The sequence below is a fragment of the Gambusia affinis genome, linkage group LG09 (assembly GCF_019740435.1).
Source record: "Gambusia affinis linkage group LG09, SWU_Gaff_1.0, whole genome shotgun sequence".
Lineage (NCBI taxonomy): Eukaryota > Metazoa > Chordata > Actinopteri > Cyprinodontiformes > Poeciliidae > Gambusia > Gambusia affinis.
Window position 1 is genome coordinate 21,274,885 of NC_057876.1, and position 121,315 is coordinate 21,396,199.

The 121,315-nt window shown below is 39.3% G+C and overlaps 1 protein-coding gene across 7 annotated transcripts; it reads right to left on the reverse strand.

Annotated features, from left to right (window-relative positions):
• Window positions 1–31,204: 31,204 nt before the first annotated feature.
• Window positions 31,205–108,777, reverse strand: pcdh19 (protocadherin 19). 7 transcript variants are annotated; one of them, XM_044126570.1, is made up of 5 exons: window positions 105,606–108,777; window positions 99,707–100,052; window positions 69,195–69,253; window positions 63,726–63,910; window positions 31,205–34,416 (listed from the first exon to the last, which is right to left on the reverse strand). In XM_044126570.1, exons 1-5 carry the CDS (start codon window positions 107,735–107,737, stop codon window positions 33,857–33,859), a joined length of 3,282 nt encoding a protein of 1,093 aa, XP_043982505.1. In that variant the 5' UTR covers window positions 107,738–108,777; the 3' UTR covers window positions 31,205–33,856. The 7 variants fall into 7 exon arrangements, with proteins under 7 accessions (XP_043982505.1, XP_043982508.1, XP_043982507.1 ...); XM_044126573.1 differs by having other exon boundaries at window positions 99,920–100,052; window positions 105,606–108,774; XM_044126572.1 differs by having other exon boundaries at window positions 63,726–63,898; window positions 99,920–100,034; window positions 105,606–108,759.
• Between the last annotated feature and the right edge of the window lie 12,538 nt (window positions 108,778–121,315).

Genomic DNA, 121,315 nt, shown 5'->3' on the forward strand with positions numbered 1-121,315 from the left:
CTGCAGGCAGAAAACATGTCAGCTGTTTTTTAGCCTTCAGTGAATAAAAGGTGTGAAAATAGCCAACAGGAGAGTCCTGCCTTTACTGTATGTTATTTTTGGGACACATCATGAACGACATCTCTGAATATATTAAGACAGTTTCTGTTAGCTTGTATGTATTCTCCTACGAATTATTTTGTTTTCTGCTGGAACACAAATAGACAAAAAAAATCAAAATTAAACATTAAATTTCATCTATGTGACTCAGGAGCCAAAAGGTTTATAATACAAATCTGTCATATATCTTTTAAATAGCTTGTTTGGGACTGCCATTACTTTGATTCCAGTAATATTAAACACAAATACTGTCTTTTTGCCAGCATTTTTAAGTTACCATCTGTACACTTTAAATATTACTGTTAAATTGTTGCGCAGCTAAAATGCATTAATGTGTGCCAGGTTGAAAATAGCAAATAAAAACACATTTCTTGTACAAAGGAGCTCTACAGTGGAGGCTGGCGTCCAGAAAATTAATCACAAACCACATCTGAAATCCTGCTTCACAGTATACATTAAAACACAATGGCTAAGCATGGTGTGTGTTGCTGTTTGCAGAGTATGCTCTATTACAGCAGCTATGTGACACAATAAGAAAAATATGCAGATCCAAGACCTCCTGGGGTTGCTTTGATCACTCGGTGCCAGATTTCTAATCTCTCCTCTGTACATTTTGCTTAAACAAATTAATTTCTTAGGGAGGGCAATGTTCCACTACTCTCCTACGACAAAATGCACTGTAAGCATATTCGCAGCACCACTAAATCCCAGTTCTACTACTGTAATTGTATCCAAGTAAAGCAAGTGCAAATTTACAGAGGCTGGACGTGAAAAGTAATTTCTTTAAGACTAAATGATTTTAATAAAGCCCATCAAACACTTTAGCTTGCAACTAAGTGTTCCAAAATATACTCAACATAGTAATTCAAATATAAACTTATTTAGTGCTCGAGCAGGCATTTTGTTTTAGTTGTGACAAGACAAAATAGAGGAAACTTAAAGTGGAGGCGGGTGGAGGGGAGTCAAATGAGTTAAAAGAGTTTCTGCTCATTATGCATCTTCTTGTTCAGTAACTTTACCGACTCAGCAGATAATCAAGCTAGAGATGCACTGGTCAGAATTGTCAATAATTGATTAGTTGGTCAATTATTTGGTCAGTCACACGTAAAGTTTGATTAATTATGTAGACTATAAGACTTATTCCTCCTGTTTCCTTCCTGTTTCAGGTACATCTGATGCACAAGTAACATCCACAAACAGGGATGGACAACAAAGCCGCTTCTCTTGGTCCACTGTTACTTAATTTTTGCTTTAAAAGAAACAATCTGATGAGACACTTCTGATCCGATGAGACGGTCCTCTCTTGAAGTCTGAATGACCTGAATATAAGTCTTGACAAGCTGTATTAAAATGTATTTCATGTTAAGTAGCTTGGATCTCTGTGCTTCCTCTGACTGTATTGTTAAACACCTCAGTTTAAAATGGCTACCCACTCAGTAACAGCATCCGCATTGAAGACTGTTGCTACTTATGATGCATTTATTGACCCAAAAATAAACAAATCACTTTAGTTTCAAAGCTAAAAATGAGTTTACTCTCATCAACTGCAAATTTCTTAGCTGGCGTCTAAAGTATGCTGTAGAGAACAACTGACAGGTCTGAAATAAATTTTAAAAAAACTACATTATGCATATTTTAAATTAGGATTGGAGGAAATTAAGTTGACAGCTAATTTTCTGTAACTGTCAAGAACAAATAAAACATGAAGAGCTACAACTGGAGAGACATTCAGTCGGAAGCAACTTGTTCTGTTAGGCTTTTATTTTGAAGATGGCAGAGCTGACAGGATATTTTATAGCACTGATGCCACAAAATGAAATGTACTCACTTGCCACTAAAATAAATCACTAACTCTATTTAAACTAATAATTTTTCTGCCATCTTTTAAAAAGAGCCTTTGTGTCTCACTGCTTTAGTGGATGGAGGGTTAACACTCTGAAGAACCACAGTGACTTTCTAATCATCCACGGCTTAGTAGGAGTGTGCAATCGATCAAATTTGTATTTAGATTTTTGTCAGCTAATAAACAACAAGAAGAGAGTTAATATTTTTGCCATATTCCACTGTTAAAAGTGCAACAAATTGCCTGGCTTGCCAAACTGGATGAGAAATATTTTCAAATTTCACCAAGATAGTTTTACTCATTTCTCAGCCAGATAATCAAGCAGCTTTACAGCTCAGTAAGACCAGGGCAGCTCTGCAGGCATCTCAGTGAAAGTGAAGTCAGTTCTAGCAGATGGTGTTTTCCCTGTGAGTAGGGAGCCATGATCTACAGTTTATTGCTATTTGATCTTCGCAGTATGAGTACAGCAGAAACGTGTGAGAGAAGCTTATACAACCGTATACAGGTTGACATGCAAGCAGGGGAGTACGCTTATTGACAGAGTCCTCATTCACTAAATAGTATTTTTTTCTTCCTATACAACTCTAGTGAACAGACTTTTAAAATCAATGATATGACATGGCTTTAACTGTTCCAGGAAAGAATATCTTCAAATGTCTTCCTTTCAAGTGAAAAAATCCAGATTCTGGCCATACCTATTTTTTTTTTGTCTGAGACATTGCTAAATATAGCAAGAAAGTCGCTGATTTGGCAATAGTGGGATTAACTGCAAACGTGCAGACATGACCTTGTGGACCGGTCCAACAGTCAAACCTCTCACACGACAGAGCAAAGGAGCATTGATTGATTTTTAGATCTTAGGGGTAAGATTGGCTTCATTATGTAAGTATCAGCTGATCACCGATCTCCCAAAATTAAGGAAATCGGGCTGATTAAGTGGTGCACCCATAGTAAAGCAGCACTAAGCATTAATGACATTTCAGAATACAGATCAAATCCACGGAAAGAAACTATTCTTGAGATATTTTGTCAAAGTAGACAGCCTCAGTCTAATGTGAACATTTAAATTATATCATAGTCAAAGCCCAGGGCACAATGTCAACAGACCAGTGAATGTCAAGAAGAGGAATAGCATGCGTTAAGTACAGTAATTGCTGCTAGATTTAAATGTCTGAGTGACTGCTGCAGTTCACCATCACTTCAGAGGCAAGTAGTGCTACTCCACTCCCTCCAACAAAGGTAACAGAGTGTCAAAGAGCAATCACACAAGCCACTGAGCACAACAACGTGCTAATGTGACAGCCTTATGAGAATAATGTCAAATGGAGATGAACTGATGTTCAGTCACAAGCAACTCAAGCAAACCAGAGAAAAGCCAGTCATGAGAGACAGAGCAATCATAAAAAAGGCCCAAGCTCTTAGCACTGCACAGACAACATAAGGGCGACGCTGCGTCACACTGCAGAGAGTAAATGGAGTAAAGCTCTTCCCTTAAGAAAACATTTCTCCACAGGTTTAGTTTTCAAAGTATCCGTTACATGTTAAAGTCCTCAGCAATGATTAAAGCCACTTCTGAACTCATGAGAGTTGAATATGTTTGAATTAGAAGGTAGAAGATAATTCCTCAAATTGTTGTTCAGTTTCTTCCTCTTCCCTGATGCTAATGAACAGAGCAACCACCACTGTCTTTGCACAACAGCCATGCCTCTCTAGGGTTTGCCGGTGAAAACACCGGCGGCAATTTCACAGGTCGCTTCTACATGCGCTTTCTATGTTTCCACTAAAAAAAGCTGAGATTTTGTCTTTATTGAACCGCAGCAGTGTAAAAAAGAAGACAAACAAAGAATAAATTCACAGAATTTTTCCCATATAATGATCAAGCAATCAAGTTAAACATAAATAATAACAGAGTTTCCAAAAATGGTAGCAAATTAAAGGAAAAAAGAGGTGATTTTCTTCTTCTTTAATGTTTATTAGTAGTTGGCAAACAACAAACCCGGTGCATTACCACCACCGAGTGGTATATATATATATATATATATATATATATATATATATATATATATACACACACACAAAATACAACAAAGAGACTCTGTTTAGACACCTAAATTAGATTTTATCCCGAGTGATTAAATATATATTTTCCTGATAGGTGAAAAGAATAATTTCAACCCAGAGGCTCAGCTTGAAAGAATATAAAGCCAAATTTGAAGGATGTATAAAAGAATGTTGTTTGAATGGATGTCAATGGGGACCAATTTGGACCGAGGTTGCTGTGTGTGAAGTTTGAGTGTAATTTTTACACTATTACACTACGAGAAAAATTAAAAAGTGACTAAAATAAACTAATTGGATCCCAGGGACCCCACAGGGAAAAAGTCACAAAAACAATTAAGAACAGATTCTATATCACGATTGTATTTTAAACGCTACTGCTGTGTAAGCATAAAAAATTGCAAAATAAAAAAAAAGGAAAAATTGCTGTGTCTCATGAAAATAACCAAATACCTCCTCAGTCAAGATTTTGTGTGTTTTTTATAGAAGGCCACAGAAAAATTGACAGATTGTCAGGTTGAATGTGTGATATAAACTGAATGTCACGTTGTTCTATAGGCCAGTGTTTCCCAACCCTGGTCCTCAAGGCACACTGCCCTGCATGTTTTAGGTATTTCCTTGCTTCAGTGCAGCTGATTTCAATTGATGACTGATTAACAGGCGTTTGTTGAACTGCAATCAGTTGAATCAGGCACATTAAAGCAGGGAAACCTCTAAAACATGTAGGACAGTGTGCCTTGAGGACCAGGGTTGGGAAACACTGCTATAGGGTGGCAGTTTCAATGTGACAAGCAACTCTGGTTCTTTTTTACATCTGAGCCACTTCCAGTGTAAACACTCGACACTATGTCCTCGTTTTAACATGCATATAGTGGAATTTTGATGTCCTCCTGTGTGTATCAAAAAATAATTTTGAGAACAAACAAGCAGCATTTAACAGAAGTCCAAGTAAAATTCATTTTTACCAGGCTTTTGTAATTTTGGCCAACTCTACACATTGTTCTAACTTTTGGGGTTACTTGTCTTTTCAAGTGACGTATGGAGCCACTCTATGTTTCGCCCCATAGCATCAGCTGATTCTGTTCTCTGGTGGTGGAGCTGATATTGTTCACTATCACTTTCAGTTTGTTAAAATAACACCAACAGTTGAGTAATGAAGAAATTTCACAAATGCAACTTCTGTTCAGGTGGCATCCTATTATGGTATCATGCTGGAATATGTGGAGCTCCTCAGAACAACCAATTGTTTCACAAATGTTTGTTGGGTTGACTTCTGGATTTTATGCAGCATAAAAATGATTAGAAGACCTGAATTCAATGATCTGGAGAAGTAAACAAATACTTTTGGAAATATAATGTTCAAAATAGAAAAGCAAACCTTTAATCCAGCGCAAACAGCAGTTTAGTTGGACTAGTACAGGTAAGAACAAAGTTATTCACACCCATGCAGATATAGATTTCAAATTATGTATTCAACCCAAGATGTGTTTCTAATAAGAAACAACACCAGCATTTCATAAAATATAATAAAGTCCAGTTTCATTTAAACAATTTATTAAGCCTACATCTGGCAGGAATGTGAAAAATGTTGCACATAACTGTAAATTTTTGCAAATAAGCAATTAAAACATCCCAAAAGTTTGGCTTCCGAGCTAGTTTCAAACTAGTGTGACTTGCCTTTGATATTTCTCACCATGGCAAGAAATGCTATGTAAAATATGTGAGTGCTCATTAGAATAAATCTGTTTTGAATGCGAGAGTCTGATCGTCCTTACCTCAGAAAGAATTTTGCCTCGGGGGACAAGCTTTATGTATGTTTTTCAAAGAGATACAAGATAAAGCAATCATTAGCATCTTCTTGGTATGAGCTGTGACCAGTACCTCTGAAAACAATACTTCCAATGACATTCCACTGTTTGATTCGCTGCTGTAACCTTGGCAATTGCCTCTATCACAGCAAATTTATTCCAGTCACACCATCACCACAACTTCCCCTCCTCTCCTGAGTTGTATCGGGCCTAAGCATTGTACCGCTGGCCTTGATTTACCCTGACTATCATCCAAGCCCAAAGATTTTCCCGTCCCCAGACAGGTATCTGTCTGCTCCTGCTCCCAAAATGGTCAAAGTTGTGGCAGATCCGGTCCTCCTTGATTACCATATTCAGACATGATGTCATAGCAAAGAGGCTGTCTTTGCTTATATAACAGCTTCACATTGTTTGGGACAAGATTGGAAATGTTTGCCTTATTGACATTATTGTGTACAGTGCGGAAGAAAAGTGTGGTTTTTCACGTTTTATCACATTAAACCACAAACTTCAATGTGGTTTCGGGGATTTTATGGGACAAGTACATAATTGGGAAGTGAGAAAGTAAAATTACTCATCCTTTTCCATGTTGCTTTTAATCAAAAAGCAGTCGCTTAGCATTATATTCCCACCACCATGTTTGACTGTGTACATAGTACAGTTTTAGTTTTCCAACACTGTAAAATCTGACAGCCCTAAGTTAAATGTACTTATTTTTTTCGAAATGCTGCTTGAGTTAGTTTTCCACACAGAATGTAAATCTATTAGTTTTAAAGAGTCTATGTCATAGCCGCCGTTTAATTTTGTCCTGACTGTTCTTTTAAGATCGTCAACATTGGTTTACCTCACATTTAAAACTGACTTTACTCACTGTTTTGAACATTAATTTTGAAGTTAAATGATTTATTACTGTACAATTTTTGTCATATAACCCAAAAAGGGGAATTTATTTAGTGGTACCAGAGTGAAGAGTTTTGAAAACAAATGCAGGCCACATGTTCAGGATTTGTGATCAAATTCTGTGTACCTACTCTACTGTGTGCATGCTTGTGTTAAAATCAAGATCAAGTACATGAATCTAAGGAGTGTGTGACAAAATGTGAAAAGGATCACTGCTAGGCACTGTAAGTAATAAGATCTTCCACAAAGATTTCAACTTTCCATTTGAGGACAAATGTGTTGCCACCAGGATATCAAGTCAAATTTTGAAAGTACATGGCCAATATCGGCTGCTCTCAGTTTCAGCTCATAGTTGAATAAAGAAACAGCATCTGCTGCTCGCTGCCGTTGTGCTGCACATTGCTGTTACCAATGACTCTCCCTATTCAAAGGGCCGTGTAAGTAGCTCCATCAACAATAACGGATGCTGTGACGCCAGGCAGGTAGTCTAATTTCCACCACCTCACTTTTTGTAATGCACAATTAATGAGCCGTCTCACACAGGTTAGACGAGGTCTTTTAAACTCCGAGACATTTTCAAGAGCATTATTTAGAGTCTTATTTGTTCTGGCAGACTGGCCTCCTGCAGGATGAAATGTTATACTTTTTAGTTTGAAGCTGTTTCTTTGTCAGTTTTATACAAAGTCATAATCCAAATTTCATAGGGTGCTCTGTTGGGAAGGTTTTGATGAATATATAATTGACAACTGATTGCCGTCATCTCACAGCATGCAGGTCATGGTTTAAAACCCAGAGCTGTCAGGAAAGTTTTTATTCGTCTGTGTTTCAAACTCATACATTCTCTCCTTGTTCGTCTGTGCTTCGCAGTAATTCTCAAAGACTCCAGATGGTGGGTGAGACTATACTGAAACTGTAACAAATGTCTTTAGGTGTAACTGTGAGTGGTTATCCATCTTCATATCGGAAATGGGTGACCCACATATGCCATGCAAAACCTTCTGTCATAGTTTGAACACCCCGTCTTCAACGACCCTGAACACTATAACAGGAAGGCGGATGAATAATTAGTTTTTGTAAAAGACAGAATCTGATTTTAGCAAAACTTTTAATGCTTATTCAAATACTTACAGCTTTTCCTTTTCATCATCGGCAAATTTATCTGCAAAGCATTCATAATCTAAGTTCTGAATGGATTTTTATCAGGGGGAATGATGTATGGCTCATGTAAAGTAATGGTGACTTTGGGGGAGGTAAGTTGAATCTACAGTGGGAGGTTGTCTTCTACCAAAGGCATCTGTGTGGGAGTGGCTGTAATTGGCTGCAGTGTGGAATTGTCTCATTAATATGTGGCCCTTGGGAAGGAGACAACCAACTTCTTCCCTCTGTGTTTGGATGTTTGACTGGATCTTCATTGATGCTAAATGCAGAGCTCGCGGGAAACCCCATGCCTTTTTGCCCGCTTCGTTAAAACCAAGAATATGAATATTAATGTAACACAGTCTCTGAGTCGCACTAATAGATTGGCGTCAGAAGTCTGAAAGGCCTTTAACCCTGATGTCTGGATGGTTCTAATGGAGCCTTTGTGATATGGGCTAAACTTCCAGGATGGGATGGTTCATTGGGGTATGGCTTACATTTTATATACTGGTTTGCAGAGTCTCCAAACACTTTGAAAATGTACAAAGTGCATAAAATGCAATGCAACAAATAAATTGTGACATTTAAATGTTTCAGTTCATCAAACATGTTCCTGGTCCTATGTGAAAACATAAATACCCAATAGTTAAACTATGAGTAAACACATTTTTTTTGGAAACTTCAATTTCACTTGCCAAATCCACCACACTACACCACAGACCTGCAGGTTCAAAAATCACTTCAATAGAGCGTGTTTGGCTACATTAGTAGACTAAAAGATCTAATAAAGTAACATATCATGCCTCAATCTACAGAAATTCAAGAACAAATGACAAAAAAAAATCATTACATCTTCTCATTTGAAAGCATTTGAAGACTAACACAGTAATTTTAAAGGATTTGTGACAACAGACAACCGTGTTAAGGGGTAAGAGTGGTATAAAGAAATTAAGAAAACCTGAAAAACTGGTGAAACTTTCCCTGACAAAGTGCATCGACGACTCATCCAGGAGGTCACTAAGGTCACTAAAATAACTTAGGTCAATATTTAAACTCCTCCAGGCCTCATATACCTCAGTTAAGGTCCATGATTTAGCAAAGAGAAAGATACCTGACCACAATAACACCCACTTTCAGTTTTTAACTTTAAAATTGATTTCTTATTTCACTATCCATTATACATCTAAAAAACGCATTGGGGGTTTAAATATCATCTTGTTTGTTCAGTAGTTTCAGCTCTCAACAAAGCACCAGAGTTCAAAGACACCCAGATAAGTTTTACACATCTCATGGAGTTGATGGATGAGTTTGTTTAGGTTCAAATCCCTCCACCAGATCATGCCACCCTGGACAGTCAGCCATATCGCCATATCGCCATATCAAAATCTGTCATCGGTTACATAATCAACTAGAAACACTTCATTTAGGCTGAGTGAATAGACTGGAGCAAACTACTACTATGTCAGTCTCTCCACTGGACTGCTATCTGTCTGTGATGAGCGGATGAATAATTAATCACAGAATACATAGAAGCCTCACTAGGGAGCTGCTCTGTATCCTCCGAACAGAAAACCACACAGGGACAGTCAAGGTCAGATAAAATAGGTTTCTTTGCCGACTACGTAAGAATAAAGACACTGAAAAATACTTATAATTGGTTTAAACACTGGCTCCACACTAGCCCTGCGGTCATATTGGCTTCTTTTTCAGCTGAATTTCGGCAGAATTAATGAAACTTCAATTAACCATCAGGGGTCCATCATCTGCCTAACCTTCCTAATCTACTGTGATAGAAGCAGTTAAACAATCAGCAGATCCAATTTATACTTTCCCTCCAAGTAGTCAGAGTGAGAGTTTTGGGTACTAGTAGTTATAACAGTGACATGCTTTCACTGTCAGAGTGTGCAATGTTGCATCATGCAGTGTCACACTGTTTCTGTTTAGCCTCCCCGATCATTTGTAGCTCTATAAACACTGCCGCATTATAGAGCCGATGTCACACTGTTTAATAGAATTTGACCCCTGATGGTTAAATTATTTAGGTGCTTTGAAGAGAGGAACCCAGCGAGCCTCCTTAATTGATACGCCCTCACACAAACGCTCCCGCTGCTGTGAAAGGGTGCGCTGATCAGCAGCGCCGCAGAGGCCTTTTGGGCGCATTGTCATCCATCCCTCAGCAAACTGAAGGCTTTATAACGAGCGACCACCCTGTTTTCCGTACATTGTTTGCAGCTCAGCTATCCACAGCTGGATTTCAGGACCAGGTGGAGGATTCATTATGCTGCCTCAGTAAATAGGATGAATCACTGCAAAAGATTTTCTTTGTGTCCTACATCATTTCCCAACTACCATTTTGCTGATGCTTCTTGTCACACATCATTTGTGTGGTTATTCTCCAGCACAGTTTTAATCAAATGATCTTAATTCAGGTTAATTATGAAGGGAAAAAGAGTTTGTTATTGATTGCACTTTCTGCATGGCGGATTTAAACAGATTAATCAAAACAGGTTTGAATTTGTGAATTCTAGCACATCTGAGTTGATGTAAACATGCAACAAAATGGCACCAGTGTAAAGCTGCTAATCAAAACACGCAGCATTCTGTTAAGTTAAATATTCATTAACCCAAGCACTTTTTGAATACATTTTATTTCTAATTTTCTCATCAAGAATCACATGCAATTCTGAAAAAGCTGTCCCCTGCGTGCAAGTGGGTTCTTGTGCAGAGGCCAAAATGTGCCGAGTGAAATATTTATCTTACCATTAACATATGAGTGACTTATGCTTGCCTAAGAAATTGCTCTGTAATCCTACTCCCTGTCTCCCTTCCAAGGCTAACCACAAAACATTGGAAGGACTTAAGGCAGTTCTGGCCAGGGAACAACAATGAGCCAATTGCCATTTGTTAGCTCCATGGTGTGCAGGTAATGACATAACAACATAATTGGCACCCTTTCTTTTAAAGAGACAATTGCTCAGAAATATTACATCCAAGCCAAGCTGCAGGCTGCATGTTGTGCTGAGTGTTTCGACCGCAGTTATGAGTCGGACATTTCCTACAAAAATGAAAGCATTTTTATATTGGACATTTTAATGGATCTGAGATTTGATGTTTGCTTCAGGTCAAAGGTTTCTGATTGAACTGACAATGGACAGTCCCAAGGACATAAACAAATAAATAAATAAACATCCAGAGGGTTTCTGCTGTGCTGCTCAGTTCAGAGAAGAAAGTATTAAATTCTCCCCCTATTCACATGCTGAACCTGTAGACAATAATCAGATTATCCATATATTAGAAATCAAAGCACGTCTTTACAACTGGCCACTTAAATGTTCTTGTCTTTTTCATTATTAAGACTTCCTAAGAAAAAAACCGCTTCTATATAACAATATACAGTAGCTTGCTAAACTTTTCACACCCCTGGAAATTTTCAACCACAGGTCATGTCAAAACCACAAACATTTTATGGGGGTATTTTCTGATAGAAAAAATAATGCATGGATTTGTATTTAGCCTACTTTTATTCTGATAGCACTATAATTAAATAACCATCAATTAACTCAGTATAACTGCAGCAGTTCTGAAAAGGCCTCTCAATTTTGCTTGAGATTAAAACTGAGCAAACAGCACCAGGTCAGGGATTACGTCACAAAGACATTTACAGGAAAGTTAGTAAGAATAACATTCATCAGAAAAGCTGTCAAAACATTCATGGTAACTCTGGAGGAGCTGTAGAGAGCCACAGTTTAGATTGGAAATTGATTAAAATTAACAGAGAAATCTCTACAAGATGGGAGAAGACATCTATTGTCTAAAAAAAAAGCCATCCGACATCACATTTGTAATGTGTTAAAAGAGATAAACTCACAAAGAAGGGAATACATTTCATAAACTTTCTAGAAATTGCTAAGGGAGGCTGCACAAGAAGGTTTGAGGTTTGACGCCCCCAATGACCCTCCAAGGAGACGGGGATAAAGATACGGGTGGCGATAAACCAGGGACTCTGTTAAAAATATTCATAATATTTTATTCCCTAGTTAATAAATGTTCTCAAAATAAAGGTTTTGCTTCCATAATGAATATAATAACTGATTTTAAAGCTTTTTACTCTTCTTCACCAGGAGAGGCATTAATTGTGGAGGGCACTGAATAAATTCTCCCAAAACAAAATTAGTTGAATATATTCTTGTCTACTTCACCGCAAAGCAGCTTGTGAGCTCCTCATATTCACCCGCATTAAAATGCCAGCTTCTTTTTTAATTTCCAGGCTCAGAATAGAGCATCTATTTGTCTATTTACATGTTTCCCTGTGTAAATTTGCACAAAATAAATATCAACTTCACCTCATGGATAAAGTGAAAATGTCTCATTTGAATAAGGAATGTTGGCAGCGCCAGGAAAATCAGCCTCCTGAAAGATCCAAAACTTCACCTGGAATATTGTCAGATAAAATATGGCGCTTAAAAATTGCTTGTGACCTGAAAAGAAAAAAAATTAGCTAACAGCATGATTTCAAATTATTTTCCACTGCTCAAACCAAACAGCTAAGTGTGTTTGTTATTATTTATAAATCAACAGGGGACTACACTAAAAGTAGATGCTAATTCATTATCATCATTGCAGATTGTCATTTTTTATGTTTAGGACGATTAATCTTATTTCCAAACTGAAGCCTTCTCTTTGCGGCGAGCGTACGGACAGGTGTGGTGAAACGCATAGGTGTCAGTAGGGAAACGGTGATTTAATGCTCGCTCCATATGCTTAATCATGTAAAACACACAAACATGGCGGTGATTTGTTGGCTGCCAGTCTCACCCGCATTCAGAGCGAGCCATTTGATAGATCAAGCCAGCTGGATTTTCACGCCTCCATTTTAACTTGAAAGTCATTAATCCATGCCTGTCTCTGTGCTTTTGTTCTGTAGTTAGTTTGACAGAAAACAATAACGGTGATAGGAAAAAAAAATCCCCAATCGCTTTCGTTCTCTAGCAGTGATTTTCTCTTCCAGACAAAATCAAATGGAACCCACACAGGGTTGATCTATTCCTGTAAACATTTTAATGTGGTGTATTGTGTAATATCATTATGAATCAGCTGTTCATTGTACATGATTCTTCTCACGTGAAACAGGAGCCTCCTGTTTCACGTCTCCTGATTAGAATAATTTAACGCCTCACCTTTCCAAGAAACAAAACGCACAGAGAAATTGGCTGGTGAGAAATGCTTGATAACTCAATATTTTTCCTAGAAAGTAATACACCAAACATAATTATTACCACATCAAATGTCAAGAAAACTCTTTGGTGTTTAAGCTCTTTCTGATGAAACACTCACCTAGTTCTGGTATCATCAAGTCCCAGAGGGGTCAACAAAATCCAAAAGCCACAATGGAACAGAAGGCATGCTAACAGCTAAAAATAAAGTTATATTATATACACTGAAATGCATAGCACAGCTAAAAGCTAAAAATGTTATGCTAAAATGTAAGTTTTGAAAGTTACATTAAAAATGACTTTTCAGTAAAACAATATTTATCCTAACACGTAAATTATGATGAACTGGATCTATTGATAATCTTGGTAGCATAGCTTCCATTTTAGCAACATCTTTGTTGAGGTTTTTATTACTTTAAAATGTTCAGTCCACGTGCTTCATATTTCTGGAGCCATATTTGGAAGTCCGTTTTGCAATGTATTTGCTAAATATTTTGTGACGTTCATGTTGATCTAATAATAGTTTGCTATTCATCCGAGAAATTTCTAGCTAGTTAATTCAGGATTTGAAAAGGTTAAACTTTTCTGAAGTCTGAGTTGGACAAATATCAAACAAAGGAAATGTCAGAGTTGGTACCCCTGCACAAATGAAATCTCAGGAACAAAACCTTCGCCCAAAGCGCTCCCTCACCTGGCTCATCACCTCCATGGAGCCATATTTGTAGTTGAACATAATCTGACAGACCAAATAGGCTTTCTTTCATTGTGCTGACCCATTAGCACCTTGTTATTTGAACTGTTGAATGAAAAGTGCAAGGAACTTTTGCACCCATTGCAGAGAATTAAGGTCACAAAGTTAAATTTTCAGGTGGTTTTTCTCCATCTTTGGGCTCCTGGTTGTGCTGTCTCTTATTTCCGCTGCCTGGCACAGCGCCCCGATTCCTCCCAGTGTGGACATTTTCCCGTGCACCAACTCCCGACTATCAAAACAACAGTCATTAGGCAAATTTGCTTTGGTGCAGGATTACGTTAATTATCATGGAATTATCACTTCATTAAAGCAGGCAGAGATAAATTAACTGTGATGAAACGAATGCAAAATGAGGAAATAATGATCATGCCAGGGAAAAAAAATCCCCCAAAAATAAATAAAAAAACACAGAGACTACTCGTTGAAGGAAATCAAGTCATTGTGTTCCAAAGAGTTGATCCCTCTGAGGCAATGCAGCACAGCACAACATGACGGAGCAAGTGGGACTCCACAGAGAGAGGAGTTAGGACCACCCACCCCTTTACCCAGTGCGATCCAATTTTCCTGCCGGAGCCTCGACAGAGCCCATAGTCTCGGCTGCAAATTGTGAGTGTCATTAATCATGCCAAATCCCACTTTTAATGAATGCCTGCATACCCCCAGTAGCACTCTTTGTTTCTGGGCAAAAAAGCCTTTGTTGCTACAGCAAAACTGGAGAGAGAGTTTCTTTTACTACTGTAAAGATGTAGAAGTACTTCATGGTGAAATAAGAGCAGCAAATTATAATCCCTTTGTGAAAAAAGTCACAGAAATGCTAAATCGATGGTCAAACTTGCCTATATCCACGATAAGCCGAATAAATTAATTAAAAATGACAATCTTGCCCAAATATTTTTAAATTATTTTCAAACACTTCCATTGCCACTGTCAGATTCATTTTATGACAGTTTGGACAAATTATTTAATCAATTTATTTGGAGTAATAGAAAAGCTAGACTCCGTTTAAGGCTACTCTATTTGCCCTATGAAAGAGGTGGACTTCAAGTCCCTAATCTCAGTCATGGTGAAATGAGCTGACAGCCCACTCTGCTTTATTATGGGGGTAGTGGTTTTCCAACGAATTAATACCCCTGTTTATTTATTTTTTGTTCATTTTTTGTCACATTATAATAACAAATTTACAACAAACAAAATAACGCTTAGTTGTGAAGCAAAAAGAAAATGAAAAACTAAGAAAAAAGAATGAAACACTTTTTGTACTAAGCTCGTTTTACTCCAATGCACCTAAATAAAACCCTGTGCTATCACTTACCAATTAGAGTCCAGTTGTATGTAATTTGACAAGAAAACCATTAACTTTTACTTTACTCACAAATCTGCTTTTTATGTAGGAGAGGCAAGATAAAAAGTAATTGTTGAAAAAATAATCTTTATAGATTCCTTTGCATCTGGAAACATCTGTGAAGAAAATTCAACATGTAAAAAGAAACTTTTTTTTTTTTTAATTGTTTTTTTATGTGGCAGCTGCACATCACTCCTAAACCACAATCAACATGATACAACATAGTGGTGGTAGCATCCTGCTTTAGGAACACTTTCTTAAGCAGAGGCAGGGAAGCTGTTCATTTGATGGGAAGATGCTAATTACAGGAAAATCCTGAAGGCTTCAGAAGTGACAAGACCTATGGCATGTTCTCTGACTGAGGTTGAGAAATTTTCCAGAAGATTTGACAAATGTTTTAGTCTCTAACTGAGCTAGCACGAAATACTAACAGTTGAAAGTGTAGCGCTGCAAAGTTTTAAGTCAGACAGGATAAAAAAAAAAAAATCCATGGCAAACTTTCCAGACTCTTGTTTTGTGAAATCAATATGTTCTTTCAATCCCGCTTTACAGATCGGCACCACTTTCTGTCTATCACAGAAAATCCAGATAAAATGCACCAATTTTTGTGGTTATGACATGACAAAATGTGAAAAAGCTCAACGATTCAGGATACATTTGCAAGCCCCTATGTATGCTTTACAAAAGCAGGAATTACATGTGCAAACGCGCAGCTGTCATTTCTGCTCCATCTTGTAAAGAGAAATTTAGCACATTTATTCTCAGACTTGTCTATAAACCAGCGTGTGACATCTTGATAAATTAACCATTCTGCATCCAGAGTTTTCCTTTGTGGAAGCAAAGAGTGGCTGTGATGAATTTGAAGCATTGTTACAGCAGCGTTTTTTTGTTTTAATGAAACTATCTGGATCACACAAATCGCTTTGTCACACCACAAGCTCCCCGGGAACAGAAAAATAACATCCTCAGAGTGACGAGTTATTCTTTTCTTGTGTGTTTTTTCCCCCAACTAGACAATCATTTGAATGATTGCAGCACAAGGACAGTGGTCTCGGTTTGATTTACTATCATAAAAATAATCATATTTCTATGGTGGCATTATGTAGTAGCATGGGTCGTAGCAATATTCACTGATTCACGATGTCTAAAAAAACAAAGTGCTCCAGTTAAGGTCCATCGTCCGTTTGTGAGAAATATATTGTGGAAGTGAGATAAAGGAAAAATATTGCCTCAAATTATGCTTGACCTTTTATCTCCCGTGTAATTTATTTGTGCACTCAATCTTCTGGGTAAAACCCCATTGTTCTGTCGCTTGTTATGCAGCAGGTGTGATGATCAGTTTGTTGCTTATTCTCAAGGCTATTTCAGAAACACTGACAAATTGTTGTTCTACAAACCAGAAAAGGCTTTTATCCCGATCAAGTGTTGTATTTTGTTGATGTTGGGGGCAGCCTTAGAAAAAGTTCCTATAAATCTGACCATGTGCTGTTTGAAAGAATGGCTCAGACGCCTCACCAAAAGTCCAATAAGGTCTTGTTTACGCTGACTGTGACCGTATTAAAGTTCTTAATTTTTGTTTTCACTTGCACGTGAAAATGGCTGAAAATAGACTCGTTATTCTACAAACGTACATCTTTGAAAAGCAGAAGTGGAGCCTCCTGCTTAACTAGCAAGAATATAGCAAGTGGTTTCTGGACGGTAAGCCAACGACAAAACACTTCTCTTTTTCAGTGGCCATTGTACAGTGGGAAACCAGCTGACCACATGTACTGGAGCTCCGCTTGGGTTGCTAGGTGAGGGGCAGTGCTGGCTAATTTGTGACTTTACATTCTGAAGGTTTTTTAAACGATTAATTTTCCAGACACTGAAAACTTTAACTTAATGCCAAAAAACAGCTGGATGGGGTTTTTTCAAGTGCTTAGGTGGTTTTTGGAAGTTGTAGAAACCCCAATGAAAGCCAAAAGTGTGCAAAATGTGATTTTTTTGCATCATAGACCCCCTTTAATGTCTCCTGGTTCTGTTGGGACACCTAAATATGCCCCATTAGGGCGAGCAAAATTTAGTTCCGAGACATTTATATATGCTTGTTTTTATTCAGGTATAGTTTAGGGATTATTTCTTTCATCCCTGTGTTTTCCCTGTGACACTTAAGTTGTTCTGTTATCTTCTCCAATATTTCTTTGTAGTTGTTACTTATTCTCTTCGTAATTTCTAGTCATTTTCTCTCATATCCACAGTTCATGCTCTCCCGGAACTATTTTTTATTCAGTTACGTAGACTCACCTGCTCTTTGATTCACTTATCACTGCTCAAAGTCTATATGTTTCTTCTCTTCCTTTTCTTATATTCACCCCTCACGCTATTCTGCTGTTGGTTATCATCATGTTCTCATGTTCATCTCTTTAATGATCCATGTTTTGCCTCATGCCCCTGGCCTACTCTTGGACACAGTTTCATATTAATGGTGTGCTACACATTTGACACTGTGACATATACAATTATTTCACTGTATAATCAGAACTGCCACTGACTTTTTTTAGACTTGTTGAAAACAATTCCACCATAAGTGCCACAGCACCATAAACAGTTCAATTGTGATTCAGATATTGTAGCAATGAGCCAATAACAACTTTACTTAACCTCACCTTGAAGCTATGCAGACACTTCACTCCCCTCAGGATGCTTGATGCTTGAAACTGAAGGTGAAACTGTGGGAGTCACTTTCTTTCTGATTAATCTGAAAGAAAGTAAATATGCACATATAAATACATGCTGGATACAGCATAATATAAATATATCAAATCCAGAAGTATGATTTCCACGGACTCAATTCCAAGGCTCACTTACTATTCAAGGGACCTTTTAAAAGTGCATACTTATAAAGCACAAACACACACTTAAAAAATGTGTCAGGAATTTATGTTGCACAAAATTCTATTAATTACAAATTTTTCCAAAATATCAATGTGTGGATGGAAAGATAGGAAACAGTATAACAGCAACTTTGTGGATTAGATTCCTTTACTTTCTTTAATCCATTTATATGTTGTTTTGAACTCTTTATCATAGGTGTTTATATGTATTCAAACTAGTGTAGATTAGAAAATATAAACAAATAATTTGCACTCGTGCACTCAATTTTTGTTTGAGAAAATGCACAGCATGTTTGATCATTATCGAATAAACCTTTTACAAGAGCTGCAAGTCTAATTTAATTGTCAAAAATAGTTTCTGATCTGCAGAAATGTATGTATTCATCAGGGCCAGGGATTGGATTAATAGCAACATGAAAGCTTTAATGTAGCATTCTCTGAATCCTTCATAATAGTTGTGCATTAAAAAACACTCGGTTTATTTCAGAAACATGGAAGCATTGTGGTTAGAAAACTGTCTGTTGAATTTGAGATTAGGTTCCCATGTGAGTTGCTGAAGAACAACATAAGAATCACCAGAGATAGGGGATTCAAACGTCCAACACTGACAACTTTCTTCAGTGAATCGCTTGCAGCTTTCCCCCTCTCTCCCTGCCGAGCCGTAATGATGGTATAACCCAGGTCTTCCATTGTTTGAGTGTTTCTGGGGGGAGAAAACCTCACACCAGGCAACTTATTCTTCATGAGGTCACATTATACAAAGACACTTACTCCCCATGGGGGACCAACTCTGCAGGTTTTTCTCTGCCTCCAAAAAGCCTTGCATTGTTAGACCAAAGTTGCTTTGACTACAGGAGGCAGAATACAGCTTTCTAAGGACAAAAAAGGGGGCCATAATCAATTTTAACAAGGAACACTAAAGCAAACACTAAAGCTTGGAAATTTAAATAAGGCTTTGAGGAGCAGCAAGCTCAATGTTTGACGACAAAAGTATGGCCAGTAGAATATTGCGGATAAGGATGTTATCCAGGAATAGTAAGACAGTGGCAAGGCCACAAGTGTTGGTAAATCTTCAGCTTTTGTATGCAGTACTGGCAAATACAATACCACAGCATGGAGACTTATACAGTAGGCTGATTATCCTGGTGTCGAGTAACAAATTACATAAACCACCCACAAGAAATCTGTGAAGATGCATTGTAATGATGCAGCTACTTAAGTACTTTCTTTCTCCTCGCACCCTTTTTTTTTTGAGCCAGTATTTAATGCTGTCCCTTTGTGCTGAGAAAAATTTGTTTTGAACAATTTATACAAGTTTGGCCCAACATAAAAACGTGTCCAATTTCCTCTGTCTGTACCACTTTAAGCTACACACACCTGTAGACAAAAGCTCTAGGCTCTCTGTTAGCTTTTGTTCGGAGATTTAAATAACGCAGGGAACAGTAAGCAGCGTGCTCTCTGCAAACTGTTCCAATTTCAGCTCCAAGTAATCTCCTATTCTTCTCTGCGGAGAGCTGAAATCCATTCAACCTTTTCTTGTCGTTGACTCGCCAAATATCCACAATGGTATTTATTCAGAACTCCAATGTAAACAGAAGGACTATGTACCACCTAATCATCTTAGGCTCAGCTTAACTTCCTTATGATTTGCTTTATATAAGTACAAGATATCCTGTATGAATTATAAATTGAACAATACACAATAGTTCTAACAAGAGGTGAAAAAAAAAACTTAATTGACACCTGGCCACATTCAGGTGATCAGAGTGAAGAACAATTTTTAGGATGAAGTGGAGGCAACTTGTGTATCAAGCGCGCTTTGCAACATTTTGAGCGCAGGAAAAATCCTTCACACACAGAGGAACATTTATTACAAGACATGCAAAACAAAACAGGTAAATATATTATATTAATCTTTTCTCACTAATATGTTCATCACGCTTTGATTGCCTTGCCAGTATGAGCATACGGCACATATTTTTCATTAAGAAAGATTTTGCAGTCACACTTTGGTTTGGATTTGAATAATAAAGTGATTTGAATGATTTAACAAGCATTTAAGGCACTTTATCCTCTGTGCACTTTCTATTGTATTGTTTAACTAAATCCAGTGATTTTAATCAACCCAGTTTAATTATAAATATCCTCAAAGGGGCCAACTGTAGCAGAATGTATAGATAAAACCACTAACAGTTAAAATATTACACCTTTCTCTACATTTAACTTGTACTTCTTAAGATTAAATAACATTTAATATTCATATATTTTGGCCATATACAAATAAAAGCTCTTTAGACTGATAAAATGATATTTAAGCACAGTAGTACTGTCTTGAAATTAAATTTCTGTGGCCTTTAATACCTCAGACTGCCACAGAAATTCCTCTAAACGGGTGGGATTTGGCCCGTGGGCCTTGAGTTTGACACCTTATTTATAGTGTGTAGAAAGCACCCTCATTTGGCTGTTTTAGTAATGCTAGCCTCGCTAGCCATGCTAATTGCTACAATAAGACGTTAAGGAAAGTCTAGCCTCATTGACTACTCACATACACAAAAGAAGTGTGACATTGCATCTGCTCCTACTTAAGATTATTGCTCACTGTTCATGGCAGGAAGGCTGGAAAATATTTTACTGATGACATTAGCAACACTATAAAATAAGAGTTCATGTCCAAGGTACAGAAGACTCAATGACTGAATCTTAAATTATACAAAATATGAAGTCATATTTTGGTTGCAGTAGCCACCAATTTAAAGCATCTGTAATTCTTTTTAAAAAAACTTTTTACACATTCATCTAAGCTAGTTGTTGACTATAGCATTTGAAACAAATACAGTTGTGTATGTTCACTGGCTATACAGTTATTCATAGAAAACATGTAAACTGTTTTGCTTGTGGGAAAAAGGATTTGACACAGTAAGAAGAAAACAACTTGAACCATAATAAAAGGGTGCGAGTCAAATGGTACGAAGCTTGAAAACACACTGGCACTGATTATATTTTGTGTAAGAGAAACTTAATTGTCAAATTATCTCGAGAAGCAGAACATCTAGTAACACTTGAGAAAACAAAGAGCTTGAACTGTTTCAAATGTTTTTTCAATAAGTGCCACATTCGAGGAAACGTCTCTTGTCTTCTAGAAATAAGACTAGATAGCAGTTTCAGTCGTGTGCGGTGACATCTAAAGTAGTACTTTTTTGCTTTTGTATTGATCTCACTAACACTAGAAGCCAGTTTTCCTGCATCTATAAGAATTCTGAAAATATTTATACCGCTTATGAGCTAAAATTCAACAAAATTTGGTTGTTTTTCTCCTGGAGGTCAGCGAGGTCATAAAATGTCCCTGTGCCAAGGGTAATATAAATCGTTGACAAGCAGAGACTTTGGGTCAAATAATCACCCCTTTGATAATCCATGTCCATGGATTGGGCTGGTGAGATTCATTGCAGCACTCCTGACAATAATGGAGGCTTTCAAGGGCCACAGTCTTTAATTTCTAGTCCCTGCCATCAGCGTTTTTATCCTCTGGAGAAGGGGAGGTCAACTACCCCTGTTCCACAGCTCTAGAGCCGGCATTCTGGGCATTAAGGGCTGGGAGAGGTGACAGAGGTCAGGCTGTGATTGCTGCTGGAGATGGCTGACTGACGAGTCCCGAGGCTCATCCGACCCTTCCCAGACAAAGAGGCTTCACAGAGCAGCTCCCAGGTCAGTCTTTATCGGGGCATCACTAATGGTTATGATATGATCTGTCTAGCATCACTTCCAATTAAAGCTTGTTGGGGAATGTGGCAGACACTGCTGCTCGTCTCACTGTGTGGACTATTGTTTGAGCCACTCATTTCAATGGCGATCAAAGTTCTATTGTGGCTCCCACAAAGGAAAGTGGATACTGGCCGGGCCTATTAGATATGTAGCCACGGTGGGGAGATAGAGAGGGTAATCAGTCTTCTTACCGATAGCAATGACCACTGTGACAAAGACTAACCTCTGCAATACAATATCAAGCTATAACAAAAGACTTATTCTTGTTCAGATTGCCTAGCATTTCAGCAAGGGGAAATACATTCTTTTAACTTTCAATATTCTCTGAAAAACTTTTTTTCAGACCTCACACCAGTCTCCAAGCTAATATCCTATTCTTGGAACTCGCAACTTTCAAATGACTGTGACTGCAGCAAAAGCTTGAAGGTGGCAAAGTCTGAACATGTCATCCCAAGCAGAGTGAAACCCCTGAATCCACCAAGGACTCAAATCTCCTCCAGGTCCAGACTGACAGCTCTGCAGGTGTTACTTAGGGATACACACTCTGGCCCGATTCAATTTCCAGCCAATAAAAGATGTAAAAATACATGATAAAGGAAATTGCCCAAAGACTGATGAAATGATAGCACATCTCTTGAGAAAATAATTTATAGTTTGAAAATGTCTATTATGAGAGTGAGTGATAAAGATTAGATGTCAAAGTATATAATTTATTTTTGTACCATACCCAACTTCTTGACTCAGATTCTGGATTCCTGACCGCCCTACCCACTTTTCAGTGATGGAAATGAGAGAAGAAATGTCAGCTTGAACTTCTTAAAGTTAGAGGATGTGTTGGAAAGTGTCTTTTTCCAAAAGATATATATTTGCCCCACAGTGTGACGACATTGGCACAGAAGAACAAAACTGAGAATCCACACAGTATTTGATTCCATTCACCTGATTTATATGAAATTAGTTAAAGACAAATGTCATCTTAAGGCAGTTATTCATTTCTTATCTTCCACGATGCCAATCCTTTAGTGATAATGCAGTAATTGGAAGATGCACCATGTCACAAATTGACATAATTTCAGACATATTCTTGTTGCAAAAGCAACAATGGACATCACAAAACATGCAAGGTAAATTTTTGGAGCACGACACTGAGCTTACTGTACAGAAATTATCTCAATAGCCCTCAATCTTCTACCAAACACCTTTGTGAATTTGGTGGAAAAGGATTCAGTTATATTGCAGTACAGTCAAAGTCATAATATGATGTAATGCCAACAGGTTAAATATTATCTATGCCCATCTAATTGCATTGAGTCACTAACTTAGGAGAAATCAGTCTTCCTAAACATGCATGTGGCGACTGTAGAAGGTAAAAACTCCTCTTTAAGTTTTTCTGATATGACAGAAAGACAGAGAAGCACTGAGCTAGCAGTACTATGATGGGAAATATACACTCTGGGAATCCCCCAGGCTTGAAGTCAAACCCCGTTCTTCCAAGACCAAGACTAAATGTTTAGAGTTTGAGTGTGATTAGAGTTGGAATACGATTATGATTTTTTTTTTTTTTTCAAAAATTGTATGCCACAAAATGTCATAATCTATAAAAAAGCAATTACTCAATTATAACCACTTTTTTGTATTAAACTAATAACTGTCAGGATACGCCAATATTTAAGTTATGAAATGCATCTGCACATTCTCTAAACTGAATTCATCAGCATGAGAATCAGTCTGCAGAGAATCAGAGAAATTTTTTAAAAATAATAAGAGAGGAATAATTGCTGGTTTACCAGAGATCTAAACCAGGAAAAAAAAAATCACAAACACAATGCCTAACATCACAGTTTTTGTCTTAATGTTTTGTCACTGAATTAACTCCTTCTTCTATGTCTTAAATTAAAACGTTTATCTTTCAAAATGCTCATAAATGTTAAGATGAAACCAGTATAATTTTATGGTTTTGAGTATGAGCTGCTTCAGAGCATCAGACACATTGGCCATCAACCTAATCCAATCCTGAACTTCCACCAGAGGTTAGTGAATGGAGTTGTTGGTCATAATGAGGCGGCAGCAGCTGCAAGCCCTTTTGATAGAATGAGGTCACTGGAGCAAGAGCTATCAGTGTGTCTGATTGGGGGGTTGGCAGAGCGCAGATCCCACTCAAAAGAACAGACGACAAACTATTTCGTATTGAAGGAATGTCAAGCTGCAAGTCCTCCCCCTGCTTTTTGTCAATGCACAAATACACTAAAATGAATCACTGTAATTGTTCTATGTTTACCCCGGTCACCATTTTACAACGTGATAATTAAAGCATTAATAGGATGTTAATGGGCTGTATGTCCCGGTAACCTTTGCTATAAACCTCAGCATGACGTAGAAAACTCTCTGTGACCACTAAGAATAAAGGGTAATTAAATATGTGTGCACAAGAAGCAGTTTGGGAATTTCTTACATTAAAAACGAGGTTTAGAGGTTGCACATGTATGTATAATGAACAACACCTGCAACATTGTGTTGAGGTTAATGACAATCAAACTAGGTTTTCTATCTGAAGTTTAAACTGCTTACTTTGCCCTTCAGATGGAGGCAGGACTGTACCTTTGGTGTAGTTTGTTATGGAAACCCAGGGGTCTAAACAGTGCTGAAAGGGCATGAGTAATTCATATGAGTGGGGCAGGGCTAGAACAGTGGTATTGCCCATGAGAAGAAAACATAGCTGGAGGAAACAAGATCTTCCTTATAGACTAATGGATGTGTTAGCAAGTAAGCTTTCAGACCAGCTTTCATGTTGGCTCCACCAGGGGGTATAGAGGGAATGGCAAATTAATTATAGAAATGAAGCCAGCATGTTTTTTTCTTATCATAGAGGGCAGCTGTGTGTTTTCTTCCACTTGTATATTCCTTTCTCTTTCCAGCACCAGAATGCGTCCTGTTCTGTGTCGTTTTTCTGCTGCTCTTTATCAATCCATACTAACTTACTTAAGAGAGATACCTGCTGGCTGCGGGGGAGGTGAAAAGTGGAGCTTTTATCGAGTGAAAGTATCGCTCAAAGTGTCGTAGGCCTCGCTGAGAAAAAAATCTTGGTTTTCCACTTGTCTCATGGCTGTAGGACCTTTCCATGAAAAAACAGTTGACTGATGAATCAATACTTCAAGTAGATTCGGGTGTTTTAATGACATCATACTGGTAACTGTGAAAGGAAATCACTGTTAGAGCATGAAGAGCCTCGATGACAGGCTACATGGCTCTGATCAGCAGCAGCATTATGGCGCTTTGAGAGATGTCTCAAATATAGCAGGTCTAACATGTGGCTAATAAAAAAAGCATCACATCAGAAAACAACTCTAGTGCACAGTTGGCTCACTTTTAGGAACATTCACACCTTTATCCTCTGGTATAGTAATGAAAACTAATTAAGTTTGTATGTTAGAAGTTGATTTTCAGGCTTCTTTACATACATAATATTCAACCAGTTGGCATTAAATCATATTGTGAATTTAATTCCTCCTCGGTAATAATTTTGATTTCCCTCTTAATTTTTTCACATATTTAAATCAGGACCTCATGGCATAGACTCAAAAAGTTATTCCAAACTTTCTTTGGAGAATTTCACCCACATTGACATTAAAGCATCATGACGTTGATGCAGATTTGTCAGCAGAACATCCAGGATGTTCTATTCCAGCACATCCCAACTTTGCTGTATAAATCATGTCATGTTAAAGAACTCAGTTTAAGGTGAGAGAAGCTTCCTCTGCTGAAAGTAGGCCTCGGAAGACAGAGAGCTAATACAGGCATTTACATGGTATGGACCAATATTTAATTGATCATTAGAGATCAAGGAGCCTAATGCCAAAGTTGCATTTGCCAGTTTATTCATGGCTTCTACTTGTTCAAGTCAAGCTAATTTGTCTGTGAACGTTACACACCTGGTTGGGGCTCATAGACTGCGGTAGCTAGCTTAGAAACTGACATACACCTCCTCTCTCCTGAGATGTTGATTAATTTACCGACTAAACCTGAATTCAAACCACATGATTTATGTCACTGTGTCATAAATGGTTTTTCCCGTTATACAGGAGCAGCAATAAAAACGTACATAGCACGCTACAAATGTTAACCAGTCTATTTTCATACATGCTAGGCTACATGACGGTGCGGCACTGTCTCCATGGTTACCAATTGATAGAAGCATACATTCTCTGTAATGCCATATATTATATCTTTCTAATAATACTTACTTATAAAGAATATTAGTCTTCTTACCTTGTAAAAGGAGTTTGCTGCAAATCCGCGATTACACCATAGACTGACAGTCATTATTATTGACGGCTGCTATCCAGCTGCGCTGTATTTTTCCTCATTAAATGTTATAAAGTTAAATGACAGGTCTGGTTTGCATCCCTGTCTGTTTGTGCAACCGACCGCGAAGCAACCTATGACCATTTTTAAAGTGAAATCAACTAAATGGAAGCGATATTATGTTACAGACAGTGACGTGCGGTCAGGGGAGGCAGGTGAGGCAGTGCCTCACCAGCCATCATGGAAAGAAAGAAAATATATAATCATAAAGTAATTTAAATTGTTATATTCATCCGGTGGTTTGTACTAAAAAATATTTATTTTTCATGTAGCTTCACCAATTTCTATTTTTATTTGTTCAAAATCGCTGAATTTTCTTATTTTCCCATTCAAATGCTTGGAAGCGATGCCGGTGAGGCAGCAGCGAGCTCTGCCTCACCTTGGATTGCGCAACCCCTGGCTCTGCGCTGGCTGCTAAGCGGAGAGAGCATGTTGCTGTACGGCGTCAATAAAATGGTTTAAACAAATTTAATATGTGAACTTATTTCCAATAATTTAGCTTATGTATATAATGTACAGTGCTTTTTGTCACCAACTGTGTTTGTGTAACGTGTTTCGTGTAATGAGCGATTATAAACGGCAGAGAACAGGTTCGAGGTGAGGCAGGCAGTTCTCTTGCCTCATGGCAGGGGGCGCTCAAGATCCCAGACGTTCGTCTTGTTCACTCCTCAACTGCCGAGTAAGTGACAGCGAGCTAGGCTAAACGATTCGGGAAGCAAGTCAAGTGCAGCGATAGATTATAATAGAGATAGTGATTTTTTTCCTCTCGCTTATCCCGACTTTCGACATGGATGACTACATTACAACACTAAAAAAGTTTTCTCAAGTGGACTTTCAATCGAAGCAGGAGATAATATGTGTGTTTTGTGAGCTACAGTTTGTATGTGTAAGGATGCAGAAGTGAAACATAACCTGTAAACTGCTGTCAATCTATGCATCTATTTGCAAATCTGATTCTGATGACGTCAGTGCCTCACCAGCTATGAACCTCACCGCACGTCACTGGTTACAGATGTTTATTTTTAGACTAGCTATAAGGGAGCGCATTGATTGTTTAGTCGTCAGTTGTGGCGGAGTGGGAGGAGTTCTGGATAGGGTGACGCGACGTGCAAAGGGTCATGACCCCCTGCCATCACACCACCGCCACAACTTGTAGCTCACACTAATGCTAAAAACACGATGTGGTAGCATCAACTTTTCTTCAGTGGGACAGGAAGTCTCCAGACCAATCCTAGACATAAAAGATTTTCAATTGTCATTATGTTGCTGGAACATAATGAAATTTTAGTGGTGTCCTTGATAATAAGGAAAATAAAAATTAATAAACTAAAAGTAAAAAGGATGGATGAGAGAAAACCTATTAAAGTCTGCAAATGACCTGAGAATGAGTTGGAGGTTCACCTTCCCACAGGACAAAAACCTTAAACATAAAGCCAGAGCTACAGAGATTATATCAAGTCACGTGTGTTCGAATGGTTAATGTTAAAATTTAATTGAGAATTTTGTTATCAGCTTAAATGTGGATGTGCAAGTACCTCTTTGTCCAATTTAAGTGAGTCTCAAAGAAGAAGGGTAAAAAAAAAAAAAAAAATCTTTCTAGATGTGCAAAGCAGAGAAATTTTGTTTTAGGAAGGACTCGTGTCACGCATGTGACACTTTTTGCTTTTATGGTTCATTTTAATAAGGCATTACTTTGTACTGGTAGCATAAAATCCAATTATATACTTTGAGGAGTTTGAGAAGAGTCATATGCGGTTTTGACTTGGATTGCAGAAACATAAGAGGCTCAATAAGATTCAGAATGCAGAAATCATGAATCAGTTTCCGAATCATCTGAACACATTACAAATCAATCCATAATTATTAAAAAAAGAAAAAGGGAAAAAAAAGCTTAAAAAACCAGATTCTTGTTTGAAGTCTTGCAGGAAGGAGTATCTTCCTGTGAGTGTTTGACAGTTCATCCTCACACTTGGTAGGTTTTACTGCCAGGAACCAAAAATGCAGTAGAAGGTGTGAAGAAGTTCATATTGTTGTGAGAACTGCCTCTGCCTTGGCACTTTCTGCTTATCCATCCTCTCTGTCTCTTTTCTTTCCTTATGGTGCTTGATTAGAGAAAAAGTGGACGGTGTGTAGGTTTTAGACCAACAGCAGCTGCCCACATTTTGACGCAAGGCTTAAAACAATGTTTTGTTTTTTGAATAAATCTTAATGATGATCAGGGAACTCTAACTGAATGATTGAAACAGCGGATGTTGTTGTTTTGGAAAATACAAATTTAAAACTGGAGAAATTATGTGAAATGTCCAACAACTTCTTATAATAAGTCTTTATAGTAAGTCAATTAATTTATTAGTTCAGGTTTTAACTCTAAAACAGTCATGTAGATGTGTTTGTATTAAATTTTATCATTGTGACAGAATGTTTTCGTCCAAATGTGACATTTTCTTAGTGGAAAAGTAGATGTTCATCATTAAATTAAATTAGTACTTTTTGAAAGAATTTCTTCAACTAGCAGAAATGCTTCAAAAGTTATGTCATGCGAGTTGGAGACTATAACGTAAGCATGGTGTCTTTTTAATTACCTTTTTTTTTTACTATACAAAGTTTAATAATGGAAAGACCAAGTCGAATCTGCCATATGTGAACAAATTAACTTAGAGAGATAGTCTAATTATAAATTTGGAGTATATAGAATTGACTAGCATGTGGAAAAAACAACTGCAATGTTTTTTGTTTTTTTTTCTCAACATCTTAGTTTTGTGTTTTTAAACTTTTTTTAAACTAGCATTTTCTGCATCAGAGTAAAAGAGGCATTATATGAACATTAATGTTTAGTTGAATATATAAAATTTAAAGTACATTGAATTTTTAACATTGTGTCATTAAACGACCACAAAGAGCATCAGACTGATCAAATGTCTTTTTCTTTCCTAATCATTTGTTTTCAAGATTGTGTGTGATCATATTTTGTTTTAATGTCAGAGATTAAAATAAAAGGCTTGATATGTTTATTAGCAGCTTTGTTTTACAGGATGAGTAAGCTTTTAAGACGAGCATTATGTTGAAGTTGTAGTTTTTCTCTTTGTTCGCCTCAGATATTAATCATTCCTCTTCCTCGGTGGAAATACCACAATCAGCCCACTCCAAGCAAACAGTGAGAGAAAACTTTCTCCAAGGGAAAGATTCATGGCTGGCCTGAAGCAACTTCAGCAGAACCTTTTTATTTTATTTTTCTTTATGACAGCAATAAATAAGTTACCATCCTGTTTTTTTTTTTGTTTGGTTGTTTTTTTTTTTTTTAAAAAACATTAATTCTCACCTCATATTTTAGACTGTATAAAATATTGCTTCAACTCTATGTGTAATCTGGACACACTCATACTCGCATCCATGCTTATTTTATTGATTTTTCAAAATTAATATCATCTGTTTTAATAAACAATACACATAAATGTTGATACTGTTAGGTCCTTGTATGTTTTGATTTCCCTCGTTTGTTTCACTGTATAAAATCAAGTTGAACAAGTAAATGTAATTTTGTTCATTCTCTGTTTTGACTGTGTCCTCTCATTTGTTGTTTGTGAAGCAGTAATTTGTTCTAAAAATGAACTTTTTCATAGGATTAACCATTCAGTGTAAGTAGATCATAATAAAATTGGCTGCAGTGAAACTTAAAGAGTGAATATAAATTTTTTGAATCATTATGCAGAGATTGATGCATTTAAACGCTGACTTCTTTTACTTTAAATGAATGTCACTTTCAGTTTTTGAAAACCCAAAATTCTAAAAAATTATTTTCGTAGGAAATTTTAAAAAATTGCATAAGAGCAATGAAAAATATATGTTTAATGCAGAAATGTAATGCTATGACATATACACGTATTGGAAAGATTGCTAAGTTAACAGTCCACCCTCCTAAAAAGGCATTATGGTAATAAAAATTTTCTTTTATTTTCATTAATGTAAATATTCAACTACCAGAAGTTAGAAAATAAAACACATTTACTGACAATTTCAGAATGATAAATGTTATTTTTCAAGGAACTAGAAACGAACAACTTTAAATGTTTCTACAACAACCTCGGTTGATCCAAACTTGAAAAGCTGATCCTACAGGTTCCCAAGTTATCTTGATTATTGACGGCTTCCTCTTGCTCACAGGAAACAACTGCTGAAAGATTTAAAAAACATTATTGTAGTATACCCTCTAAAAGCATTATTTTAACAGTATTGTACTGCAAAAGGGACAGTGCTGCAATAAACTGTGATGAAAAAGAGAATTAAAAAAGAAGAGTATGATAATAACAATTAAAAATAGGTTTTCCTGACAGAGAAATTGTGAAGAAAGTCAGGGTGTCAGTGAGAACAGTCCCCTTCCTTAACAACTGGGACTCAGAAACTCAGAGAATCTCTGACAGGAAGATGCCTGAAGAGCCAAGAACTTATGAAAAAAGCATCTCATGGGACAAAAGCTTCAAGCACAACTTAATACTCGCTGTAGTAAGCAAGTCTTAATCTTAACTGTGGAGAGAAGATTTTAAAGTGCAGCAAGAAAGATATTGCTAAGATATCAGAAGAAGAGAAAAAGGATTTCCTGGACCCTGAAATATGAACCAATGGGTTAGTGACGATGGAAAGAAAGTGTTATGGATCCTCTAATCAATAATTACAATTTTTAGTTTGTCGAAAATAATTTTTGTAGAGTCCAGCAGGGTTTTTTAAAAACCTAGTCTTCAAGGTACACTGCCTTGCATGTTTTAGATGTTTTCCTGCTTCAACACACCTGATTTCAATTGATGGATAATTAACAAACTATTTGCTGAGCTGCATTCATTTGAATCAGGTGTGTTAACCCCTGACATGCAGCTAGTTAGTCAGTGGATTAATTTTACATTGAGATCATTATGAATGGCTTACGTTTGTGCTTCTTTAAGAAACAGTTTGACACCGTGGAGTGACCAGCAACGTCTCTTAATATTACCTCCATTGACCTGACTGGGATGAACTGACAAGACAAGTGAAAGCAAAGCACCGATCAGTTGGGAAAACGTATGGAAACCTTTGCAACACACCAATGAGTGCGTTCAGCTTTTAATTTGAATTTATTGTGTGTCACTGTACGTATGTACAATGAGATTAAAGCCAGCTCCAAAACAGCATAAACAATGTAGGAAAATCTATACAATAAAGACATAATATGGTGATATTTACAGTATTGAATCAGTTAAATTTCTATATACACACATACACATATAACCATCATATAACTGGTGCATGTGGGCATTCAGAGTGGTAATTGTTTGTTTTTTTATCTGCAGGGTGACTACTTTAAGTAAAAATTGTAGACCTCAATGTAAAAAGTAAATCAGTTGTATATGTTTATTTAACTGTTACTTTCAGATTACAGTGGCATATTAAACTGCTTGAATTTAAATACAACACTGGAAGACCAGATGTACTGCTGTGTTTGAAATGAATCTGATATATAAATTTCACTTGTTGGACTAAACTACATTTTGTAGAGGTTCGAATTTTACTGAAATGTACCTTGATGCATGATTTTAGTTTAACTAGCATCATTTCATCAGGTCAAGTAAAGACAAGAAAACAATGCAGAGCACATTTAATAGTTTAATTATAAGCTGCTGTATACATTCAGTGATTATTCCGATTTTTATGTTGCCAGAAGCATGGGTGAGACCAGCAAAACATTCAGCCACAGGATCTAGTGTGTTGTATGCAATCTGTCCATTTTCATTCATCGACTTCCACATTGTACATACTACTGTGCACTGCAAAGAAACATTAAAGCCACACTGCTGGCGTGCAGCGTGGGTCTTCCAGGACCTTTGCTGGTTCAGACATGAACCCAGTCTGTTGTGTGGTGCTCATAGGAGGGGAGAGCCCTGTGTCTACCACTCGCTGTGGTCTCTACCTCATCTTGGAGATCAGCTGAACACAGATGGCACATGGTGACAGCAGAGCTGAGTAAAGCAAGTCTGCATGTCAGGAGCTCATTTGAACTCAAGTCCAGCGTTACAAGCTGGAGCTAAAGGTGGGAAACTGCAACAGCTTTCTCCTCCTGAGATGCTAAGGATAAGCAACATCCTGCAGTCAGCACAGTTGGGTTTACATCATTTTTTATTTTTTTTTTGGTTACTTTTGCTATCTCACTCTAAGCTCGTCAAACGGACACACTAATGTTGGTGCTGAGATTGCTTTTTTTTCTTCTTTTTTTCTTCTTCTTTTTTTCCACATTTTCTAGTAGCCCACACAGAAACTGGATGGCACAAGAACTGACCAATAAGAAACTCTTTACAACAAGGTAGACTGCAAGTCAACGGTTGCCAGGGAATCACACATTAAGCAAAAACAAAACAAAAAATCCAATTTCATAAAAAAGAACAAAAAAATCAAGAACCATATAAAAGCAAAAGACAAATGAACAAAAAGCAAGTTAATTTCAAGTATAACTTACTCATAAAATAACTACACAGCATTAAATATTCTCATTATACATTTTAAATTATTTATAAAATATATTTTGGCATATATGTTTTTTTATGTTATTTTCGTGTTTGTGTAACAAACGCTACCGTAGCTTCAGTTGAACACCAATGTTTATTCGATTTTTTTTTTCCTTTTGAAACAAAACATTAAAGGGATTGTCACATAACAACAGGTTATTAAAAATGATAATAGTAAACCCTATACAGAGTTTCACATAGCAAGACATGAGTGACGATCCCTTCTATCCTAGCCCCATAGTCAAAAGTCAAAAAAAGTACAAGACCAAAAGCACAAAGCTCTAATTTGTGCTCCATTGGCTACAATCAAGGTTGGGCACAGGAGATTTCAAAAGCATTAAAGTCTTTAATTTGTTCATACAACTTGTTCTGAACTCAAAGATCGGTCTGTCCCACTTCCAGCGTTCAGAGAGGCTTGGCAGATAGCAGGAGTTCATTTAGCTCAATCCGTGATAAAATATAAATACTTTAAAGACCTCACAGTCTGATGATACCAGGTTGTCCTCAGGGGAAAAAGCAGAAGTTTTCTCTTATCAGCCAGGCAGAAGACAAACGAGACTGAGAGGACTCTTGATCCTGCTCCTTAATGCACCACGAAGGAGCCAATGAGCAACATGTGTTTGGGTGAATCCTGCGCGTGTATCTGTGGTTGTTTATTACAGTGTCAGAGCTCACTATACAAAGGAACAAGGAGCGATTTTAGCAGCTAAAACACACTGCAAAACCAAAAAAGGCAAATGTCATTTTAGTCATACAAAAGTAGTTCAAAAGGCATAACTGTACGTAGGAATTGGCACCTCATGCGTCCGAACATGTAGTGTCCTGCTTTGGCTCGAGGGCTGGAGGAGCTCCACTGGCCGCGTCCATGCAGTCAACAGTAACCTGCCTGTTTACTTAATGCAGACTGAAAGAAAAACCAAACAAAAGCAAACGAGGAAAAAGTACTGCGACTACAACAAAGCCACATCCACTACCTGGGCTTGAGCACACAACTAGCTGCAGCAAACTACAGTTCATCATCAGCAGCCCAAGCTGGTTCTGGAGTTTTGGATTCTGCAAATGGGTGTGTCTCTACACTTCCACAGCATGGCTGTGTACACACAGCTACTGTGGGGTAAATATATATATGTGAGTTTACACTGTATATGTGTGTGCATGTTGGAGTGTCACCAAGATGCTTGCTAAAGTACAATGTCCTTCAGGCGCTTGCTGCTGGGGGACTCCTTGTCTCTGCCGTCGTGCAGGAGCGTGTTGATCTCCCTGACGGCCGGCTCACTGTCCTTCCCCTCAGGCTGCCGCAGCAGGCTGTGGTTTGCGATCCGCTCTGCGTCACGACATTTCAGTGTATTGTAGGAAGATGACGCCTTGGACATTGGGCTCTTCAGGTGCACGGGGGAGGTGATGGGGCTGGCGGCCTCTCGCCCATTGCCCGCTTCGCGAACAGCCCCTCCGTTGGCCTTGGGGCTGCACACCTGAGACTCCTGAGTCCGCTTTCCCTTCAACTCTCCCCGTTCAACATCTTCTGGCCCATCCTTGCCAAAGGTGGCAAAAGTCCTCTTGATTGTGCCGTCCTCGTAGTGTGGCACGTCCACCGTGGTGGCCTCGATGGACAAAGCGATGATGTTGCGAGCGTGCTCGGGTGACTTGGCGCGTGCTGGGACTGAAACCCGAGGCATCCAGCAGCGGTCAGAGTGGCCCAGTATGCGGCACTCGTCCTGGCAGTGGAATCCCTCTCCGGGATCTGCAGACAAAGATAAAAAGCTTCCAAGATTAGTCTAAATTTAAACCACAAGTTTAATTTGTGATCATTAGGGCTGGGAAATAAATCAGTAACAACATGCACTGCAATAAACACTTGATCAATATCAGTAGATAAAACATGTATATTAAATAATTTTACTGAACTCCGATCAATAACCAAAGAGCATTCTGGGAAATATGGGCAGAGGAAAAACTTTAGCTGCTCAATCTCTCACGGCCATTTAAGCAAGGTTGGTGGCATCAACTAACTCACTCACTCTTCGGTAACCTAGCAACTCACTTTTTGGTTACCTAGCAACAACCCGTTGAGTAACTCACACAGCAGAAGTTTCATATTTTGCCACAGTGCCTCATAACTGCTCAAAAATAAAACCCAAAGAGTGAACTGGAAGGAGAAACTGAGTACAACAGCTTGAGAGGAAATTGTGAATGAAACAGAAAAGGTCACATCACCAGTTTGGCTGTATTTCAGATATTTGAAATAAAAAACGAATCAGTAATTATCAATATCGAGAGATATGAAACCCTTGTATTGTGATATGTTTGTCAGACATATCATATAAGTTACAGAAATCATTTGTTCGTGTCAAATCTGCCATAAAACAAGTTAAAGACAAAGGAATGAAGAAGATAGGAAGATTTTTGGAAGATGATTTAACATGATACCAGCAGGAAATGACATTAGTCCCCCGTCTCTCCCAACAACCACTGGCTAATATAAGGCAAGTTAACTTTAACTGGACGTGTACTGTCTCCAGAATGGTTTTGTGTATCTGTGTAACTGGTTACCAGCCTCTTTGTGTTCTAGCCTAGACTCTTCTTGTTTTCAGTAGGAACGGCAAAACATTATTACAAGACTTTTGGCCATTTCCACTAGCTTTTACTTTAAGTGACATAAATGAACTGAGATGCAACTTCCTGTAGACTTTCACAATAAAATAAGGCACTATAAATTTAAAAAAGCAGATTATAAAAGCTGATGAAACCGGACGCACATCCTTTCTGCTCATAACTACACAACAGCATGATTGTTGACTGTACTGTTTGTGTTCAACTTTAGCTTTGAACACATTTATTTATTTTTTTAAATATATTTTAACAGAAGAATGATAAGATTGACACCCACAGTGCTTTAAGTCTGTTAAATTCCTACCATGTACATCAACTTCAAGACGCAGTCTCTCTCACACTCCTCCCAATCATCAGCTAGATGTTTGAGGCACATCTAATGTACCAATTAAATCACGTATTGTTAAATCAAAAGTCCATTTGTAGCTGTTGCGTAATTGGGTTTTCACTACCAAACAATAGATAAAAGGCAGGTTTAAACAGTGCAATCAGATATCCCAGAGAAAGACACCAGACGAGTTGCGGCGTTGCTGCCTGGTTCATATCTCTTCTTCCCTCCCTGTCTCTGTCATCTGGCGCCGAGTTATAAATATGTAATGATGTTTAACGCTGGAGCAGGGGGAAAAAGGCAGATTAGTCTGACTCTGTATGGCTGTGCTGCACTTTGTTGTTGGTGGGAGAACTTTCAAGAACATTTTAGCATCATTGGTGATGACAAAAAGATGTTATGATAACTCATTTAAATTTAAATGCTGTTTTTCCTCAAAACCAGTGAATAATTTGTTTGATAGAATCTAAATAAAAACATATTTGACATGAGGTAAGCAGAGCATCAAACATTGCTTCAAAATTGTTTGACTTAAAGCATTACAGTTCATTTTTAAAATCTCTCATTGCAGCTGTAGCATGTTTTTCCTCCAGCTCCAAGTCTAAAAATGAACCTGCTGCACGAGTACACGTGAGATATTTCTGTGCTCCCTACTGCTTGTTTCATTCCAAGCAGCAGCCATCCACCATTCCAGAAGCACGAAATGACAAAAAAAATAAAAAAAGGAATTGTGAGAGAGGGATTGGGATCGACCCAAATGCATATGCTTACATCTGGCAATCCCAGCTTGAAAGATCACCTAATTAAAATCACTAATGATCTGATTTTTTCCCCCCCTTCTTTTCCACACTCGCGAGAGGCACCTCTGCTAAGGCCCTGGGGATCGATATTTAAAGATCGGAGACATGCTTTTCAGGGGCAGATATGTCAGCGCTGTCTCTCATAAAGTATAATCTGATGGCGCTGACAGATAACACGGAAACTAAATGCTTGAATGAAGTGAGTAAAAAGGATCAAAGGCTATCTGAGCACAAATATGTGGGAGTTGAATTATGGGCAGAAAATATGAGCACTGGCACCAAGAATGCAGGTCACGAGTGACCGATACAACGGCTTGGCATTTCTTTGATGATCTCAGCCTAAATTTGTACGCTGGGAAGCATTTTTGAACATGTATTGGCTCTGAAAAAACCTTGGGTAAACATATAATCCATGAGTTAATGAGCTTTTAACGAATTAAAAATTTTAAAATGTATCAAGAAAGTGCCAGACTGACCAGAGTTTTCCTAATTTTTACGGCTAACGCAGTCAAGCATTATTGCCGCTCCCAACTTGCTGCTAAGCATTCCCAGAATCAAGAATGTCTTGTTTTTTTCTGTCACGTCATTTCCTATGAGCTCTCGGACGTTGAATGATGTTCCACATGAAGTGCAGAAGTGACCAGAGTTTCCTCCATTGTTCCGTAGCATTTAATAATGCAGCGTTGCCCCTCCCCAACCTGTTGCTATGTAAAGCCCTGTAACTGTATGTCGTTTTTCCCCCCATTGACCATTCCTAACATAAAAAAATAGCTTTTAATGACACATGAGAGAATATTTTGGGGTGACTGGAACATTTTACAGTTTTATGGAGCACAGTCTAGAGTTGCCCCTCCCCCAGGTATTTCTATGCACCAACAACCAGCTTGCTGAAAGAAGGCTCGTTTAACTTCCTGTTGCTTTCATGTTAGAGGAAAAGAATCCTATTGCAAAAACATTGTGATGTTGACTGGGATTGTCATAATTCATAAAATATGAGATGTTATATGCATTATTACAGCATATAATCTGCAGGATTAATGTTGAAGTAACATTATTATAGCATAAATAATAAGTCTGTTTAAGTACTTTGTCAGGAGAAAGGAATAATTGTTGCGTTCCTTTTTGTTTTTCTTGTTAAAATAAAAGCAATTAGATCATGCTCGTTATATCATAAACGTATGCTGGTTTTTCTAATGTTGTCATCTACTGATAACTTTAAAATGTTTGAAAAAAATATTAACTTAGTTAATATACTGCCATAAGAACATGTGGGAAGCATTTTATGCAGCAAAACATAACAAAAGAGGAAACAGTATTTTTCTCTACCTAGTTTTAGAGCCGGTGTGTATGTTCCTAGCAGCAATCAAGCAGGCAAAAGCTATTAAGCCAGGGATTTCTTTTTCTTTTATAAAATATGCAATCAGTATGTAAACAATGCAATCACAGGAAAAAGTCTTTACAGGGTACCACAAACATAATGAATGGTGATGACTGAAAAATAAGCACATCGCTTAAGGCTATATGGTACAGAAAAACAGCCCTCTTTAAGCAATTTTCAACTCCCTCTGCTTTCTTCAGGTCTTTTGTTACGGCTTTCTGAGCGATGGGTTTTTGAATGTATCCACAAACAATACAGGAACAATAAGAAGTCACATTTTTGATCATTACACCAACATATAGCTACCATTTCGGTGCTCACTCATGTACGTAATTCGATTTTACACATGTAGGAATGTGAAAATTCCTGTAAAATCTTGTTTGACGTGTTTGATAAAGCAGATCTTTTTCTCCACTGATTAAAAATTTACAAGCATCCTGGTAATGAATGTAATTTCCTCTAAACACTTTGGCTTATTTCTATAGCCCAAAGCATCCTCTGGGGCATGAAAAGCCTTAAGGCACAAAGAAATATACACAAGTTGCATGGTTGCTGCTTAGCCGCACTTGCATATGCAGTGAAAGCCATTTTCTCTCTTTCCTTTAGGGGTCTATCAGAGAGCAACTGGGTTGTAAATGACATTGTTATGGAAGCCAAGTGCTATTAACACTCACACATCCTGCCTGTGCTCGGAGCTTCATAAAACGCAGATGTTGCTCTGAAAGATCCACAAAAAACGGAGAGAAAATTTAAATAAAAAACAGTGACAGGCCATCGACCTCTGACAAAGCATAATCTCTTCCTATTTGAAATAAAACGAGGCGACTGTAATGAAAAGAGATGAATTAGGGGCTTTTACAGCAGCACGAGTACAAAATAGGAGGCAGTGAAGACACCTCCTGCTGAGAATGTGTATTCAAAGTCATCAGGAAAAGTCAGGAAATAGGGTTGCCAATCAGTACAAGGAGCAGATTTAAAGCAGACGCAGAAAGCAGGATGTTGTTGGGAACATTTCCGTTGGCAGATTTAATACCTATTAATTACTAAGTGACTTTCACTGAAGGCGGAGGTTGCTTGTCTTTTGTTTTACATGATTGAAGCGTTAAACTACAATGCATTCTACTGGAAATGCAGTCTAAAAGAAAATCCTTGTATATTCACCGCTGCCTTTGACTAAGTCATATTATGCTTTAATACAGATTTTAGGTCAAAGGGCTGCTACGCTTGTGGGAAAACTTCCACAGCATGGAAATCTAATAAATAATGCCACTTCAAATGCCCAAGACAAATCCCCTGGCAGCGCTGCTGTCCTTGTTTTTCTGTTTGCAGTTACCTGGGAAAACATCCCTTTGCATCACCACGGGGAGAAAACCTAGACATTCTGAGTCATTTTATCTTAAATTTGCAGCCTGCAACGGCAGATTCAGCTCTGACTCATTCTCTTGATCAGTTAAAGGCATCTGAACTTCAAGTTACAGATCTTTAGCTTCACTGTGGGAATCCCACAACCTGACTAGCTCATTGCTCACTTTACTCTGGTGTACTAGATATAATGATCCCTTCATATTATATGCCCGCAGGCACTATTTTTTGTTGCTAATGTAGCAAAAAACAAGGAATCAGCAAAAGACTTAAACCCTCTGACACAAAAGCAAAGAGATGTGCTCCCTGTAAAACTCCTCCAGATTTCGCCAGCTATTTTTTGTCCGTTTTGGCTCACACATGGAGCCTCTCTTGGAAAAAACAGCCGCTTATCGTTCCAAAAGTAAGTGTTGCAGCTTCCACCTGTATGTAGCACCTCGTAATATTAAAATATCACAATGTGCCTTGTGAAGCACCATGTAGTTGCTATTTTAGTCCAGGTAGTTATTACAAGCCCCAGATTTGAAGGTATGTGCTCTAGATGATTTTGTCCTTTTTTCCTGTTTTTTATTCCAATTGATGTCATTTCTTACCTTCCTTGTTACGTTAAAAGATAACTTGCCCTTTGTGTAGTAGTGTATTTTTCTTTGAAGTTAAGTATTTTTATATATTACAAAAATAATTTTTAACATTTTTGAAAATGGTTAATTAATTCACATGTATAATTTAGAATAATTTGATGTGCAACAAGGTCCATTGACTTGACATTGATAGTTTTGAAGCTTAATTATGCATAGCTACTTTATACTGTTAGATATTATTCAGTGGAGTCATGATGCCTCATTTCACTTTACTACTCAAAGTGCATATGAATATTTGTATGAATTACAGAATGTTTGATACCAACCATTTTACAATAACTTTGTAAAAATTACCGAAACTACATTCTATCAATATAAAGCTGCAAAGTGTCAAAATGACTCGTTTTAAGCTGGATTCCCTGTTTGATATTATTTTAAAGTAAGGCAGAATGCAGTTTTTGACTTGCTGCACACTTGTCTGATGAAGAGTGCACATTTAACTCTGTAACATAGACACTGAAGGTATAAGTGGAAAATAAATGGTGGCAGGTTGACAGACAAGAAGCTTGTAAAAAGTACAATTGGCTAACCATTAGCCAGTTAGCAGTAGCTTTCAAAAACCAGCTCATAATTTGGTCCAAATAGATCATTTCAAACTGGAATTTAGCAGTCAAAACAAAAAAGGAAGATTTTTAAACTTTTTAGAAAAGACAATCACTTTCAGACCTAACAAGTAACAGATTCTTTAAAATGAAGTTTGTTATTCTGGGTACTCTAGAGTAAAAAAAGAAAAAAAACAAAAACAACATACAACATATTGTGAAATATATTACAAATGATTTTAAAGCATTTCAAGAACACTGAAGCTGGCTAACTCTTAGCCAACAACAACTCTATAGTTGGCAGCAAAGGCATCTGAACTGTAGTTGTAGTGCTCTACTTCAACGTCTAAAATATTCATAGAGGTAAACCTAAACCTGATTGCTTAACACTGAGCAGCGGTTCTTCAAAGCCCAGTTTTAGATTTATAAAATATTAAAAATTCTTTGCAGTAACACACAATAAATTGTTTATTTTTTTTCCTTCTTTGGTATTAGTATCCTTTAGAGTTAGATAAGATAAAAATCACAGCAGATTGACTCATCAAATTTGAACTGAATTACTCTATATTGATTATAGGCTCTTTAAAAATTCACTTATAAAAACAAAAAAAGCGGTTCATAATTTTCCTTTGTCTTGTGAGCTCAATCTTATGTATCATATCAGTAGCTGGATGGATTGTTACACCTCAGTATGTAGTCGTGAAAATTAAGAGTAATAGAGGACGGGAGGCAGGACTGAATTCTCCTGGAGTCAGTTTCGAGTGGCAAAATCTTAATTTTAGATGAACCACAAGCCCACAAGTATGTGCAGCATGACACAATTCAGTCAGTTCGGCTTTAAAGCAGATGAACTCCAAAAAGAATGTGGAGCAGCTATCTGGTATGATAAATTATTTGACAAAGAATATCAGCAACTTTTGTCCTTCACTACTTTTTCGCGTTTTCTCTTTATGCTGACATTTATGCTGAAGCAACAAATGTCCCAATTCTGTTAGTCATGAAAACAGATATCCGTGCACAGACAGCCAGACATTTTAGTATGTTTCTCCTTGTGATGCAGATGTTACAAAAGGAAATAATTTAGAGCACTTTAAAGCAGATACACGATTCCTGTGGCCTACACAGACTTTACACATTCTCTTTGATTTCCTGTTGTTTGCACATTGTCTTTGATAGTGAACCCCATTAAAATGCTGTGACAAAGCCATCACACAGAGCCTGTCTAGTCAAGGAAGACAGTTATTAAGCTCTGCTGACTAAAAGAGCAAACAGCGACTCTGTCATTGCTCTCTGGTCTTTTTTTCATCACAGTAACATGTGGTGTATTTTAAATGCAAAAGAACTACACCATAGGAAAAGCAAAGTAAAACCTCTGAGGATTCTGTTTAGAAGTTTCTATTTTCCGCAGAGACTTTCCCTGCTTTTCTGCTCTCATCACCGTATTCGGGAGCGTCTTTGACACCGAGATGACTGTTTTCTAATTGCTCTCCATATTAATTTTCCGTCCTAGCAGTCACATGGCAAAGATTGATTAAATCTAAATTGTTGCTACAGTGTCTTGATGGAGCCTGCGATGCAGATGCTGATGAAAGTCTCAGAGTGGAGGAGAAAAATGTGATAATATAGCAGCAGCAGCGGCAGCAGCAACTCAGAGGGCGACTCTCTCTGTGGCTGTGCTTGAGACGTACCAGGCTGGGTCCCTTCTGATCTTTACACCGCGAATGGAGCTCAACATCCAGCCTGTCCTGTCTGAGGACAGCACTACGGCCAGCTGAGGCTGAAGCTCGGCCAAGCAGCCTCCCACACTACTCACGAGGGAGAGTCCAAGCTCTGCTGTCATCCCAGCCAGCCAATTCAGTCTGCAGGCCATAAATCAGCCTGGAGGCTTGGCTCCTTCGGGAGCAGCAAGATGGAGTGTGATGGTCTTGTTTTTACAAACAGTAGAGGGGCACCCTTACTGCGCCACGTAAGCCATCATTCTCTGCACAGCGTCGAGTCCTTTCCTTCTCCCTACAGCATCTGGCTCAGCCACATCAAGCTAGCCCCCTAAAAATCCCCCAGATTCATCCCTCACCGCTCCCTGCACAAGGCCATCTTTTATGCCTCTCCTCCTTCTGTCCTACTCCCCCATCTAGCCTGTACTGCCAGATCACGTATATTGAGGTAATTAAATGAACCCCTCACATAAAAAGAAAATCGCTCTCCCTACTTTTTTCCTATCTGACCAGAATTCCTTACATTTTTTCAAATCAAATAGTGAAAGCTGAGAATATCAGACACAGGAAGGGATCGTGTTGGCGTTAGACATGCACCGATGTATCAGCTGGTGACCGGAATGGGACTATTTTATGCTCATCACACCCTGAAACAGATCAGCCAAAATTTGATTGGTAACTATGGGGTCAACGATGCCTAAGAGCCAACAAGTCGTGCTGATGAGACTCTTTGAAGTGGAAGTTGATACTGAGAGAAGACTCAGCTTTATTCAACATGAGTGAGTTAAAAATTTACGCAATAGAATGATGTCAGGTCAAGACATGCAGATAAATCAAACAGTGATGAGCTAATCACATGCTAAATGATGGTGATCAGCTGTCAAAATCAGACTTTTTTTCCATAAGTGAATGTATCATCACTAAGCATCACAAGTTGGAACAAGCAGCACTCTTCAGTTTAGAAGTGGTTAACTGCAGTGAAGCAGAATAAGTTGAAGAAAGGAGTTAAAAAATGAAATTAGAAGAAGCACAAAAACTAGAAGGGAAACTGCATTTCTGTTGTTAACAAAGACCCTTTAAATTTTTGAACACTTTTTGTGTAGTAGCAGCTTTACATGTAAAGTTAACTGGATAAATATGTTGAAGTACATTTACATTTAAAGTTATTTACGGAGAGGTATCGTTCTGTCACTTTATCTTGTTTTTATTGTTTTATTTTATATTAAACATTTTGTGAAAACAGTGACATTTTCAATTTCTCTAGAAAGTAAAAAATAATAATTTAGAGTAGACACAAAATCTCTTTTCGGTGAATCTCCAGTTATGCGTGTTTTGCTGGTAAGGTCCGTCTTTTATTTCTATTCCTGGACCTCAGCAACAGTCAGAGTCAAGAACAAATTCTCAGAATATCCAGGACCTTGGAAAAAAAAAAATAAAAATCTTCTTCTTCAAGTACATCAATAAGAATTATAGGCCAGGAACAGTTCAAGCCAAATTATGAAAATATTTTCTTCCAATGCGCGATCCTCCCTTCTGCTGCTCATCCATACAGCAGAGCCAGGGCATTGTGTAACAGCCTCCTGGTATAAAGAATGAATTTCCAAACTGGTGTTGACAAACAATGCACTGGCTTCTAAATTGGTACAAACAGCATCTGCTTAACAGCTGTGTAACAGCAGCGGGAAGAAAGAAAAAAAAGCAATCGCTCCGCTGTTTATAAATCACTATGTCATCGTAGAGCACTGCTCTGTTCAGGAGCAGGACCACTGGCCAATGGACTGCTTGATGTAGTGGAAACAATGCGAGCGGGTTGTCATGATGACATACGTGGGTGGGCTGGTTTCGGTGGCCTGGCAACAAATAGTATTTTGCTGGGAGGATTCTCTCACCCTATTATGCCCTTCTCCAATGATTACCAGCTCCTAAGGGTCACAGTGCCCCAGTCATACTTTCTGAGCCTGAAAAAGAGTCACCCTTGACTCATATCATGGCTTACAAAACTCTTGGAGGAGAAAGGTTTGCTTTGATGTGATCCGTTGTTGTGCAGATCAGCCAATATTATAATTCATGCCCTTTTTCCCTACATTACATGAGCCAGTGACCATTTAACTCTCTCAACAGGCACACTGAACTGGATTTAACCCAGGCAGGAAGGAGTAAACAGATAAGCATGGATGCACAAGGCTAAACTGTGTTAAAGAGGAAGCAGAGAGGTTTTCTCAACACAGGCTTCGGCACCGACACAATGCCCGTATGTGGCCACCGAACACCAGAAAGCCTGTGGGGATGGCTGGTTTCATCTCAGCCTGAAAAGAGCCCAACTGTTCGACCGTGCTGCCAATTCAACGACATGCAGAGATTTCGTAGAGAAAGTGACACACTGGCGGCATGAATCCATTACTGGGTACAGAAATACTGGATCATGATGGTCCAACAGCAGCACTGAGCCATCCAGGTATCGAGATGTTGGTGTTTGTTTCTCTAGTTGTGAATATCAACACTACACTTTCCTCATATCTTCTTATTTCAGGAAGCTTTAGGACGTCATCAGATGTTTAAATAATCTAAATAAACGACCAGAACAAACTTTATTTTATTTTTTACAATACGACAACATGTAGATAAATAAGTCTTTCAAGTGTCTTTGTGGAAAATCTGTTGTTACCACTTAAGGGACTTGCTGGTTCAGGACTGTATTTAGAATATCAGAGTAAAAGGGGAATGAAAACAAATGCAAACCACACATTTTTTATTTTTAAGCAAAGAGGAAAACCATATGTTAGGCAAAGTATGAGATTCTCATGGTTTAATAGCCTTGAGCATGAAAAACCAAAGAGCAGCAATTATTCCTACTGCTAAAATAATATAAAAGCATAGAATAAACACCCACTAATCTTCTTAATTGTTTTTAAAGTGCTTATGGCTCAGAGTGTTTAACCTATGTGCTATTTTGACAAGTTGATATTAGCTGGGAACCAGCTTGTAGTCTTAGTCATACATTTGTGCAAATTTCAGCTGAAATTGTTTTTCTTGTAACCAACAGAAAACTCTTCTTTTATCTTTCTGTGTCCATACAGTCTGGAAAAACATTTCAGGCCCCCCAATAAAAAGTCTTTAAACTGGAGCAAACTTAAGATGACTGTATATTTCTTTCAAATATGTAAATTAATGAGAGAAAAGGTAATTAACTGCAAATTGTTGGAGTTGCTTTCATCTACTTTTCTTTTTATACAAGTGATTTTACTGGAACAAGAAATCAGCTCAGCAGGTTTATGCTTGTTAACCAAATTATATTGTTAGTCTATATAAGTACTGTGGGAAAAAAAACTACTCACCGGTGTTATTCAGTGATGAATTTTATTGGATAAAATTCATTTTTTCGGCTGGAGTGTTTTAAAGAGACAATTATTTTAACTTGTGAAAGATGGAGGAAGAGGAAGAATGCAATTATAGCTCAAATTAAACCGAAACTCCAGCTCACCTTGTTCGCATAATTTGATCTGTTTCCAGTTAAAATAGGATTTTGTGGAGAGATATCTTGCAGGGTGGAATCTATTAAAAATATCCAAGGAAAAATTAGATCATACTACAAGTTTGTTTGATATGAGCTGTTTGCTCTAGCGTGGCATAATTGGTTGCTGCAAATTTCCAGACAAATTGCCTTTAAAATAAATGCTAACATATGGTTCAGGAAAATATAATTTCTATGAAAATTAGAGATTACACATTGAGGTTTTTTTTTTTGTCATCTTGACCTTCGTAACCTTCAATTTTCAAACAACAATAAAGCAAAACAGAGTGTTTACAGTATGCTCCTAAAATGCAGGCCTGTGTGCTGCTAGCATCTCTATGGCAGACCTGCCCACTCCGCTAAGCAAGCCAGCCAGACCGCCTGCCTCTGTCTGCCTGGCTCATTCTTTCTGCAAAGCATCGACAGAGGACAACTTTAAATACACTGGAACAAATGCAGTATTTCTGTGCTTAAACTTGACCGAGCTGGCGAGCTAATTTGCTCCTAAACCCTTGAGTCTGGGAGAAGCAAGGGGGCAGAAACAGACTTTTAAATTACATCCATGAATGGGGCTGAGGGGGGAAGACGAAAGATATACGAGTGGCGATGGAAAAAAGAATAGACAAGATGGGTTGAAGATGGAAAAAAAATGGATGGAAGGAACTTCTTCTTGTGTTGACAAACCCTACAAAGACAGACACTTGATTCTAAACACTAAAGAAGCTACAACCAATTCTCAATTGTTGACCTGAAAGCATCTCAGGTCAATGATAGGAAAATATGAAACAGACAGACAATATTTGAACGTCATTCGCATTGTGAGAATACCGTGGCTAACACCACTGAAGTTTCCTTAAGACTCAGAGAAACCTATGTGGAAAAAAACCAGAAGCAGACAAATATAACACAACTGGCTAAACGTTAGCCAAGAATGACACTATCATGACACAAGAAATTACTGCATTAAGGTCAATTTATGCATCCGCCCATTTTATACCCATGTCTTGCCAAAATCCACTATTACGTACCCTTTGTAGTTTTTCATTAGTTATGGAAAAATTTGTTCCCTTTTTTTTTTCATACCACTGATTTAGAAACAAACTTCTCGACGTCTGTTTGGTTCCGTTCTTGGGAAATAGGGCGTCCTGATGAAACTCTAGACAGTCTAGAGCTGGTAGATAACATTCACTTGAGTCAGATTAAAATTATTATTAAATTGTCAATTGTTAAAGCAAGACAGAGACATCCGACAGTGGCTATAAATTGTTGAATGTAGCATCCTGTAGCAATCAGCATCTTTCTGTTCCTCAAAAACTTCGATACAAAGAAACTAAAACTATTATTGTCTGAAATGGTGAAAGGGCAAAGTGACCAAGATAAGTTTTTTCTACTTTAAACGGTCATGTAGCTTTCTAAAATAACTTCATTTCTTCAGAACTTGTTACTGTGTCCAACTAGGCATGACAGCACCGATAAACTAATATATAAGGATTTCCTCTCCTACTGTGAGCCAATGTTTTGCTTCAAAAGAGGGACCTTACATAAGCAATATAATGTGGCTTCTCACTGAGTCGCATTCACTTTGCGTTCGCCAGGACTGTGTGTTTTATATTCCTTTTTATCTCATCAAAGCAGCAAAAGAATGATGTCTATTTTCTCTCATGTTCTCTTTTCCCTCTTCTTTCCATTTTCAAAAAATTCCACTTGTCTCGTTATAAAGCGATCCTTGGAAGTAGGACACTGTAACACGGCGGCGATGAGGGTACGGAGTGGGATAGGCAGGTAAAAGTTCTGCACAGAGGAAGTGGGCCACCTTGGGAAACGATCATGGCTTGAACAAACAGCCCCATTGTTTCCCACTGAACAACACAGACGGTGTCACTTAAGGATAAGAGGCATATAAAAGAAATAAAGAGGCACAGCGAGACACCCCCATTGCGTCTAGATACATTAGATTTACACCTACTGGGTCTAACTCTTTCTCCAGCACACATCCTGCTTCCCTGTCATGAAGGATGATCTGTTTGGCATCTTTGGAGGCTTGCTGATTCTCTCCCAGGTTTCTCCATTATCCACCACAGCAAAGTCGGCACCATGATGCCACTTAATATAACGCAGTCAGAACCTATGTCCGCAGCATTAGCCACCCACCAGCCGCCACCACAATATATAGACGCTTGTCAGGAGAAAACGCTGCAGCCGGTTCGGTAAGACACACAGATTAAAACGCAGGTGGGAGAGTGGTCTGAAGAAAAGAAGAACGAACTAATAGGCACATCTTTTCTGATTTGAGGAACATGACTACAGCATACATAAGGATGGTGGCTGGGGTCTGACACAGAGGTAGTAATTGGATTTCTCAGGCCCTGTGCCCACTCATGATAACATGCTGAGCTGTGACATGAAAAGTCCTTATGTGTGGCGAGGGAGCAAGGTGCAGCAGAGTGGAAGTGACAGGTGTCAAAGATCCAATTCCCTTGCTCTTCTCGATCCTCCAGTTCCTTTTCTCGGGAGAAAGCCGCGGAACAACCTGCCCCACACTAAAGCCAAACACCACGCTTGACATTCAGTTGCAAATCCCAGAAAGTTAAAGTTATGTAGAGTGCAGCAGGGGAGGCTGAGGCGGAGGCAGTGGAAGGGGAGTCTGCACATGCTGTGGATGTAAGGGGTCACAGCCGTGATTGCCTGGTTTATTTACAGTATATTCTGATGCTAATAGGAGCTGAATACAGAGGGAACTCAGGAGAGGATTGTGAGAGTCCTGCTGCAGATCTTGGAGATGATGGGGGGATGTGCAGAGTCTGCATGGACACAGTCCCCTCCCTGTCCTCTCCCAGCGTTCTGGCCTCGTCTTTTAACGAGAGCTGCATGAGAAGAGGCACATCATTAAAAAGAGCCATTCTGAGGTTTTCCTGTCTGCCATTAAACTTAACAACCTGCCTCTCTCATTACCTTTCATCCTCCCTTTAAAAAAAAGGGGGGACTCCTATTTTGAAAGTTGCATCAGGTTCATAATGATGGATTCTGTCGCTCATTCAATCAAACCTGCAGGCATTCTGGAGTTTCTAAATATAGAAATTGCTGCTAGAGCTAGTGCTGTATTTACAAGTTTAACGCTAAACTGTTTTTACATTTTACACTAATTTGATATAATAATTGGGTTAATGCCCAGAAAGATGTGTGGTAGCCTAAAGGAACCATCATATTAGCAGCACCACAGAAAAACAGAAGCCTTTGAGGACGTCTCTATTTAATGGCAATGAATTTTCTCTAATTTGATTATCAACCACCAGCAGCTATGCAACGACGTAGAGAAACACCCCTCTAGATCCTGTTCAGCTCTTGACCTTTCTCTGAAATGAACCGAGTCAAAACAGGCAGATTACAGCGTGTCCGCGGCACGGTAATTCAGGCCGACTTGTGGCGTTCAGGCTGTGCACATTACAGCCTTGATCTTTATTCACCAAGAAGACACAGCTGAGCTCAGCAGCAATTAGTGTTTGTTTAATCTGCATTAGACGTGGACCAGTGTGAGATTCTCATGGTATGATAATGTTGAATAAAACTATCAGGGTACTTAAAGGTATCGGTGCTTATGGGAAAATTTAAAGCAAAAACGCGTAACCTGATCTAATTGCTATTCCTTCTCTAAAATTTCTACTTACCTTTGTTGCACTGATTATTACACTTCTCTCTGACCAACACAAATCTAACACGAAGTTAGCTGATTATTAGTCAGGCTATTTCCTCAAATAGCCACTCTGCACTTGGCTGCCTAATAAACCTGCTGCTTGCAGTTTGTCAAATGTAAAACATTATCTTAATAGAGGTGGTTTCCACGACACAATTGTCTTTTTTTTTTTTTTTTTTTACAGCCAGAGATATTTATAAGCAACTGAAGGAAAAGTGTGGCAGCTTTCTTTCTTCCAGTGTGCAGCAACAGGAGGGGGAGGGGGAATACTGAATTAAACTAAGTACAGGCACAATAACTTCAGTTTCTTTCTTCTTTTCTCTGTAATTACAGATTGTAGTGACACTGAAAGGTTACCAAAGTGATACTAGCTGGTTATTTATTAACTATCCACTCAGGTACAAAAAGAAAACAGGTGATCCCACTTAAAAAATATATTTTTGTTAAAAGTACCGTAATCAAATTAAGTTTATCCAAGTAAATATATTAAGTTGTCATATTAACACAAATGTAAATGAAGTAAGTTTGACTAATTTAAATCACATGTAATAAATTAGCTTTATTTTGTTTGGTTTTTTATGGTGGCGCTCCATTTTCTCTTCTCAATGTAGCCAATTGTGTAAATAGGTATTTTGATTTATCCAAAGGAACCAGGCCTTATCCATTATTAAATTAATATTTTAAGATGTTTTACTAGAAAATCAGGATTTGAATAGCTGAATAAAACTGAACAACTGTAGTGAGGCTTACTCTAACAACAATCTTTAAGAGCTACTCTCCTACAACATTTAGATGCATCGATGCTCCAGCACACCTGATTCAAGAGGTTAAATTACTTCTTCTAGATGCCATGGAGTTTGGTGAAGGCATGATAATGAGTTATTCATTTGATTCAGGTATGTTAAAGTATGGTTGTGCCTAAAAATAGAAATCTCCTGACTGGATTTGGAGACTCCTGCTATACACTGAAGGAAGTCAATGAAGTTGGGAAACCGATTTGTCCTCATGCACCAAAATGATGCATCAGAGCTAAGAAAAAACACACTTATAAGTTCAGAAAGTTATGTTTGAGTTGCCTAATTAGCTGGTTCGTTTGCTTGCATCTCATTGAAACTACTGTGAACCGGGGGAACAACATGCCAGAAAACATTTGTGGTTTTAACAGTGAAACCTTTTCAAACCTCCGTATATTTTGATAAGAGCAACTGGTCCACATTTAGTCTGCATTAGTGAGTTACTTTAAGAGGTGAGTGATGACAGGAAAAAAACCCAGAAGGTCTTTACAATGAAGGTCTGTTGAGAGACGAAATGCAGACAAGGTTTTAGGGTAAACTGCTGAGGAGGGAGACGGAAAAGGGCACAGGGGGGCGGGGAGGATCTGGATCCTGATATACCCCAGAAGGTCTTTTCTCTCCGTTACTGCACCCTCCATCGCTCATCAATAGTTTATAATGTGGGTCACTGGCAGCCATAAGGTGCCTCACACTCCTGAGGCCGACTCAAAATGCAGAATTACGGCACACTGAGCTCATCTCTGCAAGGTCATGTGGGGGACAGAGCGGGGAACACTGACACTAATTGGTGAATGAAAGATAGTAATGATAGAGGTGGTTTGGATGACTTCTCTTTAACCTCTGTTTAACTTCTGCAGAGTACAAATCCAACAAGCACATTCTGCCATGCTTAAGATTTACAGTATGTCTAAGGAAGAGACGCTGGATTTAAATGGCCGTAAAACGTTATGGGATAAATCACTCCCTCTGAATATACATGAGGAGAGGAAAATATGGAAATATTACATCTCTATGCCTGAGGTAGTAACCTTTTGTTGCCACAACTGAGGAGGACGACATAACTTTACATATTTCTGCTTCATAATCCATTTGAGTAATAATGTTGTCAGCAGATGCAAGGTGATGAGAGCTATGATAGAAAAAAGGAAAATGGAGAAGACAAAGGAATTAGAGTAGATGGTGGAAATGAAAGACGAAAAAAAAACAAGCAAAGGAAATCCCAAATGGATATAAGAGGAGGGAGGTAAAGTATTTTTCCCAGAGAAAGAAAGTAATAAGGGTTAAAAAAGACAGATACACTATATGCCGCAGCACAGGAGGCCCCCCTCTCTCTTTCTTCCTTCCTTACCACAGCTGCAGTGATAAATGTCTCTTTGTATTCTGCACAGAGAACTGCAGGCTACAATGTACTTGTCAAAAGACAGCTGATTCCCCCCCCACCCACCCCCCATTTAAAGAGAGTATTTTTAATCTTTCCTTTCATAGGAATGCAGCAGGAGACGATGAAACAAATGCCCTGTGCCAAGACGCATAATGCCCAGAAAATCTCTCCCCATTCACTGCATGTTGGTGTGCAGCTATGAATGCGTTCCCGCAGGTGTAGCATTGACTGGTGTAACTGCATACTATTTGTACTTTTCCCCAAATTTTGCTGCGTTCTTAATCCCCACTGTGTAGCCGTAGTTCCACTATGACGGCCCCTAAATAGGCGTCAGTGCTACAGGTAATGGAGCTGATTATAGCTATCTGGGCTGTGGGCCAGCTGCCAGACTCTGTCCTGCCTGGAGGGAGCTCAGGCCGCATGGTGTCTGATATCCTGGGATCCCTGTAATACAAGCCTTGCCTTGGCAGTCACTCTGCAACTATCTTGCCCACTTCAAGCCGCACGCAGAGGTTCCTTGGAGGAAGTCTATGGGTATAGGATGTCCTCATCAACTTGTTTACTCCACATTGTATTAGTCTACAGTCCTACCATTTCATCAACAAGGATGGATTCTTTGGTAAGAGAATGTTATTGGCTCAGAGTGATAATAGAGGACTGGGACCTGGAAGTGGTTTTAATAGGTCAATAAAAAAATTATCTACACAGATTGCATTGCTGACATAAAAAAAACAATAGGTTATCAGGCGGTGATACATTCTCCCCTGTTGTGCTGTAATTTTTCCAGTCAGCTGAACGTCAGCTCAACCAATAACACCTGAGGCTCATCGAGCCAAGTGGGAGAGATCTGAACACTGCGCAGCAAGCTGCTTTAAATAGCAGCACTTCATTTATGATCAGAATATCTTCCTGAAGGTTTCGCTTGAACATAATTATCCTAGAACCGCAAAGAACACATTAGGATCCAAATGATCAACAAGTCAAATCAAAACAAAGAGGTAGCAAACTGGAATGAACCCGATCCAAATACAAGACGTAACCTTTCTGTATTTTGTTATAAATAAATGATGGCTCTACGTGTGTTTTAAATAAAGTGTTGTTCGTTTTAGCGGGGCAGAAAATATCAGATCTTATAAATAAAACAACAAAAATACATGTGGATATAGTGTCTTTACTTTCCTTTTGTATGAAAGATCGACGCTCCTCTCTTTGTTAATAGCTTCAGGAAAATATTGAATTAATCCCAATAAATTGGGTTATTTATCTAAATATTAGACTCCTACCATATAAATAGATACATTTTTGGTGAAAGAATGTTATTTTTTAAAATATGAAACTCTGAAAACAAATAGAAAACAAAATGTAACCATATATCTCATGGCCTTAAGCCTGGGCAGCTTATTGAACATAGACAATTCAAAATATTATACTAAATACGTCTGTGTCTGGGGGTACGTGTTGTTACAATGTACTTTCACTTTAAATACTTTAAGAAAGTTTAAATCGAAGGAATCTGCTCAGATCTTTGATTTACTGGTCTGTCCAGATAAGCATCGACTTCCCACTTGGACAGTGAATGGACAGATGGACAGTATTTGCTCATCAGTGGTAGTTTTAGACCTTTGATTTTAAATTGAAGTGAAATTATGACTTTTGAACCGGAGGTTTTACAACTCTTTTCTTATAAACACCAGTTTTAATCCTTTAAATGATTCATCTGTCCAGAGCAGAGGTGATCAAGAAGTCATAAAATAGTTTCTGCCATTTATATATAGAGCTGCTTTGGGAGATGTAATATTAAGCATGTTTTTAACCTGTATGTGTCTAAACTAATTGTCTTTTTTCCCCAGTACATCACTTTTCTTGCTTCTTTGTCAATGCTAAATTACCATGGAGACAAGAGGGCTTATTCACCTAAATATAAGTGGCATTTGCTGAAACAACATCCACTTGGTGCGACTGATGTTATCATTGTCCTTGGGAGAGCGTCTCTATAGATGCCTCGAGAAATGTGAAATTTCAACACACAGGAAAACCACAGTGAATAAGAACTTACAGCAGTTCCTTTGAAGAAACATGTATTTTTTGCTGTCATGACAGGCATTTGTCATGAACCTGCCTACATGAACCTGCGGTGTGTTTGTAAATGAAGAATGGCGGTTTTGAGAGGATCCTTTGTTAACGCACGGTTGTATTAAATTTACAGCACATGATGATAAGATAGCCGCTCGGGGGGGTAAATTGGGTTCAGATTACGATCGCCTGTCAATGGCAGAATGCCCATTTTAGTCTGGTGGCACAGATGCAACAGCATGGAAGCAGTAATTGAAAGAACCTTCAGGTAAATTGAATTTACCTTAAGATAGATATATGATTATAGATTAGGAATACATTTTGTTGTTATATACATGTATATTCTTTTCTGAGGAATTTTCTGCATGCTTGCAAAGAGTGTCTGATATTTTTATAGTGGTGGAAAGTGAACGTAATGTAGCAACACATCCCATTTCTGAGATACATCAAAACGCAACACTGTTCTTCCACAACGAAAAGGATAGATCTGAAAAAATGAAAAGATTCCTGCTAATCTGGTTTCATGTACTAAACATTTCAAACTTTTAAAAATTTTTATTAGATATTCCAGTTTATGTTTCAATTGTCTATGGTTTTAATGGCTGTGTTATTCTAAAGTTGGTCCTAACAACAACAACAACAACAAACATGATAAATGCTCCGTTTTTGTTTCATCACAAATCCAAATAAATGTTTTCTTCATCTGAAACTGTGTTTTTAAAAAATCTCCTTAGCATAAAATCATCCAGTCTTGGTTCTGAAGTATTTTAGATTTTAACTTGAGATGATTGTTGTTGAAACTCACAAAAAATCAAAAAGACATTAGTTTGGCATGTTCTAGAATATGTTGAGTCAGTCTGTGTATTTAAAATTTGGAGCAAGACTTGACTAAAGCCAGTCTGTTAAATAAATCCTTATTAGTTCAGCTTGTGAAGCTCTAATGTGTCGCTAACCTTTAGCCTCTAGTATTGTTTTAGCAATAATGCTAGATAAACAACTTAACCGGACAGAAGATTTTTTTAGGACTTATTCAGTTGAGTGCACAGTAGATTATTTCAGATTTTATCACAGATAATTAAATGCAGTCTATGAAATAGCTGTTTGCTAACACTAGCATTGTTGGCAGCTCATCTTTCTGGCACAGTTTATTGAGAAATAACCTGGAACAGATTTTTTTTTTTATGTGAAAGAAATATATTTATAAAAAAGTGGGGATGGATTTCTGACATGTTACAAAATGTGTGTTTTAAATCCCTGCTGGCAAAAAGCTTTGCAAGGGAGACCTTTATTGCTTCAGCTTGTGCAGAAGGATACACTGCGTTCAATAGTAAACACACAAAAGGTTGCATGGCCTCTGGACGATATAAATAATGTGTGCTAGAATTGCGCAGGGCATGTTCCCTGTTTGGAAAATGCAAATGCACACCAACAGGTGTCTTTCTCTGTAGGCACTGCTTTAATGTAACAAGGTATATTTGAAAGTGACACAATCCAAACCCACGAGGCGTTTGTGATTTCAGTACTAATGTTACTGCAGTCCTCACTGCTTTGTTTTACCCCACAGTCATGGTTGCTCCTTGCTTTGAATTACAGTGGGAAGCGGCTTGTGTCCACGCTGCGACCTCAAAGAATTAAACACACAATGCAGTGCGGTTAGAAAAATGGCTGCTGCCTTAGTTCCTCAGATGAGAACAGAATCAATCAGGGCCACAAAAGGCAAGCAAACTGGAGACAATGCTGTAGCGCCGCTTCTTGAATTTCACTCTTCTCCTCCCTTGCTACCCACAGCATTTCTTTATTCATCTTTCTCCCTGTGCCTCTCTCTTTTCCACTCCATTTCTGATTAACCTTTATAGACGCACACCTGCATGCACACAGAGGCTCCTCAGTATGTTGTGTATGCACACTCTCAGATGGATTTAAAATTCAGGTACTCTCCCCTTCTCTCTTTAATACACACTCGGCCCCCATCAACTTCTGCGCATTACCTGCTCTTAATCTCCTTCCCTCTGTCTGGGATCATCCTGATCCCCCTGTTTTCCCATCTGCTGCTGATTGGGACCCAGCTTGGCAAGGTGTTCAACAAACAACCGCGATTCTCTAGGTTTCTGTGGAGATTATTAACACACCTAGCATGCCACAGCATCATGAATAAGCAATGGAGATCCGGAGACCTATTTTCTGTCTGCCTCTGTGTTTCCTCCCTCTCTCCAAGTCTCTGTCTCTCACTCTCCCTCTCTCTCTCTCTTTTTTTTTGTATCGTCTCGTTGTGAACTGAATGCCAGGATTGTCTAAAAAATGAGCTGTCAGTGGAGGGCCTGCAACGAGATACATCAGGCTCATTGTGAGCTCTAGAAAATAATGAACTATTCCCATTTCTCTCTCTGATATGTTCAATACGCTATCCATGACAAGTGCAAAGAGATAAGCAGTCCCCTCTTGAGCTGATTAAATACACTGAGTACATTCAGAAGAGCTCTGACAGCACAAGGGTTCAGCCAAAGTCATTATGGTATTATAACGTTACTATATGTTTTCCGTCTCGACTGGAAATGAAGACCTTTTGTGTGCGGCTTCTGTCTGAGCTCAGTTACAGATGCTACCTGGTGGTAGCAAATGTATACAGACACTAAAAACAGAGCTGGTTTTTAATGTCTGGTTTTCCACTGAAGGATTTCACAAAATTCAAAGAGACAAAAAACCCCAGATCATTTCTGTATGCATTTAGGTTGTTGACACCATAAAAGACCCCAGAATGAAGGTGAACAACTTGCATTAGCTGCTGAACACCAACGCGGCGACTTTACACTGATTTCGACATAAATCCTGGATTAGTATTTTCACCATTTTTAACCAGCTCATAAAATGACGGAAATGAAAATAACTTCAAACCTTTTTTAGAAATATGTTGATATTATTGCAAGATTATACATATGAGCGAGTGTTTTCTGAGTGTGTAGCTGGTTTTTTCTGTAATTATGTTGCTGCTGTCTTTGCCGGGTCTCCCTTGTAAAACAGATCTCTGATCTCAGTGGGACTAAAACGGTAACATAAAAGTTAAATAAAATAAAGACAGGCTTATGAAATGTTGTGTTCTACTGTAAGATGGGGTGTTTAATGGCCAACATGTCTCAACTCATACTTACCAGAGAATGTTTTTTAACTGATTTGACAACCAAGGACTTAGAAGTGCTTTCTTTTAATCTTTTAATCTAATTATAGTCTACTGTAGGAAAATGTTGCAATGGGGCTCCAGTAAAATGAATTAGAGTTATTTTCGTATGATCAGGGCACATATTCTCTCCCAATTCATAAAATTTAGCTGTCCTAATTCAATTTGCTCCAAAATACAACAATATTTCACTAAATTAAATTACATGTGAGATTTGAACATTTAATGGGAATTTATCTTAATTAATGGGAAAACTTGACTACAAAACCAACAAACACACACTCTATAGTTTAATTTCCTAAATGTCCCCTCTTTGGGAAAATAAAGAATATTTCTATTAATCCAGAAATACTAAATGGTTTCTTTATGAAAGAAAAATGGCAGTATTGAGGGAGAAGTATAGGCACGGACTGGCGAAAAGAGAATTAACCTGCAATTGCAAACATCTTCTTGCAAACCGCTCCATGTCTGATTATCCTAAAACTCATGCAAGGCTCATAAAACACAACTCAAACTTTTTGCTTCAGCCAACGAGAAAACAAAAAGCACTTTTGAAAGAGTAATTTGATTTAAAATATGTAAAAATGAGGAGAAATCAATTGGAGTGGCTTCAAAACATCTCAGCTTATGCCTCAGTTGATGTCACCACAACCATGTGAGAATAGAAATTAATTTCTGAGGTATATTGATTTTTAAACAAGTAACAGCAAACTAGGAAGATAAATAGAAAAACTCATCATGATATGTTGTTTTATAGTTGATGAACTGCACATGACATGAGTTACAGAAAAGTCCAGGATGTAGCTTTAAAGAAGAGCATCTACAGGCAATGTTTGCAAAAAAGACGTCAGGCAGCCAAAATATGCCACATTTGTTTTCACTTGTCTCCAATAACGTCATGAAAAAAAGGAGAGTACTTTTTCAAACGATTCTTGGAAAAATTGTCAGTATGCTTTTGAAAATATGACAAAAACTAACCTGGAGGTTGTGAGCAATTTAGAAAAAAAAAACTTAAAGGAGAAATGAAAGCTGCGCTTGAACAGATTTTTTTTTTTTTTTTTTTTCAAAATCGCTCAGTGAGAAGGAAAAAGAGCAGAAAAATCACATCTTTCCCTCCAGTCACATGAGTCGTTTTTTACAAGGTGCAAAATCAATATCAGTCTGCTCTGTTTTATTATATTAGGTGTAATTTCAATATGACACAGCCAGGCACCTCACAGTGTAACAGAATTTCATTCACTGATAAGCACAATAAAAAAGATAAGCCCAGATGGACACGGCTTGGAATGACATTTTATTTCCTTCTCTTTTTTATCCTCACGTCTCCACAACTCGGAGGCAAAAATCTGCATGTCGGGTTGTTCATTACAGACTCCACTACACCTGCTAGCAAGCATGGAGTGGGTTTGCACTCTATCTACCTTAATGTTGCACCCAGCTCTTTGTCACTGTCAGCCATTTTACCTCCACGGGTTCCCACATTAAATTAGGCAAATCCAAATCAAAATGGATGGTCTCAGAGTGGAGTTTACTTGTTAATCTAATCATAAAGTATCACACTGCAACATGTGTCTTGTACAGCAGTTTTGATGCCTAATTCAATCCAATGTTGTTTGGGAATCAGTCACATCCTCTGGCAAATTTCCTTTTACCTCATAGCAAGAGGAATGGAGAAAAAAAAATCCCTCCTGCCTGTCAGGGATTTTGTTTCTTCTTCCCTTTTTTATTTTCCCTCACTAAGACTGCTTAGTAGACTCTCAGCTCATCTCTCAATCTCTGTCTCCCTCTCACACAGACTCTCTCCGCCTCCTGTAGTGTTGTCAGCACAGCCCCGTTCCTGTTGCCTTCCTGATTCTGACACCTGTCAGCATTTTTCGTTAGTAGATCAGAGAACTGCAAACTAGAAATGTTCCCGTGCCGAATTTAGGGCAAGTTCGTGGCAGAAACATGTGAGGTGCCTTTACTCTTCCTCTAATTCAACAGGGGGAAAGGGAAGTGCTTGACTGGCACAAAGTTTGGGAGATGTGGGTTGGAGCTGTTTGCAGTCTGAAGAAAAAGAGAGAGAGAGAGAGAGGAAGGAAGAGAAAAAAGGTGGAAGTAGGGGGAGGAGGGGCTTAAATCAATTAGGAACAGTGAAACCCTGCGGATCTACTGATGGAAAAAGGGAATATGAAGAAATGTGCAGCCCACAAAGGGGGCTTCCATTCCTGGGCTTCAGCTTCAGGCACACACCCACAGGGAGCTAACAGATAGATGAGAGATATTCTCCAGAGGTGGAGGCCGAGGAATATGTCAGAAATAAAGGCGCCCGGTTCCCTGCTCTGGCTAATTGAGCAGTCCTGCATCCCCTTTGAGTCTAACAGCCCAGGCCCGACTGAATCTACTTGATGAGCACTTACACAGTGACCTGGAAACAATACCAGAACCCAGGCTGCAAACCCTCTAAAACCAGAAAATGGCAATGCTGCAAATGACGCGGCGCCCCCGTCTTTTCCACTCCTGCTGAAGTAACTTGAGCGATTTAACAATACATGAATCTTAATCCTTGAAAACCATAGCTCATCCACATCCGAGAGGAATTACAATGTGAGCTACAACAATCAAAGAAAGTCGGAAAAAATAGATTAAGCTCCCTTTGTTACCAGCCCCCTCAGAGCCAGTTCCCCTGACACTAATGGTTCCACAGAGTCGAAGCTAGCAGGTCCCCTATTTCAACAAAATCCCCCCTAACTTCACAGACATGCCTGTAGAGATAAAGAGGAATTCATTATATATAGCTCTTCTCCTCAGTTTATAGTTGCATCGACATCGTCCTTTTATTCAACTGGCAGATTAGGTGTTAAAGATACCCTTCCGTCTATAGATTTTAAGAGATTTAAAATAATTTGGTCCTCAGATACTTTCCTAATCTAATCCACAGGGTGAGGGATGTTTAAGGTCAGCTCGTTGAAAAGAGCACACACTCTTCTTTAGATTCCAGGCAGGGATTCAACAAGGAGTTATTCACTCAGATATAAGTCGAAAATCTCTCCACAAGCACTTCACTGAACGTCACCTTGGTAAGCCTGTGGAGAAATAATGGATAGAAAAAAGTCCAACCCACCAGCAACACCACTATTTGACTGTCTGTCCCTCAGTGGGGTCACCAGGCGGGGTTGACCAACACCTTTAAAAATTTGCAGGTGACTCTGTCTTTGTCTAACACAGACAATGCTTCCAGGGGAGGACCTGACATGAGGAACAATTAGAAGTGTTGATTTAGAAATATTATACCTAGAAGCTTAGACTTCCTCTTCAGCATCTGAAAGATAAAATTAGCGGTGCACCGATTGCAGTTTTCTGACCGATTACCGATCTTTAAGAAGCCTATCCTACCAATTCCGATTTTGGTCTATATCAATGTTTTTTGGTTGAAATATTGATCAATATAGCAAGAAAGTTGCTGAACTGGCAACAGTGACCTGGTGGGCCAGTCTATAGTAGCATGATCACAAATAGGTCAAAGTTTTGGAGCGATACAGCAACTTAAAATCATGGACACCAACATTTAAGGTGGTGTATGCTTGTGCTAACTGGATAATTCCTGGTGTATAGCTACTATTTTTAAGTTGATGCTTTTATATTAAACTCCCTGAACTCTTCTAGGCTCCTGGTTTTGTTGTGCTCACTCAAATATTATTAGTGGCCCCCATCTGGACACCTCTTACAACATTTCCTGGAGCCGCCCTTGCTTCTTGATCAGAGAGGAGGGAGAAATCCATTGTGATCGGATTCCCACATGAAAGTTAACAGAATGAAGGGAAGGCCGGGTCTTTGTCTAAAGGTAGCGGCTTGTCTTCTGGGCAAACAAAGCCTTTGCATGGCACTGGGAATGGTAAACATTTGCATGGTGAAAAGCCCAAGAGTTTAACCCTTCCTCCTTTTCCTCTTACAACTTCCTTTTGTTCTTTACACTTATCAACACAAGAGAAAAGAACAATAAAAATCAAACACAGACACAAAAAGTAGGTGCTGCTATCCTTAGCTAGCGTGCTGCTGTAGTCCTTTGGCAATCGCAGTCTCTCAACTTGTTTTCTGCTTTAGCTGGCAGGCGAGGCACAGCACACTACACAGCAGATTTACTCCCAGAAGACATCTGAACAGCGGGGCGTTTAGCTGAGATGCCGCTTTGTTTTCTAAAAATCTCCCCCTATTCACACAACAGAAAAGTGTCCGTTTTTTTGTCAATTAAAACAGACGATCTCAAAGCAAAACCCGCATCAGCACATAATGTGTAACCACTGTACCTCTCATCTTCCATAAACCTCAAAGGTTGTTTTTCCGCCTTCATGCTGGAGTCGGTTCGTACGGAGGGGTAAAACAAGCAGCAGGGAAACGACAGAGCCACGGCGTTCTCCTGAGGAGCTCTGGAGAAATTCTGATCATGTAAAACTTGCATAAACCGGGAGAGACGGATTCAACTGTGCATCATGTGCCCATCACTGTCAGCCTCCTCCGCCCTTTAACTGTGTAATTAGACCATTGAGATGGAAACGGGGGACAATTTCATCCACCATGTCATTACATTTCTGCATGTCATCTTTGGGCAAATCATTTAACAACTATGAACAGCCCCTCTGGTGTGACCACTGTAGCAGACTGACATCCAAAACAATGGGGAAAAAAAAGATCCGAGGCCGTCATTAGCTTCCCGACAGTCTTTACAGAGTTACTCTGTATCGCTTGTATAGCAGTTTTAGACATTTCTTGGCTTAAATTTCCGTAATTCCCAGTCAATCCATTAAGATCCAGCAAAAACAAGAGACTGAAGGAATGGACAGAGTCATAGGCGAATACTGGATAATGGATGGACAGACGGAGAGATGGATGGTGAGAAGATTGATAAAAGAGAGTTGGATGGACAGATAGTACGAGTATGTTTTTCTTTTGTAAAGTTTGATGTATCACCAAAAAATCTCCCTATGAAAGACAGAAAAACAGGCAGATAGACGGATGAATGGATGGACAGACAGCTGAAAGGATGAGTGGACAGATGAAATAATTGTTAAACTTATTAAAAGAGATGCTTTTGGATGAATGGACAGATGGATACAACTTTTAAACAATGGTTCCAGGAATTAAAGAATCAATTTCTCCAGCCTTATCTATGCCAGAAAAAATAAATCTAATTCCATATTTTTCCATAATTTTCTGCAGCGTGGAGGAACCTTGTTTTTACTAAAAAAGAAATGCTGGGGGAAAAGTGACCCTGCAGCGAGTGGAGATGAAAGAGGAAGAAAAGAAAAAGCCAATAAGAAGCAAACACATTGTAATTCCACACAGATACTCTGTTATCATCTATTTTACTCTGGTCAAAAGAATGGACAGCACTGTGAAATAGCCTCTTGCTCTGTTTACCGGCAGTGTTGTGCTGCATTAGACATTCAGGAGACACGCTTCCATTTTGCTGAAACAGATACAATCATTGGTGGTGTTAATGAAAAACGCACCGCCTCAGAGAGCTCTCCCCCTTGTAATATTCTTCATGTACATCATTTCTAATTGTCTCCAATAATGAGATCCCACTACCAGAAGACCTGTCAGTGTGCATTATTTGGAGGCATGAGGATTTTTTTTTTTCGCAGATTGTGAAGTAATTACAGCTGGCAACCACTAGACAGTCAATTCACTTTTCTACGCCTCTTAAAGGCCGACGCTGCCGGGCGAACACCCGGGACAATTTGGTTCTGATGGTCGCCATCCATTCTCACCCCGTACACCTGCATCTGCATTTCTCAGCCCAAAAAAAACCCCCATCAACAATAAAAACAAGGAGAGCTGCCGGCCAGAAAGACAGATGCATTTGTATCGCTCAATTCTCGACGAACATAAAATGAAGGTTGCATGGTGTTATTGTTCCCCAGTCAAACAACATAAACAGCAAAACTGCTCCAAGTGAAGCATCTGGTTGGGTAAATACGCCAAGATGAGCCTGCAGACATCTTTTACTGCATTTCAAGCCACACCCACAAACTTAACAGGCGACTGGTAAAAATAGATGGCTAAATAATTCAAATAAATCACATTGTGTTCATTCTTGAACATGATGCATATTTTTAAAGCAGGATTCCTTCCCGCCTATCTTTGGCTCATTAAAACCTCCTGCCTTATGTGAACTAAAGAAGCAAGAGAATGAATTAGTGAGTTACTAGACAGTGTTTTGTAGGGCATTGTTGGTGTGAAATGAACCAAAATTATTTTCATGTTAGACAGGAAGAGAAACCTTCCACAAGCTGAAGAAACTGGAGCAAATGTGACATGTGGATAAGCAAAGGAATTCCTCCACAGATGCTTCTAAAACTAATTACGAGCTAAACTGCTAATTTTCAGATCATCTCAAATTGTTGGACCATTTTCCCACGTGTTGGCGAGCCGCAGCACCTGTGAGTGCACTTTCCTTTGAGTTCATAAATACCCCCAGCAACATCCTGAAACAGCTTCATCCTGCTATTCTCCTCTCGCTGACCCCCTCTCTCTTCCTCGGTCTGAGTGAACACGACCCTGTCACCTGACCCCTGCCGATTGAGTGAATGTTTCTTTTTAAAACAGCCGATGAGAAATGAAACATCAACATTAATTCCCTGCTAAACGCTCCCACTGAATAATGGATAAGGACACAAGCGAAGATATGTAGATTTCCACCTTCTGCTCTAATTGCTGCCATTCAAACACGTCTGAAGTCGCCCTCGCTTCAAGAGCCGACTTGGCTGCTATCAGTCAATAAAGTTGCCTAAGCTGCAATCAAAGGGTGGCCTTATCTGTCAGAGATCCCTCACATTAGCTGAGAGCAGGACATCAAAGACGAAAAAAAGGGTCATGTTATTTATGCACATCTGATACCTGCAGTGGACATAATGGATCTTAAAAGACGTCCTGGTTGAGTAAAAACAGACTCAAGCACACACAAACACACAAATCCATATTGGACCCTATCTTGAAAGTGGAAACAACATCCTCCAAACCTCTTGATGCGCGCAGCCTGCACACATAACAACAGGCAAATACTTCCTTACCTTGGTCTGGCAGCTGGCAAACATTGGGGGGGACGGTCATGTTCAGCATGTCATTGACAGCCGTGTCAACATAGTGTCCTCTCTGGACGTCGTGTTCGCTGTCGGTCTGGTCGCTCTCCTCGTGGCCGCTGTCCTTCAGGCTGTTGCCCTCCAGGTCCTTGAACGTTGATGTGCTACATGGGGGCCAGGAGGGAGAAAAGGGAAATGTTGATTAACTGTCACATCACCTTTTCTAACACGGTGGTCATTGTCGCTTGGTCCCTGATGGTTTTTGACTAGCTGCCTGTCTTTTAATCTCCCTCCCCACACACACACACACACACACACACACGCACACGCACACCAACAGAATATAGAGAAACTGGCTGGCCTGTTTTTGGAAACTCCACCATATTTAAACTCTCTTTGGTATGGAAGTTGTTACTGCAGGAAGATGACACAATGTTTTTGAGTTTTGATTGTGTTAACCTGACTTTTTCAGGTCCTTAAGGTGATTTGTCCAATCAATACCAAGTTAAATGGACCCATAGCTCATTTTAGCAGAAAACAGAAAGTTTTAACACATTTTGGGCTGGAAACACTCAGATTTTGAGGCTGTTGCTGAGTAAAAACTAATTTAAATATAAAAGGTTTCATATTTTCAGTATCAGTGAGGCGTTTAAGAAAGACGTCAGAGGAGGCACAGAGAAGGAAGCCTTTAAAAGGAAATTGTATTTTGTACATGTTGAACCTTATTTACAGGTCATTCAGGTGTTCAAAAAACTTTTCTTTGAGCTTTCAACCTATTTCTATTTTAGAATATACAGGATTTAGAAGTGTGGAGATTTCTGACTAAAAGTAATTTTTTTCTATTCCCTCGGAAACAGAGAAAGTACTGAGGATATCAGTAATCAGTAATGGGTTGATGGTTATTTTGGTGCATCATTTTGTGTTTTTGTAGTTTTGATCTATCTGCTGAATGATACCAATCAGTTTGAGACCTCAAAGAGAACTTTTAATTTAAGTAATTTTTTTATAATTCACTCAGATCTACTGTCATTTTAAAAATGATAAAGGATTAAAAATATGTTACCACAAAGAATATGAAACTAATATCTAAGTGCATGAAAGCAGGAAAGAATGAAATATTAAGGCACAGATATGAAATGGAGTTATAAAGTGACAAAAGGAAAATCTGAGCTGGAGTAAACACTAGCGTGGAATACTAAAGACAATTTAAAATTTGTTTGTCTTTTGTAAAAAAAAAATAAAATAAAAATGTGTAAAACCGTGTTTTACAATAAATCACCAATTCTTCCCCTGATAAAAAAAATAATTGGCAATTTCTTTCCTGAAAGCTAGAAATAAACATATTGAACCTTTTTAATAGATTTAAAGAAAAATATTAATCTTTTCAAAGTATAAGTTCAAAGTATGATAGGAACGGGAGGGTAGCATTTACAAATCTCTGATTGCTGTGTTAATAAACACGGAACATTTCCAGGGATTCAAACTTGAATAATAGTAATTTACTTTAGAATAAGTCGCCCTTAAACATCACACCTTTGAAAAGAAAAGTCTGTCTGGCTTCTGTTTGCAGTTTCCACAAGATAAGAAGGAAGTGCAAATCTTTTGAGAGCTTTTATGGATTAAGCACATATTTCTGAACCTCACAAAGCAAGTATGCGGTGATTCAGACGGGGACATTGTGGATGGATGTGCCGTCTTCAAGGACATTTCAACGAACAAACAGGAGGCAGTCTCTCACTACAATCAAACAAATACTGCAGTAATCAGGAAATCCTGCAAGGGAGATGGATGAAGAAAGGCGCTGGAAGCACACAAACGGAGCATCTGTCTTGTTTGGGGCTCACAGTCAATAAAGATGGTGGGGTGTGGGGGCCACAATCAACAGCTGCACAGTAACAGCGTGATTTCCCCTCGTTTGATTTCCTTCCCACTGGAACAAATCCTACGTTACAAACAACACTAAACTGGAATGAACACGTTTCTTGCATGGGAGAGAAAATAAGAAGCGTTGGTTTGTAAGGAAAGGGGTGGTGAGGGGGGGGGGTCAGCTTAAACAAAAAGGAACGGTAAAGTAAAAGGAGGAACAGGAGGAAGTGAAGGACAGTAGAAGGTAGAGTTGCATTCCTGGGCCCAAGCTGGGAGGGAGGACTGCAGCGGAGGTAATGCCGGCTCTGATGTTATCACTGTAATTGCACCTGTCCCAGACCATAGGCTCCCTGGCTCCTGAGGGGATTTCTTTGTAGTATCCTGCAGAGGCCCACACTTGAATGCTCTTTGTTTATATTAATGCAAGGAATCTTTTTTTTTTTTTTGAAAGCGGCAGGGACGAAGATAGGAGGGGGAATTACCTTAATGGGTTTTCAAAAGGAAGGCACAGCCTCAAACAAAAGAAAGGCTTGATTGTTTTACCGCAGGTAAAAACCAAGAGCTGCAGCAAGAAGAGTTAGAAACCCTCCAGAGGTACGAGGAACTTCACTATGACCCCCTTCAAAACCGTGACGCTGAATTCCTGCAGCCCTATCAAGTATCCCGCATCAAGTGGGCTGAACAACAATGCACAAAGAAAACATTTATTCTTTGATTCTTCACACAAGGAGACCTCAAGTGTATATTATTCATGAAAGTGTTGCCTTGAACACCTCCAGAGAAAACTTTTAAATAGTGTTGAGGTGCTGCTTTAGTTTTTGTGAAAGTCTGGAATCTGAGAAAGTTAGAATGTGGAAGAATTTGGTGCTTTGTGGATTTAATCTAATAAATCTTAGGGTTTTTTTTTAACAAAGTGTCTGCTAAACATTTTTCCTAAACAGGTTTCCTACACAACACAAAACACAGAAGGCTTTGTTTTCTGTCTTATTTTCTTCCTTGTGGTTTTTTCTTCTCTCCTTCATTCCTTTTCTAATTTTTTCCTTCTGTCCTTCCTTCCTTTCGTTACTTGTATCCTTTTTGTTTCTATTCTCTCTTACCTTGTTTCTCTCCTCTTTTTTCCTTCCTTCTTTTCCTTATTTTCTTACTTGTGTCTCCTTTGTTTCCTTCCTTCCTTTCTTTCCTTACTTGTATCCTCTTCTTTCCATTCCTTCTTTTTTACACCTATCCCATTTTTTTCCTTCCTTCCTTCTTTCCTTCCTTTCTTCACTTCCTTGCATCCTCCTTGTTTCCTTTCATGTACCCTTATTTCCTTCATTTCTGTCTTCCAAAAATCCTTATTTCTTTGTATCCCCTCTTTTCTCTTTCCTTCTGATTTTCTGAATGCTTAGAGCCTGCAGACTGTGGAAATATCTATCAAATATTCATGGTGAATTTACTATTACTATTTTACATCTTAAAAATCAATGTTAAGGACCGAGATCCTCTGGAAAGTTGAGTCTGGAAAAGTCTGTAATCTGAACACGGAGAAGAAAAGCAGGAACTGTAATCGTGTCGGGGTCGGTGCCTCTGCCTGTCTCCCTCTACGCGATGCGGCCCGTTCGGTCGAGACCCAGCTCTCCCTCCATCTGAGAGAGACCTGAGGGCAGCACTAATCATTAATAATTACGACGCTCAAAGTACTTAAATTATCAAACAGCAGAACAAGCCTTCCTTTGATTTTTTTTTTTTTTTTTTTTTTGTCCACACGTAATTAGTGGAAGCTGCAAAGAGAACATGTTCAGAGGCGAATTATCTCCAGGGCGTAGAGGGGGCTAACGCTGGTCTGCATCTCCCCAGTCAAGATCCTCAGCAGAGCAAGATGTGAATTTACAAGAGATATTTTGGAACGATATGTGCCAAATCAGACATGCTTTGAGAAATAAATCTAAAGCTGTGTGTGTTAGAGGTGAAAAACATTACAGCAGATTAGTAAAACACAGGAAGACTGTCCAGAAATTTCCATAGGGGGTAAAATATTGAGTTAGAGCAAAAACAACAACATTGTTAGCCATATAATAATGATGAGATGTAGTGTGAAATATCACTTCACATCCAAAGAGTGCACATAGCATAAAAACCATAAATAATCTCATTAAATGTAGGTTATTTCTCATTTGAACTTTTGAAATTGTACACGTTAATACCATAAATAGATGATTTTTCTAAGCTTATGGAACGTGTTAACTAAGCTGAATTTTGGGGAGGAAATTTTCATTTTAATTACTTGGAAATAAATAAAATGGGTTTCCTATGCCTCTGGGATTAGGCAGCTTATTGAAGGCAGACTCTGCAGGGTTCCTGCAAATTTTTCATGCTAAAATTAAACATTGCTCCAGACTCAACTTTCCAGTCCTTTGTAGTAATTTTAAATAATAAATAAAACTAAAACATTCACAATGAACTTATGGCAGATATGTGTACAGTGGGCAGGGTTTGCATATGGGCAAAAAAACCCAGTAAAAAACTGGAGAATTAAAAATATAAGGAAGAAAATAATGGAGGGACCAAAAGAAGGGCAGAAACAAGGAAAGGAGAAAGGACACAATGTAGGAAGGACAGATAAAATTAAGGTAAAACAAAATAAAAAAAATAGAAAGAGGAACATGAGAAAGAAATGGAGAAAGGACATAAACAAGGGACAAAAAGAAAGAAAGAACAAAGAATACAAGTATTGGAATAAAAACAGAAGGAAGGAAGATTCAGAAACAAAAATAAGAAAGAACACAGCATGTTTATATTTCTGCATTTGGGAGATGCTTTTATCCAAAGCAACCTACTACTGAGAATGAAACAATGCAGTTAAAGTCAGAGCTAATAATGAGCTATTTAAAAGGAAGCCCTCTAATTTGATGAAGTAGAAAAGAGAGTGCGCTCAAAAGGAAGAGCAGAAAAATTGTTATTTTACTTGTTCTTACTTATCCAGGAAAACATTAAAACCAGGTTGCATAGGAACCCTGATAGTTCAAGTTTTACCTCAAATGTTTTCATTTTACAGGTTCCTGCTACAGTTTTTGTATTTCTGTAACAATGTGTTCAAATGCTTTTTATTTATTGAGGCAAAATAAGTAATTAAGTTAATCAACTTTATCTTCCATGTTAAATGTTAAATTTAGGAATAAACTGTCATTTCTTGTGCTTGTAAGCTGGAAACAAATGTGAATTAATTCCTCACATGTTTTGTGGATTTTTTGATTATAAAAGCAGATTTGGACTTTCCTGCAGTGAGCCATAAGCAGATGGAAAATAACCCTCATGTCCTATTGATAAGTAAAATCAGAGAGGTGGAAGTAGTTTATTCTAAAACAAGAAACTATCTTTCTTATAGTGAACAATCTGAACATCCTTTTTAAACATTTGTTTCACCTAAATGCTTCACAGAGTAACATTATTTATCCCAATATCTCATCCTCCCCTTTTCAATTACACTGAGCAAAAAAGCAAAAAAACATGCAGGTACACATGCAAGCTGCACCAACTGGTGCTCTCATTAAGATAAAACAATTACAGATAACAATGGTAATGAGGTGCTGGTAACAATTCCTAATCAAGACATACCTTTTAATGAGGTGGGCTCTGCTGTTCACATAACTGGAATCAATGGAATAATTCTCCGTCTGCAAGAGAGTGATGAAGAGGGAGGGAAGGAGGGAGGGAAGGATGGTGGGGGCAACAGAGAGAGGTACTTTTAATAATGGAAGCAACCAAAATAATGTTAGCAGTAATTGGCTTTCAGTAGAAATGTTATTTTACACAAAGGCCCTGGTGAGCAGCCTCGGCTTTCAAAGGGCTGATTCCTATTCTCTTTCAAAGCACATACATAGAGAGACTGACTGAGAGCTGAGAGCAGCAGAGGAGAGTGCTGCAGCGAGCGCAGCCGCTCTTCTCCTCTTTGCCCTCCCCGCTCTCGATCCCATGCTCCCTCCCCACCCTGCCGGTCAGCCCACTGTCTTTAAAATGGAGTCATAAGGGAAGACAGACTATCATGCAGATAGGAGAAGAAACAGAAAGGTACTCCTTATCTCTCTCTCTCTCTCTCTCTCTCTCTGAACGCCCTGCTTTTCCCATGTTGGAGAAGACATTAATGTTGAAATATTAAATAAATAAATAGCTATAAGAGCAATAGATGAACTTAAGAGTGTACCGGGGGAATCTTAACTCCGCGATTGCACGATGAAAAGGCTTTCAGAATATGCATTCAATAGATCTCTGACCCATATTAAAGAACAAAGTTAAAATGTATCCTTTGGTAAATTTTTTCCACATTTATTCAGTTAGTAGAATCTATGACAAAAGGAATAAGAGTACTTTTGTGCAGGTAGCCCCTCCACATCTGCCAAACATCTACTGACTCTAGGTGAGACGCCAGAGAGCAGTGGCAAATCAAAGACCTCTCCGAGGAATTTCCCCGTTCTGCACCAGGCCAAGATATGACTCCCCAGACAAAGTTGGACACGAAGCAGGAGTTTCTGCAGAAAGAAAACAGTCTTCACTTAAAATTCCACAGAGGAGACACTGTATCCTGATAAAGCCAGAGTCAACGGCTGATTTCCGAGGAAAGTGTAGCGTACTGGCATCAAAGCCTTGCTGAAAGAAGAAAATCCTCTTTCCTAATGTTAAGAGAGGTTAATGTAGCCGCTGGAGCACAGTTGCTGATCATCAAGTGGACCAACTATTTGACGCAGGCCTGCTGTTGAGGCAGCAGTGGGCCTGTGCAGCTGTCATATGCATTGACAAAACACATTTGGACTGAAATGGAGTATGACTGTGCAAACGCTGACCTTGTTTGAAGGTAACTGGCTTCAACACTTTGACTATTTAGATTGCTACTAGGTTCCAGCCAAGATAAATGTCATTTAAAAAAAATAAATGCACAAGCAGAAAGCTGAACCTTAGTAGGTGAAGTCAGATTTTGACCAATTCAAGCCAAATCTAGTCATTTGTTGCCTTTTCAACAATATGAACACCAATTCTGCTTGGCTATTAGCATTAGCCCTGATCTTAACCAATCAGCAGTCCAGAGCCAAATGTTTTATTTAGCACATATACTACCTGGTGTGGCTTCAACCCTTCATATCAGTCAGTCTGTCCATCCTCCTCTAACAAAGCATTTTGTCCACACAATTGCCGCTTTGCGGATCTTTTCTCTTATTCAAACATTTCTCTGTAGACCCAAGAACTGGTTTTGTGTGAAAATCCCTTTAGATCAGCGGTTTCTGAAATATTCAGACCAGTCCGTATGGCATCAACAACCATGCCATATTTAAAGCCCGCTAAATCTCCTTTATTTCCCATTCTGATGCTTGTTTGGAACATCAGCAAGTCGCCTTCACCACATCTAAGCCTAAATGTGAGTTGCTGCCATGTGATTGGCTGATTTGGATTGGGGCCATTTTGGAAAACTTGAGCTTCTGAGGTGTGTCTATCTTTCAAAGTCCACCAAATTTTGAGAAATCACAAGACAAGCTAACACAGGCTCAGGATGTTTACTTAATAATGATGCATCATATTGAAATTCCTTCTCCTTTTACCGTTTACCCCTAATTAAACTTTAAGTCATTAGTGTAGTGGATAAAATATGAGAAGGAATGTAATTAACATTTCAGTAGTATCGAATAATCTGGGGCACACAGTGTTTGTTCATTTGTATTACCCCTGACTCCTCCTGCTCCCATTCGGCTTGACTCCATTACATATCAAAGTTAACAGTAGTGGCAGAATAATGCAAGTCAAATTCTCCTTTAATTAATTCATAAACAAAGGTAAATTTTTCAAATGCACCTGTATGGGAAGGTTTATTAAACATGTATCCCATGGCAGAGGCATGAATGGGTATCACAGTATACAATGACTCAAGTTTGTATAATACAGAAATTATGCACTGTGTAGTTTATGCATAATGTTTTGTGTCGCACTTGCGTGGCGCTTTGATCCCAGTACACAAAAATTAAACTGCCTCATCTGCCACAGTGGCTGCACATCCACTGAGAGACTAATGAAAATGCAAGGCATGAGTAACAAGAGGAAAACTTCATTTAAAAGACCAGATAGAAAATATCTTGTGAATGTCACTCAGGCGGGAGGCTGTAATTAGTTTGGTTGGCATGTTTTGGGTGCGAACGGCCCGCAGAGGACGGCGGAAACCCCCCCCACTCAACACCCACACACCCACTCAACCCCCCAAACTCACAACCTGTCCCTGTCCTGAAATGGGGCTCCACTTTCCACAACACGACTGAAGGGTTCCAGCAGGTTCTTCACGTCCAAATCCTGAACCGTTCCTGACCCAAATCAACAGAGTTCTCAGGAAATTGGGAGGAAAAGAAGGAAAAAAAGAGAGGAAGGGAACAGAGAAAGACTGAAGATAGTATAAAATGGAAGGCTAAAGGAAACAGGAACAAAAGAAAGAAAAGAAGAAATAATAATAAAGAAGGGAAGAAAGAAAGAGAAAAAGAAAGAAAGAAAGGATAAAATGAAACACCAAAAAAATAAAAGGATGGAAAGACAAAAGGAATAGCAAGAATGAAAGAATAACAAAAAGGATAGAAATAAGAAAAAGAAGATCATCAAAAAAGAAGGAAGGAGAGAAGGGAAGGAGAAAGAGAGGAAAGGAAACAAGACCAGGTTGGAAGGGTATGAATAAAAAATGACCAAATAGAAAGACAATAAGGAAGAATGGGTGAAAGACGGGAAAATGAAACTGCAGAAGAAAGGATGTAATGAAACAAAGGACGGATAGAAAATAAAAAGGACTAAAAAGGAAAGATGTAAAGAAAGTAGGAAGCAAAGAATAAAAGGAAAGGGGAAAGATGAAAGACAAAATGATGAAGATGGAAAAGAAGGAAGAAAAACAGAAAGAGACAAAGGAAAGAGGGAACAACAAAGAAGAGAGTAATGAAAAAAATTAAAAGAGGAAAGAAAGAAGAGGGAAAGAAAAAAGCATAGAAAGACAAATGTATGTAATCAATTAGGGAATGAAGAATGGAAAAATATTTTTCTATTTTCTTTGTCATACTTATCCAGACCTGGAAAACGCATGAAGTCAATACTAATCCAGCCTGGCGTCTGAACCCTGGCAATTGGTGCATTGAGGAAGCTCCATTACTTCCACTTCAACTATTCCTCCAAACTGCAGTTCCCCATTAATCAAAGAATGTGGCCTATTTTCCTCTGTTTATTAAATTGTCATAGGGAAATAAACAATAAATCATCATGAGAGGCATAACCTTAGGCACCGATGAGTCAGTCAAGAGGGCCTATTCTGAGGAAGATTCAGACGCATTAGTCAGGGCTTCCTGTAAAGAAATGCAACGTCCTCCCCCACATTTCTGACCGACCTCAAACTGGAGGACATGTCAATGTCAGGGAGGTCAAGTTTCACGCAAGGCGATCACGGACTCTTTAACTGCAGCGCGGATGCCACAAATGGCCGCTTAATCAGGTTGGACAATGTGTTGTTGTGATCTGAGCGGCCCCAGTTCAGCGGCCAGAGTCACTCTATCCCTCTAATTATTGTTCCGTTTCATCCAAACAACTGGAGGCAGGGATGTAGTCCCCGGTGTCACCCAGTGACTGATGGGTAGTGTCAGGGCGAGTGGAAGGAAGAAGTGGAAAGAGATTGGAGGGGAGGAGGGCGAATGGGTACAACCTGCCCAACAGGAACGTCGGCGTAACGCAGCAGCTTTCCACTTTTCAGCCGTCTCTTCTTTCCCTCCATCAGAACCAGAGGGAGCGCTGGACTCGCTTCCCTGCGACTGAGAGGAAAAGCAATCTCCTCGCCTAGTTTCTGCCATAAGATTTGATTTGCCTTCCTCTCAGCGTGACAATTGCTTCGGCAGTCTGGATGCAAGTGTATTCATCGTATGGGGGCTCGGGCGGGAGCATCAGCGTGAAGGGGGAGGGCGGCAGCAGGGGTGAAGACACCAGTTGTTACACCAGTAAACACCCGACAAGTTCAGCAGATGTCACACCGATAGGAGAGGAAAGGGAGGGAAAAAAATGTGACACAGCTGGTTGACTCTTTGCACCATCAAAGCTGATTGAAAGCCAGATTTAAACCAGAAAGCAAACTAAGAAACACTTTTTCTTCTCCATTTTAAAAATGGAAACAAAACACCAAACGGATTGACATTTATCTATTTACAAAGTTTTGACCCCGCCACAACCGCAAAGGGAACAATAAATCCTTTAAAGTTAACATTTGAGACAAATTGCATTTAATAGATCAAGAGAGGAGGGAGTGGAGGGGTAGAAACACTGAGCACATATGGAAGAAAAACTGATTCCCTCATGTCTGTCTGCCACGGATGCAACTCTTTAATGTCATCAATTTAGCTGACAAAGAACATCCAGCCATGCTGTTTGTGGAAAAACTAATGTTCTCGCTGCCACGCTGAAACGCAGGCTTTAAACATACAGAACAACAGACGAGACTGAATCTATTAAGACTGTCAGATGAAATTTGTCTGCTACTTTTTGTATTTAAGCAGCACTAGGTTGTGTCTCCGCCCAGGAAGGAAATATTACATGTAATGCCCCATCAGTCAGTCCCTTGAGTTGTGGATATCCTAGTGCAAAATGATAATAATAAAAAAAAAGTAGGCGCATGGGAAAACAGTCACAATAATCAGATAAAAATCAACATTTTTATGAAAGATATTACAGAGTTTCATACAAGTTGACTTTTTGCTTAACTCTTTGTACCAAAATGGGAGGAAAAGTAGGTAACAACTGTTGCTCTAATCTGTGAAGCGTTTGGTTTTATTTTCTTTAATCAAAACCAAAACTTGTATTTTATTTCTTTTATCTGGAATACAATATTCAACAATCAATCCTTTGGCACACATTGCTGCAATTAGGATTATTTGTGATATTTTCTGCTTTGCTAAAGCTGCTTAAACTCAAGGTTATAAAGCTGTGAGAATCTCCTAGCAGCTCCTGCCTCGTGCAAGAAGGGAATATTCCATACAAGCATTTGCTCTTTTCATGTAGTTCTGCAGCACACATCGAGGCTACATTGTGAGCGCTTGGACTTGCAGGTAACGTTTTGATTCCCTACACAGTGTCTGTGAAAAGAAATGCTTCACTTTGAGCCTCCTGCACATCAGCGTTCCTGCACACACACACACACTCTCTCTGTTTCCTATTTGGAACAAAAGCACCACTCCAACAATCCCTGACTCACAAGTCTGTGCTGGCGCCTGACGTCCCCGCCTCTGGGTCTGCACCCAGCCGTGCCTCTAAGCAGCTCCAATTCAGGCGGCCTGACACCCACGGACAAGACGCAGATGATGGATGCACCTGTTCGCGGCGGACCTGCGCTTTGCTCACCTTCCGAGAGAGGAGGAATGCTCCTCGGCTATCGCAGACCTTTTGCTCCCTCCCCTTTGGTGACCAACAACAACACCTTCAACTTGATTATAAGATTTCTCATAGACCTCTGCCATCTGCTAGATTATAGATTTCCCTCTTCCTTTAGAGAGGGCAGAGCCCCAGAGGGAGGATCAGTGGTAAAAAGGGTGAAAGAGTGCCTGAGGCGCAGCTATGGCTGTGGATGGGATTACATTTTCTATTTCTGCCTTCTCAAAGAGGCCCAGCATGATGAATACAGAGAGTTGTTACCATTTAATATCAACTGCCTTCCCTGCAAACTCAAATTATACACAATCAATTGTGACAGAAGGGTACACGTGTGACGAATAACCTGCCACATTCTCTGCATCATTTCACTTCATCACACATAAGTTCACCCCAAACCCAGTCGCTCATTGGGAAATCAATCACGCCACAGAAGTGAGTGATTCTGTGGAGGGGTTTTAAAAACATTTTGTCGCTTCGCCGTTGCTTGTGCTGCACTGTTTACGAGTTGATGACAAAAAAACTGCCGAGCGCGCTCGTGAGGTCACACATGGCCCTGACCACCAGTGTTCAGCATTGTGTGGTCATGCTAAATAACAGGCTTTTAACAAAACAATGAAGCTTGAAACACAACGGCACTTCCTGCTTGCGTTTCCTCCTCGTTTTTTCACGCCTTCGCCCGTGAAAACGGAGGAAATATTTTCCCATTCAGACCAGAAACAATCAGCCACTGTTCCATGATGCTGTTGTTTTTGCACCACCTGTGCATCAACCACCCACATTCAAATCTGCATATCACTCGACTGGCTTTCAACCACGGAGCACAGACAAAAAGTGCAGACCAGTCTCCACATCTCTCAGGACCACAGGCTCCACAGAAGTCCAGTTAGTAGGAGATGTGATTAATTATACATACATTGATAGAAACAGCATTCATTATTCATGAGCAGCTCAACGTCAAAGCTATTTCCCTCCCTCTCAGAATGATGAAAAGATTTTAAATAATAGCACCCATTTGCAGACGTCTGCATTCCAGCAGAGACGACTGACGCTGAAAAGGCTTAAAGTTGGAGCGACTGTCTTAGCGGGGAATCACCGCTTGGGCCCCAACGTGTTTCAAACTGTTGGTTGCGTTCAGGGTGCAAATTATACATTCCCAGGCAGGGTGAGTCGATTTTGAGTTGGCAAACCCTGAAACCAATTGTGCCTCAGTAAACCTTTTTTTTTTTTTTTTAAGATTTAAAGAAATCAAATCCAAAGGTTTTCTAGCCAGAAATCACTTAAAAACTAAATGCCAGAAAATTAGACCATGAACAAACAAATCAGACCTGCACACTAACACATCGACTGATGTTTATTTAGTTTTTATTGCATTTATTGCAGCTCTGTTGTTTTCCTAGAAATAAAGAAATGATACTATCTGTTAATCGATCTGCTGTGTTTCTGGGAATACATAAATGAGCAGAAAAACATTTTTTGCTCAATTAGTAGCACCTAAAAATAACCGTCTATTGTTTGGAAGGTGCAATGCCTTTTATTGCACGTCTTTTGTAACACAATTTGATCACCAGAGAAGTCACGCAGCTACAGGTTGGGTTTTTTCTCACATGCAATAAACACCACACACCAACTGAAACCAAAGATGTCACTTATTAATTGTCTGACTTCTTTGGGGAATTCATAGAGAATTGAAATATAAAAGGTGGTCAGTTTATCCTTAATTTATTATGACGAAAGTAACGGACCCAGTTCTGATGCAGCAGAACTCTGTGGATTTCACACCCTTGATCCCAAAGCAGATGCACTGAAGTACATCACCGATGATCTTCTTTATTTCCTCACATCAAACAACATGAAACGTGGTTTTCAACATGTCACAATGCATGGCAAAATCCATGAATATAAAAACAATAAACTTAAGAAATTAATACTATAAAGAAATTCTTAAGGTCAGAGTGATTAAATCCTAAAATTTTCTTCAATTACTTTTTTTCGGATCAGCAGACTGTGGTATATCGGTGGAGACGTTTGTTTGGAAGAGGTGGAAATTTAAGAAAAATCAGGTTCAGAGGTAATTTAAGGAGACTGAAATTGTACTATTAAAATCTTCTGATTTATTTATGCCGCCAAACAGGATATGAATGTTTTATACCCAAATCTGGTCTTTCTACCTTTGTTGTTTGGTTCCAAGATTTCATTTGAAGGATAAAACCCCACTTCCTCCTTGTAATTCACATAACACCGGTGTTTTGTTTTGCCTTTTTGTGTCGACACAAGGCTGGTGCTTTTAAGCCGTTTAGATGGAGTTACAGTATCCATTAGAGTGAATAGGAGTGTACTGCTTCAATCTGAGGGGATAGAGTTTCACTTAACACCTGTTCAGTGGTCAGGGCTGCATTCGCTCTCAGATCCAGAAAACTTCTGCTCCATCGCATCATTATAATTCATGGTTCAACAGAGAGAAAAGCAGGGAGGGAAGAAAGCGACTATCTGCGCTGTTTCCTAAAAGAAATCGGCTTACTTTTCTAAAAGCCTGGGGAGCCCAATCAAATTCAAATAGCAGGGAACTTCCCCTCCAGGCAAGTCTTGAGGGATTTTCTTTAATTTGGATGTCAGACTCAAAAGTTTGCACACTCCTCTCATCCTAAAATCCGTTAATGTGCATATATGGCGCCACATGAGAGCTAGGTGGTAATTTTTTTGAACAGACTTCGGAAACATTAAGGAGCCAGTCTAATCCAGGTAGATTTTGTGTTTTCCGTTTCCCCATAGGAATAGGCATTACAAACATATTCTTAGCAGTCATTTAATTTCTTTCTTTCCTCAAAGAATCACTAGATAGCAATTTATCCTTTGCGTTGTGGCCTATATCAGCCACAGTGTTGAAGGGGATGTTAAAGTAGAGCAGAAAATATTCCCAAAGGTTCTTCCCGCCTCCCCTGGGCCGGGCCTTAAAAATAAACACTCAGAAACACTCCAGATTATGTAAACACATTTCTCTTAAATGCTTACGCGAGAGCAGCGACTGAATAAACAGCACTTCTTTCACTCACTTTGGAAATCAGTAAGCAAAGAGCACATTTTTAATAAACTCGGCGAGGACGACAGAAATTAGAAACCCGAATCGACTCGTCTTCTGCGGCGTGGAGAAAGGAGTGCAGGAATTTCTCTCGGCAGCTTAAAGGTGGCTGCCACTCACATCGGCGCAGCTGTAGTCTCCCTGTCTCCCCTGCCCTCCCTCCCTGTCTTTTCTTTCTCTTGCTCACTGTGACAAGGCATCTTTCCAGACATTTTAGTTTGATGGAGATTTGCAGCAGCTCATTACAGACTGGGAGGCTCTGTGAGCGGATGCAGTCACTCGGAGATGGATTGAGTGGGTCTGTTTATTGACATGCCTTAATCTGACACTGGGTAAAGGGAATGAGTCACCGCCTCCAGACACACTACCACATCACAGCCACTCCAGCAAACAGGGAGGCAGCACCTAGGATACGAGTGGAACTTCATCAGCGCTCATTAATCTAGCAACCCCAGGCCACTCGCTCAAACAAACCGTGTTTACACTGAATGTTGACTGGATGGGGGGGTGATGGAGCTTTTCAAAGGGCATGTGTGCAGGTGCTAGGATCTCTCACACACATAAATGCACAAACTGTGACCACACACCTGCACACAAACATACAAACTTCGACTCAGGCTCATAACAAGGGATTCCTTCCATGCTTGCCCCTAAGCACAATGGATATGGAAACAGCTGCTATCAACTGAAAGTTTTGTCACGTTACGACAACAAGCTGCAATGTGTTTTACTGGGATTTATGTGATAAGCCAACACAAAATAGCATGCATTGTGAACATAAAACATGGTTTAAACATTTGCTTATGTATTCACCAAACCCAATTTAAACCCAGTGTAAACAATTGGTTAATTAAAAAACAGATGTATGTGATGTAGTCTCGATAAACAACATGGAAGAAGATTTGAGCCTACATGTAAAAAAAAAAGAAGATTACTGTCATGGAGCCCCATCGCCCTGAAAATCTCTGTTGAAGCATGGCAGTGGAAGTATGATGCTATGGTAATGCTTTTCTCCAGCCGGGAAAGTTAAGCCGGTCAGAGTTGATGGGAAGATTGATGAAACTAAATAAAGGACAAGAATGAAAGAAATCCTGTCAAAAGACTGCAACAGACTTTCATCCAAACAACCCAAAACTTACAGCCAGAGCTACAATAAAATTGTTTAGATTATTGGTGTCCTCTGGGGTCAAGTCCGGCATGTTTTACATGCTTTCCTGAATAAAACGAAGGGCTCATTGCTAGTTCTTCGTAGAACTTGAAAGATAATCAGAACGTAATTCTACTGTTTGAATTAATTGTATACGCAATAATGGCCCGGTCAAAGTTCAGAACTCCTAAATCCAACTTGAACTTAAAAACTGACGTTCACAGATGCTCTTTATCCAATCTGACCAAGCCTGAGTTAATTTACAACAAAAACTTCAATGTAAAGCTGCTACATTGATTGACCCCATGTGAGTCAATCAAATAAAAAACCATGTCAGCCCCTAAGGTGTGTGAATACTTTCCTAAGGCATGTTTCCCTCCACCCATTCTTCTTCTGCCTCCCCTTTCCTCTCTATCCTGTTTGTTGGTGCTTCATGTTTGAGCACATCTGGTTGTGATATTTAGGATGGTCCTTTTAGGCTGCTGTCAGTGTGGGGATTGACAGCAGAGCATTAGCTGCATGCAGATCTCCGCCACATCTGTAAATCCGGCTTATTAGCAGGACCGCGACAGACTGCAGTAAGGGCACAGTTAGAACAAAACGACAGCTGACGCTTTTTGATTCGGCAGTATCTTGTTTCTGGTGAGAGATCTAAACATATCATGTGTAGTATACTGCAAAAAACAAAAAGAAAAACCTTAAAACAAATACTCTAACATCATACCCTTACATAAACAAAAATAAAACTATTTTTAAAGAAATGCATTTGTGCACAGCCAGAGAATATGAAAGGGAATAAGTTCTGTGATTTGAATCTACAGTGAAACACTCATTCACATTCACAAACACACATAAAGTCGCAGCAGGGCCATGAGTCTGAGGGGGAGCCGGCTGCTGCCTCCATCAGGGACTGGGAGTCTGGCAGCTTGAGAGCTCGGCCAGCGGATACGGGTCCAGATGCACAAGTTCGTGAGAAAGGGTGGGGGGGATTCAGCAGCTGAAACACACAGGGATTATGCACAGACTTCATTTAATTTAATTTGTACCAGGGTTGTCTTTGGGGGCAAACACCGTTTTTCACTGCGGGGGGAAATGCACGGGGTCACGGAAAACAGCAACAGACGGCGGATCTCTAACTCGCACCCCTGCAGTGGATCCACAGGGGAAGGCGACGCACCGCGCGCTCAAATCCTGGCCACGTTGCTTCTCATTTTCACACAAACAAACACGCGAGCCGATATCCTGCTTCTGTCTAATTACGACCATATTATAGAGTCAAATCCATCCAATTGACATGCGTTTTAGATCCTGCATCCACCTATCCATGGCTTGATTTCTTGAAATGAAAACCCGGAATGCTTTTGTTCTGCCTCCGTAAACAACATGTAGTAATTTCTGGTGCTTATCAAAGCCTTTGTGTACTAGTCTGCTTGTGTGCTGCAAACACTCAGACTAAGCTGTTATCTACTAAGAACATATCTTAGGGGTGGATGTTTATCTGTGCAGATGCAGATTGCTGGTGTTCTCTTTGTCTCAGAGCTGTGCTACATATTATTTGTCTTCTGCTTTTTCATCATTTAAGTCTGATACAGCTTGATGTCTTACAAGGGAGAAATCCTTTTAGTTACCCCAAGGCATCAAATGTGCTTCTACTAGTAATCTGGTAAAGGTGCAGGGAAAAAAAAAAAGAAATACTACCAATTGATTATTTAACCTTCCTTTTGTTGCTTTGAAGAACATAATTTAAGCTGTTAGTAAGAAACCAACACATCCTTTTTCTCTGTTTTCTACAAGTTCTAGCTGGTAAAACGTAATACTTTTAAGATTATTTCAGTCTTGTGAGTAGCTTATACTTTAATTTGTAACTTTAACAACATGCAAAGTGTCCCAAAACCTTTGAGTTTTTCCATATTTTCAGCCCCTCATTTGAATGTAATTTATGGAGATTTCATGTGAAAATCAACACAAATATTGAATAACTGTAAAAGTGGAAGGAAAAATATAAATTTGTTGCATTTCAGTCTCGCCTATAACAACAGCTGGAAGTTGTTTACGGTTTGTTTAGACACTGACATTCCCCCCCTTTCTTCTGCTAAACAGTTCACGCTCAGTCAGATCAGACGGAGAGCTTCTGCATCGACTTTCAAGTTCTCTGTAAGAATTTGGTGTGGCTTTGACTAGGCCATTCTAACACATGAATATGTATTGATCACAATCATTTTTTGTAGCTCTATACCTCTGCTCCAGTTTCAAGTCTTTTGCAGCCTCAAAAATATTTTCTTTCAGTTTTGTTCTGCATTTAGCTCCATCTGTCTCATTTAATCGGAGGAATCTGTCACATGGTTTTTCTAACCTCAACAACTCTCATAACAAACTGTAAATGAAAGATTTCTTTCTCCTTACTTCTCAAAAAACATCAGATTTGTGTCCCATTAACTCTCCTGTCAGATGAAACAATTTCTTTAAGCCGTTGTATGTTTTTATTTTTTTATCTGGAAGGTAAACCAGTTGCTTTTACAGATCAGTTATCTAACTTTAACTTCCTTTACACAGCAGCCTCCTAAGTGGCCATTGCAATGGTGACAACAGGTGGCAACCTGCTAACGTAATGCAAGTGTTTAAAGCCAGACCTCATTAAAAATATCCTCTCCCATAAGGAGCTGGAGGACAGCTGTAAGAACATTTTAATTATCCAAACAAACAAGAAAAATCCAGTTTCATGAGCAGATTTCTTCACCAGGTTTGGGAGAAACGGCTTTGAGTGATAAAATCCTCCTGATCTTTGCTGCTGCGAAGTAACAACAGATGAATTCCCTAAGATCTGGTTCAACACAATGCCAGTGATTTATTCTAAAAAACAAGTAAAAGCAGAAAAAAGTCAGTGGATGAACAAAATGAAAGTTAAGACCCATTATAGAAAACTTGGATATTGTCAATACTTTTTAAAACTTAAAACTAAGAGACTTTTTGAAATCTTGAGTAAACCCTTTATGGACAGGAAAAAGTAGTTTGATTATAAAAAAAATTCAAACAAAATGTGTGCAAAAGCATCGGCTTGTCACTTCCAGAAAGGTCTGCGCCGTTGGAGCCTGTTGAAGACAATCAGGCTCTCACTGGCAGTCGTTCCCTCTCCTCTTCCTCCCCCAGCCGCTATCAAAAGATGTTAGTGTGTAAAATGTCAAAGACAGAAGAAAAAAAAGAGGCAAGAGAAGTAATCTCTGTTTCCGTTTTGATCGCAAGTGGAATAATTGGAACCCTCTTAGGCTCATTACACGAGTTGCCCGCCAGCCAAAAGACGGCTCCAACTGCCCCTCTCCATTCATGTGGCAGCTTTGAAAAAAATATTGCTTCCTCTAGTTGCAACTTTTCAGGAGACGTGGCGACAAAAGGTGTTGCTACCTACATTAACGGATAATCCCTCTGTGCCTTTGAACATCTCTCAGTTGCTGATGTCAGGCACCAATTGTGAGCAACAGGGAGGAAACAGAAACAATCTGGCTCCGTAATAAGGCCATCAAGCACGTTACGCAGCGTTATTGCTCAACCTCGCTGCTTTTTGGCAATACCATTCTTCTCAATTACATAAGGTATCGCATATGTGCAACAAGTCCATTAGGATCCCTGTTACTAATGGACTTGTCTTCGCTGCTATTAAAGTACGCTTGTAATTATTGTGACTCTAATTACAATTACTGTATTATCCAAATTAACCTTATTCCTGGTTTAGATCACCCGGAATGACGGTAGCCAAGACATGCCTATGAAGAATGGCACCGACGTCCCTTCAGATAAATCCGGTATAATTAGCTGTGTGCCTTACAGGGCCTGTGTGATGGTAATAATTAGAGCTACTGTAGCAAAGGTCATGCAAAACAATTTAGCAAGGATGCGGGCTGCATGGGTAATGGGAGGCGGCCCCTTCCTATTCGCTGCTTTACCTCTGCTGCACTCGCCTCGTGTTTTTTACCAATGCTCTCAAAAATATTAGAAAGTGAGAACCCATCTGAGCAGCAAGCGGACTCCCAGCTAACACAGTTTAAATGGATCCGTGATTAGATTTGAGGAAAGTGCTACAGGGTTTATGTGTTAACTGGTATCAGCTAAAATCGATTCGCCGCTTTTGAGGTGCGATAGCCCCCACGTCCCCCTTACTTTCCCTCCTTAACTCCTACCACTTCCCCGTATGTTGCATCTGTTAGCCTGACGTAAAAACGTTTATGGCTACCTTTCGTCATTGCAATTAATTTTGAAAGACGGGGAGAAAAGGAGGGAGGAGAAGAGAGGGAGGACAGAAAGCGGTAGATGCTCTGATCCACCCAGGTGCATGGGTTAATGAGCTCAGTCAAAAACGTTGACATGAAGGTAAACAAGCAAGCACGTCGAGGTGCTTCTATTTCTATCCGTCTCCCATGTGGCTTCGCTCTCTCCTTCTCTCTTTGCAACTCCCAGATAGCTGGTGCGCAGGGAGCTCCGGGTTCGCAGCCCGGAGTCCACCAGGAGCTCGCTCTGCTCCCTCGTCTCTCCGCCATCACGCCCCGATGAGATAAGTAACAACCTCACACTTAAATATAGCATCTCAAACAACACATATGTGAGCTCGATCGGTCTCAGCGCTGCAACACAACAGCCCTGCCCAAACTCCCAGCACTCCCAACAACACTTCTTTAGCGCCGAATGATATAAACTGATCTGTCTGCCACATAAGCAGCTTGACAGCTCAAAGCTTGCCAGCTGATTTCACTCTACCTCGACAAAATTATGCCGCTTTTGGATTTTTTGACATATTTCTGACTGCTACAAAGGCCGTCTCTTGCCATCAGCTGTTAAGAGGAACACCAGAGAGTAAAAGATCAGCCATCTGGAATATAAGAGATTTTTAAAGTAGCTAATTATGTGGTATTTCTTTTCTGTTTGGCACAAACAAAAGTGTAAAATGAGCAAGTTTTCAGGAGAAGCATGTGCCAGATTTTTTCTTGGACCAAGATCTGGCCGAAAGAGCTAAAACGTCCCCACATATATCTGGGTTGAATGGAAAGCCAATAAATATGCCAAAATTTCTAAAACTATTTATGTGTGGGAAATAAATTCAGAAAAAAAAAATCATTCAAAACCATCAGTCCTGGTCTAGTAGATGAAATAACACTTTAACTATTTTATTGCTTCTGTCCAGTTACTCATTGCAGTTCAGATATTATCTAATGATATGGTAAAATAATGTTAAAAAGAAAATAATGTCAACAAGCAACCAAATGTAAAGTTCAGTGAATGGAAAAACTGCACAAACAACAGTTTTAAAATGAAATACTGAAATAAATTAAACTTTTCAATGACATTCTACTTTACTAGATGCAGCTGATTATCATCCATGTTTTGATATTTATACTTTACAGTTTTGACATAATATAGTATAAAATAGTAAGAAAGTTAATACATTAAAAAAAACAGTCCATTACATTAATTCACCAGAAAAATTATTATATTGTATATTATACCAAAAAAGGAAAAAGAAATCCGGACAGTCTTAAACGTAATTTCTGTGCCAATTCCAGCCCTCATGGGGCCCCCTGCTGGTGTGGAGGCCTTAGACAAGCAGCTTAGTTTGCTTATGCTTTGGGCCGGTTCTAAAACGTATAAACATACTTCTGCACCACTTATAGAAAACCCAGAGAATGAGATTTCCTTTAGAGGAGGAACATCTGTTTTGAATGAGTAATTTTATTTTACTAAGACAAAATAAAATGTAAAAAAATAAAATTACAAGAACAAAGTAATAATATTCTAGTTAAACAGTTTTTGAGGCTGTTTCGTCTGTTAGCCTACAACTTTAAGACATTTGCTTATATTAGAACAGCATCAAGTTCACATTTTTTATCAAACAATAAAAAAACAGAAAATCATTAAACCTTACACAAACCCAACTCAGTAAAAGCTGTCTAACATCTAATTTATGTGTTTTTGTTCACTAAGAGGAAGCCTGCTGATCAAATTTACTGGATGGGAGCTGAAGCATATGCTACCATCCATATGTTTTTGCGACTGTTTGGGTTTAAAAAACCGTGAACTGTGATTATCATTGATCTACAGTTGTCAGACGCCTAATCTCTCTGACTCATAACCACCCTGGTCACATAGAGCGATGATGGCCCGTCCGCCCCCACATCTGAGGACCCAGACCAGTGTTGAGGGAAGCAGCGATAAGCATGTCCTTATCCTTTTAAAGACACTCCCATAATCCAACCGCGGCGGGAGGAGGGGCAGGGAGACGGACGGGAGGGGAGGGGGGGCTTCATCTTTAGGGGATTTAGTCTGGATTATAGCTAGTCCTCCAAATTAAACCAAAAGTCAGCTTTCTGCAGTTGCTCATGCAAGCTGGCAACTGGCTTGTTACCAGCCCTACATACGAGGCGAGCGATGAAGCTCTATAATTAGAACGTCTTCAAACTCAGCCACCACATGATTTCACAAAGGAACTGTAGCTAAACCCGGATCCATCCTCTCTCCCTCACACACACACACACACACATACCATCGCTCTCTAACCCCGCCACTCTCCTGCTGACCTCCTGCGACTGGACTGTCCTCCATGTTGTGCACCTGACTCCTGTTGCCAACCGGCTTAGCCGCAGACAAGCTTCTCAGCGAGAGCAAGGCTGCTCTGTCCCTGCTGATGCTGCTTCCCACAGCAAAACAAGGCCAAATCTGGGGCTTAGAGGCTAAAATAATCATTACTGGGTAGTGAACAAATGAAAAGTCAGAACACTGCTCCCATGGCCTCCCACCAGCCCCCCAGCACCACTGGTATTTTGCCTGCTGTCCTATCTCAGACAAACAAAAAGAGGGAAGCCATATATTAACATTTAAACAGAATTAACAGAGTTTTAGCTCAAAACGGATAGAAAATAAAGCTAGAAAAGGATTATCTCTGTCTGGAATAAATACATAAAGAGGAAAATATGTACTTAGAATATAAAGAAACTGTTTGACATTTTGTAAAAATAAGAAGATTGATCCTACTTTCATTTTAAGTGTTTTCATTATAAAGCTGCTAGTACAGGGATAAGGAAAACTAAATAAAGAATAAATCCCATCTTTGCAGAGACAAAGTAACAGGAATGTTATTGGTGAGACTTTAATTGTTTAAACAAAAAAATTGTTTTGGTAAAACTTCAGAAACTCATTCCTTGAGGAAATGCTCACATGAAGAGAAAATATTAAATTTTAATATTATAGTTATTTCATTTAAATAGTTTTAGACTTTCTGAAGTTAAACGCTCACCTTTGTAAACAGAAGATTGTTTATGTGTCTGTAGCTGCGTTATGTGCAAAACTTTGTGTTTTTTCAACATTAGTGTAATATTGACCATTTTGCAATTGCTGTGTTTCTGTGTTTGCACAGTGGTGCAGTTGGTAGAGCTTGTTGTTTTAGCAGATAAATTGACTTATAACATGGGAAAAATGTCTTGTTATAAGTTAAATAATCTGTCAGTGTGGAAGTACAACTTTTTCATCCATATTAATGAAGAATTTACTTTAAACAAGCCTTTATATGTTACTAAAAAGTTACGTTTAAGTTATTTCAAGTGTTTTAAGACATTTGCACTAGAAGACAAAAAATACTTGGTAAGATTTTGTGTTTATACAGTGACCATGTAGTTCACAACACTGGGGGAGGGCTCATTTATGCATCAAACATGTCGGAGCATTCCAGCCTCCTCTGATGCCCCCGATGGAGAAGAAAGCATCATGAACTCTGCCATTGGAGACCTTTCTGCAAAGGTGGAGCCAGCCAGCGTTACTAAAGCAAAGACATTTTGAGCAATCCTCTCTGAAACACGTGCAGACACGCTGATACCATCCAGCTCCCACCAGTCTGGACTGGGTTCAGCTAATCTGGGGCTCAGGAGGTTTCTGGGGAATGCCATGCACTCTACACATTAAACACACTCAAAGGCCAAGTTCATTGGTTTTCTTGGCTGTGTTTGTATGTCAAAACATGAATGAAAGAGGAAAGTAAGGAAGTGGTGTCCCCTGGACAACTACAGACCCCAAATTGTTTTGTGATTACAGAGAAGACAAAGACATTGGTAAGGCTGTTATCAATCCCTCCGCAGGGCAATCATCACTAATATCATTTGTAGTGTTTTCTACTTCTACACCCACTCTGGAGTATATGCAATCTATTGCCTAGCCCACATTCTTGTCTTTGCAACTCGACCCGGTATTACTTAAGCAAAGAATTGGTTCCCCGCCTCTGTGGAAACTAGATATGGGTGTAAATAATACGCCTCGGCACTTTGTAAAAGCCCTAATCCCAAGAAAACAAACCTGAGTGAATCAGGCCCACCTGAATTGCTTTCAGGAAAACTAGATAATCAAAATGCAAAGCAGTCTTTGATGGAAAAATGAGCCGAGTTCCAGCAACAAATCCTCTACAACTAACATCAGCAAATTCTCCCCTGAACTTTTATTTGTATTCAGTGTTTGGGTTTTTAATGTAATCACGCCGCATTCGGGGCTCCATCAATGAGCTATTCTGATTTATGTCAGGCTGAATCAGACCTAGTGCTGAGAGGTTTGCAGACATCATGAATGAGAAAAGGAGCCACACACTGAACACATCAGGGGTCCCACCATCTCCAGAGACAGGGGGCACAATGGAGACAGAGCAGAGATAAAGGAGCGGGATAACAAGGGTGAAGGAATGGCTCACGCTGATCGGGCAGGAGAAGAATGGGAGAATGGGAAAAAAGAAAGGCGGAGGCCCCGACACACTGGCCACACAGGGCAGAGGGAGCGAGGGGGCTCCGAGAGGCCTACACTCGGTCATAGCCCATTAGGCAGCCTGGGTGAAAATGCTACAGCTCATTACATGCTCTGCCTCAGTTCTGTGGATGAACAATGCACAATTACGCTACCCTGCTGCTCCTCCAGCCATACTGCTGCATGCCTCTGAGGCGCCTGATGCTGCAGCTACAGCGGCCGGCCGGCCCGGCCTGCCAAGAGCCTCCACTGCTCTTCAGACAGCCCATACATGCACTCCCTAATGCAAATCCAGGTTTATGTCAAGAAACAAAGGAACTGTATGAATTTGCTCCAGAGAAAGGAGAGGAGAAACAGGAGAGACGGCCGTGGCGCTGGAGACAACACAACAAAGCTATAATGCAGCATTTGTGAGAGCAACACAATGATTTTTGCACCTTTTGTCTGCTTTGTCCTCTTTAAGTTCCTCAAAAAGGTAGACATGTGCCAAAGAGACAATTCCTTTGTTTTCCCCAATGGATTTAGTTTCCCCGTTGTTATAATTACTGCAAGGGGAGGAGCTACATACAAAGCGTGTACATTTACGTACCGGTAGAACCTCCGAGGTTCGTTAACTTCAGATGTTCCAGTTTTTAGATGTTTCTCTAAAATCTGATCCCTTCTAATAAAAGATGAAGCTTTCATTTGCATGTGAACCGTTGCACTATTCCCAACTCTGGAGCTAGTTGGGAATAGCTCCAGAAGTTAGCTAGTTAGCGGCCACTAGCTAACTTCTAGCTAGTGGCCGCTAGAAGTTACTACATGATGTCATCGCCTAATTTGCATATTTGGTAATGTGAGCCAGACTAAAGTAGGAGAGAGAAATTTCAACTTGGTGAGACAAAAATTAGTACAATACACTCTCAATATGTTTAGAACTACAAATGAATGTTATAAAGTAATTTAATAATCTATGACAAAAACAGCAAAATACTGAAATACTCAAATATAGAAAAAAATAAAATGTCACTTGAGGGACCTGAAAAGTGGCTAAATATTGTGACAAAGTCTCGATATTGAATTTCTGTAAGACTCTTCTTCTGTTGTCATTCTGTGTTTGAGCTCCATTAGTTTCTCAGTGGCGACCGCTACTGTTTAGGAGGAGAACTACAGCAAGTAAGCAAGATGAAGAGTTTGTAGGATGTCACAAGTCCAGATCTTAGTTTCTAAGGAGTATTTTAAGAAAATATGCAGAGCTATAGAAGATGCAACAATCAGTGCTGACCAGAGCTGATTTTTGATTTTCTTTGAGTCAACTGTTTTTTAGATTGTCACAAAGTGAAAAACAAAGAATCGTCTTGGGAACACAATTATTGTGGACTCTTTTTTTTGTTTGTTTGGTTTTTTTTAATCTCTTTTTCTGGTTTTCTTTGAAGTGTAAGAAGTAGACTTCAATCTTAACCAGTTCTGTGTTTTCTTATCTACTATAGGAAAATCACTTGTGTCGTTTTCTATCAAACTAAAAACAAAGGAATTATGATATCATCCTCTTTTAGCATCATGTTATAATTTCGCTGACTTTTGCTTATAAACTTTTTACTGTGATCAAAAACATTTGAAGTTGGTTAATGTGTCTATACACAAAGAAATTGAGGGATTTTGTTTTGTTTTAAAGCAATAAATAAATTGGGATTTAACATTCAGATTGTATAATACTCCACTTGCTGATCCCAGATTGAGATTCCCAACCTGAAAAATAAATGTTTCTAGTCACTATTCAGATTCTGAGCGATAGCAGAAAGAAAACAGTTACAGTTAGATTGTAATATAAAAGAAATGTTTTAAAAATAATTTAATATTTATTCTAATCCAGTTCCTTCATGTGGCTCATTTAAATTCATTGAATTACATCCCATTGAATCAAATTGCATTGTATTAAGTTGAACCAAAACAAACAGAGGCGGCATGTGGTTGAGTGGTGAAGCATTTCATCAAATTTGTCTTCATGTATAGTTAATGTTTCTGTCTGATTTGATACATGTGGCACAGAAACCCGAAGCAAAAACACACAGTTCCTAATAGAAAAGCTAAAAATGCCTGAGATGTGGAGTCATCTATCCACCAGCAGCATCAGCTCACTTTAAATCTCCCATCCTGCTTTTCTGAAATTATGCATGCGGAAGTTGACATTTAATCTGATGGGAGAAATGCTAACGAACATGCTCCTGCTTCTGCTTTGTTTTAAGCAAAGCAAGCAACAACAAAAAAACAGGACACTTGGAAAGGTCACTCTTCCTTGGTGTCGGAGCAAAGGAAAAAGTTTCTGTTCACAGCAAGTATTGGAGTATTGTTAAGCTGAACTGCCTCCCTCCCCCGTTTCCCTCTGCCATTCAAACAGCCAGAGCAGCGGCCCTCGGGACAAAGCCCTGGGAAATCTCCCAACAATAATGTGACTGCAAGACAGGACACAGAAACACAATTATAATTCTGATATCCATGGATTCTAATTAATACCTTTTCTCCCTGCACATTTGGAGAAAATTAGTTTTGGGCAAACGTAATTGTCATTACGAGTGAACTGTAATTACTTTCCACTTACTTTGTTTACTTTCTTTTTCAAGTTTGGTTGTTTTGTTTCAGCCAAAGGATGAAATGTAAAAGATTTTTTAAATACTTTTATGCACATTCAGGATAAAATAAATGAAGGAGTCTGAGTTTTGTATCGTTTCATGTTCGAGCTTCTGAGAGCAAATGTAAAAAACTGCAGCTGGTGCGCCGAGCTCACGCTGAAATGAGATTCTCCTCCAGGTTATGACTTGAAGTTTGTGTTTCTGTATGTATAAGATGACCTTTTCTATGCTCCAATAATGTAAATACAGGCATTTCCACCACAGCCAGCCACATTTGCATGAATGAAAGATGGGGGTATATTGTTTTTTTTTTCTCCTGAAGTCCTCGACTATCAAAGGTTTTCCTGAGAATCCCAACAGAAAAAGGTTCTAACTCCACCTTAGCTCTGTAGTTCGCCGCTGACAAGTTTTGCAGCTAAATGTGAGAGAGGCTGCTTATGAGCACTTCAGCACATCTCAATAAATCTGTGTTGATGATGCATTTCCCCTCCTCAGTGTTGGGACCTGAACACCGAGGGATCTCCATTAAAGAGGAGCAAATGCGGCGTGTTTGTGTTGGAGAGTTTAATTTGAGAAATAAAAAAACAACAACAAAAAAAAAAAACAACGCTGCGAGAAACTAATTTAAATGGGTAATTACATCCACGCAGCATTGCTTGCAGGGCTTAACAAGGTACGTAATGATGTGCCCCTTCCCCAGCGATAAACATCATCACTTCGTCCATTTCCTTCACTCCATTTAGCCTTTTCTCATTTGCGGGTGGACCCATCAACCTATAAGCCCAATGCCATTACACCCCTTCTTGCATTTAGATTTGCGTCCAATAAAGACCCTGCAAACATAAATTGCTGGATGGCTGCAGCCATTATGCTGCTATTTTTAGCTGCGCAAAAATCCCCCTTCATTTGACGTTTAATGGGTTTACAAGAAAGCTAATTCTGCCTTTTTGATAGAGCTTTTAAAAGTAATTTAAAGTGTGTTTCCCCTCATTTTGTTGAACAGTTGTTTCTTAAATCAAATAAAATGATCTCAAGAGGAAGAAGGACGATTAAAGCTGATCGGATTGAACTTTTCTGAAAACATGCCTCCTGATGTTTCTGCTGCGATTCCTTAAGGAGGAACAGCCAAGGTGGAGATGTACATCTAGTGTTTATCACGTTACAAAAACAAACCTCATTCTATTTTTTAATGAGGTAAGGAATGTAAAAGACGGAGGAACACAGCATTATTCTGAAGCATAAGAAAATATAAATATGGAATTCAAAATTAATACAAATCTGAAAAGTGTGGCATGTATATGCTGTTAGACCCTAAATCAAATTCCGAACACAAAATTAATTTCTGTTGCTTTGCAGCAAGAAAGTCCTGGGTTCAAATCCCACCGTGGGGTCTTTCTATATCGCTGCAAGAACAAAATCTTATGAAGTATTTTTGTTCGTTTCTAGTGCCGATTCCTTAGAACAGGTAGAAAAGACAAAACTGACCTTTCAGCAAGATATAGGAGTTTGTTTTCAGTGAACAGTTCCTTATTTTATTTTATTTCTTTTAAATACTAATTCCACTTGCACACAATTTCACTTATAGCAAGACATTTTTCTCATGTTGTAAGTGAAATAATCTCCCAGTGGAATAAATACTTTTTAAAAATCAATATTAAGGAATTATTGACTTAATTTCCTTTATTGCTGAAAAGTTACTTGCAAGTTAGTTTTGTTTTATTTCAAGTCTACTAAGGTATTTGCTCTAGAAACTAGACTAAACTATTTGATATTATTTTGTGTTTTTGCAGCGATGGAGTTTGCATGTTCTCCTGCTGCATACATGTTTTCTCTCTGGGCGCTTTGGCTTCAATACAACCGTTAGGTGAGTTGGTCTCTCTAACGTGTTCTCATACATTAGTGTATGTATGATTTTGTGTCTATATGCTCTGCTAATAGTTGCTAACCAGCTTGCTTTATGTTTCTGCTGCACTTGTGATTATTTATTTGGAGGGTCTCTGAGCCATCGCCCTAATCTTAAAATCCCTCAGCAGGTTTTTAATTAGATTCAACGGCCACTCCAAAAACTTAATATTACTTTTAGTCATAAGAAAAAAAACATATAGGTATATTTAATATTACTTTTAACCTAATTCTGCCAGATGTAAGAATAATTTTGGCCACTACAAATGAACACCCGACACCGAAAAGAAAAGACATGATTGCTTTCCGTAAAGGTCACCGTGATTTGTGGAAAATAATCTCGCCCTCATCCGAACACTGCATTTTGCAGAGAGAAATAACACGTTTCAGGCAGCAGGAACACAGGTTGAGAAAAATCATTGCCGTTCTATAAATAGATCTCGCTCCCCACTCCTCGTCTTCCACGTTTCTCTCCCTGCAATTTGCCAGGACTTGGCGTTTTCCTTGCCACGCTCTCCCTCCGTACAATATGTACGAGTCGAATGCAGTTAAGGACACTGGCGGTGACATGCGTACGTCAGGCGCTGTCACTCATGTGTTTTGACTGTTAAGCTCTTCTGGCTGGATGCTCTGATCCTAACAAGAGGGTGGCAACCCAGCAGGCCCGGCTGCTCCTGACTGGCTGCCTGCGGATGTTATGTCAGTTTGTTGTACCTCCGCGACATCGGGGGTGACAAGCAGCATTGGGGGTTGTTGGCGGGTTGGGGTCAGGGCTATAAAAACCTAACCAAGTGTTAAACCATCACTGCTTGCCAGGGAGCTGAAAACCATCTCGTTGAGTAATGTCACTCAGTCACCCTTGGCCACACCCTCACTTCGCCTTAAACGTGAAAGGAAGAGCCAGCGGTGAATGATGCCGCGTCCATCACTGTCACACTGCTAATTTGCTCGTGGCAGACAGCTTTATTTCACCTTATAAACAGTGACACTAAAAAAGCAGCAGAGCGTTTTTTTAAAACCGCTGCCTTACAAATGACCTCCCTAAATAATTAACAGGTTTGTCTGCTGCTAAATCGGCGTTCATCTGAAGCTTCTGGTGATGAAAGATTATTTTCCAACTGCTTCGAGAAGGAGGAAACTTTAAAGACTGCGATATACACCTGCCGAGGTCTCCAAAGGCTAAAATATATATTAAAAACACGCTGTAGAAGATCAAAGACTTCTACAGCTTTTCCTTTATTGCAAAATATTTGTCATGATTAGTCTCTGACAAACTGTTGAGCGATAAGAGGCTTATACAGACTTGCGTATTTTTATATATAAAGCTGATAAACTTATACATTTTTAAAGGATGTCTGGGCAAGCATTCATCCGCAACAAGACAGACGAGACAAGATGAGAGAACGAGGAGGCTCTGCTTTCAATTTCTGCTCCTCTGCTATCTGTGTTGTTTTTCTCCCAGTTACACTTTCCGCCAGCAGTGATGTCCTCCACTTTATGTCAATCACAGCTTGCTGAAGACAACAAACAAACAAAGCTAAAGCATTTTGCAAGAATCAATCTGCAAAGATGAAATGAAAGAGAAGCCGGAATAACTTATCACGACTACTCAGAAGATTCACAATGCTAATATGATTTGTTTTGTTGTTTTAAAATCGAACATCTGCTGAGATAAGAATATAAAATATTGATTCCTCTTCAGTGTTTTTACACTCTGTCGTGTCACAATTACAAACTCGACTGTTTGATTGGGATTTTATGTGACAAGCCAACACAAAGCAGCGCGTTAAGTGGAAGGATAAAATGACACTTTTTCTACAAAATGCAAATTGATCGAACTTTGACTAGGCCATTCTCAATAATAAATACACTTTGGTATCAACATTCATTCTGACAGTATGTTTTTTATTATTTTTTTAATGTTGCCTTCTATTTAGTTATTACCAGCGTCGCTGTTCCCCACAGCATGATGCTGCCACCATCTTGTGATAGACGGCATTGATTTTTCTGCAGAAAAGTTACATTTTTGGCTTTCTTCTGTCAGAAAAAGTGAGGAAAAAGTTTAAAGTGTCTGAATGCTTCTTCAAAACTGTGCATATGTCACATTTAAAAAAAAAAAAAAGTTAGTGTTAAAGTTTGATTACGGTAATATTGAAGCCTTTACTCCTGCTTTCGCTCATGTTTATTAATCCAAAACGTTTCCAAATAAATGTCCGTGTACAAAAGCAGTATAATGTCTGGAAGTGAATTCATGAGTGAGTGAGTAGGGGGAGATTGGCACTTTAACAGATGTGTAGCATGCACTGACAGCATGACATCTATTTTGCATGCTCAATATGACACGTTTGATTGCCCACATGCATATTGTCCCGATGTGAAGCAACACCCTCAGCGGAACCACTCCCTGTTGTTCCTCCCACGTAAATACCAAAAGCATCCTTACTCACAAGGAACAAAAAAAAACAAAAAACACGATGAGTGCCGCCATGTTGACAGATTTGTCTCACTTTTTTTTCTAGTCCAGCTGGTTTTAGTAGAATATGTTACTGATTTCTGTTGGAAGTTAAAATTACGATTAAAAACCATTAAAACTCCTGAAATGGTCCCAGAATGAGCAGCACAGTGAGCATCTGGAGGAAGAATGGTCCAGTTGTCAGATAACTTTTACTCGTGGGACTCGGTCTCAGATGAATACTAAACATCCTGCACCATGCAGGGCGATCTCCATCCAACGTTTTTAGAAATTCACCTGACATCTTCCACAGATTGATTTATCATCCCTCTAAAGGAAAAATCATGACTTTCTTACCTGAATTATGTTAATTGATATAGTAAAATAGCTCATTTTCCTGCTCTGCTCAGTCACAGGTGTGAGAAGCCTTACTGCAAATTACAAATTCAAAAACAGATTCTAGCCAAAGGCCATTCCTTTACTGTATAATTGTCTTCCCCCCAACAAGTGATTCACTATAATTAAGCCATGGAAGACAGCTCTATTCTCCGGTGAGCATTCATATTAGTGCTACTACAGGCGGGCCTCACAAACATCTCACAGCTGATGCTTTAAAAGACAATGGATAGTCATGTTCAAGGAGGAATCTACAGGCTTACATTGTCACAAGGGACAATGCAATACACACAATGTACCTGCAGGTAGGAAGCCTTCAGGGAGACCTGTCACTGTTATCTTGGCCGACTCTGCCGTGTCTGTGTGTCTTTAAGAGGAAAAGCCAGACTCCAGCTGCTCGGAAATAAGCAGGATGCTTGCTGGCCCACATAAACTAACAACAGAGCACAACTCTGACTTGATCACATGCATAAATTAAAAATAAACAAAAAGCTGTATCCTTATTTACATGAGAATAATCACAACCGTCCTGCTGTAGGGACTGGAAACCAGAAAATCTGGTTGTGACCAGAAACAGTTGATTTTCGGTTTTATAAACCCTGATTGGCCAATGGGAAGCTCTAATTTTTTAAAAAAGGAGAGAAATAGAGAAGAAAGGAACAATAATTAAAGTGAAATCAAATACTAAAGAAATCAGGCTAGTTAATGCAGTTAAAGGCATTCAGTGTGGATGCTCTTACTGAGAGAACCTTATCAGAGAACACCATGAAGAAGCGCTGCTCCAAAATCTGAATATTAGAAGCAATTTAAAAGGAAACTGCACTTTTTTTCTATGTCAAGACATGTCTGCAATTTATTCAGACAGTCAAGAGAGAGCAAAGATATGAACATATCACAGAACGTCCTATTGAACTTTCAACCTCTGGCTATCATGGGGGGGGGGAGTTAGGAAAAGCATTTTGGAAATCTCAGAGTGAAAATAAGGATCTAAATCTGTTAGGGATGTTGTTCCCACACATTTCAGACCCAAAATATAACAGGAAATACTTATGGCCCTGACTATTGGTTGACTGCTATTAGGTTAATTGGATCAGCGTACAGCAAGGAGCAAAATCGTCAATTACTTACATTTATCTATTTGTTTTTTAACCGTTTCATGCATAGCGGTTAATGCAGGGGACAGCCATCTAAAAGCCTTTTTCTTGTGTTTCTTGTGGATTTTTATGTGATAAATGCACACAGTGATGGTCAGAGGGATTTGGGTCAAGAACTTGTGAGGTCAAGTGGTTTCAAATCCAAACTACAAAGCCATTATCAGCCATTCCACCGCTGTTTGTTTGTTCTATAAATGGTACTGTAATTAAACAAAGCACATTTTTTATTCAAGAGCCACATCTGTACATACCGGATGCTTCTGTCTCTTGCAAATGTCACAGTGGGGAGGAGGGAAAACAGTGACAACTGGTTGCTCTGCTGGAGGCTCAGGCTGCCACTCTGCACATCTCCCACACACATAGTTGCTTTTCTCAGGCCAGATAAAATGTGCACAGACTGGGTCAAAGAGATGTTTGTCAACATCAAGTGTAAGAAGGAGCGAGGTGGAGGCTGCATGTTAAGCAGCTCCCGCCTCTATCAAGCCAATCAACTGGCCCTTAGAAAATGAGAAAACGTGGACACCTGGCACTAAGACTCCAGCTTCACCCTCCTTATCTGTCTATCTGCCTTCACGCCGATCCATCAAGACAACTCCGAGCTTTGCATAATGAATCATCACAATCAATCTCCTCTCCTATTTGCCTTCCTCTTCTCTTTTTCATTAGCCGGCACAAATAACGGGAGTCCTAATCCTGAGTCTAACGCAGTTTTATTGGATGCTTCAGCCACAGACGTGCAACATTGCAAGCAGGTTTTTCTGTCTTTGAGCACTGGTATCAAATATTTAGTTAGCTGGCTGCGAAATGGTGGAAATGATCTGCAAAAGTACACAGCATGTAATACTTTAGGATTTGTTTGTCGTTTACTTCAGTGCTGGTCATTACATCCCCTCACTTTTTTCTCCTTTGTTGTTTTGCTCATCTCAGACACAACTTTTTGAAGGAAAAAGGAAGCATTTTGTTTCTGCTTGGACAGTTTACTGTAAGGAAATGTGTTATTTTTGCCCCAACGTAAAACATTTACCAGCAGGAGTTAATAAGGTTTGATCAGGAGGTCCCAATCTGTCTTATTTTATAGGAATTGGAACCAAAATGAATGGATATATGGTGAATTTACGGCTGGACAATAAATCAATAACAATATATATCTGGACCGATATGTGATCAATATTAACAGATAATTCATCTGACAGAATATTCAAAATTCAACGGGAGATTTAGGAAGAATCTCCCCTAAATCTTTTACTCCCATAAAAGAGTGAATAATTACTCTTTTATCTTCTCAACCTCTCTACAGGAGCTAAATAAATTTAGTGGAATCTACTATCTCACTCTCTCTTTGGTTACCTGGCAACTCTCTCTTTGGTTACCTAGCAACAATCTGTTGAGTAACTTGCAGAGCAGCAGTTTAAGGTTTTGCCTCTGTGCCTCATAACTGTTTATAGCTGAAAAAGAACTGCGTGGAGTGAAAACTGTGGAAGGTTGTCCCACCAGTCTGGCAGTATTGCAGATATTTAAAACCAAAAACGAACCAATAATCATCAATATCGACAATTATCGATATAGACTGATAGGAAACGCTTAAATTGTGATAGGTTTTTCAGCCATATCATTCAGCCCTAGGTTAAATAGACATTTTCTGAAAGTTGTATACAATTGAATAAAGTTATAAGAGATATTTTGCCACTTTATGACAAGAGAAAATACTCATTTAAGAAGAAAAATAAATTAATATACAATTGTACAAACACCTAAGTAGGAACACCTCTTATTTTTCAACACCGTTTGCCTCTTAATAATTGACCAATTTGCAGGTACGTTCTCCATTATTCATTACAGCCAACTGGACAACAGGCGGGAATTTCCCTCCTTTCGTAAAACAATTCTGACACTGACACTGTAGGACACCCTGACCCACCATATATATAAAACATCCACTGACCACCACAAAGTAACACCCCAAAAACAGCATCTTATCCCTTCCACCTGTGCTATTCCAGCCCACTCGCTCACCCAGAGTGGCTCAGACAGGCCCAGTAAATCAGCATGCCTGTAAGTAGGTCTCATTGACCCCTCAGTGTCCAATAGCGCCTGGATCTCTCTGGATCATCCGCTCAATATATCAATATCCATCCTGTTTCTTGTTTTAAGACCCCCACTCCCAAGCCAACACTCCCCACTCTCCCCACACTGAATGTCAAGCAGAGATTGGACTCATCAATTTCAGGAGTGTGTGCGTGCGGTGGAGCTTTTTGTATGAGTAAGGCATGGCACATAAACTCATAAAAACACATGGCCTGATGCACTTTCCCTCTCTTTCAGACACACATAAATGTCCCAATCTCCTATGAGAGAAATGGGTCAAGAACAGAAAGAGGGAGATTGCCAAAAGAATCCAGTAGACGAGTTCATACATGCAGAAATCCATAAAGTAAAGATCAGCGGCTCGGCATACACCTGTCAGCTTGAATAGTCAGACTTTCACTGCTCTGCCGGAGCAGCGTGTGACACGTCAGGGCAATTCGAGCGGCCATGCGGCAAACGCTGTAGCCAATCGGACGACATACAGATTCAAGCAATGATTACTCTTTCTGTTAGCCCCTGAATTGATGTGTGCAGGAGCTGATTAGCCGAGTCAATACATCTGGCAGGTGCACAAACTCTTGTTCGTTTTGCAGAGGCTCAGCACACACCCGAACATGGAGAGAGAGAGAGAGAGAGAGAGAGAGAAAGAAGAAAGGAACAAAGAAAGAAAGAGAAGAAAGAAAAGGTAAACAAGTGCAGTTAGAGAGGCCAAATATTCCACTTTGTCAGGCCTCCAGATTGTGCTTAGCAAAGCGTTCTGATCACAGGTCAGCTCCAGCCTTTAGGCACCTTGAAATGCCTTGAAGGATTCCACTCTACTGACACATTGCCATTTTGAATCGCTCAGCTTTTCCATCAGCAACAAATATTTCCCTGACACAATGTGCTTTGATGCAACTGAACGCCAAATATGTCTAGACAATAGGCTGTGTTGAGAGAGAGGTTTGCTTTGTTAGAGTCTAGTTTGACCTAGGAGACCTTTAAATTACACTTCATGAAAAACTAAACGTTCAAAGCTATTTTCTTGCCGCTACATTGCGTTAAATCAATTTTCTCCTTCTTTTACCCCCAACAGGCAATGGCAGTCCAGCCAAAGATCAAGGACATAGCACATTGGATTGTATCTCACCTCTGGCAGTGGCATGCCGTTGATGATGAGGTCTGGCTGCTGGTGACCCTGCCCTGTGAACGAGTGCTGATAGCCGTGGTTGGGGGCCGCATTGCGTGAGTTCTGGTTCTCCACGTTGAGGAAGGTGCTCTCGGAGCGCCTGCAGCCCAGTGGCAGGCTCTGCTGGTGGTAGTCGAAGTAGTTGAGCGAGGAGGTGAGAGATGAGCAACTCACCACATTCATCTTGTCTGTCTCCTCGACGTCTCGCGGCACCAGGCGGATGTCGTTCTTGCTCAGCTTCTTCTTCTTACTGGATTTTTTCTGGTTGCCGTAGGAGTACTCCGCCACCCTGCGCAAGTAGAAGAAACTGAACAGACTCAATAAAGCAGTGCTCTGTCTTCCCCAACCAAGCCCACACAGTCAAAGAGCCTCGTCATGCTGGGTGGGGTGCCAGACGAAAGCTCATAGCCAGGGCCGGACTTAAAGCTGCTGCTGTTTTCTACCTTTGCTCGTTGGTGGTGTATTAAGACATGAGGAAATGAAGTAGATTCTGTGAAGCATAAAGTCATTTAGGAAATATGAGAGTTGCTTTTAGTGCTTCCGTTCTTAAAGGTGTACGTCTATTGGGATCAAGGGTGAGTACCTCACTCTGCCACTGCATCAGGACAAGGTATGTTACTTTAGCTGTAGCGTTACACACTCATCTTTTGCTTGCAAAACAAGTATTTTTCCCACATTATAAGGTACTTGTACTTTTTCATCAATATAGAAAAAGTACAGCTCAATAAGTGGGGGCTTATTTTATTGATTTAAAATAAGCCCCTACATCTTGCAGAAAACTGATGTAAGAACTAACTACATCAGTAAGTTAGTTCTTACTGTAAGAACAAAACTAACTTACTTGTAAGTTAGTTTTGTCTTTAGATATTTAACTAAAAGCTAGATTGAAAATGCTTCATAAGATTTTGTGTTTTTGCAGTGCAGTTGGTGAATGGATTATTTTGGAATATAAAATCAATGCTCTATGAGTATCCCTAGATAGTCAGATAATTTATTTGCCAAGTTAATCAGAAAGCATACATAGCAAAGCATCAGATTCAGTTTAACTTTCAAGCTTCCCATGCTAGTAGATTTTCATCAGCACAGACAGAGCGTTTGCATAGATTTATATGAGATTTCTTTATAGGATTATTGCTACAATCTTTGAGGATGTCATGTGTGGTATACTGTGTCATGGTAGCTTGTTTTATCTGATAAATTATGTACACTACAGTGTTAAATACCTTGTAAGTTGATGCTGAAGCATTGTTTACCGAAGGCATTGTGTTTTCCTTGCTCTTGAATTTCAAAAGCATGATAGGGCTACTTGAGATGGAACAAGGAAACTGAGGCAAAAGTCCAAAACCACACAGCCACAGAAATATATACATATCCAAGGCTGCATAATATTAGAACTGCGACAATGTTTCAATTTTGTTGGATTTCTTTTTCATTGCAAGCCTTCTTTTGTTTTGTTGTATTTCAGTGACTGAGTTACTGATACTCACTTTGATACTTTACCAGTTTGGTTACATTTTTGCATGGAAGAAAACATTCCTACAAATGGTGCCATCTTTATGAGAAACCTTTCGGAAAAGACCAGTACAAAGATTGTTTCAGAAACACAGGGCCTAGAAAAACTCAGTGAATATGCACCTTTGCAACATTGTATCTCTGCTTCATAAATATGCATGATGATTTCTATTTCTCCAACTTCTAGAGAGTTAAATATTTATAAACCAGGGTCTGTAAAGCTTTTTGTTTTGTTTTAGAACCTTTATATATTTTGGAGATAAATGCTCATAAAACACTCAAATCTCTAACATAATTTAATTCAAATAAATATGATGTTCTGAATTTCTACAGTGTATTTCTACTTATATTGGTTCTGATCTCCTTTTGGGACCAGTTACAAAATCTGACACATTTTGATCCCTGATCAGACCCCAGTTACTGAGTGACCTGCTGCTGACATGTATAATTTATTGCAGTCATATAACCTCATTTCCTTACTGTAGACCACAAGTATTACTTTAAATTGTTGGTTGTGAAAATAGGCCAGAAATGTCATTCTGGAAGGCACAAATTTATGCGCGGTTGGCAGATGGCTCCATTCCTTACCCGAAGTAGTCGGGTAAGGAAAAGGCACAAAATGGCAATGAAGAAAAATTACTAGTACTCCCTAAACACCTTCAAAATTATGTATACCTATTACTCTGTTGCAACAATATTGAAGTAAAAGCAACCTGTGTGGCTCTGGCCCACTTCCTCCTAAAATCCGGCCCTGTTCAAAGCCCCTGTGCGAGTGTGAAATGGCACACAGAGGTGACCCACCACACCCGGCCTGCAGTGGAGCCGTCGTAAATGTTTGTTTGCATTTGCATGCTCAACAATCAACATGTCACAAACAGGCTGAAAATGCAAACATGCCAAAACCACAGAAGCAAAACGAAAAGGAACACACTGAACCTGAGAAGCACCACCGGTATATGCAATCATATTCAAAGCACAGAACACTCACTGATTCCAGTTTTTTCTTTCATTAGCAAGCAGGCCCACAAGCAATATAGAAAAGCAAGAGAACTGCAGATTCAAATTTGTTCGACGGCTCTCTGTGACTTCTGCAAACTGAAGCTGAGCATTTTGACTTTAATAAGAGCAAATGAGCAGCAGAGCTATACTTTATCAAAGGATGCTCACATTGGGGGAAATGTCTACTCTTTGCAGAGCCTTGCAGTTTTTCCACAGAATAACAGATGTTAAGTAGTCCAGTGATGACTACAGCCCTCACAGGACATATTTACCATCATGTCTGGTGTTTTTTTTTTGGTTGCAAATTTTACTTTACAATCTCTGCTGACTCAAACTCTGAAAGGTAGAATCTAACTCGATAAGATAATCCCTGTGGCTTATGTCCTTTATTAGATCCATAACAAGGATAGAGATATCTGTGAAATTGCAATCTCTGTTCCTGTCACTTTTTGAAATCTCTCTGCTCTACTCAGCCACACTGGTCTTTGGTATTCACCCCAGTGCAGCACCAGGGCTATCACTGATTTTGTTTGTCTTTTCATTTGTATCTTGTTACAAGCACATAACCTCAATCAGCTCCTTCTTGATGCAGAGGGAAAGAACTTGGTAGAAAATACAACATCTCTCCCCTTCGTTTTCACATGTTCTCTCCGCCTTATGCCCAAATCGAAATCGTGAAAGAGAGAACTTCAGAGCGAGACAGACTGACAGAGGACAAGCAATAAATTGGAGATAACTGCTCCTCATATTTGAGGTGGTGACTGAGAAGCAAAGCACATCAGCGCTGATTAAAGCTCCCAGCGGGGAGACGGGCTCACAATGGGAGAGAGGAAAGCACTGGGAGCAGTTTTGAATTTCGAATTTGTTGTTTGTCTGTCACTGTGCCTTCGCTGCACAAAATGTATGAGTGACATTTAAATAAGAGCAAATGTTTTTAATCAAGCTGTAACTTCATAGATTTTTTTTCCTCTATTTTCAATCAAAGCTAATTCAAAATTACATCTGGAAAAGTATTTTTAGTCAGACAGGAATGATGACTTCTCCGGGTCAACTCTCAAATGTGGAGCAGCAATCATTTCTGATGCTTTCCGTCAAGAAATACTTAATTTCCATATCTAATCTTGTCAGCTGAAAACATTTGGGAAAAGGAAAACTTTAAATCAGTACAGTAGAAATAAAAATCTGATTACTATTATGCTCATTTTTCTGCATTTCTTCTCCTTTTAAAAATAATGAGGTGAACCTCAAATCAACAAAATTATGTCAGGAACAAAATACGACTATAGCTTCAGGTTAAATTCTCAAATCCAATCTATATGTTAATTTTACAGTCGTAATGTGGCACATGCAGGGAAATCAAAGCCAGAGCTGATGCTCAGATTGATGAAGAAAACAGAGTTCGCAGAAATCCATCAAAAGAGGGGGGAGTAATCAGCTGCTTTTATCCATAAACCTGCCTCCTAACAGTTCATGACACTGATGTAACTGATAATATCTTCTAAGGCACAGGCCTAATCTCCTACATTTATTTTAGAGTAGCTCCTTCTGATGTGCCTTGATGAAAACAGAGGGGAATCGGAGTGATCCTGGAGGACTGTCCATAATCACAGCAGATTAAAGCTGATAACAACCAATCAGCCACGGTGGACGTTAAATAATAAATGTCCCGGACTGCCATTGAGGCAGCAGGACGTTAATTGTCCGGCAACACATCCGCAAATTGAACATGACAGTCGAACCGTCGTATTTATGAGTCAATTGGTTACAATGGAAGGATTAAATCCATCAATCACCGTTTGCCTTAATGCAGAACAGTGGGCCTCAGCAGAATGTGTCTGATTTAAAGCAGTCGGGTTCATTTAGGTCTACTTCAGCTGTGGAGCCGAGAAGGGAGAGGATGGGGGGAGAAACGATCTGCAGTCCTCACATACAGGGCCTCTACATGCTGCATGGTAAAAAAGCAATGCACTGTCAACTGGCACAATCGCATTCACACACATTCCAGGGTTCCTACGCAGTCTGGAAAAAGTCAGGATTTTGTTTTATCTAAATATTTTTCAAATGCAATTTCTGGAAAAAAAAAGAAAGAAAGAAAGAGGAGTTTTTTCATTGATTCATACATAGAGGGCATCCTTTAATGCACACTCCTTAAAAATTAAGACAAATTATTGCATTTCGTCTTTCTTTCTTTTTCTTTTTTTCTACTACAGCCTCTTAGATAAGGGTTTGATACTGAATCTGCCCTTTCTTAAATGGGTGTGGAAACCTTTTCTGAGTAAACAAAAAGATAGTCCACATCACCAGCTGTGATTTAAAGTACCTGTATTTAAAGTAGGACAACATAAACCATATTGAGCCATATTTGACAAGTTGTACTGGCGTAGATTTTGAAGTGTCTATCTGCCAAAATTAAACTTAAAACAGCCCTCAGAAGCATTATTTTACAGAAAATAGAAGTCAATTAGGTACTTATGTTGTGGTTCAAATATTCAATATGTTGTGATAAACTTCCAGACTTTGTCAATTTTAAAATCTGATTCAAATTTTTTTACAAAGTTTGGATGAGAACAGACGTCATTCCTGGTTTCATTATCTAAAATATTCTTAGTTTTTTAAAAATTAAGGGCTTTTTACTTTCATAGCAGCCATTTGACTGGATTTATATTTTGCCTCAGTTTTACCTGGATCTTCTGTTTGTGAATTGGGTTGTTATTCTGGAATGAGGAGGAACATTTTGAACTCACGATATCCACATATTTATGTTACAGGAATTGTTGAAACCAGTTGTAGTTTTTTTTATATATATATATAAATGGCTCACCACCCAGGGTGTGGTTCTGTCAGGGGCAGCATGAGTGATTCATCAAAATTATATTTACATATTTCTGCCACTTGAGCCCTGAACATATTTTTAATTGCTATTTCCATTTTCCTTCACCTGTGTTGGAATGAAAACAGAGCAAAATTATGTATCTGATCACGGGTTCTGATAAGTCTATGCTTAACTAAAGTTTTCAAGGTGAATTTATTTTATTTTTTATATCAAGCTGATAATATAAAATAGATAAATCAAATCTGAAACTGATTACTTTACATGAAATGCTATTTTCTTAAAAACAATAATTTAAAAAAGCTTTTTGTTGTATTTGTGAAAACGCACACAGAAAGTGCTATTGTAATATTTATAAAGATTGGGCCCGAGGGATCCGGTTGCCCAGGGCCCCTTTCATATCAGAACCGCCACTGGCTGAACTATTTATGAATTTGAGTGTAGAAAAAAAACAAGAATTTTGAAATATGAACATTTGTAGGAACCCTGACATTCACATTTCCTGTGTTCATTCAGTACCTGCAGTTGTAGGTCCGGATCTCTTTGTTGTCCCTCTTGCATTTGACCGCCACAAAGATCATGGTGATGAAGAGGATGGCCGCAATGGAGCCCAGGGCAATGATGAATATGAGGGACAGGTTGACGGGTCCGATGGTCTCTTGGGCGTTCAGATCCGGAGAGAGGTACACCACGATGTAGGCCGAGGCAGAGAGGGAGGGTTTGCCATGGTCCCTCGCCACCACTGTGATCTCATAGGTGGATTTGGCGTTCTCCCCAAACATCCTGGTGGAGCGTACCTCTCCATTCACCTGGTCGATCTCAAAGAAGGCCCTATCGCCCTCTGAGATGGTGTAGGTCAGTCGCCCGTTCTCCCCTTCATCATAGTCATCAGCTTTCACCTGGGTCACCATGTACCCCACCCCGGCGTTCCTGGGGATGGAGACCTCCGCTGTGCCGTTGACCAGCGGAGGGTTTGTCATCACAGGCGTGTTGTCGTTGACGTCCAGCACCACAATGCGAACTGTGGCGTTGCTGGACAAGGACGGGTTGCCATTGTCTCTTGCCAGAACTTTGAAGTCAAAAGTCCTGGTGTATTCATGATCAAATGATCTCATGGAGTAAATGCGGCCTGATGGGTTTATGCTCACGTATGTGTTTACATCCATGTGCTTAATCTCACCAGGGACTATAGAGTAGGAGACTGTGCCGTTCATGCCCAGGTCTGGGTCCTCTGCTGACACAGCCAGCAGACAGGATCCTGGGAGGTTGTTCTCCATCACCATCTCTTGATAGTGTGGCTTCAGGAAGTGTGGCGGATTGTCATTCTCATCTGTGACTTTGACCACCAGAGATTTGGTGGCGCGCAGCTGAGGGATGCCGCTGTCCTCTGCCTGGATGGTCAGGTTGAAGGTGTCTTTCTGCTCTCTGTCCAGCCTCCCGTCGACCAGAATGGTGGAGAAGCTCTCATACTCTTGCAGTCTGAAGGGAACATTGCCCTGCAGGGTGCACTTCACTTTCCCGTTGGCCCCCGAGTCCTTATCTGACACCCTCACCAGCGCAATCACATACCCACGCTGCGCGTTCTCACTCACTTCCACCATCTCCGTGTTCAGCGAGAGCAGGCTGATCACAGGTGGGTTGTCATTCGTGTCCATCACGTTCACTGTGACTTTGCAGTGAGCCGGAATGGAGTTGGGACCCAGATCTTTGGCCTGGACGTCAATCTCATAGATCTGCGCGGTCTCGTAATCCAACACGCCGTTGACGGTGATGATCCCCGTCCTGGGGTCAATTTTGAAAGCCTCCCTCGTTTTCTCGGTGACGTAACTGTTGAACGAGTACACAACCTCTCCATTAGTGCCCTCGTCAGGATCCGTGGCGTTCAGGTCTATGACTAATGTGTTGACGGGGGAGTTCTCCATCACATTCACCGTGTAAACCGGCTCGTCAAAAACGGGGTTGTTGTCATTAGAATCTATCACTTTAATGTTTAACTGGACCGCGCCTATCTTCGGAGGGTCTCCTCCGTCCTCTGCGCTGATTTCATACGTATAGTGGGACTGGGTTTCTCTGTCTAAAGATTTCTGCACAACAAGCTCTGCGATCTTGGATCCGTCCCCTCTAGTTTTTATTTCTAGTCCGAAAAGCTCGTTTGGGGTGATGGAATAGGACTGCACTCCATAGATCCCCGAGTCCGGATCGCTCGCACCCTCTAGGGGAAACCTGGTACCAGGGGATGCGTTCTCGGAAATTTCTATGTCAATGTGGCTCGTTGGGAACCGGGGCGCGTTGTCGTTCAAATCCTCGATTTCAACTTTGATTACGCAGATCTCCATGGAGTTTGACATCACTTCTAGGGAAATAATGCACTTCGGGTTCTGTCTGCAAACTACATCCCGATCTATCTTCATCTGGGTTGTAAGAATCCCGGCCGGACTCAGTTCCACCCATCGCGGTTCTGAATTGGAAATAACCCTCAAGTAAGGAGGCTGCGGCGCAATCTGAAATCCCTGCTTGAGCGCGTCCCTCGTAACGTTCCCAATCACCGACCCGGGCTTCATCTCCTCGTTTATTCCATATTTCAGGTTGATAACAGCCTCAGTTCCGACCCAGAATAAAAGGAAAACGGAGGCTAGTTGTATTAATTCCATCTCCAGGGCTTGCTGTTGAACCTGTTGAGTTTTTATGAAGAATTACGCACAAGGATGCGCGTCAAAAATAGGACAAAAAACGCGCAGATAAATCATCTCTTAAAAAAAAGTTTGATTGAATGTCTCTTCTATCTGCAGTCAATGAGCTCTAATTCTAACAAGTGCCTATTTGATTATTCTCAGGCAGAGCACATCCTCCGGTCTGCTGCAGCGGGAGAAACACTGAGCGACAGAATAGTAAAAACATGCTGAATCTTCCTACAGTTGGGATTTAGCCGTGGAAATCCGCGCAGCTCTCAAAGAGCAGAAAACTGATCTTACACACGATTCATATGTTAAAGTGTCCATTTTTTAAGAGAGCAAAAGGGAGGAGAAAAAATGCTGCAGAGACTCAAGTCCGCAGAAATCTTTATCTTTCGCGCAGATGGAGTGATGTAGACGAAAAGTCTGTGAATTTCACCGCCCCGACCTGACAGGGGGTCGATATTCAGATCGTCCTTTTTGTGGATAAAAATTATCACTCTTTTTAATTAGAAGCAGCAATTTAAAAAAATCCTCGCATCTTACTAAAAAAAGAATATCTTCAAGCAAGGAAATGTTCAACAGTCCGGATATCTTTTTGCGTAAAAGGGGTGCAGTTGAAGGAATGTCTGATCATATCTCTCAAACTCCCGATTACCTTTTCATTTCCAGCAGATTTAGCCCTTCTTCCAACCCCCTCCTCAAGTCTTCAAGCTTTCACTTCCTAATTAATTCCCTCGCATCTCACTTGGAAAGACTAAAACAGATCCCAGTCAATAGTCCAGGCGCACAAAAAGAAAAAAAAAAATCCGCTGAAAATGCAGCCAGTTGGGATGAGGCGATGCCAGAGCTTACTGTACGCATCTTATGTGTGGCTGCAGAGAAACTGAAGCACAGTAGCCTATATCCAGCCTGACAGAGGCAGAGAGAGGGATGAAAAAAAGGAAATCACCACTCGTTGCCAGTAGGCTGTCTAGTTGACTCCAACAAGCGCTCCTCTCGCTTCGCTGGTGCACACTGGCAGACGCGCAGCTCCGAGCTGAGCGCTCAGTCTCAGGACCCGCAATCCCCTCAGCCAATCAGGGGTTACTCAGGAGGGCCGGAGCTGCTGGTGGGTGGGGCGAAGTAGAGCAGTGAAACGCGGCCAACTACCTGTTCTCCTGCAGATGGAAGACTCTACAGGCAATTATGGTGTACACGCTAAACACGAAATTAGTTGGTCGTTAGGGTTGCTTCCAGAAGTATGGTTCTGTGGGGATGGGGGTGAGGGGGATCACCATGGGAGGGGATCTCTGAGAGGGATTTCAAGGGGGCCCATAGTAGAGAAAAAAGAAGGAACCGTGTTTTTAACGCAGCAGAGACGCAGAGGAAAGGTTACCAGGGGTAACTTTCCTGAATTTTGCTCGTTTTCTCCTCTGCAACAAGCGCCATGAATCTATTTCTAGTCAGCTTTTTAAAGCTTCACCAGTGTTGCACTGTTTTGGTCATTTTTAAAAAAAGTTTGAGGATAAAAATCCTGGTCATCGTGGTGTTTTATGGGACTCTGAAAAGATTTGGATTTGAGGTCATTGTTTTGATTAAACTAATAATTCAGGATGTTGGAAGCGAGGCTCTCCTTTTGGGCAGTAATATCCCGGCAGAAGAAAACTCTTTTGTCATCTTTATTATAAATCCAGATTAGTTGGAGCTGGAGGAGGAAAACCTGACAGAGACACAAGACCAAACTATTCTTCTAACTCCAATAAAACAATGAAGCTTTACACCAGTGTCATGTTTGTATCACGTGGATTTTTACACAGAATCTCATGATTAACACTGGAAATAAATGCTGGAGGCAGTGCAGCACCATGGCCCTTCCTGAGGGAAGCAAGTGGTAAATGTAAAATATTTCTGGTAAGAGTAAATGTTTGACAGAAAAAGTATGTTGTTAAAAAGCAATATTTTAACTGGCGCTAGAGGGAGCAATATTTTACAGATTTTTATGTAGTCGTACATTTCTATCAAATGTTTTACATGCTGAAATTTTAGTAAGTGTTTAATAGAAAAAGAATTTTAGTGACACTTCTAGTAAATCCCTATGCAATGCACACATGATAACGCTTTGAAGTTCAGAAAGCAGCACCAAAAATGTTTATTTTAAATGATCCAAACCCCATGCTATCCATACTAGCACTAAATTTTATAGTGTACTAGTAAAATAAAAATTAAATCACCATGTCCCAGAATGTGTGTAGCTTAGCCCTCACATTAAGTACTTTCCATTATTTATTACAGCAGTCAAAGTGCGGTCTAGCAGTCATGTGTCAGGAAGAGGATCCCAGTTAAAGTGAATGAACTTATAGAAAATTATTATTTCTTCACTGGTAAAAATGAAGGTGGGCAAGATGAATGTTTTGTGGCCTCTCATCTGGTATCCTGAGCAGCAGCTTAGTTTGCTTATGCTTTGGGCCGGGTCTGAGGGGATATTCAATGCACCAAGACTTTTTTAGGTTCTCAAAGACTTTTCACGGCAAACAGTTATCATTTGTGACATCACATGGTAATAAAAAAAGGAAATATTTTCATTTTAAATGTTGCTTTTATCAACACTTCAAACGCAGGCTCATTAAATACAAATATGAATTTCTGAAATCTTGTGAGAATTCATGTATTTGGTATCGCCAGCAGGGTTTCGCTGGAAGGCTGACCTGTTTTCCATACTTCTGGCTTGGATTTCTTTTTATCCAAAGATTTCTTTTTTTTTATTCATTCAAATTTTACAAATATTATTGCTTTTGATTTGGCTATTTACAAACTTAAGTTATTATGATTTAGAAGTAGGCTCTTCCTTAAACATAACTACACATTTGAAACTGTAAAGCTGTATATTCTGTATATTATGGATATTAAGCAGACTTGGGGGACCCCTGCTGGTCTGGAGGACTAAAGCAGCTGCATACTTTGCCACGGCTCGGCTTTGATGGGAAAGACTCGTCGCCTCTCATCAGATGTTTTTCATTACATGTTGGATTGAGGATGCCTGAGGCCTCAGGGTGTTTGATGTCGGTCTTTCCAGTTAAACACGATTGAAAAAGACAGTACAGAATGAACTTCCTGTGACCTTCGGAATGTCAAAGTCAAGCATGAGCCTGTTGATTGCAACTGCATCCATATCATTTTACACCATTTACATGTTGATGTGGTTTCTTGTTGTTTAATGTACAGCCCAACGTAAGCTGCAATAATGAGACAACTACCAATATAGTGACTGAATAATAGATATGGCTTAAGTTTCCACGTTGGAAAGAAATATTGACAAATCAATAAAGCAGGTCTTAAAATTACATTTTGAAAGAGTTTCCAATCAATAAGGCATTTGAGCTCCACTCCAAATAGTTTGCTGCTTTAGGATAATATACAGTCAACCTACAACCTGCTTCATTAAGGCTATAATTAGCTTCTCTCATATAAAAAATAAATATGCTTCAGTCAGTATATGAAACCGCTTGTTATTAAGTTAATAAAGAGGAGAGTGCTGACCTACAGTCTGGAGCTCATCATCATAATAAAAGGAACAACACATCAATTAGGCCATTATTCAAAGCGACCCTTCTCTCTTATCTCCGTGTAATTCAGGCCGACGTTATAGCTGCGGCTCCTTCTGATGCGAACAACCACAAAGCGCTCCACACGCCAGACCATTCACGAAAAAAAAAAAAGAAAAAAAAAACTCGCAAAGGCAATGAAAGAACAAAAAAATGAAACTGAAAATGCAGTTCTGCACATACTGCGTACTCTTTCCTTGAAATCTCACTTCTCCTCTTTAGAAACACTCGCTAACAGCTGGCTTCTTTCTCTCTGTCGCGCACACAAACCCACACACACACACACACACACACACACGCACACACACACACACACACACACACACACACACACACTTTCTCTCCCTCTTCCCCTGCACCCACCCTGCTCGATCCTGTCGGGAGGCAGGCCGATTTCAAAGTCACAAGGGTGACACCTAGCGTCCGCAGCCGCCGCTCGGTTCTGTTAGTCCACGTTGTCCATCTTGCGCCCCCAGACTCCTTCACCCCGAAGAAAAGCAAAAGCGCTCCTCGAGAATAATAATGAAGCACATCAGCTTCCTTTCTCTATGGAGACAGAAGTCTTCATTTAGACCCTAATTAATATTCTGTCCATGACGATCATTTAGGCTCTGAGCCACATCCAATCATTGCTAATCAATCGTGATTGGGTTCTAAATGAAGATTATATCATTTTTCGGGAAAATGGAAATGTTTGTTTTTAACTTCTTTTATTTTTAAAAGCTTAAATTGAGACGGTGCATTAAAAATGTGAGTATTTATCACTACTTCAAAAAATATGGATCTCCATTACTTAAAAACTACCTGCACCACAGTCTATTGTATGTACTTATTGTAGATAACTCAAGTGAGAACAAAAGCAATATCTGTGTTTAAATCTGAAATGTGTGGCATGCATTTGTGGAATCACCTTTTGCTGCAATTGCAACTGCAAAAATGGGAATTTCCTTCTACCATCTTTGCATCAGGTACTCCCAACATTCACCATAAATCCTTAGTTTTGTGGCTGGAACACATTGTACAGGAAGGTAAATCTCTGCCCTGATCTAAAAGTCGAGTGCAACTTCACACAGATTTAATGTATTTAGCTCCACATATTTTCCCATCCACTTTGACCAGATTTCTTCACAAAGTCATCTCTTCAGCCATATTTGATAGTGGAGGTGTTGTTTTCATGGTTAGTTTTCCTGCACACATAACAGGTCAGTTTTAGTCTAATCTGATCAGAGCAGTTCGCTTACACATTTTCTGTCTTTTTATTTCTTTCAACAAAAGCTTTTCTCTGCCCCACCTTTTCAGAAACACTTGTACAACAGATTATCCCACCTGAGCTGTGGATCTGTGCAGCTCCAAACCTAAACCTGTCTGCTGCGTTTCCTCGTCATCATCATGATGGGGGTGAGCTATATGGACTTACAGGTTTACTGTGACAGCAATAAAAGTATCAAGTCAAGTTCATTTTTATGGTACATTTCAGCAACAAGGCAGTTCAAAGTGATTTGCAATGTAAAAACATCACATCTATTAACATATTAACTAATTATTTAAAAGGTAGCTGTTTGGCAGTGACTGCATGACGTAGCAATCATAACACAACACAAACACAGCTCTTGAAAACATTTGAAATATTCCTCTTTACGACACAAACCACATACAGAACTGTGATTTATATCACTGAACGGCAAACAGTTACTGCATTTAATCAGTATTTATCAATACTCTAATTGAACAAAGAGTGGAGAAAATAGTCAAACTAACAATATGGACAGATTTGAACATCATTAGTTGGAGTTTATCGACAACACAATAAATTAGAATACTTATAACAAGGAATTTATCACAATAAATTATAAACAACGCGACAAATGTCCTTCTTTAAACCATGATGTTTGTTTACGAACGTTTACCAAACTTGTGAGGCTTTCACAGAACCTCTGGATCTACTAAATCACACACAGTTCAACTCTCTTTACTAGAAACTTTGATGGGTTTGTTTAGGGATATCAGAGTAAAGAGTTTGAATACAAACGTAGAACTGTGTATCATTTTCCTTCACAAATAAACACTTTTCTGTCTAACACATAAAATCCCAGTAAAATTAAGTTTTTAGTTGTAATAAATCAAAATGAGGAAAAAGTACAATGAATAGCTTTTTCAGAACACTTTGCATCCAAACTCATCAAACATTACTCACCATCAACAAAGATATTGAAATAACCAGCACAGTTTCCTTCAGGAAGCGTGTCTACTCTCCCGCTGCATTACGCAGCCAAATCTGGACAAACATGCATCAACAAAGCAACTTGTTTGCTCTGCTGCAACACTTTCCAAGATATGTTGCAAGTCGCAGAAGGAGAGTGCCGGTTGAATCTTTAAGCTCATAAATTCTTAATGCCGGTGAGTTAAACAACCGTAGGCAGCGGCGGGGGACGTTTCCCTTCCTCTGGGCTTTCTGGTGGCCATGTGTATACCAGAGCACATTGCACATTTTGCATTTCCCTCGGCTTGAAATTATGCTGCAGAGGCTTACTATTTGGAACGAAAAGGTTGCACTCAAGCGCAACTATTGACTAGAAATGCATATATATGGTTGGGTTAGTGTATTTTTTATATAAATATTTGTGAAATTAACCATTAAGTCTCTAAATTGGAGAGCTAGAGCGCACGAGAAGGACCTGGAGGGTTAGAAAATGTGTCAGGTTTCCTTCAGCCCCCTCCAGTTGAGTGTGGATGCAGAGAACAGCTCTGCCCCGAGCAGCAGGGGTTGATCATAAACTACAGCAGTAATTTAGCCTCAATGTTTTCACTTTTTTCCCTTCACAGAAGTGCTGTATTTCTTTTAAGCTACAACCCACCTAATATATTTACAGGTGCTGGCAATCTTTTGTGTCCTTTATTGATTTCTGCATCTACGTTAAAATCTTTAAACTTTACCCAGTGAGTGATGGGTCATTGACAACTCAGCAGCGCCGTTTGGATATTTCATTAAACTGTCAGTGCATAGAGCTCTGAAGCTTTTAGCCGGACTTAATGGGTCCTTGTCTCGCTTCTGTTTTTCAAAATCAGAACGTTCTCCTTCACTGAAAACATATTTCAGTGACAAATGTGAGAAACACAAATCTATAAACATGACTGTGTGCTGATTGAGGCTTTAAAGTGATAATTAATGCAAATTACATACTTGTCACTAATGTGCATCAAACATGCAAAACTATCCTGTCAAATTAATGAAAAAGAAAAAAAAACTGCAATCTCAGTTAAGATTTGTTTTTATTAATACACACATCATTTATCTGATGTGCAGTAAATTAAAAACAGAGAAAATATCCAATCGTTTTCATCACATTTTATCTGTTCTTCAATGTGTTTTGGTTCAAATTAAAAGCTATCAAGAGCTGTGGGGTATTTTTAAAATTGAAAATGAAAGATATCCCCCATATGTTTTTCCTCAGACATCTAGAACTGCAGAAAGATTGATTTAGAGCTTTGCAGAGGTTTTATTGTAAAACCTGAAGACAGAAGGCAGAGTTGCATTTTTGAAGTCCATGGGAATTTCAAAACCTTCACATCAGTTTTGAGCATATTTGAAGCGTTTGTGGTGGGAAGCTTGAACCAGTGCTGCTGAAAGTACACAGAGAATGACTGATTCTGTTTCATATCGGTCCTTTTTTTCCTCTCCTCTCGCTCTCTTTCTCTCTTCTGCCAAGGAATGGCACACGTCTGTAGTCTGTCCCTGCTGCTCACTTGGAAAGGAATATCCAAGCTCCTCCGACGGATGCTGGCTTCATCACCTCTGACTACTGCACTGCTCTGGATCTCGGCCCGTGCAAAAGACACAGACTTAGAGGAGCTGGTGTAAAACAGCAGAGACTGAGGCACATTGATTCTAAATGGGCAAGATGGTCATGGTTATTTTGGCTGCAGCTGAAGATGATGTCATTATTATGGTCCTACTGCGTACAGCTCTACTGAAAAAATGTATTCCTCCTGAGCCTCCCTTGCCAGAAGCGTTGGAAAAGAAACTGACAGGCTTAATCTATGGGGCGCTAGTCAATGACAATACGTCCTCCACTCTTTCCTACATTTTGCTATTTCATAATACATCAATTAGCATCAGCTCCTAATGTCCATGTAAGGATCCAGAGTCTTTTGGGATCACCGAAAAGGCAAAAGGAGCCATTTAGAAGCAAAACAGTTTCTTTTTGTGATTTTCAACAATTGTTTTCTTGGGTTCCAGTGACTTTTAATTTTATTCCTAATTTCCCCAAGCAGTTGCCCAGGACCCATGGGTGAGCTGAGGAAGGAGGAGTACAGCTCGGCTTTCTATTGTTATGAGTCGGTACCGTTCCTGCTGCTCACCGTCACTAAACGAATGGAAATAATACCGCAACACTTTCCTCTGTTTTCTGCTTGAAATAGCTACAAAACTAAACCATCCTATTGTTGCAGACTTTGTTTTGTTTTGGTGACACCCAGCTCAGCTTCCAGAAAAAAAATATGTTTTACAGAGGGAGCCTGCACAACATATCCTGCAAAACAGTTTTCTAAAATTCAGTTCCTCTGGTGTTTTAGAGCCACAAGTCTGGCTTTTCTGTAAAGACAGTAAAATTCCCTAAAGACATAGTTTATCAGCGATTGGAGATCCATCCATTATCTTCACCTTGTAGAGCAGGGCAGTCAAACTAATTTTTATTTTTTAGCAAAAATCTAAAGCCCATTTTGCACTGCAGGGTCCAGCCAGGCCCAGTCCGGCTCCGTTCGACCTGGTTCTATTGGTGCTATGGCCCTGGTCGTTTTGCATGGAGCTGGATACGTCACGTAAATAGAAGTATTGCTAAAGCTAAAGCTACCCAGGTGATCTCCCCATCGACCGCAGAACAGTTTTCTTCTTTGGTCTCCCTCCCGCTTTTTCTGTATGTGCACAAGAGCGAGGAAGCAAAGGGAAACATTTACCTCAGCTTTACATCTAACGAAAAAAATAAAATAAAATCTCATCTGAACGTCGGACTCGCGGTCAGATGAACTACCGCTGCTGCAGGCGGGATTTCCCGGCTGGAGCGACGCCAGATGCGGAAATCCCCTCGTTCTCAGCCTTGCCGACTTCTGATCGGTTCAGTTGGAGAAATGTTATTTACATTTACCATTAAAACCTTCGGCTGAAGAGGGGATTGTAATGCCAGTGTAGGGTAAGAATAGATTATGACGGGAATTTATTGATGCAGGCTCAGCATACTGAAATATGAAATATGCGTATTGAAACTCTATGCGAAGAAGATGTGTTGCACTGCATGAGGCAAATGGTGGTCACACACCAGCTACTGACTGGTTCTGAGTCCCCAGACCTCCAATAAAGCAGAAAAAAAAAAAAAAAAAAATAAAAAAAGCACATTTCAGAGTGGCCTTTTATTGTGGGCAGTATAAGGTACACCTGTGCACTAATCATGATGTCAGATCAGCATCTGTGAGGTGGGATGGATTATCTCAGCAAAGCAGAAGTGTTCACTATCAAACATTTAAACAGATTTGTAGACAACATTTGAAAGAAATGGTAACCTTGTTTATCCGGAATGAATTTTAGATCTCTGAGTCCATCTCATGGAAAATGGGAGCAAAAACAAAAGTGTTGCGTTTATATTTTTGTTGAGTGTATATATAAAAACCTGGTGACATTAGGTGAATAAATAATACATAATTTCTATTTTTATTCTTGTCTTTTCCTCATATTTTCACATTTTACTTGAGAAATGTTTTCTTGTACTCTGTATAACTGCAACAAAATGACTGCGGTCCATTAAATGTGACCAAATAAAGGTGAACATAAGACTAATGTACAAATGAAGGAGTCTAGTTTTTTAAATTAAAACACAGGGAAAGTAATTACAATCGGAGATCACAAAACAAACACATCCTGGCAGTTTCAAGTGTTAGCCTGGAACAAAACGTCTCTGATAACTCCTGATCACACATGCGTGGGTTTCGACAGTCCTCAAGAGCTGCTGTTCATTTTCTCATATCTGATCTGATGTTTCCGGGTGAAATGTCAACCGTTTTCTTCATTCGCCTCGCTCAAGTTTAAGAAAACGAGGCGCCTCACCGTTTATTTCCACCCAGACCATCTCCAGCAGAACGCGGCTGGAGATGGTCATGTATTTACAATGGCTGTGGTCTTTGTGGCACACAGATGCAAATGAAGGAATTGTTGAGTGTGGCTGTTTGAAGTTGCATGGGTGGTGCGGATGCTGATCATCAAACGCAGAACTAATTTATTATGCAGTTTGTTGATTTTTAAACAATTAATAATTTGTAACCCAATGACCCATTTGCCTCTGAAATGAAATATATTTAAGAGAAGCTTGTTCTACTCATGCATAATTGCTTCAGCAATTTATCTTGTTAGGTGGCAATTAGCAGACTTTGTGTACAGTTCTTTTATATTTACTACCAAAAAAAGCCAAGAGTTTCACATCAAATTCATATAAATTAGCTTAAAATGCCTGTTAGGCTGAGTTTCTTTCTTTTACGCTGTATTGTTTTCTAAATTATTGGTTAGAAAGAGGAGCAATTGTTGAATAATTGCTTTTCATTTACAAAATGCAAACCTAACTACAGCAAAATGTAATAGAAAATCAACAATGTCTGGAAGACATTTTATAATAATAATAAAAATAATTACATCATTATTATTATTATTATTATTATTATTATTATTTCTTTAACATTTTCCAGAATGTGTTGTATTTCCCTGCTGGACATTTGAAAACAGCGTCTTGCACAAGTATTCATACCTTTAGAACTTTTCTACATTTTGTCTTAATTTCTGCAAACGTTAATGTGTGATGATAGGATGTTACAGGATAGACCGACACAAAGTAAATAATCGCTTGAGCTCAGTCAGACTGGATGAAGAATATCCAAGACTTGCTACAGATTCTTAACTGGATTCAGTTCTAATACTTTGACTAGGCTATTCTAACACAGTAGTATTGTTTGTGTCCAAGTTCAGCAAATTTTAAATGCATGTCTCTGCCAACATACCTGAATTTCCTCACAAACATTCAGTCATGCAGTTCAGCAGAGGTCTGGTAACGAGTCATTCATTTGATTCAGGTGTGTTGACCCAACACACCTGGAGGATGCGGGATATTAGTTCTGCAGTGTATAGGTCTAATATTATGTTCAGATAATAAACTGTCCCTGCATTGCTAGTAAATGTCGATGGGTGGTTATATTTTGGTTGGTTTACTTCTTAAAGCTTGACATGTTTGTTTTACAACTCAAAACCAATTTAATTTCTCCAGAGCTTCATCCCTGAACTGCCTGTTCATGTCTCATATATTAATAACTGGTCTTCATGATGCTGTTTGTTCCCTAATGTTCTCTTAAAAAAATATTGAGGCGTTCACAGAACAGCTGGATTTGTAATCAGATTAAATTAGTCACAGGTGGATTCTGTTCACCAGCTCACAGGCTTTCATTTAAAGGTGTCAGAGTAGAGGGGATAAACACAAATGCAAACCCATCTTTTTAAAATTTAATTAAATTTTGTAGCCACTACTACTTAGCAACTATGTGCTGCTTTGTTTTTATCTACCAGAAAAAATTCCAATAAAGTACAGTTATGTTTGTGCCTTAAAGAGTTTGAATACTTCTGCAATATTTCTTCTTCTGGCCTGGTGAAGATTATTGAAATAAAAACAAATTACTTCTTAAGACTTTCTGCCAAATAAACAAAATTGTCTATTTAATGTATTTTGAACACAGTTCATGTTTACATGATGGAGTCTGACCATCAAACTGGAAAATAAACTTGTTACAGCGGTAAGATAAAAACAAAATAAAACCAGCCCAATTTAGAACAAGTTTAATACGTTGACTGCAAATGTTTTAGCTGCACGGTTTTGAGTGCTTGACTGCCAAATTGGTGATATTTAACATCATTTGCACATTTCTATAGCATGCAGCACAATGCATGCAATCAAAGGCACAAAGCTGTGCTCACAATTTCATTTTGATCTGATTACACTAGTGTACAAAATCAGGTGTCTTTGTTAGGCGCACTGCGTCTGTTCCAAAGAGAGAAAGAAGCGGAAGACAGAAAGAAAAGCCCAAAAATGCAAAGAAAGAGAGAAAAAAAAAACTAACTCAAGACTGAACAGACAATACAATGGATCTATAAACACACACGTCTCTGTTTTCCCGGAGTCTGTTCAATTAGCTTTGTGCAGTTGTGTTTATTCAGTGTCAGCTCTGATTTATAGGCGCTACATGGTGAATGGGACACCTGAAAATGCAGTTTGGTGTCTGGGTGGGACATTGTTGCCAACTGATACCATCTGAACAACAAGGCACTTATCTCATCGGCCCCCATGGGGGTGTTTACAGCTGTTTTCTCGTCAAGACAAATTAGCGTGTCGGTGTACCTTATTCACCCTCCTGCAGCAGAACTGTGAAGGTAGACGTCACCTCCACTCACTTTGCCTTTGAATTGGTGCGTGTTTATCCCATGCTGTGTAGATTGTGACACATTATATAAACACCCTATAATCTACTTTATTTATTTTTTTAATTTCTCAACCACAAATTTCCAGGTATTTTATTTGGATTTAATCTGATAGACCAACATAAAGTAGTTCCTGATTGGGAAGAGGGGGAACATTAAACATGGTTCTAATATCAAACAGATGTATTGAAGCCACTGAGTCAGTAAATATCAGCTTTGTTTGTTGGGTGTGTGTCTCTGAATCCACAGAACAAAAGTTTTACCCATTATTCCCAGACTGGATGCAGAGATTTGAAAGCCTCCGACAGCCTGCTAATGAGCAAATACCTAAGCTAATCTTTCGCTTAGTGCTTTTGCTAACTTTGAAATCACCCAATGCACTTAGCTTCCCTTAATTTATACTTTTGAGATAAATTCTAAAGACTGAATTGAAGCCCTACTGTGGGCAATTAGGCAAAATCAGCAACTGAGTTTGTAATTGGTCAACAATTATAAAACTGAAACCCTAAGTGAAAGTTTTGCTCCAAAGAATCACTTCCTGAATCACAGCTGTACAGGTAGATGTGCAATAACAAATACGACCCGGATAAAGATGATTTACTATGTTATAGCACATGAGGCGTCATTAACACCTAGTGGGTGTCAATATGGTTGAATTTAGTGCTATAGCTACATAGCATTAGCTTCTGCTCAATATCATGTTAGCATAACGCTTTAGCATTAGCAGAACTAACAGGGGTGTCAAACCCATTTTTGTTTTGGGCCATATCAAAACTTACAATGTTCCTAAAGAGCTGGTTGAGCCAGAATGTATTGATACAACCCACTATATAGCTAAAAAAAAATCAATAAATAGTTGTTTCAGTGTTCAGCAAGTGTCTCTTAAAATTAAATAATACTGAACATCTTTTCACACTGATCAGTCCAACCAGGATTTTGTGATGATTTTGTGTTTTTTTTAAATCAAAATGATAGATTTTGATTACGATGATCAGTGATCATGATTTGTGGTCCTAATTTAAAAATATTTGTAAGGAATTTTTATGATATTTGTGCTAATGTAAGATGTTAAACATGACTTTTTTTATGCTGAGGCAGCAGTCACTTCAACCCAACGTTTTTGAAAAAAATTTGCAGTAAAACTCAGAAAGAAACCTGGGAATTTGTGGATTGTGTGAATTTTGTTTGAGTTTTGAGTGAGTTTTGCAGATTTGTTGAAAATCTGGACTTATTGATGTAATTTGGCATCTGAAGGGCCACATAAAAAGCCGTGGTGGTCCACATTTGGCCCCCGGGCCTTGAGTTTGACACGTGTGGTTTAAAATTTGTACTTAAGGGTTAGCAATACCAACTTTTTAATCAGCCCAAAACTGATGACGCCACATTAGGTTTTAGGTTTAGTGGAAAAACACTCTTGAATGAATGAATGAACATGAAATAGTGTATTGAGCTGCACCAATCACTGCCGTAGCC

What these genes read in the sequence shown, in the direction of transcription:
- pcdh19 (XM_044126570.1), bottom strand. Translation starts at nt 107,737, where the DNA reads ATGGAATTAATACAACTAGCCTCCGTTTTCCTTTTATTCTGGGTCGGA. An exon ending in ATCCGGACCTACAACTGCAG is followed by an intron (nt 100,053 to 105,605) that starts GTACTGAATGAA and finishes GAGTCTGTTCAG; the next exon opens with TTTCTTCTACTTGCGCAGGG. An exon ending in TTGCCAGCTGCCAGACCAAG is followed by an intron (nt 34,417 to 63,725) that starts GTAAGGAAGTAT and finishes CTTTGTCTGCAG; the next exon opens with ATCCCGGAGAGGGATTCCAC.